This window comes from Strix uralensis, chromosome 8 (genome assembly GCF_047716275.1).
Source record: "Strix uralensis isolate ZFMK-TIS-50842 chromosome 8, bStrUra1, whole genome shotgun sequence".
In the NCBI taxonomy this organism is placed as follows: Eukaryota; Metazoa; Chordata; class Aves; order Strigiformes; family Strigidae; genus Strix; species Strix uralensis.
This window is the reverse complement of record NC_133979.1, coordinates 30018696-30126411: the sequence shown is the minus strand read 5'-3', so window position 1 is coordinate 30126411 and position 107716 is coordinate 30018696. Positions and strand designations below refer to the sequence as shown.

Genomic DNA, 107716 nt, shown 5'->3' with positions numbered 1-107716 from the left:
ACGACATGGAGAAGGGCTGTCTTTTGTTTCAAGAGGAACCAGGTAGACTCGTGCCTACCCACGTGCAGGCTCAAACTGCATGGGCAACTCCCTCCCAGGGGCTTTGGAGCTGCCGTGGGTGGCTCACAGGAGTGACTCAGAGCTCTTCTGCTCCTGCCATGCCAAAGCCTGGCTTCCTGTACACAGGGGTGTTGCAGTACCATCATTTGGGCTGTATTCAACCCCTACTGCTCTCTGTTGTCTGTATAAGCCAAGCAGACACCTTCTGTAGGGTCCTGCATACTGTCCTTTGTCCTGTAATGTTTCTAAGCTAGTCTACCCTGCACAGAGAGGCGTGGGTAGGGTTTGCCATGCATGAGCTCTACAACTCAAGCTTTGAGAGCAATATAGCACTGTTGCCAACTCCCTTTTCCCTCCCCATGAAAACAAAGACCCAAGAACCCAGATGAAACACCTCACTCTGACCAGGACGTTCCCATGGCACAGACTGCCAATGTGCCACACATCTTTAGGATGCTGTTTGGTGCCAAACCACCATCCATGGACTGTCCTTGGCTCCTGGTATCCAGAGCACACACCCAGCTCTGTGCACAGCCCCAAAATGGTGCAGAGGACAGCCCTGCCAGAGAGCACCTCCTTCCCCAGCCAGCTTCATGAGCAGCTTTATTCATACTAGAGAGATTACAGATGTAAAACTTCCATGCCAAAGCAATCTCTTCTCTTAATGAAATGCTTCCTCATAGGTCCACAGCCCACAGTGACAGTGTCACCCGCTAATCACTGGCACAGTTATTTGCCAGAAGGGAAGGCATCCATGTTACAGTGAAAGCATTTTTCAAGAGCGGATGGAGATCTTGCCAGGAGAGCCAGCCACAAGGAGAGGTGGAAAAAATGGAGCCAGTTAGTCAGCCAGCATGTGTTATCTGTCTGTGTGGAAAATAGTCTGAAAATATCTTGTATTTCAGAGCAAGCACATAGTTTTCAGTGATTCAGCCAGCTGAAGCCCTGGCCTCCAAGTTTCAGAGACAGGCTAAGCCCATCTCTAAGCCCAGCTGTTCCCGGGCAGCTTTCTAAATGGAAGCAGCATCCGGACAACATAGTTCTGGGCACAGCTATTCCCACCTCAAACTTGGTGGCTTTCTCAGGATCCCCTAAACACAGAGAGGCATTGAGCAGATATTGCCTTCTGTGGTTGAAGCAAATGTTGATCCTAGCATTTTACCAAATACCTGCTGCCCGGTGTGCTTTCCAGAATCCTACAGGTTCAGCTCAGTAGGGGAGGAGGATCCTATTCACTTGCTTTCCCAGTATTTTAGGCATTTTGGCCAAGCTCTGGCTCAGGACAGAAGCAGCTGGGCAATTCAGCCAGCTGCTTAGCATCTCCATGAGCCATACGGTTGGGCTTGAGCCACACAGATGGGCCTGAGCCACCCAACTTTGTGATGAGAAAAAACAGCCCAAACCTGGATCTGATTAATAATTCTCATTTTAACAACATGTTTGGCACTGGGGAAATCTGCCAGCAAAAACTGTGGAGTCTAGTGCCTCATCCACCCACAGGATGTGAAAACACACAGCAAGGCATTGCTGCTGTCAGCTTAATCTAAAACCTGAGTGGAGGAACAGGACCTTTCCTTCTGAACCCGCATGGCCCGTGCCCAGCCAAATGGGGTCTTGAAGATCACCAGTCCCGAGCTCAGCAGCTTGAGGCAGCAGGCTCAGAATGCTGGGGAGCCAACAAACACTCTGCCAGGCACCCATTGCTGTCCTGCACCCTACACCCAGCCAGGCTGGTGCCACAGAATCCCTGGGTGCAGGATCCCCAGGGCTCCCCCAGATTCTTGGTGGGACAAAAATCATGTCCTACATATGTGGGACCCTGGGAGAGCAGTCAGTAGTGGGACAAATGGAGAAGCTGTCGGCACCTACGTGGTCTTCCCCAGGCTCTGCAGCCTGCCTGCTTTCCATGCCAGCCTGGCAACCCACCTTTGCCGCTGGTTTTTGGGCTAGAATTGTGGAAGTCTCCACCTCCATTTTTCTCCCCATCAGCCTTTCCGAGCAAGCACAATCTAAGACACGGATCACGGAGAGTTCAACAAACAAGGGGAGGAGAGGAAGGTCTCGAGGCGTGGTGTGCATGCCTGGGCCAACCCTCCTAGCAGCCAAGGAAGGGGCTTGCTAAGAGGAGTCATGGGCACAACCTGTTGACAAAAGAAAGCAGGGCTTCCACTGAAACAAGCTGGTTCCACCTGGGGCAATGGATTAGAAACCTCAGCACAGCCCTCCAGTTCCTCCCAGCAAACCAACTGTGGCTGGAGGCAGGGATTAAACCCAGCAGAGGAATGCAGCTCCTTCCCGCTGCAGAGTCCAAGTTGGCACCGCATCCCCACTCAAGACATGGCTTACATAATGCAACTTATGAAAGCAAAATAGCCCAGCCATGCCAGCCTGTGGGCAGGCCAGGGTGGAGAGGAAAAAAAGGAAAAAAACAAATTTTTTGGCTGAAGTAAAGCCTAGCTGCCCCCCTGTACCACTACCCCACTAGTCTTGCACCATCTCACCAGGTAAGGGAGGAAAGGAGCAGTGAGAGATAAGGTTTAGGAGAGGCAAAGGCCCCAGCCCTCCTACAAGACTGTGAAGAGCTGCAGCCCTGGTGCTCATTCTGGAGTCACAGAATATGGATTTCCCCCCTAATTTCCCCCTCTGACACTGTATTTCTCCCCAGGCAGGCAGGTTCCCATTGAGATCAACCCACACATGCTCTGTGTGCGAGGCCACTCCAGATTTTGGGGGCTAACCTGCAAGAAGCGCCCAGCCCCAGATCTCATTCCTTCCAAACACAGGTCAGACATGTCCAGGAGCAGCTGGGAGAGGCTCTGTTCCACAGCATCTTTCACTGGGGGTGGAGACCCTGATGCTTCAGTGTGAAGAACAGCAGGGTTGGGTCTGCCCAGAGCCCTTCTCTGCATGTTCTCATCAAAGGTCACTGCACAGGAGAGGGGGACAGTTCCAAAACACCCAGCACTGGCTCAGAGCAGTTACAAGGAGCAAACCGAGATCACCATTTCTTCATGAACCACACAATTAACATTGTCACCTTTAGGCATCCAGATGGGTCATTACTCAGTGACTGATATCCCCCATAATCTACATAACATCAGGAAAAGCTATTTGTCTCTCCATACTGCAGATCCTACAGATGGACTGCCCCCTTTACGAGCAAGCAAAGAGAGCCAGGACTCAATTTAAAAGCTGTAAGATCCAGCATGGTGAAACTAAGCACTGCACATAGGTGGTCAGTGCCAGCTGAAGAGCCAGGAGAACCACTCATGGGTGGAGGACCCACTCAAGAACCACCCCAGATCTGGCCCTGCATCCAGCTGGCCAGGGAAGCCAGGCAGACCTAAGGAGATCTTCCCTTTTGAGAGCTCCTGCTTATTTCCTAAGCAGCTATTCTCAGTTTAATCAGTAACTGAACAAGTGGGATGAAATCCCAGCTCAGCTGAAGCTGAATTACTGACGTCCGTGATGGCAGGATTCGCCTCCCGGCTCCACCACCTTTCTCATCTAGGTCACACAAGAAACTACCAACTTGACCTGTTCCCAAAGCATGCCCTGGCCTCCTTCAAGAGGCCAAAGGACCTCCAGTCGCTCTTCTGTGGCTCTACACCAGCTCACAATGTAGCCAATGAACAGCAAGCAGAGATCACAGCCAGGACTTCTCTGAACACCACATCAGAGGATGCTGGACCTCCAGGAGACATTTCAAGAGAGCAAAGCAGGGCTACTCTGATAATATGAGGTTTAAGCACAAACAGGCTCTTGCAGAGCTCTGCAAATCACCCCCTCAACAGTCTGTGTCTGGGTCCCTTCTTGGGACCATCTCTTCCCATCCTCCACAGGCAGAAGGAGATGCAGGACAGTCACATGGGCCAAGATCAACATCCCAGAAAAAGGGAAAAATGCAGACTCAGAGAAATAAAACAAATTTTGCCTAGTGACAAGAAGTGCCTCTCTCCCCCGCCAGGTAACAGCATCCAAAAGACAGCTCAACAAAACATTACCTACCTAAGAGTAGCTGATTTCTCCTCCAGAAGCTGTGTTCAGGAAGGGATAGGTGGTCACAGCCAGAAGCTGTGTAAGGATGCAAAGGCTGATCTACCAAAAAGAATAATCTAAGAAGATCAAATAGCACTAAAAAACACACACAAAAAAGTGGAAGTGGTATGTGGATACTAGAGCAGTAGCACTCTGGAAGTGTGAAAGGGTAGAAGAAAGCCAACCAGACACACCTGATTCCTCAGGCTCTTCAGGAAGAGAAGAGCCCTCATGTCCTCACTGTAATTGGGCTGGCACAGCCCAGTGTTGAAAGATGCTGCAAGTGTGATCTTGATTAGCTCATCTGCTGCAGGCTGTATTTGAAGGGAGCTGTGGCTAATCTTATTTTGATTGCCTTAAAATTCAGTTATGGCCTGGTGTGTGAGCAGATATATTAATCGTTTTGGAGCAGCCTTGTCTCCTAAGCCAGTGTTTGATTAAAAGGGAGCATAACCAACAGGCACTTCAAAAAGCTGGTGCTATCTTTGACTGCTTCATTTGGAGCAGTACCCGATGCTCTGATGTGCCTAGCAAACCTTTTGGGACCAATACTTGCATTTTCTTGTATTCAGTGAACATTGCTATACTGTTGTTCACATTTTAAGGATGTGTGAGTAAACAGAGTGTGCTGGGTTTGTGTGTGTGGTGGGGTTTTAGTAGCGGGGGAGGGACTACAGCAGTGGCCCCCTGTGAGAATCTTTTTGAAGCTCCTCCAGCTCCAAGTGGGACCCACCTCTAGCCAAGGCTGAGCCAATTAGTGACGGTGGCCGTGCCTCTGTGATAATGTATTTAAGAAGGGGAACCTGAGACAGGGGTTGGGGCACTTGTGAGGAGGTGTTATAAGGACACTTATGCAAACACTGAGGTCAGTGGGAGGGAGCGAGCGAGCGAGCGCTAGAGCAGAGATCCTCCCTGTACCCCATGGTGAGATGGCAGGGCTGCCACCCATGGAGATCACTGGAGGAACAGAGGTTTGTCTGTGGAAGACCCCACACCGGAGCAGGTGGCTGTGCTAGGCTGGGACTAGGAAAGAAGAAGCCTCTGCTCTTGCAGTTCAGTACTGGGAGGACTGTGGCATGCAGGGGTGATCCACGCCAGAGTATCTTGAAAAGAATGCATCTGTGGGGAGAACTTACGGGTGAGAAAGTTTGTGGAGGACTGTGTCCCGTGAGAGGGATGCCTCGTGGAGCAGGGGGAAGAAGAAAGAAGAGTGCTTCCTCCTCCCGTCCCTTGCAGGAAGAAGCAGTGGACTGACTGCACTCCCCATCCCCTGCCCCTGCATTGCTGCGGGAAGGAGGTAGAGATATCAGGAACAAAACTGAGCCTGGGAAGAAGGGAGGGGTGGGGGGAAGTGTTTTTAAGATATGGTAATTCTTCACTGTCCCATTCTGTCTGTTAAGTTAGTGTTTTTGTTAGTGTTTAAATTAAAGGGATGTTCTTTTTTTTTTTTTCTTCCCCTAACAAGCCTGTCTTTTGCTTGTGACTGTAATGGGTGAGCTGCCCCTCCCTATCCTTATCTCAATTTCTGAGCCTTTTGGTTCATTCTTCTCCTTCCCAGCACTGGGAGGGGGGGGAAGGGGTGAGTGAACAGCTGCATGGCACTCAGTTGCCCTCCAGGCTCAAACCACAACACAGAAAAAAGGCCTTGGCTTCCTCCTGAGAGGCTAAGATTAAAAGTCAAAATGTTTTATATAAATACATAAGCAGTAAAATCAGCTTCTGAAGCTTTCAGGCTCAATTTGCAAGAGCTCCACAGCCTTAAGAGGAGGCCTTTCCGCTCTACATAGTTGGGAAATGGTGTTCAGGTAACTGCAAAGCAGGCTCAGCAAGGAAGCTTTAGGCAAAAAGTCAGTAAATACTGTCTAGAGGAAAGGAGGGATTTTCTTCCTTCTAATTCATTATAATCTTTTTTCACATATATTTTTAATAATCATTTGAAAAGCCATTTTGCAGCACAGTGTTGTTTTGACCTTATTTTCAGTTGGGTAATTGTGAAGTGAATGGATAAATGCTTTCTCAGCTGAGAACAAGAAGAGCCATTAAGCATCAAGCTCCTGTCCTAAATTTATGTTCAAGGCAGCTGGAGAAGCAAAGGACTGACACCTGCTCCCCTTATCACCCTGATGGCCAGCCTGGAGAGGGCATCCTCTGCAGGGACACACAGATGGTAGGTACTCCACATCTCTGCATTGATGAGGCTCTGAGGCCCAGGGAGATACTATTTAGCCCCAAGACAACATCTGGCTGCCCATCAGCTGCTGCCTTGGCTGCTGGTGGTGCTTGGTGGCCAAAACTAAGCCATGCCCCCTTTTCCCAATTCCTTCATTCCCCTGGACGAAAGGGTCTCTGGAGGGACAGGGCTCCAGTCTTGAGGATGCAGAGTGGTTGGAGGTACAGGAATCTCAAAAAAAGCATTACCATGTCTTGTCCTTCCTTCTGTGCAAATGTCCTTATAGAAGCTTCCTTAATTCAGGTGTCATCCATTTTTTCCTCTAACATTTTCTTGGAAGGCGGAGAGAACAGTAGCTGCCCCCCCCCTCCCCTGCACCCAAATCAGCTGAAAACCCCAACACTTCAGGGCTCATGAGTTATTCCAGAGCAGTGTGGTTTCTTCTGACTGCAGAACCCCTGCTCCAGTCGACAGAGGCTGAAGTCCTCATGGTCATGTCACAATCAGAGGAAAGGACATGGTGTCTGCTTTGCTTCTGCTCTGGTGACACTCCACCCCACAGGGGCGCAGAGAGATAGGGTAGCTTTGGGACTGTGGTGAGGAAGGTGCTGCCTTTAATGTTCTGCAGAAGGGAGATGCAAAAGACCACTTGGTCCACAAAAATGCAATGGCAGGATCAGCCTCAACAACCCAGCAGGATGCTCATGCGTGGTAAATCCAGATTTAAAGATGGGAATGATTAAAGCATCCACCCCTGAAGAAAGCACCTCTGGGGGAAGCTGGGAAATAGCACCACAAGACTGTGGGAGCAGTGTTGACACATTTCCACTATGTTGCTTACTTTTCTAAGTACCTGGTTTTATTCCAAAGGTGAGTGAGCAGCACTTTCTCCATAGGGAGAGTGGGAAAAGGTCCTCTTCCACAAAGCCCCTTTTTTCATTAAGTTTACTGGAATTTTATTTTTTTGTGGGATTTCTGCATCCTGTAGAACGTGTGTGGAGGCAGCTGGGGAGATGCACAAACACCTGTACTTACCCCATAACCCTCCCCATGGACACTCACAAGGCTAGTCCCTTTCCCCATACCAAGAGAACCCCCCTCCAAGCCCAGCTGGACCATCACTCATCAGGGAATCAATCGCCACCTACAAAACCCCATTTTCTGGAGAGCACACATGGATTGCAAAACCCCTGCCCCAAAAAAACCCACCCTACAAATGGAAAGCCAAAGCCTACCCCATACCAGTGTCAAATTCCCTTCAAATGGTGAAGGCAACACACATACAAAAGCAGCTGCCAGGATGAAACACAGAAAGGAGGCAGAAGTCGGAATTAAGGTTTTGTTTTTTTTTTCTTTTTTTATTATAAAAAAACCAACTATTCGGAAGAAGTCCAAATGCAATGGAATATAACCGGCACCATCTAAGATACCAAGTGTAAAATCCCAGAACGTTTGAACTAGCCAGCACGAGCAGGAGGTGCCAGGGCTGGCTGGGAGGGACAGGTAGCCTCTCCCTTCTCCTAGCCCCCATCACAGCTGGATGGCAGGCAGCCCAAGAGCCAGGACACCACAGTGGCATCAGTGGTCTCTGTAAAACCATACAGTTTCAGAAGCTAAGAATATTATGCAAAAAAAAAATCTAAAACTTTTTTTTTCCTTTATCAAAAGCCCTGCTTTAGTGACATGCTAGCCCCACTGGAAAGGTAAAACACCCACAGCTCTGTCCGGAACACGGTTAAGTTGACCAGTCAACTCTTAGTTCAGGACACCCTCTCCCTGTTGATCTGTACGCTCGTGAGCACGTCGTGGCTGCTTGAGTTACACGATAAACGCTTCTGTGGGCTTCCCGGGTCTGGGAACCACCTCCTGCAAACTCCACGCTGAAACAAATGTCATCTGAGTCTCTTCCACCAAGCCCTCCAAGCTCACCCTCAGTCCCACCCAGACGCCCTCCAACAGCATCCTCAGGAGCTCTGCCTGCTCTAGCTGGGTGAGTCATTGGAACGTCATCTCTCTTTTAAAAAAAAAAAAAACCACTTTCATATATAATTTTTTTTGTTGTTTTTATATTTAAATAGAAAAATACTACTTCACTCTGTGTTATGAGCCAGAGACCAGTTGGCTTCCAGTGACAGAACCAGGAGTTCTCCTCAATGCTCCTACACTGAGCTCAATGCCAGAAGGTTCCTAGAAACCTCAAGGGGCCAGAGGGTGAAGATCTCCCCATCACACCATACAGGCAGGAGCACACAGGGCTCTATCACAGCTCCCGTCTCCCCTTCTCCCCAGAAGGGCGCCAACCTTAGAGAACCATTAGTCTGCAGAGAGCCAGCGGTAGGGCTAACACCCCAAATTTGACTCTTGGGGAAGACAACTAGAGTTTTAAGCTTTCCACTCGCCTACTGGCCTTCTGTGTGTGCAGTCTGTCCCTGGAAGCCACTGGATCCCATCAGATGTACACATGAATTAGACAAAAAATAAAACAGTGGTTAAAAGTTCTCTAACTCCCTCTCTTCCTCTTGTCTTCTGAAGAGTCAATGACAAACAGACATGGATAAAACTAAATCTGCCCTCCTCCCCACCTCAAGACAACAAGAGTTACTGAGACACAAAACGTGTTATCTTGTACCCTCAGGATTACATCTAGAAGGGAAGTTTAGGGGTGCGGGAAGTGCGGGGGGAAGGCAGTATCTGTGGGCGCAGTCTGCTTAGTTCTTGTACTCAAAAGGCTCGTCTCCAGTTTCATTGAGGAGACACGTGCGGACGAGGGCCTCTGTCACAGCGTAAGGATCACAGTTGGCGGAGGGCCGGCGGTCCTCGAAGTAGCCCTTCTTCTCATGGCCCACGTTCCTGGGGATGCGGATGCTGGCGCCGCGGTTGGCCACGCCAGCAGAGAACTCGTGGATGTTGGACGTCTCATGGAAACCTGTCAGGCGCCTGGCATTGTCCAGCCCCCCTTTGGGGTCGTAGGCACGGATGTGGTACTGGTGACGCTTGCTCAGCTTCTCGATGGCCTCTTCAATGTGCCTGCGAAGGGAGCGAGGAGGAGGGGAAGACACAGTGAGCATCCGATGGATGGTACGAGCTGAGCTGCTCTTGACCGTTGCGTCAAAGCAAAAACAGATTTATTGCTGTCTCCAAGTCGCTTCATGATGAAGCCTTATGCCCTACAACCCACTTCTCTGGTCATCTCAACACAGGGCTTATCTGCACTCCTACTGCTGACCCCGGCTGCTGCTTGGAAAAAGATCCCCATGGCCCAATCCCACAGGGGCATTGCCACCGGGGAACCTGCTCTCACAGGGGATGTTTCTCAACACAGAAGTTTCTATTCAGGAAGCTCACAGAGTCACGGGTTGGCTCATTATCTCAGGGCATCACTAAGATTAAGGCAAGAAAATACAGCTGCCAGGAGGAATGCCAGCATAGAGCTCCACTACAGCCCAATGCTGTCAGGTCCCCCTCTACCTGCACTCAGCACATCAGTCCTGTAAGGCAACTAGTGTTTGACATTTCCAGGATCTTGTCATTTAAGAAAACAAGGCATTCACTTCCACAGCCTGGTCTAGACAGAAGCAAATGGTCTTTCTCTTTCATGGTTATACAAAAAAAGGCCTATGCTGAGTTTGTTTGCAAATCAAGAGCTGGACAGCCTGTTATGAATAGCTGCATCTTGGCCACCCATGCGTCCATCAACACCGATGGAGCTGTACTGCTGGCTGAATTTCCCACCCAACACCAAGATGGGATTATATCATCGTACAAAATACAAAAAAAAAAAAAATCCAGAACAAAGGTTCAAACATAACGCCAAGCACCAGAGTGACATCTCCCATGAGGGCAAAAGGTCTGCAAATGCTCACTGCTACCAAGTCCAGCCTAGCAAATGGACGCTACTCACTCATCTCAAAAAACTTACTTGAGACCTCCGTCTTCCCTCATGTTCTTGGTGCTGAAGTTGGTGTGACAGCCAGCACCATTCCAGTTCCCAGGGATGGGCTTGGGATCGAAGGACACAATGACACCGAAGTCTTCGCACACCCGATGGAGGATGAAGCGTGCAATCCAGAGGTGATCCCCCATCTCAATCCCTTCGCATGGTCCCACCTGGAACTCCCACTGCAGGAGGAGGAGTCACTGGCTCAGTGGTGCAGAGTCACTCGCTGTAAGGCACTTCCCACCCCCTCATGCTCTGAACTAAACTACACGACTCAGAGCAGGCAGCAAAAGCTCCCACTGCCTGGGATTTTTCTGTATCATCTCATTCCACGAGGCACCTAAAACAATTTACCTGGGCTGGCATCACTTCTGCATTGGTTCCTCCGATTTTCACGCCAGCATAAAGGCACGCTCGGTAGTGGGCCTCCACAATGTCTCTGCCATAGGCTTTGTCTGCCCCTACACCGCAGTAGTACGGACCTGCAACAGCACAGGTGAACAGCAAGAGGAACATGAGTTTCCAGAAAGAAAAAGGCTTAAATTCAGTGAAGACCAAGCACACACAGGGAAGAACTCTCCAGAGGCTTGGGATGTGTGGAAAAGCCCCCAAATCCATTTTTCATGGAAGCACTGATGGAGAACGAATCCCTCTGACAGTCTGAGCTCGTAATCTGTCATGCTGGGCAAGAGTTTAAGTCACCTGCAGACTAACAAACCAAGCAGCAAATTAGGATGTGGCCAATCACCATCTTAGCCTTTCTGTAACAATCTTAATCTTATGGATTAGTTTTCGCCAATATCCTGCTTGCTATTGTCCTCCTTCAGTTCTAGAAACACCTCGAATCTTTCGGCTCGCCTGAAGCACTTAAACTGCGTCACACGGATTACGGTTCAAACACGGTGTTAAGGAATCCTGACTTGGTCCAGCGTAGACTCCCGAGAGGTTACCTTGGGGTCCAGGGAAGCCATTGGAAGGCCAGCCAAATGGATGTCCATCTGTCCCCAGGAGAGTGTACTCTTGCTCCATCCCAAACCAGGGGTGCTGGTTGGACACCATATCCATAATCCGCCTGCAGGTGTATCGGAGATTTGTCTCTAGAATGGAAAAGCAACACAAGGCTCATTAGCATCTCCATCTTCCCCTCCACTCCCCATTTCCACTTTATTTACAGTTTGAGTCCCAGCAGCCTTGGTGAAGAATCCCAGGATCAGCTCTTTCTCCACCACCAGCACTTTGTTTGCCTTTTACTTTCAGGGCAGGGATTACTTCCATCATGCATGATGCTAAGGGCATGAACAGCATTTGGATAGGTCTCCCCTTCCCCTCCCCAAAAACACCACTTCCACCAGGAGAGGGGAGAAGGTCCATTCACCTGCAGACTGGCGGTTGTATTTGAAGACCTCACAAAGAACTAGTTTATTGGGATCCTTGCGAAAAGGGTCCCGAAACATAGCAGCAGGTCGCAGGTACATGTCACTGTTGGAGCCTTCAGACTGGAAAGTGCTGGAGCCATCAAAATTCCACTCGGGGAGATCTGGAGGAGAGAGAGAAATGAGTCACTGTGACCCAGGGTCCCTGGTCACCAGGAGGATGGGCTCCCTGCCATCCTCCAGTATTACAGAGGTGAAGATGCTTATAGAGAACAGGCCTACAATAGGTCTAATCCCAGCTCAGCTGATTTTGTTCCAAATGGGCAAAGAAAAAAAAAAAAAACAAAACGAAACAAGCAAAAAACAAGGGAGTGCAACTCCCAAGCCACCCTGGGAAACACAAGGAGCTGGGCTGCTGGCCAAGCCCAAGTGAACTGAGCAGCACTGAGGATGTTTCCCATGTCACAACCATCACGGGGATGAGCAGAGCACCCAGTCTCCCTGCAGAGGTGGCTGGGAAAGCTAGGGGAGGACAGAGCACAGGACATCTTCAAGCTGTAGGAACGAGGGGAGCCATGAAATACCCTTATCCATGTTGCACGGCCTGGAGAACGTGGGAAAGCAAAATCACGCATAGGTGGAGTCTCATATGGAGGAGGAGGAATATGGCCACCTCGGCCCCCTCACCCACCCCTCCTGGCTGCCCACTGCCCTCCAGGTCAAAGCACAGTGGGAGCAGCAGTGAACTCCACCCAGGGAATGTTATCTCCTTCATATCCTGGGGGGAAAGTGGGAGGATGGGAAGCACAAAGATTTCAAAGGAGTTGTGCCAACCACTCCCTTAGAGGGAAAAGAGGAAAGGAGAGGGGGAAAAAGAAAAAAAAAAAAAAGAAAAAAAAAAATTCTGCTCAGTCACACACAGTATTTTCATTTCATAACTGTCTCCAGCCAGCACCATGGCAACCTGGGGAAAATCCTAATGCTATTATTGTGTAAGCTGGGACTGTTTGTTCTGAGGGACACAAGCTCTTAATTACACCGGATAGCTCCATTCTTTCCCCTGCACTTTCTTCTGCCAAACTACTTCCGGCCAAAATGAGTACTCGAGAGTCAATGGGCTGCCCAGCCCCTGCCAACAGCCCCCTCCGCAGCAGGGACAGTGCCAGAGCCGGGCTCCCAATGCCAGGCATCTCACTGAAACTCCACATCTGGAGAGCTGGGAACATTCCCCTGGGGTATCTGGGGAAAGAGGCAAGTGGAAGGGGGTGAGGAGCAATGTCTTCCCCAAATACCATCCTTCTGCCATGAAAGAGAGAGAAACGGCATCCTTTCTCGCGAGGGGCTGTGAATTCTGCACCTGCCCTCTCACCTTCAAGGCTCTTGGGCTCGTGGTCCAGCGTGCGGGTTTTGCAGCGGAGGTGCTCCCCCGTCCCATCGATCCAGATGTACATGGCTTGGACCTTCTCCCCCTGCGGCAGCTTCATGTACATGTGCTTGATGGCTTTGCTCAGGTGGGAGCTCGCTGAAGTGGCCATGGCTGCAGACCGGACAAGGGGGTTCCTGCAGGGACGACACAAAAACCAACCCCAACCATGAGCCGTTCCCTGCGCTCCCGCGTTTTTCGCTCCCCCAGCCAGGGAGGAGCAGGAGACAGCTCGGCCATGGCGCTGGCTGCCATCTCCAGCAGTGCCATGCAGGTTTGCAGACGGAAAGCACAGCAGCTCGGGCCGACGCAGGCAGCTAGGAAAGCCCTGCTCCAGAAGTGATGCCTTCAAAGCGTCCTGTTAATACCCTGACCACGTCCTACCGATGAACTAGGTCTTACCCACCAAGCAACGGCCTTCAGAAGTGCTCCTCAGCCCCTCCATGCTCACCACCGCTCCCGAGCAAGGCTAATAATGTATAAGGAAAACTTAGCTGGGGCTTTCTTAATATATTTGCTTCAGCGAGGAGGGCTTGCCAGCCTCAGCTGCCTTCTGAAGTTATACAAGCCTCGTCTAGGGCAGGGGGGAGCACAAAGGGGAGCAACAGGCAGCGTAAGCAACCCCTGAGCAACCCCGGCAGCGCTGGGGAGGCCGAAGAGGCTCTGGTCCCAGCCCGTGGGACCTGCAGCATCCCCAGCGCAGCCCGGAGCTGGGCTCCCAGGGACAGCCAGCCCACGTGTGGCAGCACCACGGCGGCCGGGCCCCACGCGTGTCTGCAAGGAGCTCAGAAATGCAAAATTATTTCAAGATCTGAAGTGATTCGGAAAGTCACTCCAACATTTTAACCCTCTGCAAGGAGGCTCGACCTGCCCAGCCCAGCTCTCCCCAGCCTACCCTGCTACGGCGGGGCTCCTCTGCTCGCCCCGGTGGGGGGGGGGGGGGCGGGGGGGCGCTCCCCACCAGCCCCACTCCACTAGGAGAAGCCTCTCCCACGCGTACATCTGGCAGGGAGGAAGGCACCCGTATTGAAGCAAGCAGCTAAAGAGCCTCGTGAAGGAAAAACTGTAAAAAGCATCTGCTTTCAAGAGAAAACTCGAGCTGCCTCTCCACCCCCCCCCCGCCCCGAAGAAAAAAAAAAAAAAAAAAAAAAGAGCAAAGCAGGAATTTTCCCCTAGAAGGTCTTTCCGCCGGGTGACGAACAGCCCCCGGGGAGCCCCGATCCTGGCGGAGCTGCCCCCACCACCCCCCCCCGCCGCCTTCCCGAGGGGGTGCGACGGGGCGCGAGCTCCCCCCACCCCCCCGGGGCCGTTACCTGGGGCCGGAGACGACGGCGGCGGGCGCGGGGCTCCCACGCTCGGCTCCCGGGGCCGCGCCCGCCGCCGCTTTATGGCGCCGCAGCGCCGGCCCCGCCGCACTGATTGGGCAGCGGCGGCCGGGCCGGGGGCAGGACGGGGGGCAAGGGGCCTCCCTCCTCCTCCTCCTCTTCCTCCAGCGGAGGCACCAGCGACGGCATCTGACCCTGCCCCCCCCCCCCCCCCCCCCCGGGAATGGGAGGGAAGTCCCCCGCTTCGCCCCTCACCGAGACGGCGCGGGGGGGGCAGAAAGCAGAGGGAAAGGGGGGACGGAGGAGGGTGGGTGAGTCTTTTTTGCAACCATCCCGGCCCGAAAAAATAACTCTTCATCTCGCTTAGTTCTGGGAAAGAGGCAGCGGGAGCAGATCCAGGGCTTTCCGCGGCGTTTACATTAGCGTCTGCCTTTGCATAACTCCGAGGGATGGAAATCAGCCGCCCTGGTAAACAGGGCAGCGGGGAAGAGAGGGAGGAACGAGAGCCCCCCCCCAGCCCTGGGCCCAGGCTCTGGCTCGGTACACATCCCCCCTCTGGGGGTGGGGGAACAAGCTACTGGTGCTCAGTGTCCCGCTTTGCCCCTTGGTGCAGATAACGGGCTCCAGCACCCGGATTTGCAGCCAAGCCCCTCACTCCAGTGACGCCTGGTCACTGCCACATAAGGGAGGAGAAATCCCCCCACCCCCGCTGTGGGTGCGGGAGCACCCACTTCAGAGACACCCAGGTGGCAAGGGGCACCCAGCAAACTGCAGGCACTGCTCAGTATTTTTCCACCCCAGCAGCTCACTGGCTGTCCCAGCCCCGCTCCTGCTCAGCCCTCTTGCACCTCTCAGCCCGGACCCAAGGGGCAGGAGGGCAATGCCAGCACTAGCAGAAGGAGCTGCAGCCCCTGCGCACTTGCCTGCACACACATGTATGTGCCAGGCCAAGCACACACCACCCCCATGCCTGCCTTGGGGTGACGGGATCCTGGGCTGCCCCACGCCAGCCTCGGGGAGGGGGGTGTGACACCAAAACTGCACTCTCTCCAGAAGCTGGACCCTCCTGACCATCACAGCCACCCTACTGAAGACACAGCCTCTGCACAGCCAGAGCCTGGGGCAACAGTGGCCAGGGAGAGCTGGATCCTCAGCCAGGAGGAGGTGGAAGTGCTGGCTAAGGCCTTGCCTTGATTTATTGCCCATCTCCAGAGCCAGGTCCCCACCCTCCCTCCGGGGACAACCCTGCTCATTCTTTACCACCACCTTGCAGCAGCCGTAAGTGTGTGTTAATCCCCTGAGGCTGTTCAGAATGGAGGTGAAATTCAGGTGCTTGAGCCAGGCAGAGCCACCAAGTGTTACAACAGGAACTGCCTTCCCCAATACCCCAGTTCCTGTACCCTATGTATAGAGCAAAGCTTTCAGCACAGAAGCAAATGCTGTGTTTTACCCATGAAATTAGCTCAGGATCTCATATTCAGACCAAGTTCAGCTGTGGTCACCTGAATCTAATGGCTCAGCTGAAGCAAAAGGAGGCAGGAGCTGGTGTTGAGACCCAGTCAGGCCAGGAGAGACCAAAATAGCTCCCATAAAGAGGAGCTGTCAAGCCACAGGCAACGTAAAGCCGTGCCCAGCCCTTTTCCCTAAGTTTGCAGAGGGGGTTTGCTTAATCAGGACACTCTCATCTCTGATAGCTCCAAATTCTTGGAACTGTGCTTGCTACCCGCAAATTTCCCAGAAACTTTGGCCACCAGAGCTTGGCTGCAAACAAGCCCGGGGCATTTATGGGTGGAAGTCCCTGTGGCGTGGGGTGACCCTCCTCACCTCATCTCAGCAGCTCCCCTTGTCACCCGCAGAGCTCCAAACACCCCCGAAGGGAAGCGGGGAGCAAAGGCAGCTTGCAATGTAAACACCTCCTCTCCATCCGATAAATACATGCTGCCAGGAAACCCCTGCCTGGGAGAGACCCCCAGCGTGGGCAAGGCTTCCACGGCTGGGCTGGGACATGTCGCTCCCTGCGCCGGGCAGGTTTGGTGGCAGGCCCATGCCCGTGCCCATGCCCCTACCCTCGCCCTGCACAACATGTTTACGAGCCAGCGGAGAAGAGGCGAGCGCTGCCGCTGCGGGGCCAGCGCCCTCTCCCGGGAAGCCGGCGGGGAAAGAAGCGGCCCCTTCCCGGCTCGCAGGGCTCAGGGCAGCTTGTTTACCGCCTGCCTTCCCCTCCTCCCCTTCCAGGCTGCCGGGTTTTTTTTGGGAAACACGGCTCAGCCTGTGCCTTCGCCCAGCTGCGTGCTCCAGTGACCCTTATTGTCACCAGCGTTCAACGAGACAAAAACCTCATCGGGGAGCTGGGGAGGGCACGATGCCAACAGGTGACACCTCCCAGGAGTGGATTTAAATCAGCCTTCAAAGGGCCCCGCTCTAAATGCGCAGCGAGCCGGCCAGAGACAATGCACCGCTCCAGGGGCGAGTCCCAACTGGCACATGTTTTTCTTTCTTCCTCCTATTAATTCGTGGGAACACCTTTATTCGCCTGCCCCGGCACTTCCCTCCGGCGCGGTTTATATCCTGAGAGAATTGCCAGGGTTGGAAAGTGCCTGGTGAGCTGGGAGGGTTGGTCAGGGCTGGACTTTGCAGCCGTCTGCCTCCAAGGCAGCAACACAAACCCGGCAGGGACAGCACACACCGAGGTCTCTGGTCTGTCCGGGAGAGGTCTGGGGATCAGGACGGTTGAGTCTCTCACACTTGGCATGAGACCTGCCCACTCCGATACCACCCTGGCATCTCTTTTTCAGGAGCCAAGCAGCAAGGGGTCATGGCTTCCCTCTCTTCCCCAGCCTTGCTGGGGCTGCTGTGACCCATCCCTATCCACGTGTCCCTGCCCATCCCTGTCCCCATGTCCCCCCCAGCTGCCCTGCAACTCCACATCCCCGCCTGGCTGCTGAGACCCCCTGAAAGTGCAGCCTCCTGAATTTGGGAATGCCTTAAAATGTGGAAATGTCGCACCACAGGGAAGAAAAAAAGGGGGGGAGGGAGTGGAATTCGAGGGTGTAAAAGGCAGGATATAAAACTTCCCTGTGGCTCAGGCCCTGGGGCAGGTGGCCACTGGCTTTCCTCCTGCAGTGCTATGACTCTTTCCCGGCTCCCTGGGGCCATCTCAAAGGGTGGCCCCTCACTGCAGACCCTGCAGCTGGAGAGCTGGCCACCCCTGGGATCTCAACCCCAACAGATTGCAGACCTGCTCTGCTAAGCCCAGCTACCCATTTGCCTTTCACCAGCACTAAAAATTTTCAACAGAAATTCATTATTTCTTTTTTTTAAACAGAGATACCACACAGGAAGGAGGAACTGTCCATTTTGTTGTGTCCTAGGAGGAAGCCTGATGCACCCAAAATGCCCCAGACTCTAGCAATGGCACAGCTGGGAGGGAGGAGGGATGAGCATAGAGTCGTAGAATAGTTTGGGTTGGAAGGGACCTTTTAAAGGTCATCTAGTCCAACACCCCCTGAAATAAGCAGGGACATCTTGAGCATCTCTCCTCTCCCTGTGCCCAACAGCTAAGACATTCCCAAATTCAGATACACCATTTTCAGACCCATCTAGGAAAGAGTGCTGGGCTGCAAGGTACCACATAAGGAACTGAAACGCACCCAAGTGAGACCAGACATGGGCTGGATGTCCTGATTCTGCATTGCCTCTCTCTCTGCCCCCCATTGTGCATAGCTGCCTCTGCTTGGACCCACCACAGTGTGCCCACTGCCACCGGGACCAGGGCTTCAGAGGGACTCACAGGGCTGGAGGAACTGGAGTTGTAGCCCCTTTTACCCATGATTAGCAAGGCCTGGAAAAATGAACCTTAATCCTCAGAGAGACGAGCAAGCACTTAATTAACAAGTTGCCCCCAATAAGACTCAAACAGCAGTCACCGACAGAGGACAGGCAGCTCACCGTGGGGTGGGGGAAACATCTGCACTGGGGGGGGACTGACCTTGTGCAAGCAGCGGTGGCCAACCGGTCTCCCCTGGAGTGTGGCAGGAGGCTGACGAAACCCCCCAAGGCAGGGAGGCGGTAGCTGCTCGCCCGATAAGTGAGCAAACATTGCACGCTCCGCAGCAGGCCCATGTTCCCTTTGAAGATGCTGCCAGGGTCAAGGGTAACCAAGGGCTGGTGACCAGAGGACTTTCGGAGGCAGAGTAGATTACCTGGGCTGCACAGAAGGGCAATTTAGGAAAGCAAATTGATAAATAAAACCGTGCAGAGGCACACGCAAAGAAAAAAAAAAAAGCTCCCTCCCTGTGCAGCTCAGCTGCAATATGCACCCGTGATGCATTTAGGGGAAGAGGGGCCTCGGGAACACAGCAGCCAGGAAAGCCTTGTGCAAACCCCCCTGGTTGCTTGCACCTCCTTCTCCACCCCTTTCACAACCACTTTGGTGCTGGTTGCTGTGCCCGATGCCCACCTTGCCACCCCTCGCAGGAAACCACGGCATTGTTTCGTCCCCCAGCAGCCCCCTTCCCCGGCTACCCCCAGGGAAGGCTCTTTGTGGCAGGGGCATCACCGCTGCCAGCTCTGGGCCGGTCTGGCAGCAACCCTGGCAGGCAGCACCTACCTCTTGCCGGCTCTGCCCTGCACGCATGCAGACCTTGCGCAGAGGCCGAGCGTCTTCAGCGAGCAGGGGCCGCTGCTGAGGAGCACGTGCTCGCCTTCAAAAGCGACCAGGGGAAGCTGGAAGATGAGAACGTCAGGGGCAGGCGGGATTTGAGACCTAGAAATTGCTTGGCTCGATTCGCTCTGTACAAGGGTGGAGAATATCCCAGGGAGCGCTCAGCACATGCCTTTCCCTGCAGTTGGAAATTGGTCACAGTGTGCATTGGCAGGGTTGTTTTTGTTGGGTTTTTTTTTGTCTTTTTTTACTAGCGCTGTTCATGCTGCTAAATACACTCCCAGCTAGGTCAGGGCCATGTTAGCTGTGGCTGGCAGATTAATTTCAGCCTAATACACTTCACAGCTCCATAAGTGAGAGTGCAGAAATCCTCAATGAGCTGCCCAAGTGGATTCAATGCTACAATCCCGGCCCGACATTGTAAATTATAAAAGGTAACTGCAAAGTGCTGTTGTCCGTGTCCCTCCCTTACAGCTGAATTAGGTCCCTGTCCTGCCACAACACGTGCTTAACCTGGACTGATGAAGTCAACAGACCCAGGCACTCGTATAAGGTTACACAAGCGATTTCGCTTCAGCTGGAGAAGAGACAAGCAAATACAGAGCTTGCCTCAGGGGCTGTCAGGTGTAATGGGTCAGAGCCCAGCCTTCATGGTCATTCCCAAGCAAGGAAACTACAGACAGATGGCAATAGGCTCAAAAATACTTCTAATTAATGTAAGGAAATACCAGAGATGTCCTCATTGAGCAAACAAGTCTTACACACCCAGGAGACCAAGCATGAAAATCACATACAAAAAAATAATCCTGCTATGTTCCAGAAAGGAATTAATATTTAAAGCTGAACTGCCATACCTGAGACCTCAGACAATTCCAGTGTTAAGGTGCTATGGGCCCAAAAGGATCATGCCCATTGCTGACAGTCTTTGAAAGTGTCCTAAACTATTTATATGAGAACAGGCTGGGGCTGTATGGGGGGGGAACCCCAATCTTACCCCAAAAGCTCACTCTGGACATATAATATTTATGCTAGAGGGCAAGCAGATTTGTGCAGCAAGGTGCTTGCACTGCTTCCTCGTGCTGGAGTTTCCCAGCTTGCAGGGGCTGTAGACCATTACCTCAGGTAATGGTGTTTGGGATTGCTGTGGGTCAGTGGGTACCGACTGCAGCAGGGCAGGGGGAAACAACCTCCACCCTCCCCAAGGCACAGAAAGGGGCCAGTTGGGCTGCCTGGGGAGGCTGCGAGCAGCCAGTGACCGCAGGTGGTGAGGCTGACCCCACGGTTGGGCAGCCTTGGACTTTGCCACCATGGTGAGCTGTGCCAGTTTATGTTGGGCAAGGACAAGAAACCTAGCCCCGTCCCCTCTGCCAGCCCAGGAGCGCGAGGCTCTGCTGCTGGCACAGGCGGCCTGGGGTGTGCTGAGGAGGGGCTGCTCCCCATGCCGGGGGGAAGGAGGACGTGAGTAATTCGGGCTCACACACTGGGGGATCGAAGCCCTTCTGACGTATTTGGTGTTGCAACCCTGCCCTTATCGTTGTTCAAAGAGTCCAGACACACTGCGCTCCTCTCTGAACCCCCTTCTAAATCTGGGCTGTACTCACGTGTCCACCTATTTTTTAAGCCTCCTTTTTTTAAGCATTTTTTTTTTTCTTAATAGCCACACAGCTGATGTGAGCTTCTTTTGCGAGGAGCCATTGCGGCAAGACGAACAAGACAGATGTGCCCATGCACGGACCAAGAAAAACCCCGTGAAGCTGCAGCTGGGCTGAACAGAGCTCCATCCTGCCAGATCTCTTGGGGTGAGACTCCATGGAAATGGCCCTGTGCACTCCCACATAACTGTGTCAGCCTGTTCCTGATCACAACCTTGGTCCTTTCCCGGCAGAAACCGGCACAGTCCCACTGAGGTCAGTCCAGAGCTGGACAGGCACTCAGCAGAGCTACACCAGCCTCTGAGGATCTCACTGGACATCTGCTCAGTTGCCAACTGAAAAATCTGGCTTTTTGACAGTTGCAACCTTTCCCCGAGGACTTTTGAGACTTTTACGTGTGAGAGCGCCACCATGCCAGTTCATCCCTAACCCCTCATCTCTTGGGCTTAGCAGCACAAATCTTTATGATTGTGATCAGAGCTACTCCTCCACAGGGTCTCCCATAACTTCTTCCCGCAGCTCTGCCTGGCACCGCAAGGACAAGCAGATGTTTTGCGGCTCATGGCTGTCCCTTCCCCATCTCAGTTTGGGTTTTGGCATAGTAACCAGCTGATATGCCCGGGCTGTGGCCAAAGGGCACAAGCCAGTCCTCGCCCCCACCTCCCAAAAGTAAAGCATCACCCAAAGGACAACATCCCTCCGTTGTCACCACGAGGACGTGCACACCACCCACTGTTGTTAAACCCAGCAGCTTCAACCATCTGAAGTAATGCAGCGTGGCAGGAGGTGACCCCCCCCCCAGGGCACACGGGTGTGCACAGACAGTTCAGGCGTGATCTCTAACACGCTTTCAGGAGTCTCTGTTGTGTCCCTCCTGGCCCAGTGTAGCACCAGTTACCAGGGCAGCACAGCGATGCACAAAGAAAAGAGCTCACCAGCTCAGGGTGACTGTCACCCTGGGATCCCCAGCACCAGCCCCACAATTAATTAGGCATCGTCCCCGTACTAATTGCAGCTGTGGATCCCAAGCCCATTGCTGAGACGCGGAGCCCCGTTGCCGCTGGGGACAGCTTCACATTCCTGATTTGACAGCGCCACCTCGTGAGGTGGCCTCGCTCCTGGGGACCCTGTGGGGTGCAGGCAGCTGCCTGCACCCACGCTCTGCACAGAGGTGGCTTCACACCGTTAGGTGTGTTTTAACCTGCCCGTGCCCACGCAGGTGACAGTAACACAGGCTGCAGCCACAGCGACAGAAGGGGACACGATGCTCAACGTAACGCAACTGCATTTTGTAAATGGCCAGAACGAGAAAGCTCAGGGCTTCTTGGAAACGCAAGGTTGGCAGAGTCTATCCTGCAGCCTCCACTTAGGCAAGCACAGAAGAGATGTTCAGTGCAGCAGAGGCCATAAAACCTCTGCTCCACACTCTCCACAAGCCACGAAACCCTTCCCACTCCCACCGACAGCACAGAGCCACAGACAAGCAGACCCAGTTCTCTGCTACAAGGCACATCAGAGACCCCAGGCACAATGGTGCCCAAAACCTGGAGGGCACTAGCAGCCCTGACACCATGGCATTACGGACAAGGGGATCAAATACCCACCTGGGGAGCAGATTCCTCCTCCTGCCAGGGAAACGGGTCACTGCTGCTGCAAGAAAGATGTGGTTTCTTCCTTCTTTCTCCTCCTCCCCCCGCAGGCTCTCCAGGGTTGGGTCTCAGCCCCAGATCTGATGAAGCAGGACAGCTTCAACCCCAAATCTGCCCAGTCTGTCTGGGCAGACATAGCAGAGTCTCCTGTGAAATTTCCATCACCACCTGAGCAGATGTGCTGACAGCAACCACACCTAGTGCCAAGGTGCTACCAAGAACCTGGTTTGAAGGCAAGAAGTTTGCCCAAGTGGGGAGAAGGGAAAGGTTTAATTTCAGGACTGCCCAAGTGCATTTACGGGGCTGGTGATGAGAAAAGTGACATTTCCCTAAAGGACAGAAAAGAGGAAGGTACCGAGAGCCCTGTGGTCCCTGAGAGCCCCACAGCCTCCTGGAGACAAGCGTGTCACAAGCCACGTAGCACTGCAGAACACATCCCTGGGATACAGCAGCATGTCAACCATTGGTGAGTTACTTTTTTCCTGGAGGCTTCAGCCCCTGTAAGCACACCCCAAAGGGGACAGCAGGGAAAAGACAGCATTAGGCCTCTGAAATGTGGGTCCTCCCTGTGACACAGCTGTGCCTTCCTGCAAGTAGGCTGATGCCAGTCCACCCCCTCGCGTGGGGGTGGCACTGCTGACACACTGCCTTGGTGTCCTGGGTGGATGGGGTGGGTGTCTGCACCGACTGTCACTTAACTCAGAGCCACAACCTGCTCCCAGCCTGAAGGTTCCTGCTAATTTGGGGGAATTTGCTACCAGAACCTGAGCAAGAGGACCCAGAGGGCACTAAGGCAGTGGGGCTGGAGCAGCAGCACCAGAGCACAGCACATGGTTCCTCTCCATGATAGCAGGGTTACGCCTGGTGTCTGGATAAGGTGGAGGAGCACAGCTTGTCCCTTCCAGCCACCTCCTCCCTTCCCCTGCCCTACGGATGCCACCGCATTTGTGCCCACCCTCCATGAACCACATACCTTTACTATTTAAGAAGCTGTCATTTGAACTTTCCAGCTCCTGCGTGCAGCTGAACCTGATGCTTTCCAAACACCCTGTGCCACCTGCCCAAAGCACATGGGTGCACTAGGATCCAAATTTCATGGACTGTCCCAGGTTAAAATCCTCCTGTGTGTGCACAGGACAAGCCTATACCATACATCCCCTAGAGCTGTCCCTCTCAAAATTCATCCTTTGGTTCACATTCACATCACACTTGGCAACACAAAGCCCAGGTAACTTTCTCTTCTCCCCCTTGTAGCAACCATAGCCTCCACAAACATGGGGCTTCTGAGAGATGACATTTTTGTCGACTTTTTCAACACATTTCTGAATCTTCCTGTAAGTCCACTCTGCACTATAAAGCTGGGGACCTTTCTGAGCTCTTCTTAGGTGAACTTTCAGCTTCTGTGGTGTTAGAGGGTCCAGGAAAATTGGGAATACACCACACTCAGGCTGGAAAATGAGGGAAACCTGAGGAACTCAGCTTGGAGATAAAGGTCTGAAAGGGAACACAATGCCCTTCTCCGTATGAGGACTAACTAGAACAGCTGGGCTCTGGGCTCCCCTGCCACCCTCCATCTCTTCCAGCTCTCCCCTTTCCTTTCAATACAGGTTTTTGGCCAGACACCCATTTACATCAGCAGCACAGGCCAGTGGGACCTCTGGCCAGAGCTGGCCGATGAGAAAATGCCCTTTGCAAGCAGGGAGGAGGGTGAGGAGGAGGGAGGAAGGGCACAGAGCAGGGGAGGGAAGAAGATAGTTTCTCATTGCCAAGGCCACTCTCTGGCTCTCCTGTTCATGCAGCCAGGGGATTATTTCAAACCCAGGCATCATTTTGCTTTTAAGCCCTGGGAGGAGCACAAGCCATTTAAAGTCCTAGCCATTTAAATTCCCCCCCTTATGGGGTCCATCCAGACCTCAGTAAACATCAATAGCTGAATTTAAGGAGAGCATGTATGGTGACAGGGAGGGAGGACACAAACGTCAGCCCCTTATGTCCTGTATTCCTCCTGAATTCACCAGGAGTGAAGTCCTGTTGATCCTCAAACTGGCTCAGCCCTCCCCATGGACATCCCTCTTCCCCACAGCCACAAGCACTGTTTACAGCACTCAGATCCCGTAACAAAAGGGAACCTGCTCCTCTCAGTGCTGCCAGAAAGCTGCTGTGCCCTCCTACCTGGGCTCTGGGAAAGCAAGCAGACTGCAAGGAGAAGCAGCCTTGCAGGCAGCCACGCAGCACCGGGTCTCCCAGGTTTGCAGGCAGAGTTTATGGGGATGCAGGCAAGGGCTATAGCTCGAGTAACCCCCTTCTTTCTCAGCATGGGGATGGCTTGCATCACTGTCTAGCAACAGGGCGCCTTCCCCTGCCTCTTTTCCCTGTAGCAGGGGTCCATTACTCACCCTAATCCCCAGGCAAGAGATGGCTCCTTGCTCACAGTCTAATCCTCTCCTTGGGCGCGGGGGTTGCAATGCAGGATCCCAGCCCCCCGGCTTTACTGGCTTGGCTGGAAAAGCACCGCCTGCCTCACTTCTGCAAATCCAGCTTGTGCCTCCACCTCGTCCTCTGCCAGAAGCTCCTGGGTTTCATTCGGTCGGGGGAAGCAGGTGAGTCATCGCGGCACGGAGGAAATCAGAGCAGCTTCGCCACCGCATCAGGGCTTCCTCTCACTGGGGCTGTCACCGCCCGGTGCCTGCCCAGCGGGTCATGCCTCTGCTCTGGGTTAAAAAGGCATTGTACATCCCATTTTAGGGATGCAGCAAACCTCAGGGTTTCTATGGGATGAGCGGGGCTTTACACCACAGCCCTCTTAGTACAGGCTCGCTGCCTCCATGGAGTTGAGCTGAAATAGCTGCCTAGCAGGGTGTACCACACAGTTCATGGGTCGCGCCAGGCTGGAGAGCATCCTTGGGCACGGGAAACTGGGGTCCTGGCATTTCAGATTTGCTGCTCTGCGGAGTGTCCAGAGCTCTCGCACTGTATTGTGATATGCTCCTCGTCTGATGCATCCTATGCTGGGAAAACAGGCCAGGCCTATGCTGTGGTCTGTCCTACCAGCAGCAAGACTGAAATGTGCTCAGTCTACCCCTAAAATGAGCCATCTCAGCCCAGCCAACTGCCTTGTCAACCTGCGTGTCAACACAAGGGAAGGCCACTGAAAAGAAAGCTATGGCAGTGAGGATGCAGGTTTTCAGTTCAGAAAACTAAGCAATTCATTGAGGCTTGCTCCAGTGCTGTTTCTGGATGCATTGCTGCTGCTTCTCTAGTTGGGTTGAACCTCAAGCTGAAAGAGGTTGGGGGCAAGTCCCAAATTCAAGCAAAAAAGATGGATGTTTGCAAGGCTCGATAGCTGGGCAGAATGTCACTGACACGAGTGGATTGTACTGCATCCTTGCAAACACCACACGCGCATCCCACAGCCTGTCCAAAACTCCCATCTGGCTGCGATTTGCTGGTCTCCTGTCTCACAGCACTCCTGCCCTCTGGCAGCCTTTGTCAGGGAGGCTGGGGGATGCTGGTGGGGTCTGGAGGGCTTTCTTGGGGACCGCTCCTGTATGCAACCTCTCATGCCATGCTCTGCATTCTTTCTCTGACAGCAAAACTGCTGAACTGGCAAAGCGCTGACCAGTGGCTGCTGGAGAAGTGCATCAGTGGGAGCTAGGGCGTGTGGCACTTTTGGGCCTTTGTCCAAGGAAAGGCAGGTGGGCATGGGGTGCTCACAGCCCCTGCTCAGCCAGCCGTGGTCCAGCTGCCCAGCAGGACACCAGCACGGAGCTGAGGGCACAGATACGCACCAGTGGGAGAGGAGACGCTGCGATCCAGGACATGGGTTTGGAAGATGAGCCAGCAGTAGAGCCCCAACATAATCCTGGATAAAACCCTGGGGGGATGCATAGCCCTGGCTCTTCTCTACACTGTTCCCTTGATTCATCCATGCAATCTTCTTTTTTTTTTAAAAAACACAGGCTGCTTCACTCATCAGCGGGCCTTCAGGGACTCCCTCCAACTCCCATCCCTTGTCTAATCCATAGGGGAAGAACTGACCAACTTCTGGCTCACCACCGAAAGGCTCCTGGGGCTTGACGAGTCAGATGCAAAGCAGAGGGACCTCCACCTGTCCTTGCTCCACAAGCTGAAAGCCACTCACCTGCGTGAAGGCTCCAGCATTGTCACTCTCTGCAGGACCGTCCTTGGTAAGAAACATGGGAGCCAGGGATGGGCAGAGCCCTGCCAGCAAAGTGGACTTTCCTGGATGCTCCCAGGAAGATGGGATACCATCACCAGCTTTGCTTGGCTGGGGAAATCCCCTGGAACAAAAGGTCTGGATGGAGCCAGCCCCCCCCCCCCCCCCCCCCCGCTGTAATCCCCTGCATCCATTTCAGGGTCGCTGCCGAAAGCCAAGCACTTTAAGCCCATCAGCACCAGGAGGGAGATCCTAAGCAAGATGTAGGAATGAGCCCTTTATATGATTCAGAGCTACTGGCTCCCTAAATTCTTCATCCACTGCAAGATGGGCATGGAGGAGGAGAAATTGTGCCAGCCTCTGCTGCAGGAATATCAGGAGCAATTATTACAGGCCAACTCACAGGAACCCTCAGGCTTTTCGGAGAATCTTTTCAAAATGCATATTAAAAGGAGCCAGGGTTTGTCAGGGCCCTACTGCAGCAAGAAGGCCAAAGTGGAGATCTGGACTCTGGTCAAGGAGGAAAGAGACACCCAAGAAATGAAGATGTCCCATTTTCAGGTACAACCAGAAAGAGAGCCAGGGCCAGCCAGGAGCACAAAGGAGTCACATCTGGATAAGAATGCTTTGGGATCGATTCCTCAGCAGTCAGAGCATCCTGTAAACGCTGCCTTTGGAGGCAAAGGAGGAGCAACCTCTCCCAAAAGACCTAGACCCAACGCAGAGCAGGTCCTTCATCTGGAAGACATCTGTGAAGAGAAAGTCCTCTCTAACTTCCATTCCTCTGCACCCCTTGTCCACCTGCCATCCTTGAAAAAGCCAGTCAAGACCTTGAGTTTCCTTCCCTGGGCCCTTAGCGCCGAGACCTGTGGGGGTCGGCCCTTCAGGGACTTCTTGAAACGCCAGGACCGGTCTGTGGAGACTCATCTCCTGGACCTGTGGCATGACCTAGAAGAATTTCTGCCCGTGGTGCTGGACCACAGCAGAGAAAACAGTTTCTTCCTGCATCACGTGATTGGGGAGCAGATATGCAAGACCTTTCCGGACGAAGGCACCATTCAGCAGCTTCCATTGGAGACCAGGACTCTCAGGAGCTTGTGGAACCATCTGATGTCTGGAGAATTCTCTCCCTGGATATTCAGAGCCCAGAAGGAGATTTGCAAGGTACAGAGTGATGCTGGAAGTGGTCAGGCTGGGAGGTACAGCTGGCACTGGCACCCCTGGGCTGGTGTGAGGGCTGTAGTCATGTTTAAAAAGAGAGGTATTTGGAAAATGAAGATGAAAAGAGATTACGAAGGGAAAAATCTTACAATGGCAAGCCACCTTGCACTGGAAGCAGTGACCAAGATGCACCAGCCCAGTGAAGAGGAGCATCCTCACTGGTTTGCTGGGCAGTGAAATAGAGGTGAGGAGTCATTTAGCAGTTGGTGACCTTGGTTGTTAGATGCACATGCCAAGGGCCAGGGGATGGCAGGACAGCAGCCATCCTTTCACATCTGAGTCGCTGGTTCTAGTACAGCATGAGTAAGACACATTTACAACCCAAGTCCTTCTGGGCAGTCTCTGAGCAGCCCAATGGTCCGACCTGGGTGTACAGCTTCTGGCAGAGCTCTCCTGGGTGCCTCAACGAGGTGTGACTTGCCCATGGCATCACCACTGTGACCTCAGGGTACGGCAGGGCTGGGGGGTGGCGGTTTCTGCTGGAGCACTGACTGAGGACAACCATCTTTGCTCCTCTTCAGGTGCTCTGCTGCCTCTACGAGGAATTTCTGGCTGATGATGACAGGACATTCCTCCAGTTTATGGTAAAGGGGACATGGGCATCCTTGTGGGGCACACAGGCGACAGTGGGGATGTGAATAGCTGGAGAGAGGGAGGGAGGGGAAGCCCAGCATTAGCCACAGTGGTCCAGTATCCCACCATATCCCCTAGCCAATGCTGCCACAGGGAGGTATGACACAGCCTGCCCTGCTCCAGCTGCCTGGAGCAACACTCCTCAGCTCCTCCACCACAGCATCCCATAAGCCAGCAGTGCAGCAGGCATGCCCTGCCAGAACTCCCCCGAGACAGGCCATAGCCTGGCCCAAAAACAGGGAGAGATTTAAAAGCAGTCTGCCAGGGTAGGCAGGGGTGAGACCAGCAGCAAGCAGTGCACTGGGTAACTGCCTCATGGGAAAAACACTTCTGGGAATTAACTCCCCCTTTTTTTCCTTGCCCACAGCGAACACTGCTATTAACATGACTCATGTGCAGACACACAGGCGTATGTCCCTGTCCCAGCACGAGCGCCTGGCCAACACGCTGGGGAAAGAGGACATGCAGCCTTTTAGCCTATGATTCAACCACACTCAAGTTTTCCACATATTTTTTCCACTGTGTAAAGGGATGATTTAAGAAAGCAGAGTCACACAAGCACTCATCTTCCCAAACTGTTATCCTTCCTGGCAGCAGAAATCCCACTAATACCTCGTGTTTATTAACACCCTAAATGCTAGACTCACACCCGGAAACCTCCTTGCAGACAGGAATCCCCAAGCATCCCACCTGCTCAGGTCCCTGCACAACCTGTGCAGGCAATTTTACTCACTGCAGATGGTGTTCTTCAAGCCAACCGTTAGGCCTTTCCCCAAACTGCGATGTAAAATCAGCAGCTGATCCTTGAAATAGGAAGGAGAGGCTGTCAGGGGTAGTGCCCCCAAAGACCTGGCTCACAGACATGCCAACATCTCAGTCAGCAAGAGCTGAGCATATTGGAAGTCAGCTGGCAGCTCCTGACCCTGCTTCATTAAATGCTCTTGGTTGTAAGTTAATTAGCATCTCTTGTCAAGGAAATTACCCCTCAGAGCAGAGACCTGGTCTGGGAGTGCAATTAGCACTTCAGCAGGTGTCAAGGCCATGCTCTCCACGGGCACCATCCCCTAAGCCAAACTCCTCCTGGGTCCTGCTGCACTGATGTCAGGGGACCTGCTCAGCGGCTTAGCAGGGTTATTTTTGGTGCTTGCTCTCAGCAGCGTGTATCTCCGTCAGAAACCAGCCACGCTGACCCTGCTGCTTGGCGAGTAGTGCAAACTGCTTGCCGGTGGGGAGGGCCAAAACCTGCAGAAGGGTCTCAGTGGGGGCAAGGGAGGCACTCCCAGGGCACCGGCCAGAGCCAGTCCCAGGGATAGCAGCCAACCAAAAAGACACACGAGGTTACCTGTCTGCCAGGGACACCTTAAGGGTTGTTTTCAGGCCTCCTGGGTGGATGTTGACATCTTCAGGAAAGCTGCTGCCTTTGCTGGCAGGCCATTGTCTGCACTACCTGGGGGACCTGCTGCACATCCCTGGTAAATCCCAGCTGCAGGCAGATGTGAGCCAGCTTTAAGCAGCTGCATGGGTAGGTTTAAGGTCTATGCTGAGCTTCGTGCTCACGCACATTTATTCAGGATGGTTTAAAGCTAAAGCAGAGATCTGACTTGGGTAGGTTTGTACTCTAAGGCACAGTAAAACATGCAGCTACCCCATCACGCACAGTGCAGGAGCAGCTCCTGAGATGGGGTATGTGTTCTGTGCAATCACCCTCTGCTCTTCTCACCGTAGTCTCTGTAGAGTGATGTCCCGATGCCCAAGATGCAAGGCCATGCTGTTGGGGAAGAGGAATGCTTCCTCCTGTCCCAGCAGATAAACGAGTCCTTGAAGCTGAGCCAGGCCTTGCATGGCACAAGGAACCTGGAAGGTCTCTCCTCTGAGCACTGGTGATTAATCGCCACTTGGGACCTCCAGAAAGGGGGCTCCATCCAGGCAGGGGTAGAACCTCTCCTGTGCAGCACTGATAAGCAGAAGCTTTGAATTTCTGCTGTGGCTTATGTTGGCTCAGGCTGGTAAAGCCTATTTTGTGCACCCATGGTGACCAATGCCCCTAGCACACAGACACATTCCTGTGTTATTGACAGGGCATGAACATCATGGAGTGGGTTGGGACAAAGTGTCTGGAAGCTATCAGCTGTAATCTAAGCTTTGGCAGTGACCTATGGGCCAAATTCCCTCCTGCCAGTGCCAGAGGCACCAAATGCTACATCCCTGTGCTGGCCTGGGTCACCAGTTCAAGTGGAGGCTGCAACAAAGTGACTGAAACCCAAAACCAGCAACAGCCACTGTCACCCCACTTCCACATCTTGACCTTCTCCTGTGGATGCTGGGTCTGACCATGCTGGTGTAACACTTGAGCTTTGTCTTCCCACATCATCTTTTGAGAATGACATCAAGTTTCTGGGCACCTGCCAGTGCACTGAGAGCAGCAGCAGTCACTTGTAGCAACTCTTAGTTATCTCATGGGGCCTTGGTCATACCTGAGAAATGCAGTGTCATGGGTAGATCATGGGAACAGGCCAGAGAAGGGGAAAGGAAAGGTGAATAGCAATCACAATATAGCACCCAGAGCAAGTGCTGAAGGGCTGCCATAGCCAGGAGGAATGAACATTGGATCTGTCCTGACTTCTCTATCTGATGCAGACTCCCAGAATATGTCAAATATGCTGGCTGTTCAGAAACCCTCACTGGCTGTGGATAGCCCAAGCAAGGAAAATGAGCTTCTGTGTCTCAAAAGCCCATCACTTGGTAAGTCCAGTCTGAGCAGGCTAGAAGCAGGGTGGACCCCCACCCTCCATACCCTTGAAGGTACTCCAGCATACCCTTAGAGGACCAGACAAGCAGGAATCTTCCCTGCTTGTATCCCATCAACTGTTAGAACATCTCCAGAAGGAGAGAGAGGCCTAGCCACCTTTGAAAGGCACATGTTTTGGAGTGTTAATCCAGCCCCAGAGGGTGGGAGTGGGAGGGCTTCTCTGAAGCAGATGCTGAGGAGGTCAAACCATGCAGAGTTGAAGAATTCCATCAGCACCCTGAGCCAGGATCACCACACAGACATCAGCATGGTGGCTCTGGGGTCCTTTGCCCTGCAGACAGCTGTGAGCAGGCTCTGGATGTCACCTGAGGAAGGTGTCAACCCTGCTTTGTCCCCACAGCCACTGAACCTGAGAACAGAAAGAAGGCTGTTCCTGTGAAAAAAAAACAGATCAAACATGACAAAGTCCACCACTGGTGCAGTAGCAAAGCCATCTAGAAGACCCAGGTCTGGCATCCTGCAGCACAGGACCTTGCTGTTTATTGTTACTTCCACTCTTTCAGGTAGCAGATTTTTCCCAGTGCTTTCCTGTAGTGCCACTGCTTCCTGCTTCATCACTGGGCCTTCTTAGGTGTAGGCATGAGTGGCCTGTGGGTCTGAACTGTAGAGTTACCAGGGAAAGGAGAAAAATGTTTTAACACACCCCCAACCCCATAGTTCAGGTTTACTCCTCACATCTTGTGCATGTGTCATGGACTTCATCAACTCCCTGGCATGCCACCTGTACTTTACTGGCCTATCTGCTTCACAGATCCCACACACCACTCACCCACATGTTTCTAGATCTTCAGGTGTCTCCCTTGTTGGATAAGCAAGGATAGAGGTCCTGGCTATTTTCCAGGTCACTGATGGCACAGAGATCACATCTCATGGTGTCTTCTCCTCCACAGGCACTTCATAAAAGTACTGCACAACCCCACCCACCTGCAGTTCTTCAATCAGTTCCTCGAGGAGCGCAATGCAGCTGAACCACTGTGTTTCTGGATGGCTGTGGAGAAGCTAGTCACAGAGACCAACCCCAGGACGAAGAAATTCCTCATTAACAGCATTGTCAGAAATTATTTCCATACCCAAATCCCAGCTGGTAGGTGCCCTCCCACCCTGCAGTTTACTCCATTCATGATGAAAGCCTCTTTTCCTGAGCTGGATGCTGGTTGCAGATTTTATATCCTCTTGCAGGGACCTGCCAATTATTCTTTCCTGGCCAGTGGAGCATGTATTTGCTGCCACTTGTATTTATAGGAAGGTGGACTACTTCTTTGGCGGGATCTACTTGACCGAGACTTTGAACATGCAATTCCTGCAGTGGCACAAATAGCTCCTCCCTATCTTGTCTCCTTTAGATGCTCTTAGAGTCACATCTTCAATCCCAAAGTATGCAATCAGCACAGTATAGAAAAGGGATGAGACAACCAAATTCAGCAAACGGGGCAGAGATGGAACAGGGTGCCACTTGCAGATTTGGGGTAGGAAGAGATGTCATGGTGGCTCAAGGGTGGGCTGGCAGGGGCAGGTAATGACCTCATTTCTCTTCCAGAGGAGCAGCTGGACTGCCACACTTCAATCAAAGAAATAAATGAGGCCAAAGTAGTCCGCCCCTTCATGTTGATGACAGCACAAGTCGTCCAGAGTGCAATGGAAAAACAATGGTGAGGACCTGGGTTGAGCTGGTTCCTAAGCCCAGTGGTTACACACACATCCTTCCCATGGGAACCCCAAGGTGACAGACAGCAAACCACTACAAACATATTTCCTTATGAACTATCAGCCAGTGCATCAAAATCCCAGCCAGACCCTCACCCCAGCAAAACTGCTGTTGCAGCTGCTGATGCATTTGTGTGTGCAAGGCTGGCAGGGCTTGCCCCATAGGTACCAAATCACTGCTGGGCTTGCAGGGGACTAGCCTGGAGGAGCACATACACTAGACAAGCAGAACAGACACTCCTGAGCCTGCTACGTGCAAGAACAGAGCCCAAGGGAGGGGATCCAACCTCTCCAGGAACAGAAGTCCAGTGGGACCCTAACCCCAGTGCTATCCCTGTCAGCTGCTCCCCCAACTTTGCCACCTCCCCACCAAACCACTGTCCTCCTCACGCATCTGGCTGCCCTTGATGCTCCCTCTCCAATCTCCCATCCGGCAGGTTTAAAGAGTACCAGGATCTGTTTCCTCCGAGTGACATGCATAAGTCTAACCTTCATTTGTGGCATGGGATGGGAAACTTTACAACAGACAATCTGGTAAGGAAAGACCCTCTCTACCGGCAAGCTGAGGATGTTGTCGAGGCTCGAAAGAGAGGAGATGCTGCAGGTCAAGTGGTGCTTGCATACATGGAGTGAGGGGGGGTCAGACTTGGAGAGTTGCGGAATGGCAGCTGATAGGTAAAGGCTCACTCCTACAGACTCTGGAGTCATGCAGACTTCACTAAATCTGGTCAGGACTGGCCAAGTGATTGACACTATCACCCATGGCCATCAGTGAAACAGAGAAATACCAGAAAGCAAAGATAATGGCTGAGTCACAAATCTCACTGCCAAGGCTGGGCTCTGGTGCTCCAGCTCACAGTGGTGGGTCCGAACAGGAGGGCTCTGTCTGGGAGCAACCCTCTTGCTGCTGCCAGGGGCTGGCTCCCTGGGGCTGTGCTGCTGGCTGACAGGAGCTGTGCCATGTCTCTGCAGTGGTGGGCCTGGTATGCCATTCAAGACATCATCAAGAGCCTCTGCAAGTTCCGGAGGGAGATGAACAATGACAAATGCCGTGTGGAGTTTGAGGACTTCCTCCGTCGGGAACTAGGAAACAAGGAGGAAAGTATGGCTAGACTCCTGCCACGCCCTCTCTTCCCTCCTCAAGGCAGTCCTGGGTTTAGGCAGAGAAGTAAATGGAGGAAACCTGTGGCTCATCTCCCATCCCCATATGCTAACTTAGTTTTCCTCTGCTGGAGGCATATAAAGAGCCAGAAGTGCAGGTATCTCAGGATGCCTGTATTGCTGTACAGAAATCTGCACACTTGGGCACTGGAGTTGGGGGGTGAGGTCCAGAATCTTGCATAGGCAACATGCACATACACACATTCATGCAATAGCTGGTTTTCTGATACAGGTGCCCCATGATGCTGTTGCATCTCTCTCAAGCAACAACATACACGCAAATTTGCATCCCTTCCACAAAAAGCAGGAGGCACTAAATGAAGCTAAGGTGACACAGGCCAAAAAATAAACAAAAGAAAATTGTTTTCTATGCAACAGGGAGCTGACCTACAAAGTGCTTTGCCAAAAGCTGTAGATCCTGAAAGTTTACACACAGGTTCAAGAGGAGGCTGGAAAAGCAGTTAGAAAGAAATCCACTGAAATTGCTAAATACACAGAAACCCCATCTAGATAAGAGGTCCCTGGAAATGAAAATTATGAAAACTGGAGAATATTGTATATGGGGGGAGTAATACAGATTTTTACCTTTCCTTCTCCCTAGTTATCTGCTTGTGGCCTCTGTCAGAGACAGGATAACAGCTGGACAGACCAGCAGACTTTTGATCTAACATACTGCAGCCATCCCCTGTGAAAACAAAGAACATAAGCACTCCACAGGTGCAGAGAGGAAGATGGATGGAAGAGGTTACGAAGCTAGAGGGAAGGCTGCACACTGGATGGGCCTGAATTCCCTGCAGAACCTGGCTGCAGGAAGGCTGTTAGTACACATAGGTAGAAAGACCCTCAGCAAATTACTTGCATGCAGGTAAAGAAAGCACAGGCAACGTGAAGGAGCAGGGTATAGCTCAGCATCCGATGCTCAGCTGGCCTCAAACCCAGTGCTGGGAGAAGCAGAACACAACAGCTCTTACCGTCTCTCAGACTTGCCCATCAGTTCGATGGAGAGCAGCAACACCAGGTGCACTTCCGGCTCCCACACCGCCTCCGCCAGCACCCCACCAGACGAGGAGTTGGGACTAGTGAAACACCGCCTGTTTAACAGCCAGCTCATTACTGCCAACTTCCTCGTTGATGACCTCCGCTTTTATCTGGAGATCAACAAGTATCTTCCCTTTCCATTGCATGCTCAGGTACCACCAGTCTCCCTTGGGTCTGGCCCAAACCCATCCTGCAAGTAGTGCCCATCTCTCAACAGCAGATAAAGCCTGGTCCATGGATTCATTAGCACACACTAAGGTCTGTACTGCCACCCCTAAACTCCTATCAGGGCCTTTATGCAAGGCTGGTATCCGGACATCATACAACACAACCAAAGCCTCACCCCATATCTGTCTACATCTAATCTGCTCATGGTTACCTGCCCATGGGGCCCCAAAAGCCTCCATTTCAACCAGAAGTCATCCCCTAACTCAGGGTTCCAGTTTGGGTATCCTAGAAGTACTTTTGGTTTGACAGTCCCAAGCAATCTAACATTTTGCCTACACCTTTCTTCACATGCCAGTTGTGCCACTTCTCCATTGACTTTGTCCAGTTCCCTGACAAACCTGTAAGAGCAAGCCATGGCAAATGCCCAACAGCCCTGCAGTCAGCACACCCCAGCATGTGCAAGACCAGGTTTCAATTCCCCTCTTTTCCTGAAGAAGGGCAAACATCACATTGCCCAGGTGAATGCCATGACCACAAGGGTGGTAGAAGAGGGAAGTGGGCTTTCATCCCTCCTTTTTCACTGTTCCACACCTTGTGGATTGCTTTTTCTGGCTCAGTAAATACAAAGCTAAGCAGGAACACAACTGTCTAGCCTAACAATCAAGAGCACTTGTCTCGGAGCAAGACCTCGCATGTCTTTGCAGGTTTTCCAGGCTGGCTGACTCTGTTGAAGCTCTGGCAGCCTGCAACATGCAGTCAGAAACGGAAGTTGAGTTTCTCAAAAGGAAAGCTGCCATCATCAGCAAACTCTTCCTGAACTCTGATATTCCCCCCAAATTGTGGGTAAGATCCTGGGACCCACCCAGGAAGGGCTGTCTGCTCATTGCTCAAGACCATTGCATCACAGCTGCAAGCAGTGGGGAAAAGGGAACCAGGCAGAGATCTGGATCTGCTCCAGCAAAGCATTCTGTGAAGCTTCAGAGCATAATCTGGAGCTTGGGACCTCCACTTGGGCTCCATGGGATGGGAAGTGATCCACCACCAGACTCAGGCTAGCACTTGGCCTAGATAGACTGAGAACAAGTGGATGGACAAGGAAATGGCAGAGAACCTGCTGGATAAGTGTCAGGATGGGTGCTGCATGCTACCAATTCTGTCCTTCCACTCTCCAGAGGTCAATGTCACCATCATCCCCTCCCCACTGCACCCGCCTCTTTCCCTTGCAGTAAACATGGCTCTGCCTATCTTCCCTTTGGAAAGCACAGCACAGTGCTTTCCACAGAAATCCGGAGGGGATCCTGCCCTTGTATCTGGGACAGTCAGCCAGGATGTAGCTAGTATCTCTTCTTAGAGATTGCTGAAATGCAAGGTGGGGTCAGGGAGGGAAACATGCCTCTAGGGCCCATCAGGAGTACCACAAACTGCGTTGGTTAAGCAAGGTCTCTTCTGTGGCCAGGTAAACATCTCTGAAGAAGAGAGAGATTTAATGTGGAGTTTATCTTCCAAGGGGCTACTGACCCGTATCCTCTACCACAGAGCCAAGGTCATCATCTTCCCTATCCTGATGCATTTCTGGAGAAGATACCTATCCCTTCTCTCCCAAGGTGGGGGAGGCTCTGTGGATGCCAGCCTTTTTCCCCAGCCACCTGTTCCTCTGACATGATGAAAATGCAGATGAGACAATCCCCAGGAGCTCAGCTGTAGATGTCTGCTTGGAGGTTTGCTGTCTTAAGTTTATTTCTCACACAAGTTCTGCACCTGGAAAGTGATGAGGAGCTTTCAGGTCTCCACAAAGGACATAGTGCCAATCTCTTTGCCCAGTACAAAAACCTCCTCTGAATTACCTGATGTCTACAGTCCAACTAAGCTGAGTGCCTGTCCCCCTGCTCCACATTTGTCCTCACCTCATGCTTGTTCTTCCGATGCAGAGATATCCAGTCCTGGGTTTTTGGTGCCCCACAGGGTTCCCCTTAAAAGAGCCAAACTCCTTCCTTCACACAGCCACTTCACACAGCTTTGAGGATGTATGTGGTACAGGCCTGTTGGAAAATGAAGTAACTCTGAAATCATTCCTTTCTGTCAAATTCAGTCAAAATTGCCCAGTGGGTTTTTAGAAATATCTTTGAGGAATAGGGAAGTGGGTGCAAAGACTTCATGAGCAAAGAGCTGTTGCATAACTCTTGTTTACTTCAATAACCAAGTTAAAAATACTCTCGCACACACCCTAAAACAGGAATAAAGCAAGTAATCTTTTGGGTTGCAAGTCAGATGGAGCAGGAAAAAGAGAAGAACCATGCAGCCAAACATCAGGCTCAGTGGCATTACATGGAAGATGTTTTGAACATCTGAAAAGGAGAATAAGCTTCATCAGTATTTGAGGTGACACTCACTGGGACATCTCTGGGGAAAGAGAAAGATATTTTTCCTTCCTCATCCACTTGTTTAGTTTCAATACACTGAATAACTCTAAACTGAAAAACACAAAGAAAGTGGTGCTAAGTGCTGTCAGTCTGCCTGACAACCCAGCTCCTTGACTGAATATGCATTTGGAAATTGTCTAATTGATTTTTGATTAGAGGGGAAACCAAAATAGGCACATCCTAAACTTGCTTTGACGGTTGAGTGGGTGTCAGTAAGCCAGTGTTCTGCTCCCTGTCATTTATCACTGTCAAGCTCTGGTTAAAAATCAGCAGAGTTATAGGGTTTTGATACCTACAGGCAGTTGCTTGAGCTACTGCTCCGCAGATGATCTGGGGTAACAGCCCCCCGCGCTGGTGTGCTCCACAACTACCAAGCCACTTCTTGTGTGCTCCACAACTGTCAAAGCACCCCACACCTTGGGTATTCCCCTGGATAACATACAATGTTCAGCTTGAGTCTCCACCTTGTCACAGAACCTCGCTGCACACCTAGGGCCTTCTCAAACATAGTGGTTTTAATGCACAAGCCTATTGCCACCAGAAAAAACAGACAAAATCTAACCCAATACACATGTATTCCCAGCTAGCAACAAGCCAGAAGCATCCTGTTACACAGGAGCTACCTGCTGTGTTACCTGGGACAAAGACACATGTTTGCCAAGGTCTTAAGGAAACCAGTGGTAAGGGAGAGACATTTAATCAGTGCAAACTGCTGCAAGGGTTAGGACAGTCCCACCGCTGCCCAAGCATCACAGCCCCTATTTAACTACACAGACTCTCAGAGAGTGAGTACACTGAGATACTGCTCTGGAGATAAGGTTGGGGACATGTAGAAAAGACTGTGATCTTTCTCATATGGACATTAATCCTGCAGCGATCATCCCTGGGACAACTGTCCCCAAGCCACAGCAACGTGTAGCACCTCACAGGGACAAATAACTAGAGCTGGACAGATAAAATCCCTCAGCTCAGGGGTGATATGTCTTGGGAGGAGATGTGTGATCTCTCAGACCTGTCTCATTTCTCCTGCCCTAGCCTGTGTGGCTGGCATACCCAGCCTGATTGAGTAGGAAGGGTAGATGCCATCATGCCTTGGCAGGGCAGAGCTTACCCACGGGGCGCAGCACAGGCTGGCTCCTGCTCGACATCGCCTGCCAGCCCGCAGGCAGCCCTGACCATCAGAGAGGAGCAAACCAAATCAGCGTAAAACCCCAAAATAGCTGCTGTTTCTGACTAATGGCCATGCCATCTTTTGATCAGGACACTTTTCTGTACCTTATCACACTTTCACCAATGGCCTTTATTTAAGGATCTTGCTTTTCTGACCTCTAGATAAAAAACTCGCTTTTCAGCTGGGAAAAATTGGTTATGTTGTCTTTAAAAGGCACTAAAATTGCTAGCGAAAATACCTGTAATTCCAGAGAAAACCTCCTATTGCCCACGTCTTGCTTCTCTGTTCTTTGAGGGTTGCTGCTTTGCGCAGACGCGGTGCGCGCACGGCCGGGAGGGTGGGAGGCATGAATCCATCTCCCATCACCAGGCGTCACTGTGGCACTGTCTGTGCCTTTACACCGAGCAGAGGGGCCGGTCCTGCCGAGGCTGGACACATTGCCTGCACCCCACTTCATGCGCACAAACACCGTGCTCCTCCTGGAGAAGCCACCCATGCCACATCTATGCGTGGGGGCAGCTGTTCACATGCCTGTCCCCATCTCTCCAAATGCCATTTTCTCGCAACACTCCTGTCTACTATCCAGGACAGCACATGTCACCCCTGCCCTGCAGCCCCCAAACAGCTTTGCAGGCAAGGAGATGTGGGTAACTCATGTCCTTGCTCAACCACCCTTGCTTGACCTCCGTACAAGCCCATTGGGATTCAAAGGGGACAACACGTCCTGCTGTCCTCCCTCATTTGCCACACCATACTGCTTCATCTCTTCTCCCTCACCAGGCAATCACACCATCATTGTCTTCACACTCCTGAAAGGCATCCAGATCCTGCTGCCAAAGCCCCAGAAGAAAACAAAGCCACTGGAGGAGCAAAAAGGTGAGCCAGTGCTGAAAAGAGCATTCCTGCTCTCAAGGGGAGCTCCAGCTGCTGGGATGGGAGCTGGGCTTTAGGGGTCCCTGCATCAGTCCATGATAGGAAGCTTGTGCATGTTCTTTTTCTCAGATTCAGACAAAAGTTGTGAGAAAAGGCTCTCAATTGGGAAGTCTGCCTCCTGTCCTGCAGAGCAGGTAGGTGGTCACAGAGGCAGTCTACCTCCCCCCAGCCCACACCAACACAAGCACCTGGAGCAGCAGAGCTATGACTCCCCTTAAAACCCAAAGGCCAGGTGGGTGGGTCTGTGCAGGACGCTGGTAACCCCCACCATCTCCAGTACACAGAAAATCCCCAGTTGCTGCACCTGTCCATGCCCTGAACACCACCCCAGGAGCATGCAGCTACGGTGTTTGTCCCCAATCTCCTGCACTCTGTCTCCATCAGCAGCAGTCACTGAGGCAACATCTCTCCCTTGCCTGCAGGCACCTAGGGAATGACAGACCTCCAAGGAAGACCAGACCTCCCAACACACCATCCACACTGAGCAGGACAGGGGTGTGCTCCAAGGAAGCTGAACAGCCCAGACACACTTGCACTTAATCAGCAGTAAGACCTAAAAATAAAGCACCTCACAGCATCCTCCAGCTTGCCTGGTAACATAGCACAGCAGCTTGCACCTCTGCAGCTACTTCAGGGACATGCCACAACACATGTTTCCACCCAAGGAGACACCCCTGAACACAACAGGCTCCTTCCTCACATGTATCTGTAAAAGACTGCATTGCCCATAGCTGGGACCCAGCCATAGTGTAAATAAATCACACTGGGTGCACAGCACAACATCACCTTTGAGGTCTTTCCCAAGAAATTTGAAAGGTGCTTAAAGCCAGAAAACAGTCACAGTAAATACTTTGCCTGAGGAAGGGGCTCCTCGAAGACCACCCAACCCTAGAAGCTGCTCCAGCCCCACCACACAGGGAACCATGCTTCTCACCAAGAACTGGGATTGCTTTTCTCTGCTCAGCATAGCCTACAGCCTTGTCTCAGCTCCTCCTCCATGCTTTCCACACAAATTAAATACCTTCTGTGGGTGGCCAGGCTAAGAGGGCCCACCTGGTTTACTACTCAGCTGTCCCTAGGTGGTGAGATGGTGCCTGTCTTTCCAGAGCCTCTCTGATTTTCCAATCAAAAGCAGCTCATGCCTGACCTGGGGGCCTTGGCATGTTTTTTTAAAAGCCAATATGTTTACAAAGAACTAACCAAATCATATCATCAAAGACCTTCATTTTCCCCAGGTGAAACTGAGTCAGACTGGCTTTGCCGACTCACCAGGAAGCTGCAGAAATCCAAAATGTTCTTTGGACCTCATGAAGAAAAGACCATGGCCTTTGACACACCTTGCCTCTGACAGCTCCCTCGCAAGCTCTCAGCTTTGTAATTTTGAGCTGTTTTTAGCTACTTTTTAACCCTCAGATCCTGGAAGACTGCATCCTGGGAAAAACACAGGTGCATTTAAGGCAGATGACAATATGTTTCATATTTGTCAGTTATCATTATCAACACTTTGCTTCTGGAGGATCAAAAAACCAAACAAAGCTGAAGTCCAAGAACATTTCTATAAATGAAGAACTTAAGCAGCTGATGCCACTCCTACAACCTGAACTGTGACCGGCTCCTCAAAATTGCCCTTGTGCTGTCACTTGATTTTGCCCCAAAAGCTTTCAGCCCCAAAAGCTAGCTGCGTTTTTGTGTGCTTTGCACTAACACTTCAGGCTCTGCAGCCTAAGCCCAGCTGACCCAGTCCCTGGATGTTCCTGAAGCTCCACACAGCAAAACTGCAGCTAAGAGCGATCTTCACTCCACTGCTTCTGCAGACTTCTTTTTTCTCCAGTGCAGCAGACAAGACATGTTGACCTGGTGCCATCCCTGTGCACACCAGCATGTCCTCAGCACTCAAGTGACAGGATGGGGAGCACCTGATCCCATCACAGTGGGTTGAGCCAGTTGCCGCTGGGGTCACCCAGCAGGATCAGGGGAAAAAGGCAGAGGCACAGCACATACACAATGTACAGGCATGACAGCAGGGGAATGAAGCATGTAGGGCCAAATCAGCATGTCCTTGGGCACCGTGCATGGTCTGCACTGATGCTGGGAGCCATCAGCACATCAAGCTGTACTAACTATGGCAGCTGGCTCTGCCCCTGGCTCCCCAGGACACCTTTATTCCCAGGCTGTGACATCGGGCACTACCATACTACCCAGTTGCAATACTGTCCAGCTGTCTTTGCCACTGGTTTTCCATCCTGCCTGGCCTCTCACTGAGTGCTCACCCATCCTCCCCGACCGTGTGAGGAGGAGGGGAAGCCTGGTGTTTTTACCACTGTTGGTCCCAGTCCTGCATCCCCCCCTCTTCCTGTGGCCTGACGCTCTGTGAATAATAACTTTTGCAGATGCCGTGCATGGATCAAGTTCCTCCTCTAACACCAGCCTGCTGGCACCTCTGGCTTCTCAGAAAGCAGGACATGGCCCTGCAGACCACACAAGCCTTCCCTAGAAATTCTTCCCAGCAGCCTGATTGCCCCAGAGAGACAAATCACAGCCTTCACAGGTTTAATCATTGCTCTGGTTTGGACATCCTTGAGTGCGCTCTGCTTCCAGAAAGGCCTTTCCACAGCCTTTTAAGTCTGCCAAGTCACAGCCCTTTAGCAAAACACCAGAGCAATGCAAGGGAACACAAAGGTCAAAGCAAGCTGGAAACATGGTGTTTTACAAGGAGCCCAGCCCATGGCCTCACCTCTCCTTGTGCAAGAGCAGAAATGTGCTGCTGTGGCATGGAGCCACCATGCTCCCCATAGCACCCCTGCTCCCCACACTGCTGAGACCTGGACACACATCTCTGAGTGTCCTCCTGCTTTCTGGGCACGAGGAAGACACGATGAGCAAGAAAAAAATGAGCAGGGAGGAAAAGAAAAATTAAAAATATTGACACAAGAGTTGTCAACATTCTCCTGGTTGCATTTTCTCTAATGGCACCTCACCAACAGTTGCATAGTCAAGCTTTCTTGTTGTTACATTTATGCATTTCTGAAGGTTCCCAAGGCCATCAGAAGGACCTTTGCTCTGAGCCAGGACCACTGATGCAGGCTGGCAGATGGACATCACGAGCCATGAGCACATGCATGGCAGTCTGCAATCAAACTCATGTACAGCAATGCCTGTTGGTTTGCAGGTACATACCTCTATAAGCACACACAGCTAACCAGATGTGCAATGATGCATTCTGGCAGCCACCTATTTCATAAAATCATAGGATACCAGGTTGGAAGGGACCTCAAGGATCATCTGGTCCAACCCTTCATTTATAGAGGAGATGGGTCAAACACATCCATTCCCAGAGTTTTACATGTACGCAAAAGCACACATGCAAGTATTGATGCTCATCTTTGCACTGCAACTCATCCACAAAATCTTCACTCTCACTCCACAAAAACAATGCAAAAAACCCCACCACCCAGCCCATTATTTCACAAGAGACAGCTTGCTTCCAAGGACAGGAAGCCTTCAGTACTTCCCAACATCTTTTCCCATCAGATTACCCATATGGGCCAGAAGCAATTCATCTGGACAGTGACAAAACCATCCACCACCTTACCTAAACAACCAAGAGGCACCTCCACAAGGAGACCAAAAATCCCAGCCTTTTGAATATTTTATAGTGCTGCACACTATCTCTTTCTGTTCAGAGGGGATGGGGGGAACCTCATGCATAAATGAGTGTAGAGTCAGTTTTCCGGGCAAGTTTATTGCAAGTTTGGTTCTCCATAGGCTAATTGAAAGAATAACAATCTCAGTTTGAAAAAAAATAAAAATCCTTTCAACAGCTGCAAAATATTTCCATAAGCAACATATAATCGTGGTGCAAATCAGAGCGTTAGCTGAGAAACAAGCAAGCCCTTGGACAATCAGACACACATTACATGCTGCAGGATTTCAGAAATGGGTTTGTGACACCCAGCCTTCAGTATCGAAGCTCTGAGCTGGCTGCGTGCTACAACTGTATGGGCACTGTCTCTGTGCAAGGGAGCCAAGTCAGGCAGGAGGATGGTGATGCACCAACAGTGGCACCGTTTTGGAAACAGGAGTGCTTGTGCATAGTCCTGCCTTGCAGATGCAGCCTGCCACAGCAGAGCTTGTCCTTCCTGGGAGAAACTGGTCCCTGCAGTCCCTTTGACGTCAGTGACCTTTTTCAGGTGAGTCAGGACTATTCACGGTAGCAGAGTTTTGTGGGATCGTGCTCCTTATGTCCATTCCTTGTGGAAACATCTCCTGTGTCCCCCAAAAGAAGTCCTTCAGGTCCCAACAGGCTGGCCTCAGTGTGCCTCTACCAGATCAGAGGGATAACGCGCCAAGGGCAATTCTGCAGACAGACCATTGCCTAGGCATCTCATTTTCTGGCTGATGTGTTTCAAAAAGATTGAAGAGAGAATCCATGTCTTTCAAGGGGTAGATGAGCAGCTCATCAGTGCGAGCTGTAGGAAATATTGGCCCTAGCAAGGAGCTCAAACTCCTTTATCAGAGAATCCCGTGTTATCTGTCAATGCCTGAGCTTTTCTCCTGCCTCCCAGTTGTGTTTGGTATATGGGGGCTGTCCCACATCTCCCTGCTTTCCATAAGGATCAGGACCTTGATCTCCACCTCACAGAGGCAGGTAAAGCCAGAGGGACAGAGGTAGTCAAAGGGGGACCTGCGCTGGCACTCAACTTGGTTCCTCTCCAAAGCCCATGGTTGTTACACCAAACACTTCCGAAGCGTCTTTCATTTTAGTCTAAGTCCTCTGTGCTCTGTCCCTGCATGTGCTCTCTCCCATCTCCTTACCCGCTTTCTTCAACTCTTTTGCAGATGAAGAAATAGCGAGTAAAAGGAGGTGGTGATGGTGGGATTGGACATGGGACAGGAGGCAATGACATCCTACAGAGAAGGGTCCTGAATGTCTGCAAGGTGACTGTATTTGGGATTCTGGCGTAAACTGTTGTAGACATAAATGGTAAGTGCTGGAAAAAGCTTCAAGAAATACTCAGCATGGTCTCCTATTCTGTTGCTGATCCTGAAAGAAAACAAAACCAAAATCTATTTTTAAAGCTTGCCCAAGAAGTCAAGTGTTCAAGATGCCCTGGTTCCTCCCTTGCAGAGAAAAGCCATTCCAGAGGGTTTCTGATAACACAGGAAGGTTTCCTAGAAATCCTTGAGCTGCAACTTTTCTATACTTTCCCTAAGATCCTCAATCCATTTTTTTGCTATTCCTCCAGCACCTTCATCTGCCTAATCCCACCTGCATCTTCACCAAAGAGCAGTGCTGGGCACCAGTGTCAGCAAAACCATCCCTAGGAGTTAACACCACCTCTAACCTCACATGTAGCCCATGACTGTAGAGGGTTGGAGACTCTGGCAGCTCCTTAGGAGTCAAGACCTCCTAACAGGATCTTCTAACAGGACTGGTGCTCCCTGATCCCCATCTCAAACACCAGCCCGCAGCAAAAATAACAGCCCAGAAACACATGTTCATTCAAGGTGTCCTCTGCTGTAGAGCCATGACCTGCTGTAGCTGTTGCAGACATCTCTCCACCTCACAGGCTGGCTCTGCAAAGGCACAGGTGCAGAAGGAGCTGATTTGAGAGTCAGACTTTACTTCAAAATCTGAGGTCTAATCCTGTGAACGAAGTTCCTTTTTCTACCCTCAGGAAGGTGATTTTGAGGTCTGACTCCAAACTGCTTGCTGCCATGACACACAATCTTTCACACAGTATTGTGCTGCCAGAGGAGATAGCCCCTCTAATGAGATGAGCTTTAACAGACTTTCTCCCACATCCTGGTTGTGTTTGCCCTTCTGGAAAACCATCTGAAGAAGATTTTGCTCTCAAACTCACTAACACTTGCAGATACCCAGATGCTTCCTGCAATGCAACTGTGGCAGGGCAAGGATGTGAACGTGTACCTGATATTTGGGTGTTCATCCAGGTTTCTGATGAGCCTCAGTAGGTCAGTGACATCATTGGTATATGGCTTTGCTTTCCTATGTTTTTGCATAATATGCAGAACCATTTTGTCAATCTGAAAAAAAACACGTAGATTATTCTCTGCTTTTCACACACTATGAATGTAGCACATCTACCTCCACTCACCACAGCCACTGCCTTTCTGTGGGGACAATCATCTTGCATGTATAAAGTCTTGTGACCCTTAAAAGTGTGTTTCCCAACATGAGCAGAAAGTTCGCTTTGCAGGGCATGCACCATACAGACCCTCTGATTGTGCTAAGTGTTTCCTCTCCTGCCTTGCCAAGGCATGCCATTCCTATCAGGACTGTGAGCATGGCGCAGGAGATTTTCACACATGCCTGGAGGTCAGGAGGAACTGGGGGAATCTTGATCCAACTGTGCCATTGCTGAGAGGACCACATGGGCTGCCGTACTGAACCAAGACTGTCAGATCTCAAACAATGCAGCACATCTTTGCAGGATGCCACCTGCAAAGGCAGGCCTGGTCTCACTGTTTTTGAGTCAACCTAACAAAACGTGCCAGAAATTTGCTGGCAGCAAGGGCCAGAGATCCTTGTCTTAAGGGGTCACCAACTAACCCCTGAAGGTTTGCCAGCTAATTCTATAATGACCATCCCCTACTACCACCCCAGTCAACAGAGCTCCCTTTAGCATCAATGTCTTTAGTCTGGTATATTTTGGCTGCGTGGCTTAGATTTGTTTCCCCCAGTCACCTGTATTTGTGTGGGGCTACTTTTTCCAGCTACGATTTTAAACAGGACCTGTGAAACACTCAGGAAAAGCTTCCGCCTAAACATCTAGCTCAAACCTCCTATCAATCCAAAGAGAAGAGGATTACCTCCTTGGTCCACCATGGATAAGGAAAACTTTCAGCAACATTAGGAGCTTGAAAGACATCTTTTTCATTGCGGAGAACTTTGATTTTATTCCATATGCCCTTCAGGAACCTGAACCTGCTGTGGAACGAGGACTTTGTTAGTTGCAACAGGACATCACTGTTCCCAGCACTACAGGCAAACCCTGTACTGAAAGCTTTTCCTCTGTACTCCCAGGACTTACATCTGTTTGCTCCAGAAATAGGGGTGTTTGCTCAAACCTTCCAAGCCTCGTTCATCATGAGAGACCAGGCTATTTACAAGGTCCAGAGCCTCACTGTAATCTGGGGAATCAGCTGCCAAATCCTCGACACTGACTTGCTGAAGGGGTTTCTTACCCCGTGTTAAAACATACAGCATGAGCCTGCCGAGGGCCTGCAAAGAAACACATCACTGCTCACATGCCAGATGCATGAAACTGTTCACCAAATGGAAGAGGACTAGTATTCCTAAATGAGCAGACTGTGTATGTGGACACACACATGGACCTATAGATGTGCAGAAGTATACAAAAACACACAAACACAAACTTTGAAGCTGTGTGCACAAGGACAGAGGAGACCGGCACCATAATCATGCTTGCAAGGTATCTGTGGATATCCCAGTACCAGCCACAGCCTTGCATCCTAATCACTATTATTCTTATGCAGCTTCTATTGTTATATGGGCTTTCTCAAAAATCAGGGTGTTTTCTAGCTGAGGATGCAGAAAGGCTTCCCCTAGGATTCACAGCAACAGAAAATATCAGAAAGGGCCTGAAATTTTAAACCATACATTGATTTGCAGGGAAGTTACCTCTAAATCTGAGTTTACAAGTTCTTTTTTGCCTTCAATCAACGTCCTTTTATTATCAAAGTCCGCCAAGTAAATTTTGCCACCTAAATCTGAGGAAATAAGAGAAATTGTTAACAAATAATGGTGGAAAACCATTATTCAGTCTGTCACTGACTTCTGGATGGCCCCTTCTTTAGACAACAAATCTCTGAAGAGATCTGCTGTGGGTTGATCTGTCTGCAAAGCCCTGGAAAGGAGGGCAGATCTAATGACACACGTAAAGTTGTTCTGTTCATTTCTCTGTGGCTGTCTGTGAACGTATCTATACTTATTCAGAGGAGAGCTAATGCCACAGACACCTCATTCTGCATAAAGACATCTGCACTGCTGTTTCATGTCTGTTTTTTTTACAGACATATATGAAGCATCTTCTCTAAGCTACAGGCAACAGGAAAGCAAAATGAAAACACTGAAAAAGCAAAAGATGACCTATGAAAAAGTTGCTGGGATGCAGATCCTGGTGAGCAAATCCGAGGGAGTGCAGCTCTCTCAGTGCCTGGAAGATCATCCTCAGAGCATCTTTGTAATCCATTTGGTCTTCTGGTTCCTGCAGATGTTCTTCAAGGCTTTTCTCCCAGAGGGGGAAGCACAAGTACATGTAGCCTCTTGCCTTCTCAAACGAAAAGAGCTTCATTAAATGTTCACAGCTACCACATTGTTCAAAGAACCTTTTCTCTTTGTCACCCTCTGTACTGAGGCTTATTCTTACTGCTACCTCCGTCCCACTGTGGAGACCCAGGTAGATGCCACCCTGGGAAGTGTTCTGAATTCTCTGCTCGATGCACTGAAATATCTTCAGATTGCCAATCATAAGGCGATATATTTTATAAAGGTTTTTCAGCTGGTCCCTCCAGCGTTTGCTCTTTGGCTCCCAGCCTTCGGGGTTTTCTGGAACAAACTTGGCATTATAATGGCGAAGAAGACATGCCATGTTATGAGCACGTTTCCTATTCGCAACAGCAATAAGGTTCCCATCATCAGTCCTCGCTCCTTTTTCACACAACAACTTTGCTATGTTGCAGTCATTTTTCTCTACAGCCACCATCAGTGCTGTGTTGCCCTCCTCATCTGCATCATCAATATCTATTTCACCCTTCTCCAATAAAGCTTCCACCAAATCTGGGCTCTGCATTTCAACAGCTAGGATGAGGGCAGTTTTCCCACACTCATCTTTACAGTTCACATCAACACCACAGTCCAGCAGGAAATGGCCTATGGAGACAGCTGAGTCATAGCTTTCCTTGGCACAGCCCTTCTTGAGGGCATGGATCAAGGCATTTCTACCTCGGTTGTCACAAATGTTCACGTCAGCCCCCATCTCTTGGACAAGAGTTTTTACAGCCGAGAAGTGGCCCTCCCTACAAGCATCCATCAGTGCTGTTGCACCTCCTTTATGCAGTTTTGCTCTCTCCTCACTAACTTCCCTCCTCAAATTCACATCTGCTCCTTTGCCATACAGGAATTTCAAGGCTTCCTCCCTCCCGTACCATGCAGCCTCCATGAAAGCGGTGAAGCCGTTGTTGTCGTGGTCATTAATATTTAACCCACGATCAAGGAGGAGCTCCAGCATATTCACATTTCCCACTATCGCTGCCTCAGTAAACGCAGTGCCACCATTGTCCTTCCTGGCATATGGACAAGCACCCTTGTCCAGCAGAAGCCAGACCAGGTCCTCATTATTAGCTTGCACAGCGCTCTGCAATGGTGTCCAGCCACCTCCTGCTTTGGAGTTCACATCTGCCCCTCTCTCCAGCAGCTCCAGCACACCTGTTATACTATTGTCCCTCACAGCAGCATTTAACTTGAAGGCAAGGTCTTCTGCTGTCTCCATGCTGGAAGGGGTAGATGCCTTCTGCTGGCTGTGAGCTGTGGGCTCCATGATGGCCAGAGGGAGGGCTCCGTACCTCCGACGTTCCTCACCTGAGCCCAGGGATCCCACCAGAGGATGGGAGAGGTGCAATACTCAGTGCCTTTGTTGTGGGGGATGCTCTGGGTTTGGCTGAGGAAACACGCTAGGTATGATAAGCTGCTATTTTAAGGCCTTCATGGTCTTCACCTAGTTAATAAACAAAAAATCTTGTTTTATTTGACTGTGAAACCTCGCCGTTTACATTTGATGTCCTGCAGGCCTATGTGAGGGGCGACTAAGGACAGCAGTGCCAGTGCCAGCTGAGAGAGCTAAGGCCTGGCCAGAAGCACAGCTTTAGCATGTACCCAGACATATGTACATCTCATGTTTGCTTGCCTGGGCATAGCACTAATCGCAGCCCAGGCAGGTATCCCCCTGGGGTGCCTGGGTGAGGGGACGAGGGAGAACCCAGGGTGTTCCTGCTGTAAATGTTATCTCAGACTTATTACATGTTACCTAATAAGCCAGGCCTCAGTGATGTTTTCCGGTGGAGAACTCAGCAGGCAGGCAGAGGTGGGCATTCCCCTTCAGTTTTGGATGTCAGCCACACACAGAGTCCTGGAAAGTCCCTGATCGGATACCTGGAATGAGACAGAAAGCCAGTGGTTCTCAGCCTGTGGTCTGCCGACCCCTGGGGGGACGTGATGTAGTCACAGGGGGTCCACGAAGGCTTAAAGCCGGGGTGGGGAATGTCCAGCCCAGAAACATTTGGTCTGGCCCATGGCAAGCACTGCACCTCCTTTTCCCACATCCCCCTCCCCTCAATGCTCCCCTCATACTCAAGCCCCCCGCCACTGCCTGCCCTGACACACTGGTATATTCGGTGCTGGTATAGTTGGTGGGACCCACTTTAGGTGGTTTTTTTCTTAAAGACATTTTCTCCACCCAACAGCCCTCGATAGGGCCACAATGGACCTGAAGTCTGTTCCTCCAAGTGGTGGCCCTGGACCCGTAAACAGCAATATATGGTGACTGGACACAGAGAAACAACGGGGGAGGTGAGAATTATAAACACTTTTCATCAAATTTTAATGTAAAAATTGGCATCAAATTCAGAATTAGCACATTAAAATAGCATGAAATGGGCCATTTGAGCAAGAAGAGTGTTGATGCTATTATTTTAAATTCATCTGGAATCATTGCAATAAAGATATTACAATAAGAGTGTGTGCATCAACAGATTAACTTATTTGCTCTTCTGTCCAAATTTGAAGACCCTTCATGAGAAAATTGAAATGAATATTTGATGCAGTCTAGTGCTTTAAATCTTGAATTAAGTCTTGGTGGTCCGTGGACACAAAAGGTATTTAAAGGGGGTCCGTGGTGAAGGAAAGGTTGAGAACCCCTGCCATAGGCAATTAGGAGACCCTACCTGACCAGAAGCCTTTCCTAAGCTTTTCACAACATTAAGAGGTTAATCAGGTAGGACCTGATCCATCTATATCTATCTAGTATCTAGAAAAGCTGGAACTCCAATACCCATTTTCCTGAGTGCAAAGGCTGATTCAAGTGACCAGTGCTTTCAGGACTCACCATGTGACAAGCTGAACTGGAAATAAATTATCTAATTAAGTCAGAAAAGGGACAGAGAAGTCTTAAGGTATAAAGCCAAATTATAAATACACATGAATTTACCTTAAGGAAAGCCAAGGACCATTTTCTCCCCCTGCCCAACAAGAAATGAATACCCTATTTCATTGATTTAGATGCATTTAATTTCCTTGCAGTAACTTACATGCCTTTTGCCACATATGAAAAAAAAGAAAATGTTACTTTCCTGGCTGGAAAAGCAGCACAGCATCCCCTGGGCATGGTGGGGCTCAAATTCCTCACTCTCATCAAGGCGGAAGGCGGAAGCCTGGGGAGGGGAAGGCGGGGGCTGCGTAGCTTCCTCCTCCTTCTCCGCTGAGCAGCAGAGCCGCAAGCTCGCTGCCCTAGGAAATGTTTAGACGTTTCTGTCCCATCCCACTGACTTTTGGCCAGGAACTGCTTCGCGTCTGCGCACTACGGGCACCAGCCAATGTGCAAAGTCACGCAGGCCTGCCCGCCGTCACCCACTGCCACCTGCCACGGGAAGGCGAGGAAGGGGTCCCCCCACCCCGCCAGACACCCAGCCACTGCTGGAAATGCCTTCAAAGCCAGGGAGCAGCTTTTCTCAGCAGCTGCTCTTCACTGCTGCTTCCCAGCAAGTATCCCCAGGGAGTAAGTATTTGCTTCCCAGAAAGTCTGCAAGTATATGCTGTCCCCTCCCAGGAAGGAGCAGCCCCGGCAGCATTTTATCCACTTGCAGGAAGTTGCTGGGGCTTTTGGTGACTTTTTTTTCAGCACACAGCAGAGCGGTCATGAGCAAAGTGCTCTTTCCATAGATTCCCACATACAGAGACCGTGTTTACACACACAGACCGTGTTACACACACAGACTGTTTACATGGGCTCAGAAGTGGTTCAGGAGCTGAAGGCAGAGAGACATTAAATGTACCAGTGCTGGGTTTGGGGTGAGGGGGAGACAGGACAGGGGTTTGTTGTGGGGTTTCTTTTTAAGATTTTCCTCACCTTTTGGTAAATCCAGGCACATGAAGAAACTAGCCACGCTGCTAAATTTCAGCCAGGGAACCACGGAGCTCCAGGTGGGTTTATGCCACAGCTGTCGTGTTTCTAACCACACTCATGCTGGCAAGCAGGCAGCTCTGCGTAACCACGCTGCTGCCCAGGGGAGCCCTGTCCTCCAGCCTTTCCCGTCTGCCAGCAAAGCATGTGCAGGAAATATGTGAAGAAACTCAGGCTGTGACATGCCACCCGGTTTCCCCCACTTCCCTGTAATGAAAGATGAGCTCACCAGCGTGCAGAGTCCATGCAACCTCCCCAGCCACATCCAAGATCCAGATCCCACTTGAAACAGGGATGAAATCGCATCAGTGAGTTCACGCCTGGCTTTCCACGGGATGCTGCTACATGCACAAACTGGGCATCTGCATATGTACATGGAGACAGGGCTGGATACAAACACAAGGGCACGAATGCAGAAAAGCACACCCTAAAGGGGTGCATGGATGCAGGCCAGCACATTTTATGTGCATCTCCAAATCCTTGTGCACGCCTGCATTGCTTGCTCACATCTGCATGCCAGCTTTCACAAGAGCTCTGCCTATGCAGGAGTCACATCTTTGTACCTAACAGGTATTATTGACCTAACAGGTCATGCTGAGCATCCTGCTTTCCACAGCATGCAGCAAATCCGCAAAGGTCTGGGAACATCCCGTGATCTCTGGATGCAGTTTCACAGAGTTTGTGTTGCCACAGGAGACCTTGACACAGCCCCACAGGGACAAAGACTGTGAAAACTCAGGGAACAATCTCAAATCACTCTCAAGGCTCTCAAGATCCCATTTTAATTCACAGAAATCTGCTGAGCTTGGCAGCAAGCACCTCTCCCGGTTTGACCAGAGCTGGGGCACTAGCTGCCAGCATTTAACTACCCATTTGCAGGCTGGAAAAGAGACAAAAAAAGCATATCAGGGGCACATCACAGGATCAGAGCCAACAATAAAGATGTCAAAAAAAAGTCAGCGTTACAATACATAACAATACCCCGCCACCCAAATACAAACGCTTTCTTCAGCTTGCTGATTTAATTAAAGTAGTTCATTATCTTGTGATGGGAAGATGAAAAACCAGAGGATGCTAGGAATGAGGTGTTTGCAACCAGCAGGGCTGTGGCAGAGGTATGGGCCTGTACCCCAGCAAAGAACGGTTTGCTGCTGACGATTTCACTCTCTCTCCTCCCTGATCCAAATTGTTTTCCATAGAGTCAAAAGCTTAAACTCTTAGTCTCTGTGACAGGCAGTTTATGGGGAGTAGAAGGGCCTCAAAGGTCTTCTAAAGCATGGGAGTCCCAGAGCTCCTCTCCACAGCCATTCCTGTAGCCTACATTCTATGTAGTTCCTGCTGTATTTGCACTTCTGCAGAGTCCTTATTTGCCCCCCTACCTCCAGGGACTCAGGAGATGAGCTGCAGAGACACAGTCATCAGGGAAATCAAGGGCACAATTAAGCAAATCTTCCTTTTCCTCCACGCTGATGGACCTACACTGGTTTTGCAACCCATCCCCTGAGATAACATCTCCGGGCATCCACACTCTGGCCACCAGCCACAAATAAACATGAGGTAAAATGCAGCAACAAAAACTGCCTGCCAAAGTCAAAATAATTTTTAAAGTAGCTATGAATAGTAGGATGTCTTTTTTCTTCATGTTCCCTGCATTTGCTTCCTTATTATATTTCCAAATGGGAATGTCCCAGGGTTTATATGCTTGGCCATGCTGATGTGATTTTCAGTGCTGCAACACAGCCAGGAAAAATAGTCCACAGAAGGATGCGATTTAAACACTGACAGGTGATGCTATTCGTGCAGGAGCATCAATCACATTTCACTTTGCCATGGAGTATTTTTACATTTTTAATCTGCATTTGCTAGCTTTTTAGACTGCTAATCAATCCTCACCACCACAGAAAAAAAGACCAGCATATCTTCCAGCAGGAGCGGGCTGGGAAGAAGAAGTGAGGGCAACAGCAAGGCAGGCAGGGACCTCACCAAGCAGGGCACCGTGTCCCAGTCCCCAGGCAAGGAGAGTAGAGCAGGTCCATAAAAAGCATCCCAGATCAACCAAAATAGGTCAAATGAAGAGCCAGGACGAGGACCTGAGCTTAAATGCATTTCCCGAGCAGCAGAGGTGGTTCCCCAGCAGCATTTCTCCCAGTTGTTTCTCATCCCTGGCTTCTCCCAGCAGGCTGAGCCCAGGTTGCAGGGGTACTGGGTCAGAGCTGCCCTCCAGCACAGGCAGCCCAGCCCCGGGGAGGCAGGAGGGCTGCAGAGCCTGGCACTGCCCTCAGCACTCCACCAGTGTCAGAAAGCATCAATATTACCATTAATTTTTTACTTTTTCCCAAGGCACCCTGGAGGTAAGAATCCCTGCACACAGCTGGACTGGGTTGGCAACCTTGGCATTTAGCTGGACACGTAGTGAGGGGGACATGAGCCATATCCAAACATGTTATGTGTGATTTATGGCGCTTTATTCGGGCCAAGGCCATGAAGGTGAAAGCCGCAGAGTGGGAAGCAATGCGATATAGCTGCTCCCTCTCTGCCAGCTGGCACGGGGGCTGGCAGGACGCTGCAAAACCCTGGGTAAGGTGTATTTGAAATGGCTCGGTGCATCCCCTTTGCTGGTGAGCTTCCTTCAAAAACATATTTAAACAACATTTTATAGCATTCATTTGCAGACTGTCTTAAAGAAAAAATAAATCATGGATGTGCACACGCAAATATATATGAATTTGCCTGCATATGTCTGTTGTTATGCATGTGTATCCATTGCAGTGCATGCACACAGAAAGCTCAGCATCCATACACCTATACATGCACATCCACCTGCCCAAATACCTGCCTTCGTGGGGCCACTCGTGCACCTATGTAGGTGCCCTAAGACCACCCCGAAGGCTGCTTGGTCCTGTTGGAGTGGGGACCCCCGGCTGCAGGAGGAGGCAACATGGCTGAGGGACAATGCCACCCCACCGAGCCACTGATGGGAACACGCCGGGTCCCAGAGCAGAGGGAAATGGGTGGTTTTTTCCACCAAATAAATCCATCCCCCCATCCCGGCTCATGGAAACCTGGCCCTGGAGCAAGTATGTGTTGCGCCTGGGGGGGGGCCAGAGCCAGCCCCCACATTTGCTCCCCGGAGCTCAAATCTTCTCAGCTGCTTCCAAATTCGCAGCCTCCTCCCTGGGAAACTTCGGTCGTGGTTTATTGGAAGCAACCGCAGCTGGCTGTGCCCAAAGGCGATCGCGGGAAGCTTCGGCTCCTCTTTCTCAGTGCAGTTTTGTGGGTTGGGGTTTTTTATCCCCCCAAGGCTTTAAAGGTTTTGTTATATTACCACTGGGTTTTGCCAGCAATCGTGGACATGCTGGATGCAAGCATGGTTTTATTGACCAAGTTTTCTCTTCAGGAAGCATCTCAGACTTGTAGAGATGAAACTATGCTGCAAATGGGATACTCTGGTATCAGCTGTGAGGACTGAGTACTACCAGTGAGGCTGAGACTCAACCTGGACCATCCATTTCTGTGCATGGTGCATCAAGAATGGATGTAACCCCAAATTTCCTTCTAAAGAAAGCTCAGAAAGATTTTAATTCTGAATCTTTCTTACTTTTTCTCTTGGTCAATTTAAGTATTTTCTTAATGGAGAATCAGTTTTAAATTAATTTCAAGGTGTGCAAGACAAAATATTCATTTTTTTCAGTTAGAAGCTGCAGTTTAAAAAAAAAAATGTTTCTAGCTGTTTTTATACCAATTTGCTGCTGTAAGTCTCTCTTATCAGATAATTTAAATGTTTCCTGGACACCTTTTAGCTAATTTCTTCCTTCTCCCTGCACTAAGATCAGGTATACAAGCAAACTGCTGCCATTCCGAACTGCCTGTCTTACTTAAGACAAGGCCACGTTTAATGAAATAGTGAATAAAAGATAAGAGGAAGTTTAAACTGCCTTCCTCCAGTTAGGTGGATGACAACTGTAGGGAACAGGAATGGAGAAGAGTCGGTGTATTTTGCTATGAATGATGATCCTTGGTGTGGTGGGTTTGGGTGTGTGGTGGGGTTTTTGGTAGCAGGGGAGGGGGCTACAGTGGAGGCCCCTGTGAGAATCTTCTCAAAGCTCCCCCAGCTCCAAGTGGGACCCGCCTCTGGCCAAGGCCGAGCCAATTAGTGACGGTGGCTGCGCCTCTGCGGTAACGTACTTAAGAAGGGGAACCTGTGAGGAGAAGTTGGAGTTGCGAGGAGGAGTTTCAAGGAGGACACCTCTGCAAACTCCGAGGTCAGAGGAAGAAAGGAGGGGTGGGGGGGAAGGCGCCCGGTGCACCCCCCCTGCAGCCGGTGGTGGGGGGGCCGGCTGTGCCCCTGCGCCCATGGAGGTCACTGGGGGAGCAGATGCACCTGCAGCCCATGGAGGACCCCACGCTGGAGCAGGGGCATGAACCCCAAGAGGGCCGGGACTCTGAGGGAAGAAGCCCCCGCTGTTGTAGTTCGGCACGGGGAGGATTGCAACACGTGGCAGGGACCCACCCTGGAGCAGCTCGGGAAATGCTGCAGCCCATGGGAAGGACTCACATCAGAGAAAGTTCGTGGAGGACTGTCTCCTGTGAGAGGGACCCCACGCTGGAGCAGGGGAAGAACGCGAGGAATCCTCCCCCTGAGGAGGAAGGAGCAGCGGGACTGACCGCACCCCCCATTCCCTGCCCCCTGCACTGCCGGAGGGGAGGAGGTGGAGAGCAGGGGAAGAAGGCGGGGGTGGGAGGGGGAAAGGTGTTATTAAGATGTGGTTTTAAGATGTGGTAATGCTTCTCACTGTCCTACACCGCCTGTTAAGTGGTGGTGTTAGTGTTTAAATTAAATTGATGTTCTTTTATTTACCTTCCCCTAATGCGTCTGTCTTTTGCCTGTGAGGATAATGGGTGAGTCACCTCTCCCTGTCCTTATCTCAATTCCGGAGCCTTTTACTTTATTTTCTCCTTCCCATTCCTGAGGGGGGAGGGGTGAGTGAGTGGCTGCGTGGTGCTCAGTTGCCCTCTCAGCTCAAACCACGACACTGGATGGCTGTATGAGAAGAGACATAAGGCTTGCAGTTGCTTGTAAAAGGCTTTTTAATGGCAGAGGCTGGCTCGTGCTAATAGTAATACCTCAAAACCTAAGTGCTCCTAAGTTACAATCACCTGTGATGCTAACTTCTTGGCAGTTCACTCAGTCTTCTCTGCTGACAGAGGCCAGTTAATTTTGGCTTCCAAAACATACAATAACTAGAAAGACAACTTAAAAACATGTTTTGTTTGATTTTTATTTGGAGCATTAGCATCTCTGAGCTACACTTGGATGCTCCCCTCCCTGCATGACTCGTGCTGCAGGGAGCCCTCCAATGCTCCTGTGGTCCCTGGAGGTGCACACACCACACACCCCACTTCTGCCCTCCCAAAACATCCTGTAGGGACACAGGGGACGGCTCAGACCTCGGAGACAGCACATTCTGTGACAGAGGTAGGACATTTTCTATTAACCCCTTTAACACCAGATACATTCCCCCTTGTAAGTGAATTCAGTCATCAGCTGAGTTATTGATAACAATCAAATATTATTTATGGCAGCAACCCAAAAGCAGTTTTTGCAAACAGCAGCTCTCACCCGAGTCCTCCCATGCTTTTAAGACAAGGGTGTCTTACTGATACTAAATAGGTATTGGGAACAGCAGTCCTATGATCAGAAAATGGCAAGCCATACAAACAGTACTGAACAACCCATCAATTAATACATTCAGAACTTAACTTCTGCTTTCATTCTTGCTGTGAACTGTTTAGTTCTCTTCAATAAGCTAAATACCATGAAGCTTTACTCTTCACAAGTCTTCCCCTTCCTTTTCTGTTCCTGACATTGCAACTTTTAAAGTGACTGTAAATGCCCCTTGAGCCATCCAACACAAGCAGCTTGCTTTAGTATGCTTTGCAAGTCATCCAAAATTAGAGTGTAAAAATTAATTGAAAGCCCACAACCAAAAAATCCATGCAGTCACGGTATTTTCCTCTTTACATTTTATTTTGTAATGACAATACTATGTTAGCAATGAAAACTGAGCATTATGCATCATTCACTTCAGTAACACAACAAAGGTGGTTCCAGTTGTAAAAATAAATAATAAATAAGAAAGCAGCTAAAATCTCCCTGTAAACGCAGCCAGGATCCACCGAGGCTCAGAGGTAGAACCAGAATGGGGAAGGTGGAAGAGGACTCAGAATAACATTCCCACATTCATCCTCGGTCCCTTCCTCTGCTCAAACAGCCACAAAAAGCCCAAGCGATCCTGTGCTTCAGCTAATGCTTGGGAGGGAAGAAGATGGTTCTCTTGGCAAGGAGTGAGTACCAGTGGGATAAAGACCTCAAGGTTTGCTTTTTAGGGATAAACAGGCACATGTGGCAGCCTCAGGCTGTCTCAGTAGGAAACGATGCTGGTGGCACGTTCCCCCTTCCCTGTGACCCAGCACAGGATGCCCATGGGTTGCCCATCACCCACTCACGTGGCTGCTGGCACCATTGCTGCCAAACGGGACCCAGAAATCCCTGCTCGGAGGGGCTTTCTGAAGAGCTCGCCCCAGAGGTCTGAGAGGATGAAGCATCCTGTCGCTCCCCCAAGACACTGAATTCACGGCACACATCGCTGTTTCACTCGGCTCCCCAGGTTTCTGGTAAAGTGCTATAGCTGCTGACTGGTTTCATCAGCCAAGGGAACAGCAAGCCCAATTTTAAACCAGGGGAAAGCCCCAGGTTTTCTCCCATATGTAAAAAATAAGTTTTCAACAGGATCACTCACCCAAGTGCCTGTTTTACATCACTATTCTCTGTCTAGGACAAGCTGCTAGTCTACGTGCTGAGATGCCGTCCACATCTTTAAGGGGAGAAAGGAAACACCACAAACTGCAAAGCACCCTTTTACTGCCATCAGTGGTCCTCCGAGCTCACGGGAAACCTGACGCCTTGGACCCCTCTCGCAGTCCTTGCCAGACTGCAGCTCTTGCTGCTGCTATTCCATACCTTGCTCCATGGTCATGTTACAGATCTGTCTGGTCATCACTCAAATTATTATACAGAAGAGGTGGGAGGCATGCTAAGTGCTACAATATCTGAAATAATTTAATTTACAAGCTCCTCAGCGCAAGGGACGTGTGTATGCTTTCAGCAGTGCTCTTGTAATAAATATATAATAATAATGATAAAATAAATAAAAATAATAGTAATAAAAAGTTATGCATGTGACCTAAGATTATGTGCAATCTAAAGGTCATGTAGCTTAAGGAAAGGATAAAAACGTCACTGCTAGGGATGCGCTGTACTGGAAGAAGGTGTAAAGCTTTGCTGCAGAGCATGCATAGGAAACTACAGAAGGGATCTCAGGATCAGAAGGCGGCAGGCACAGGGTCCCTCCAGCTGAAATTGCCAGGTAGTCTTTATTCTGGCCATTCCCTCACAGGAAAAGCCCCGCGGGAAGGCCTGGGGTAGTTGCCCAGGGCACGGCGGGAACTGCAGGCTCCTGTGCTGGCTCTGCAGCCGGTGGCTGATGCTGCAGGTCAGGGGCAGGGTCCTGAAAGCAGGTGGGAGCCCTCCAGTTACAGATGCTCAGGGGAATCCAGTCTCTTTCTCCTGGGCTTGCAACTCAAATCCAATTTCTTTCTGTCCCTGCGGTGGTACAGGTCTGCAGCCCTGCTGCAAGGGGAGGCATCGGGTTCCCACCCGCTCCGCTCCTCCAGGGAGGGAGGACTTCTCTTCCCAGGAGCTCAGTGGGAAGTGGGAAGCACTTGGGGTCCTGGGGATCCTGCTAAAATGCCAGGACTTCAGCCAAAACCCCGATGCATGAACCTCAGCCCTTGCAAACTGTCTCTCAACCTCTGCCTGGTCCCCCAGCTCGTCCCCCCACGGCAAATTCGGGCTCAGGTCAGGTATGCGACCTCTTGCTGATGCCGCGGCTGGTGACCTGTTTGGTCATGTCTTGGTAGGAGGCAGACTTCAGGAACCGGGGGTAGGAGTCCTTCTCCATCAAAGTGCGGGTCTTGGCCTGGGCTTCGTTGAAGCAAGCGGAGGTGGCACCCGAGAGGTTCTTGCGGGTGATCTCCCTGGTTTCGTGGTCGATATTCACCTACAAGAAAGCAGTATCCACAAACATTAACTCAGCATTAACTCCCCTCCCATGGCATCACGAAAACTGTTTTCTCCTTCTTCAGATGAGGGTGAAGATGCTCACAAGCATTTATATCCCTTCATGTTGGTAGACCACGTGATGTCAGAAATGAAAGCTGTCATAAACAAGAGCACAACTTCCCACTGAGCTGAGACCACTTTTATAAAACCCACCAGGATATCTTATCCCTTTCCCACCCTATTTGATGCCACAGGACAGAGGCAGAAAATGCTCTCACCTCCCTGGGTGCCTCACTTTGGACAAACTCCTCAAAGATCCTGTTGGCCTTGGAGGCCAGCTTGGTTTTCGACCGGGTCTTTTTGAAGTCCTCGCACGCCAGCCAGAAGTCAAGGTTCTCCTCACTGAACTCTGTCTTCAGGAAGGTGTGGAAGGCCGTCACCCCACCTGGGGAGGGAAGAGAAGAGCCGTTAATGGGGCAGAAGCAGGAGGAAGAGGACCACTGCCAGACGCGATGCTGCCCAGCAAGCATCACCCTGGGAGCTCAGACCATGACATCTGCAGATTTCTTTTCCCTCAGGGCAAATTCCACCCTCTGAGACGCTGCTAATTGGCCTCTAGACTCCAATAAAATCCTTTCCCACAGACAAGTAATCCTCTGGTTTTATTTATCTGACCTTTCTGTAATGAGGCTTCAGAGTATTTTCTTTACAGCTTCGGAAAAGAGCTAATTCTACCTAAGGAGAAATTCACTGACGTATCAGTATGCCTGCAAGAACTGAGCAGTGATGGCTTTATTTTTATTTCTCAGCTGAGATCTAGGGGAAATGAGATGCGGAGGAGTATGGGAGAGCAATTGCAGCAAAGATTTCAGAGTGAGGCTGGGGAGATGTATTAACTTACAAAGCCAGAGATGCTTGTTAGCCATCACAGCACGTGAGGAAGGCTGGAAAAAAAACCCACCACCTTGCTGCAAACTAGCACTGTGGAAGGACTTTCTCTTGCTGTGGAATAGCTTTTAAGGTAGACAAGTACTATTAAAATTTGACACTTTTACCATTGTGCACCTTCTGTAAAGCCCAGTGTAAGGAAGGGATTATGTGTGGGACTCAAAAAGAGGTCCCCTCTTTCGGTCCGGAGGTACCGTCTGCATGGGGGAGAGGGAGACAGCACCTTACAGGAACCCTCTGCGTCACCATACATATAGCAAATATTGGAGGGGAAAATGGCTATGGGTAACTCAGTAAAGCAGCCGGATTTCTTCTCCCTGTGGAAGAGCCATCCCCAGAGGCACAGGACAGACAAGCAGAGGGCAGCAACACAGTTTTCTGAGCAACAAAAGCCTGTGGGGAGGTGGCTGTAAGGAGGACACTGAGAGCAAACACTCTGTCTTCTCCCGAAAGGGACTGTCAGGGCATGGCGTGACGTTGTCCCTGACAGACTGCTGCACACGGGATGCCCGTGCCGATGCTCCTGTCCCGAGGCAGCAGCAAGGCGCTGCGAGAGAGCGCTTGTGCCCCATAAAAAACACCCAGCCAGAAAAAAAGGGTACAGCTTCACAAGCCAGGCAATGAGCCCCATGCATCAACTCTGTCAGGGCAGAAAAGGGGCCTCTTTCAAAATCCTAGACCATTTTGTTTGAGGAGAAGACAAGATTTTCTCATACACTGGCTGCAGGCATACAGTCACCCCCTTGCTCACTGGAAGCATGCTTGTCCAATGCACTTTCACCAAGAGAAGAAAACAAGATCCTACTCACTTTTACTCTTCAGGAGCTGGTCGAAGGACTCCCTCCATTCGAGTACTTCACGTGAGGAGTCTCTGGAAAACACAAAAGGATGTAAGGCTCGCTGTTCCACCGACAACATTTCTGCCCTGCGGCGAAGGATGGGAGCACTTCAGTCAAGCGGCCCCATTAACGGGACATGCTGCCAGAAGGGAGGCAGTGGCACTCGGTAGGAAACCAAAGCAAGACCCCGGTATCCATTACCTGTGGATTCTCTTTCCTTTCTCCCTTTCTTTTATCTTCCCCGATGGCTCACCAGACCTCAGCTCCATAGTGCAGCTTTGGCCAGGTAGAGGAGACTCAGAAAAGCCTTTTTCTGCTGGTACAAGCCCAGCAGAGCCTCCTCTGCAAGAGGACACCCTTTCCTCAGCAGCAATGTTTAGTATTTTAGGTTTTAATGCTGCCTGCATTCCCCAGGGGTCCCGGGTGTTGGTCTGAGACACCAGGAACTATAGAAGCTCTTTGGGTTTCTTGCCTGTTACTAAGGCCCTGCTCTCTTGTGCCTAATGCCAGAGCATCAGTTCCCCCGTCTGATTTTATAACTGGTGGAGCTGGGAAGTGATCCGCCTTCCCTCCCTGCTGGGGTGGGACTGTGGGGAGGGTGAGCTGCGCTTTGGTCTCTCTGCTGCGCAGACAGGCAGGAGCATCCCCCAGGAGAGCCTGGTCCACAGGGGACTTGTCCTAGGCTGAACCTGGGACATGGCACTGCTTGGCTTACCTCCGTCTGGAGCCCAGCTGCAGCTTGCTGGAGGTCCTGATCCTGTGTCCCAGCTCTGGTTTATGAAGCAGGATCCCTAAACGGGTCTTCAGATCCTTGGCTCTGGAAGAGAGGAAGGGGAGAGGTGGGATTGCTGGGCCACTGGATTGCTGCCACCAGCCCTCTGCCTCACAGGGGCTGCACCCCACAGACCCAATACAGCTCGGAGGTGCAACCCTCACTCCTCAGCTTCAGCTGCTTCTTTGCCTTCTGATGTACAAAATAAATGCTCTCCCCATCGCTTTTTCTGCTCCCTGGCAACCACACTTAGCAGTGCATTAAGCCCAGGGGACTGTTTCCTCCTGCTCGCTTTCCAGGTAACGCCACGTGCGTTTATAAAGCACGGTCAGCTTTTTCCTCTGGGGCAGGTAGCAGAGCAGCTGCTGAGTGCTTAGCTGGAGCCCCCCCCATCCCCCCCAGCTCCCCAGAGCTAACCTGGCTCTTTTTTCCATCCCCCTCTCCCAGCAGTGCTACGCTGCTCTCAAAGCACTGGAAAAACACAGTGACTGCTGGAGCATCTCCCTGCTGCGAGGCTGCTGCAGCAAGGCTGATGCTCCCCTGCTTTTTTCTTTTCTAGGGTGCCCCTGAGTCACCAGGAGCCTGCCACCATGCCACGGAGATGGCTGTGCTCCCCGGTGGCACCTACCCCATGCCTTCGAGAGCCAGCGAGCCCGGTGGCAGCACGATGCTCCTGTGCCAGAGCCCGCTGTGCGAGTGCCTGAGACGCGGCTGCCTGTCACCGTGGCTCTGCGGCGCTGGCACAGAGGCACCTCCCTGCCGGGAGGTCTCTGCGGCACTACAGCAAAAGCCGCTGCTAAATTGGCTCCTCTCCCCGGAGTCCCCCCAAGGCAGCCCGCAGTCCCACTGTTATTTGTGTGCTGCAGCTCATTCAGGCATCCCAAGGCGCTCATACAAAAATAAGTGTTTAAATGTCAAGCTGGCAGCGTGGGGCTTTGTAGCCATGTTTGGCAGGAGGAGCAACATGTCACTTAACATTTCAAGTGTGTTGACAAAAATAGTCCTGCTGCTGTCAACTCGAAGCAAGTGCTGCAGAAATAGAGCCAGAGAAACAACCCTTGTGTTTGTATGCCCGGACACACGCAGGGCAGCCCTATCCAGCCTCCTCTCCCTCTGCATGTTTTACCTCTGTGTTCCCCTCCTGGGGAGCAGGACGGATACAGCCAAAACAAATCACTCGGCCCATCCTTTGCTGTGTGTTTCCTTGTGGTCTGCACCCCAATTTCTACCAAAACATCATGGCCACAGCAGCAGAGGCTGGCCCAGTCGCTCCAAAGTTAGGTGCATCCTTTCCAGCTACCCCTCTGCCATCCCAGAACTGCAGCATGGATCCCTTACCTTTCCAGGCAAGCGATGGGGAGCGCAGCTAACCCCCGGCACATGCTGAGAGCTGGGCACCCAGGCACCCAGCAACTCATCAGGTCCTTACGGCAGCGGCGTGCAACAGGCAGCTGCGGCACCACCTGCGCCCGCAGTCGTGTGTTGTCAGCTGGAAAAGCAGCGAGGAGCCGTGCTTTATATTGGGTGGGAGGCGGGAGAGCTGGGAGGGGGGCCCAGCATCGCTCCAGCCTCCAGCCAACCAAAAACTGCTCTGGCAGCACCCAGTGAAGATAACGGCTTAGGTAGGTTTCTTTTGTGCTGTTAAGGGAGGGGGGAGTGGGAGGCCGAGTCTTGTCCTTGAGCATCACAGTCATAACTGCTTACTCGATAACAGGAAAAAACAGGCTCATTTCCACCGACGCGCGGAGCTTGCTGAGTAACTGCCGGCGGGCGGGTACGCAGATGGGGAGAGCGAGAGGGACAGGACAGACGCCGTAACGCACAGCAATTCGTCAGCTCTGTCCTGCCGCCCGAGGACTTCCAATCCTCCCGGCGCTGCAAGGGCTGGTGTGGCAGCATCGCAGCAGCACGCTTTTCCCCAGGTGGTTTAAGCAGGAGATGCCAGTCCCTAGCAGAGTCGGGCTCTTTTGCAGCATCCCAGGGGCAGATGCAAAGCCCAGGGGAAGGGTTTGCACTCCCCAGGGCAACGCAGTACTCCCCGCCTTGCACTGCAGATAGAGCAGAAGGCTGTAATGTTTCCACATCCCCCACAAATTACACTGCCAGTCCACAGCTAGAATAAATAAGGAGACCGATGTCTGACCCTACACGCTGGCAGCAGTTTCACTTCTTCATCCCAAATTCTCTGCTGGGTCTATGGTGGGACAAGAAAAGGGGAAGAGATGCACATCAAAGAAAGTCTGAGCAAAGCATCCGGTAAAGGTGGATCCTAATGAGAACTGAAGATGGAAAGAAGAGACTAAACCCAGGGGAGAGGTTGGAAACTGGAGGGGAAGGACTGAACCAGCAAAAGAGAAGGATGAAGAGAAGGAGTTAAACCAGCGTCAGACACTGTGCACCAGCAAACCCCAAGAGCTGGTGCAACAAACAGAGGTCCATGACAGCCAGCAGGTCCCCCACACCAAGATCAGGCTCACACAGGGCCCGCGGAGCTGCCCTCCCTGCAATTCCTGTCAGTGAAGCTGGGAGGGAGCTCACCACAGTGGGGGAGCGACTCTAAACTCCCCTGCCCACAGCCATCCCAGGGCAAAGAACTGCCACCTCCACTCCTCATCTTCTTCCTTCCTCCCCTCTTAATCCATGCTATTACCAGCTCTGCAACCAGCACAGACATTTTTCCAGAGCTCAGGTTGTCTCCTACCCTTGCTGCCTGCATTAATCACACATGGGACATTGCTGGAGCGTCTTGCCAGTGGGAGATGAGCCATGCCAGGGGAGGTGGCAGCACACAGCCATCTCAGCCCCAGGCTGAAGAGAAAGGCTCCTCTTGAGCTGCCTTTGGGGAGCAGAAGCATGAGGATATCAGGACAGGAGACTTTCAGAGGAGACTAAGCACCTCAGCTCCCTCAAACTGTAATGGGGACTCCTGTCTTTTTCCCACCACTTAGAAAAAGCCACTGAATTGCCTTGCCCATGGCTAGCCAGAAAAAATGCATCAGGACTAATGACCATACACACATTTTTAGCTCCTGTCTCAGCTTTAATGACAAGAGCAGCCTCTTTCCCAACAGCTCTGGATTTTTTTCACTTGAATAAACACATTTAAGGCTTCTTGGTTAGCAGATATTCAGCTACAGATAAACATTTGGAGCTACAGAAAGCTCTTGTTCATGTCTTCCATGTGCCTTAAAGCCATGATTAGAGCTGTGATCCTTGCTGTGGGTTTAAGGAAAGAAGGGTAAGAGTAAGGGTGAGAGGCTGTAGCCTGTACAGATGCTAGGAAGGTCTGTGCATGCCCACAGCGTGGACATCACTTGATTTAACACAGGTTTTGGAAGTGCTTGGCCACATCAGCCTGGTGCTCCACCCCAGCTGACTGTCACGCTGGGAGCACTGGTGTCACAGTGGCAGTGCCATGCTGACATGGGTACGGGCTCCTGGTACCTGCAGGAGAGGGTCACATCAGGGTACTTTGGCACTGGCCATGCACCCATACCCTTTGCACTCACCTCCCAGCTTTAGGGGTTGGCTAACAACAGCCACAGGCCTGGGACAGCAATGGCCCTTCTCCTGCATCTCCACCTCCTCCCCAGTTTTCTGCACAGATGCAGTGCTCAGTGGTGCCCAGACACTGTTTTGTCTCATCATTTTGGGGCATGCCTGGAGTTAAGGAGGACTTCATCTGTATCTTTTTTTCCCCTTTAAAACCGTGCTCACGTGCTGCAGCCCATTCTCCCACCTGCAGATTTGCAAAGTCACAGGATGCTCTGGTGGCTCTCCCCCCGTGTTCGAGGCACCCCCAAGTGGATTATGCTGAGAGGAAAACCTCCAGGAGGACGGGCACGTGTTACAGACACACAGGACAGATGACTTCTGGCAGCAAGTCCATGGTCCCCGAGACAGCTGTAATGCTGGGTGCCACGTGCTGTTTGGAGCAGCTGAGGAAATGTAACTGTATGGCAAAAAGACGGCCAGGACAGCAGCAACAGCCATGGCCCATGGGAGAGGAGCATTGATGATGCGAGCCAGGGTGGAGAAACTCTGCACATCTCTGCCCTGGTGTGACAGCCTGCACTTTGCTTCAGCCTCTGTCTCCCCACTGCATTTTCCCATAGAAATAAGGTGCATTGGGCAGCTGCGTGTATGGTTTTATCTTGTTTTATCTTGAACCAGTATGCGGCTCTGGGACACGGTGCAGTGCCAGTACCACGTGTGTGGGTCTGAGCCCAGGCACAGGAATGGGATCAGGCTGTTCAGGTGACGTCCTCCCTCCCAAGGCCAGGACAGACCCTCCGCCCGCTCTGCTGCGGCCACCAGCCCCCTGCACAAACCACTGGCTGGCAGCTCTGCTCCCTTGGGGCATCCCTTTTAACTCTCCCCTTCGATGGGGTAGGAGATGCTGTTCAAGGATAGGCAGTTCGCCAGTGTGGGATGCAGTGGGTGCAATATTTTATAACGCAGAGCTCTTCAGTAGGGTTATGCAATAGCCTCCAAGCCCAACGACGTATGTGTACTCAGATGTCTTTATGCCGCTCTATATCTAATTTAATTACGTGCTTCCTGTCTTATTTAGCTTAGCAGCCTCCCGCAGCTCCAGCTCAGTTGCCTGTATTATCAGTCCTTGTTTTGGAACACAAAAAAACCTCATTTATGTTGCAATGCCAGGGGCCGGGCTCCCTTCCTGTAATGGTGCCGCAGCCTTGCTAGCATGAAACCCACCTCCCATCCATGGGGAACAGGCCTCTCGGGGTTTAATTTCTACCAGGGAGGTCCTGGAAACCCAGACAGGGTGCACTGGGGGGACCGTGCATGCTTGGGCTGGGAGATGGCTGAACCACGGAGGCACCTGTGGTGGGAGAGCTGCATCCACAGCCGCCCTTTGCCAGCGCAGCACCAGTGTTTGCAGAGGTACAGCTACCAGCTTCCCCATCAGAAGCAAGACACAAAACCTCTCAGCCCCAGGTATTGCTGCTGTTGTTTTTGGATTAGCATTTATGGAAGTGCCAGCAACCTTGAAAAATAGGAAAATACAGTTTTCAGCCCCAAAACTACCAAATGAGGTGGGTAACTGGGAAACAAGGAGGGAATGGTGACAGGGTGAAAAGCATCCTTGAACATGTGCCCCAAAGCACAGACAAGCTCTGAGAAGGGTTTCTGGTAGCAGGTATTTTTATATGTTTGGGTGGAATAAGAAGGGGACAATACAGAAATGGATGGAAGGGAAGGCAGGGAGGAAGAGGAGGAAAGGAAGATCCAGGGTGAGGCATGCTGCTGGGGTCTCATTGCATTGCAGAAGATGTGGGTCAGACAGACTCACTGACACCTGATTTCTCCCAAACTGATGGGGAACCTCAGCAGTGGCAATCAGGAATGGTAAAACTTGAAAACAGCACCACATGCTCCCTGCATTGCTTCAGCAGAGACTGCCAGAAGCCCAATGAGTCCCCTGGAGCAGTCTGCATGAAATCAGGGAGATGCTGAAGGCAAAGGAGTAGAAGGGAAAGACTTAAAGGCACTGCTCGTGTTGCACAGCCCCTTCCTCCACCAGCAAGCTGTTGTTAAGCTCTGGTTGTGTTTAAGGAGAGATGTCAGCAAAGAAGATGATGAAAGGGGTGCTGGTAGGGGATCGCCCATGACGGGAGGTTGCTGCTGTGCAGGCAGGAGCATGGCATCGCTCGGAAGCTGGTGATGGTGGCCGGGAGGAGCAGGGAAGCCACCGAGGCTGTGAAAGCAGAAGGGTGTTTGCAAGGAGTCCCCAAGGAGCCACGTCACAGGTGGGTATTGGCCACAGGCAGAGCTTATGAGGCAGGGATGGTGAGGGGCTGCTGTGGGATGCCATGTCCACGTGAGCCTTGCTCCATTCGTGCCTCCCCACCCAGGGTAACCCCCACCCCACTCCAGGACGGGCAGCTGCCCACGCAGGCAGCGGTGCTTGTCCCTTGGCGGCCTCTGTGTGACAACAGGCCCTCAGCCTAACCCACAGGGCGCTTAATTGATTCCCAACAAAAGCTCACTCTGCGTTCACATGAAGCATGAGAGGAAATAGCTGCTCTGGAAATTTGTAGCAGTGCGGAAAGAGATTATTGAAATAAAAAAAAATTAGAATTACAAATGAGCTTTTCAAGGGGCAGCTGTTATCCACTCTGCTCACGTGCTTGCTTTGCACAGCGCCGGAGCACATCTGCGTAGGGAGAGGTATCTGACAGCAGGTATTTTTAATCTTCTCTTTCTGTTCCTGGCACCTGCTCTTTAAAGCCACTGAACAGCAAAAAAGCCCCAACAAAGATGATGGCTAAATATATCCTAACTAAGAGGAGAGACAGAGCAGCACTAATGGCAGATCCTTCCTTGGATGCATGCAAATTGTTTTGGCTCAGAGACAGGCTTAGAAGGAAGAAGCAGCAGATGAAAAGGAAAAACAATAAAAGAAGGGAATTAGGGCAAAAAAAGGGGGATAGAAAGGAGACAGAGGAATTGTTAAATTCCACTGCACCAATTTCCAAAGAAAAACAAGCTCAATTAATTTTTGTTTTTTAATGTAACCCTGTGCAGACCACGCAGCAAACACTCACCTTTTGGCAGGGAGGGTGGGCTGTGCACCAGGCGAGGAGTGCCCTCGGTGTCCCCAGGGCCAGGCAGGATCCAGGTCACTGCTCTCCTTTGCTTGCCAGACCTGCTCAGGAGATGCTCTGCTTGGCCTCAGCCCTTTGTCCAAGCGGGCAGCAGCCTCCATTGCATTGCTGCAGCCCCACTCTGCAGCAGATGTCCCACCATGCAATTTTCTACTAACACTAAAATAACCTCCCTCAGCTGCCCTCACTCTGGTCTTTGCCCCTGCTAACACCTCCCCTTCTCTCTTTAGTACCTGGGATTGCCCTCAGATGCTGCCTGACCCTTCCCTAGCAAGCCCAGGCTCCTCCAGACTCCCTAAACTGGCCCTTAGGACCCCCTGAGTCGCTCTGACTTCTCCAGCTCTTGCTGCCCATCTCTAGCTCATGCATCCCCTGGTCCCCATATGTGTTCTCCCTGCCTGCTGAACTGGCCCTTGCCTTTCCTGTTCCTTACTTGTTTGCCCCCATCGCCACTGCCAGCCCTCACCCTGGGGTTTGCCAGAGACTCACCAGCTTATTCCTGCTCATCTCTGCCCAGTATATCCCCCAAGGATGGATCAAGCTGAGACGTTGATGCAAGCTGCCTGCTGGAGTCTGAGGCTGCTTCTTATAGCCTGGAGAAAGGATTTGTTTGTTCCTCATGGCCTGATCACACTCGATCCATCCACACTGCTCCCTTTTCTGGGAGACCTTGCTTGTGAGTCCCCACTGCTGGTCCTGGTATGGGCAGCAGACTCGACACTTTCCATGCTTGGCAGTAAGGCAGTGTGATGGAAACGCTGCTAGAGGGGCAGGTGAGAGCCATGCCACCGCAGCACCAGGTGCATGGCAAAGGCTGATGCCCCAGCTGTGCCACCTTCACCACGGCCACTTCTGGCTGCATGTCAGTGGGTTTAATTGGCTGATAAAAAGCGTTTGCTCCAGAGCCATCACCACTTCTTCCCGCAGGACAGCAGGATGCATATGGAGGTGGTTGGGCTGGAGGGAGCCAACCGCTGCCTTGGCAGCCCTGTGTCCCCCTGCCATGCTCCTGGCAGGGACAGTGCTTGGTTTTCCATTTTCCCAAACAAGCAGTTACCTGGTGCTGCTGCTCTGGCTGCAGCAGAATGAGCCCATCCCCTTCAGGAAGGTCCTACAGATTTATGTGTGTTTCCACGAGGTACCCAGTTCAGGGGAGTGGGTAATTTGTCTGCAGTGGAGGGCTGCTCACACCACCCATCTGCGCTGGCCATCACTGCTCTCTGTGCTGCCTGCCTCCCCGAGCCAAAGTCAGTGCTCCTGCTCCCACTCATCTCTGACTGCAGCTACTCCCCGAGCAGACACCAGCAGCCCCTCACTGCAGGGAAGCTTTGCTGCAGCCTTCTCCAAGAACAGCTGCTCCTGATGCTGCTTGCACTCAGGTTCTAGGTTTTGGGGTCTGGGGTGGGCAATCCATCACAGGCAGCAGTGGGGTGTACCCAGAAAAGGACAGCAATGCACTGGTGGAAGGCTCTTCAGATTTACCTTCATTGCAGTCTCCTAGATCCCACTGGCAATGTTTCTGACTCATCTCCCCAAACTGTACCTCCAGGGAGACTGGTTCTATGTTGCTTTGACGGAAGAGACTGCTTAGAGTTAACACGTCCCTTCTTTGCTGCCCCATCCAGCATGTCTGCACCAGTGAAACCAGCACACAGAGGATGAGGGCAGGGTCTGAGAAGGCACAGGCTTCTCCCATCCTTCTCCCTGCTCAATAACATTTCTAGGAGTCACCCTTTCAACTCTGGGCTCGCAGTTCCTGAGTTCCTCTCCATGCAGGAAAATGTGCTCGACTCGCACCTTTTCAGACACTCAGGCAGAGAGCAAGTAGTCTCAGGCTGTTTATTATGTCCTCACGGTCTCTATACAGTACAGGTGAGTAACACTTTACAATGTGGTGACATGACTCAGGGCGGGTATCATCACTGGTCGGACATCTGGTACGGCTGAGGAACTTCTCCAGCCTCTTAGGGAAAGGTGAGCCTAGCAAACGGACAGCTAATGCTGAGGGAAGGTCAAACCAGCCCGAGCCCATGCCTTCCTCTGAATGGGAAGGAATCAGACTGAACAGCCCACGTGTCCTGCCCAAACAGCTCCTGCAGTTATCTACCAACACCAGCAGCACCCAGACACTGCGGAGGAAGTTACAGCATCAGGACTTAATTAAAATAAAAATGTGGCATAGAGAAGGTCCTAAAAGAGCTGGTCTTTCTACCCAGGTAGCTGGTGTCTCGCTTCTGAATTCACTCTGTACAGTAATGCCCTCTTAAATCTCTTCTGAGCCATCCCCAAGTAGGTTTCCCAAGGAACAAGACATCTTTATTACTTAAGACAGCCTTACTCAGTGCTTGGGTTTGGAGTTGGGTCCTCAAGGCCCCTTCCTGCTGGTGAGACACTGCCATCTCACCGACAATGGAGATGCCAGAGAGCTTAAAGAAAAATCTGAACTCTGCATGTCTGACTTGGGTTGCTTGTAGAGGAGGGGGGAGAGAGGTTATAGGAAGATGAGATACTTTGATCATGGTTTTTAAGGAAAAGGGATCTACTCCAGGAAGTACTTGTACCCTGCTGTCTTCATTACCAGTAGTCCCGCAGAGGACTGCATAAGTCAACACAACGCAAGGTGCCTCCTTCCCCTGATTGCTTTTTAGCTGGTGACAGCGGGCAATGATAAGAGTGACATGAAGACATTTTTCTTCGGATAACGCCGTTATCTATGCTGTAAATGCAAAGTCAAGCATCTCTTCATCCATCGTGTTTTAGATCCAGCCTGGGGCACACAGCACGTGATGCAAACTGAGAGGTGTGGGGCTACTGGAGACAAGTTATTCACACCACGGCTGGTCCCCAAACCTCCCTGGTACTCCAGGTCCCTCCAGAAGCAGGCACTGCCTTTTCTTTTGTGCCTCTTTGCCAGAAATGTTGGTTTTTTTCAGTAAGAAGCTCATCCCCTTTTTCTACCTCCCTCCCATGCCCTCAGTTCCCCGAACTCCAGTTGAGTTTACTGCAGTCTCAAGTTAGAGATACATCCCTCCAGTAAAACCAAGAGGAGGCACAGAGTAGGACAACTGACTTCACTAAGCAAATACAACACACACACCTTTATTTACACTCTTTTTTTTCATATCAGAAAGCCAAGAGGAAGCACAGCTGTGACCCTGCCAAAGCAGCCGCTGCCTCTGCGCAGCACGGCTGCCCTCTCCACTAGCCAGCCCCTGCCACAAGCACAGCACGTGGAGTGTGGATGGAAGAAGACAACACAATACTAGGGACAAGACGAGCCTCTGCAAAGCCCAAGGGGTGTGTGGTAGAGAAAAGCATTCTGGTCTAGCAGCAAAATGTACTTTAATTCCAGTTCCGTGATATAATGCTTCAATGCCACAGAAAACACAGTACCAAGAAAGAAGACAACTGCAGCAGAAGCCCCAGGAATGAAAGATAATGCAGAAATTATGTGAAGTGTTTTCTTCTTATATAATGAGCAAGGAATAGCTACTAGGAGCTTTATAGTGACAGTAGGAGGAGGTATGTAGGAGAGAGATGGCAAGACCAGAGACAAGTGTCTGGGGAAGTAAAAGGCAAAGAGAGGAGGGATAGATGGGGGTGGAGGGTATGCAAACAGGAGGGCACGTGAGGAGGTTATGTGAGACCCAGGCTCAGATATATGGGGACAAACAGTGCTGGTGGAGAGGAAGGTTGGCATGGACAGGAGTGCTTCAGGGAGAAAACTGTAAGGAGGAGGAGGAGGGAAGACCACAAGGACTGGACTGAGGAGAGAGGGGTTTGGAGGGAAAAGCAAGAGGCCCCCAGGGAGGGGAGAGCTTGCACTGATGGGTGAGAGGCACTCCAGGACTGGCATGAGGTATGCTTTGCTATTGCTCTGAATGCTGTAAACATTTTGGTTTTGTGTCTATCAGTGAACATTCAGTTCAGTTTGATACATGTGCTCCTATGGGTAACTGGAAGCCTAGCAGAGTTTTACATCTCTTATTACTAGTCAAACTTACACATGAGGCAAACACAACACTGGCTAAAATCTCATTTTATGTCATTTATGCCTAATTCTCCTATTTTAACATGCACATCTAGGTCTCAGAAAAGCTCCTCTAGTAGGAGACACTAAATAGCATATACATGAACTCACATGCACTCTCATCCAGCCACACCAGCAGACACACACACTGATTTCCCTCCCCTGCTTAGACTAGCAGGACTTTGCCCTTCACACCTTCCCCACGTGGAGGGCAGGGACCCATCGGTACATTAACAAGTCCAGTAAAAGTGCTTGAAATCATCCCAAACCTGGCTGACGGGCCAAAGCAGGAGAAAGAAACTCAAAGCAGAGTAGGATTCTGCATCTGCTTCTGGAGTTAACAACACCTGAAGCTTACAGAAGAAGGAAAGGCGATTTGTAAACTCTTCTTCCCTTTTGCTGTCAAAGGACTTGGGAGCTGGCTGGATACGTGCCAGCAAACACACAGAATAAAAAGAGCTGAGTGAAATGATTTTTTTTTCCTCTCTTCATGTGATGGTACACTCTGACATTGCTTGAAACAGGAGGAAAATTTTGGAGGTGTGTGCTTGTGGAGAGGGGAAATGGGGTTTATGTTATGAAGTTATCAATACCCCTATCACATCAGTAAGGGATGAATCAAAGATAGGGTAGTTGTCCTTGATGGGGATTAGTCATCACTCAGTGCTTTCCAAAGCTTTGGCTCAGTCATTATTTCCTTAATCAGACCCTGGTTTAAGGGGAAGAGCTATAAGCTGCCTGTTTTAATTCACTTCAGACTGACATTTGGCATAAAAGAAGCAGCTGGTGCCAATTTCTTGGTTTTTTTTAAAAAAATAATTTACTTTAAATAACTAGTCTGCTTTCCTTCAAGAGAGACATACTGTAAGAGCAGCAACAAAAATAACCGTGATACTCATATGCCTCAGACAATACTTTTGCTCCACTCTATGCTCAAGGATGTTTCCCATGGAGGATATTACCTGGCACCAATTTAAATGGGCAAAACACTTCTCCTGAATCAGCCAGAATGAATACAATTCCTGTCACCATTGCAGCAATGGCATCTCTGAATGCACCCGCTCAAAGGAATTCCCCAGGTGGATGGAGGAGAGAGGGGAGCTTGGCTTTTACAGGGTGTTGGCTACTTTGAAGTTTTTCCATGAGTTCTGACACGAACTGAAAGGATGACAGCACCGACGCTGGAGGAGCGTGCTGAGAGATGTTACCTCCTGAGCTTTCTGGAGTCACACTCTCAACAGGACCAGCCTTTGTAGCCATCAGGGAAGCCTCGGAATTGTCCTCACTTCTGAGTTTCTGTTCCTCATTCCTCGACACAAACACGTTGTTTCTGCTGTTTCCTCATCGCCTGGCTGGCTGGGCGCTTTGCTGAAAAGCCTCGGCTGGCACTAGAGGTCAGCATCAGCCAAGCCCACTCAGAAGATGTAGCCGTGGCTTTTAAGAGAAATACAAGGCAGTTAACATGGCGTTCTGCCTTCTCTTTAAAAGCAAGGACTGCATAAGCCTGCTGCTCCTATCTCTCAGATCCAGGGCAGCAGTGGGATGCTTTTTGCATGTGCAGCCAAGAGGAAGGCAGGGCCAGACAAAGTGGCCCCCCTCCATCCCTTGCAACACACCTTTGTTTGACGCCGCAGCAGTGGGAAGCTGAGCTGCCGCGTTGCAGCGGTTGGATCACCGGTCACTGGGCCATTTTGTGGTCACTGTGGTGCTGGATACAACTGGCACCACAGGCCATCTCAAGGGGAACTATTTCAGCCAAAGCAACCCGTGTTCCCAGGAGATCCCAGTCCATCCTGTGTTAGATGCAGGTGTGGTAGACACAGTGGTTCTTGGAAAGGAGAGTTCTTCCAGCTCCTCCTTGCAGTCAGTGGCTTTGCATCCACCCTTACAGGTCAAGCATTGAGAGTGTTTCACTACAATGTGGGGCGATTTGCCCTCCTCCTTCCCTTTCACCTATAGCAGGAGGGGACTGTATAGGTGATGTGACTCTGTTCTACTTCCTATAGCCCAGATACCACGAGGGACAGCCACTGTGTGCAGGACTCCTTGTCCTTTGCTTCTATCTTTGACTCCTTCCAGAGCATTGCACAAGTTTCCCCAGACACCTGTCCCATTAGACCTTCTTTGCCAGGTACCTCGTTTGCCATAAAGCGATGGGCCTATGAACAGCTAAACTCACAGCTGGTTGAGCCACTGCATGATGTAGACCACTTGGATGAATCTGGGGCACTTTCCAGTGCTCACCTTTCACTGATCTTTTTCTACAAAACATCTGGAGAATTCTAGAGCTGACCAAGCAGGTACTGAAAAGCAGGTTTTCCTAATGAACATAAATTTTGCACGTGCACCATATTTAGACTTTAGTGTCTTAGAGACCACAGGAATACACCTCCAAAATAAAACAAAGATGCTTACCATCCCTATCTTGATCCTAAATCTATTTGTCCTAATGTCCTACACAGCATCCTTACAAAGAGCCTCAAAACCTGCTTCCTACTTAATGCATGGACAGTAATGTTTAATATCCATGCAGGCTTTTTGTATCTTGTTCCAAACATGTTATACTTAGCTTTAGAGTTCGGCCTACCTAGTTTACACCACACTCCACCAAACCTTTATCACCAGCTTTCTGATGTATCAAACCTACCCACCGCTCTCAACTAGAGCAGAGGTTTACAGCCTCTATCCTGTGGGTGACTGAAAGAAGGAAAAGATCCATGGGGTCACTTTCCAGGCCTTCATAAAACTAAGAAAATAAACCTCTGGTCTGTAGGCTCAAATCCACAGACAGGCTGTCTGCTTCTCCGCTAGAAAATATTGCAAGAATCTGACAGCCGATAAGCTGGGACAGCAATGCTGTAGAAATGGAGCCTTCAGATGGTAAGTATTATTGCACAGCACAGAGGAGGTGCTACACAACTGACATCCACACAGAGCCTTCTCCTGCAGCTGGCTATCCAGGCTATGGGAATAGGGCCAAAGTATACTTCACTCAGCACTTCACACCCGGACGCTCATCCTGCTCACTGCATGCTTCCCTGTGTCCTGTTTTTAAGCAAGCACCATGCAGCTGGGTCTGTGTCTTTAGTAGTTCTTTACATGGCATTGAACCCACAGTGGACAATCGGTAGGTAACAACAACAGTCAATAATCAGTAAATAACAAAAATATAATTGTGTTTTTTCATGTTACTTCTGCCTGCCACGTGCTGGTCAGGTACTACATGAAAAATGCTATCTGGCATAGCAGACAGGTCTTGTGCTCTTCTTACATCTCAGCATGGGGCAGACGGGACATTCCTTCTTTGACTCTTTCCCAACAGCTGGCAGGTCATTCCCAAGAAGCCACCAAGCCTGTTAACATCTCTGGTGGCCAGGAGCCTCTTTGTGTTAGGTTTTGGTACGGTGCCTAGCACAATGAAGCCTGAATGACGACTGGAGTCCTGAGACTGAACTACAGTACAAATAAGTAACATTAATGAAAAACAATCAGTCGCACTAGAAGACTTGGCTGACAGTCTCCCAAAGTGAGAGCTTTTGGGATTACCTTCCTCATGAGAAAAACTCACCTCCTTGACAGTCATATGGAAAAGAACACTTAGTCTCCATCCCTGGAAGATAAAGGGCTGTGACAGGGTAGCAGCTGGTGTCATAAGGTGTGCAACCAAAATGGAAAGGTGAGCTGAGTTCGCTGATGGTTTCCACTCCGGGAAGCGGCATGAATCATGTGCCTTTGCCTTCTCTCTCCCTCCCCTCTCTCCCTCCTGACAGTCTCTGTATCCAGATCCCAGCAGCCAGTGTGGGAGACAATGCTTTGGACTGGATTTAGCTTCACAAGTTTCAGAACTGCCCTTAGGGCCCTTCCAAACACAGGGGAGAGGTGAGAGCCAGGGAGATGTCTGGAAGGATGGAAAGATGCAGTGGTGTTATTTACACACAAACCAGTGTAGTAATTTTAAAGGAAACCTGCCTTCCCAACAGATGACCCCATGACTAGAGACAATTATGGGTTTGTGCTAGAGAGAGGCAACAACTGCAAGATGCTACTGCTAACCAAAAAAAGCACAGAAACTCAGAGAGTCCTAATACCACGTCTGGATCACGCTCTGGAAGCCTCCTCTTCCCTTTCTCCCTCTTTTCTCATTCCCACTGCTTTTAACACCAAGAAAGCTTCACATTTAGACATGGGTTTTGGCTGCTGTGGGAAGCACATGGTTTCTGAGGGCCCCATCGCTGCTCTAGCTGAGCCTCCTCTGGGTTTGAGACAGCAGGTCTGTGTAAATTTTGGATCTCAGGAACCTGGGGTAAGAGTCTTTCTCCATCAGGCTGTGCACCTTCCCCTGAGCTTGGTCAAAGCAAGAGAGGGAGGGCTCTTGCATATTTCTTCTTGTCAGCTCCCGTGTCTGGAAGTCTATGTTCACCTGGGAAAAGTAGCAGAAGAGAGTTTGGTACTGAGTGACCAGTTTGCCTGCTTCAGATGGCACATTTCACCTCAGCCATGGCTGTAAAAGCTGCCGCAGAACCAAGGTCCTACAATCGTCCATGCCTAAAGAGCCCCCCAAACTCTGCGGGGTTTAACCATCCAACATTACAAATCCTGCCCCAAATTTGGAAAAGTTGAACTAGATTTGTAGTGATCTGAGCACTTTTAAAATCAAATTACTTTTATTCTGGCTCTTAAGCACAAGTTTATGTAGCACATGTAAAAATGCTGACTCAGCCTAACCTCTCTTCTGTCAACCAAGATTATTCACTACATGTCTAATATAAGGGTGAATGAACTTTTAGCTGGGTTTAAACTATTAGTACATTCTTATTAAATGTTTTTAAATTCTGTTGTTATAAAATAAATTGTTTGATTTTTTCCCATAACAGCTTCATGTTACAATATCTCGAGCAGGGACTTGAAAAAACAAATCATCCTCATGTTATGACTGCCTTTTTTTGCAAAACCAACCATGTGAGTTCTCCTGTTTTCTTTCCCTAGCAAAGCAGACAGCGTTTGTTAGGGTTATTGTTTAAAACCTGGCTGAAAAAATGTTATTTGTTGTTATTAACCCAGTGTCCAAACTTAAATGAGCCTAGAAAGCAAAGCTGTCTGCCTTAACTCAGATGACCGCAATATAGTTTAGCTCTCTAAGTCACTTAAGGGTCATTTCTAGCATGGCAAAATTATGGTAACAGGACTAAATTTTAGGAAAGACCCCATCCAACCTGTGCTCACATTTCGAATCCAGATTCAGCCCTGTAGCCCTGAAGATCTTACCCAGCTTCATGACTAACAGCAGGAAGATGCTCACTGAGGCTGATGAGGGTTGAAGCATGCCCCGAGACACCCACACTCCTTGGTTTAAATCTGGGTGCTTCTCAGCAGCCTTCCTAGTTCAAAGATGGAGTAAGGAGAGCCTCTTTAGGGGGATCCCCTCACAGGCACCTGTATTGTGACAAGCACACGTGCAATCTAGCAGGAGGACTGCTGTCAAAGAGAGGGTGCAGTAAGCACCCTCCTGGTTGCATTATAAATACAATAACACAACCCAACATCACGACACAGGATCTGACAGTCACATCAGCCTGTCAGTACTTGAAAGAGAACTTAACAATTCCAGGCTTCAGGTTGTGACTGCACTTTTTGTTCAGCTCTGAGTTATTGCTCGCATATATTATGAGGTCTAATTGAGTTGGGAGTTAGTCAGCAAATAAACACTCCTCCCTAGAGAGTCAACAAGTTAGTCACTTGTAGGATGGTTCTATGCAAAATGTCCTGTGAGAAATGAGCCAAATAGCCTGCTCAGGGATTGATAGTAAATGAGAGGAACAAGGTGAAATATTCCTAGGAAGCTCGTAGAGGTTAGGAAATGTAGGTTGCAGTTATCAGTGAACTCACTGGCTGTGACTAACTTAGTACCATCAAAGTAGTTGCCCTCAGCAGGGGATGAGTCACCATGAGCAGAGGCAGCCATCCCCCACTCCTCACCATCACCTCTGGGAGGGGAGGGAGGGCTCCCCAATGCCCCGGCACCCCGCAGGTCCCCGCTGGGGGAGACAGACCTTCCCTCTGTGCCACAGGGATGCTCTGCCTGCCTGGGGTGCTGGCATACCCACCTCTCGAGGAGCCTGCACATCGATGAACTCCTCAAAGATCCGCTGAGCTTTGGAGGCCAGCTTGGCTGCTGAGCGGGTCTTCTTGAAGTCCTCGCAGGCGAGCCAGAACTCCAGGTTTTCCTCGCTGAACTCCGTCTTCAGGAAAGCACGGAAAGCAGCCAGCCCATCTGCAAGAGAGATGCGGGGAGTTACAACGGGAGGAGAAAGAGGGCAGGGAGCAGTCTCTTTTAATAGACATCCCTCCATCCACCCCTGTCTACCAAAGACCATTTGATTTTCCTCACAAGGTCCACGTCCCCAGGATATGTCCATAACTTACACCATTGCATCAGCTGGACTCTTGTGAGCTGCCACGAAGCCAAACATCATTTGCTGTTGCTCTGAAAAAGTGTTTTGCCAGCTAACGTGGCAAAAGGCCTTCTTCAAGATTGGGGCACCTAACCTTTGAAAAGTTCCACTTGAAAACATCAACCTTCAAGATGACACAGTCTCTTTGTCACAGCATCTTGTGTGTGTTAATGCAACACTTTGTAATGTCCCATCTGTCATTAAGAAAAACCTTTAATAAAACATAGCGTCTGTGGACTTGTCTCCTATGTTTTCTGTCACTTTGCTTTATTGCCTTGTGACATATTTTTAGTTCTTATTTAAACAGAGAAAGGATCTTGGAGACTCTAACTGTTACAGCTACAATAAAGGGGAGAGGGAAAGGACACAGCATAATTACTACTTGTCTAGTCAGTGGTAAAAGTGTTCTTATCACTTGCTAATGCTTAGCAATTGTGACATTTCAGTAATGTAATCTGAGTCAGCTGGGGCAGATTAGAAATACGGAAAGATTTATTAGGCAATCTGTGTCCTCTTAAAGCCCTGCCTGGGTGTATTTATGGACACAGCTATTGTTTTTTATTTCCTTTCCCTGAATGGCGCCAGCAGAGTTGAAGTAGCTGAAGGTTTCACACATGCCCTTTCTCCTTCCTTTAGCCTTGGGATAAATTTGGCTTCTATTTTTTTTTTTCCAGTAACATGTTTCTAACTTTTTCTGGTCTTTTGCTATAGGGTCTGAGTATTTCTAGTTCATGACTGGAAACCTCCTGAGTCAGCACTGGCTACTTCCAAGCAAGTGTCTAAAAATATTGATGGAATCGGGAATGCACTCGGCAAGGTCAGACTCCCCGAAAGGATGAGAGGAACAAGTGCATGTGTGCCTGGCAGGGACAAAGACCAGTGAGGGTTTGTAGGACCTGAATTCCTGCAGTGCTGTGGGTTGGGGGCTCCACCTGCCCCACTTCTGCTGTGGGAGATCTTGGCAGTGCTGCCTTCCCTCCTTCCTCCCATGGCAGGGGGCGTGGGAGCTGGGATGGAGCCTGAGGGGTGATGCCTCATGCTTGGTGCGGGTCATTTTCACATGTCCACAGCAAGCCCAGGCTCACCAGGGACAGGGTTTGGCCATGTCACAGGATCCATCACAAACTCCCCTACAGCTTTGTCCTTGTTTTCTTGCCTGCACCGAGTATGCAAGGAGAAGCAGCAATGTAACACTGCCCTTTTTCTCCCTTGTGTGTCCTAATCTTATTCCTGCTTCTCTTGTTTCTGGTAATAACTTAGGACATGAAGATATTTTTCAGTTCTAGGTCCTGACCCTCAAGCCCTAAGAAATGGCCCTAGGTGTTGAACAGCAACTAACAATCCTATTTCTGGCTGCACGTAAGTCAGCGGAGATGTCTGACTGACCAGATCCTCAAAGGGAAAGGCAGAAAACATATTAGTCCAGACAGGAGCAAACTACAGGCTAAACTTCTCCACTCTGTTTCTCAAAGCTCCTTCATTAATGGGCTCTGCACTGCTAACTGCTCCATCCGCGGTCTGTGTTGCAAAGAGCACAGCAATCGGCCACTGAAACCGGTACGCCCCGTCTCAGCTATGCTTACTTCTTCTGTCAGCCCCAGGAGGGTGAGAAATAGCTGTATCATACCAGCTCATTGTGCCCCTTCTTAATTAATGCACTTTTAGAAGACTGGCGTTTTGGACTGCTACTGTGGACAAAACCAAGGCTCTTGTCCATGAGCACTGCAGAGCAATTAACAGCGCAGATTGTGGGTTCAAGCCTGGGGCAGTAATGTGACCTTAGCCCCAGAGAAGCCTGCAGAGCATAGAGTGCCACAGGCATCCCCCGGAGCAGGGTACCTGTCAGGATCACACTGCCCATGGCTGCTTTGGGGCTCTCCATAGGTAGGTAAATAAGGTGAATAAGAGAGATGTTTTAGGGCTGCTCCCCTTCCTGAAATCTAGGAGACAGAACAAAATTTTCAAAACCTGTGTCCCCCTTAATGCCTATAAAATTCACAGGGCCTGTGTGGGACCAAGTGGAGGACTTGAGAATAGAGCAGGGAGTCTTTGCAGGAGGAAAAGGAGAGGACATAACAGCAGGCTGACAGGTTTCACAAAAAGAAAGTACAAAAGGGAGAGACCAGCTGTTCTTCGAGATGTATGTCATTTTATATATAATCACCTCCTAGGACATTTGACATTAAATATTCCAGCACCCAAGCACACTGCTATGACTATACAGTCTCTGCAGTGTGTCCCTGCAGAGGTCTTTCCCCCTCACGCCTCTGCCACCTTTCCTCTACAACAGCCCCAGAGCCTCAGCACTGACAGATGATCACTTGCAGAAATAGCAGATTTGAGTGGCAAATATCTGCAAAATATAATATCCGCTAAAAGAAGGAGACTTGATAATTGATGAGGTGAGAAAGGCTTTTGCTTCAGTCCTGCCCCAGAGAGCAGCCACAGCGGGTCCCTCCTGGGACCAGGAGGTTTCCACATGCCCTGCCTCCTGCCCTCATGTCAATCAGCTCCTTTTTATCTTGAAGTAAGTTTAGACAGCGAATAGAAAAATAATAGTGTCTGGCTGTTCTCCACTTCTTTATATATTCCTGTCATGCCCTCCTCACAGCCTTTGAGGAGCTGGAAATGATGAGTCTGGACCTGGGAGAACCTTGCAGAGAAGGTCTTGGACACAGGAGAGGTCATCCTTGACTTGAGGCTGCCTGGCTTTCCACAGATTTCATCTTTAGCCTTTGACTACCTGCCAGCTTTTACAGCTGTGCCTGGCAGTCGGAGTTTAGAGATGGGAGCCCAGATGACTGCGCAGTAGTAAATCACGGCCCACAAGTTTATCATGGAACAATGACAAACCTGATTGAAAGGGCAGGAGGGCAATTAAGTATGGGGACTGCCACCACCTGAGCTGGAATTTGACCTGGATGTTGACTTTAATCTCCTCCTGCACATGACAGCTATCAGGGAAGCATCGCCTATGAAGGTCAGCATTTCAAAGCTCATCCCACCCAACTGGACAGCTTTTTTGCTCGGGCAATCAGCACTGGGTTGCAGTGTGATATGAGCAGGAGAAGCATCACCTACTGAGTCAGCCTCCTGGAAGACGGTGGGAGCACTGAGAAGTGCGATTCCAAAGGGATGCTTTACAAAAAAGCACAGAAATTAAAAGCGGGATTATAAGTCTTCAGATGCAGCAGTACAAGATACTTATGTGTAGCCTAAAGGCACGGCCATTCAAGAAGACAGAGACGTACTGGTATAATAGATGCACAGCCCTTTAAGACAACTATTGGACACTTATTCAGGAATTTGACTCAAGAGCAGTGAGCCCTGCTTGAAGTCAAAGGAGTAAATCAGTACTGACAGAGCAGGTAGGATGAAGGCAAAGAAATGGAGCTCTTCTACTGAGTGTCAAGAGTCTGAAACAGGAGTAGAAGATGTTTGTTTTTTACTTTTGCAGTGTAAATTTAAGATTCAAAATGCCCTGCTCTCCATTCAAATAGACCAAGGGAACTCACAAGAGGATTGTCAGGAAGGATTGTGCAAGTATTTGTACATTACCCCGTCCCAAAAGCTTGCAGTGCGCTGTACAGCTACAGCCCTGCGGGTCACCTGTGAATTAAACAATGACAAGATTTGTGTTTTATAGATGAGGACTGCCAGGCAGATCAGTGACTATGTGAGGGTTAGGACCCAGAGGCTCCTGACATCCCATTCAAATGTTGTTCATCAGGCCATGGAGATTAGATCCTCTCCAGCAAGGAGGGCTGTCGAGGAAGGGGCTGAACTGGCTGGCACAAAACACAACACAGGTCTTAACTAAGGCAAGCTTCAGCAACACGAGGAAGAGCTGAGATTAGTGGCTTAAATCATTCAGGCAGACAGCTTAATAACCAAGCATTAGCCACTGTCAGAGTAAGAAAGCAATCAACAACCATTTATTTAATGCATGCATTTCACGCCATCGGGACAATCAGCACTTCAGGTAGGGAATAAAGGTAGAGTCCTTATGGCTGGTAGATGAATGGATTAGCTCTGTGGAGCATGTTGGGTCCAGGGCTGAAGAGACAAGGCCACAGTGCTCTGTATAGCATACGTACATGTTCTCACTGCTGCTTAGCATTGCTTCGTTGAATGTTAGCTGCCTGTCAACAGCACAATGCTAATGCTAATGCTGTTCTGGCTTAGAAAGAACTAGGAGTAGGTTGGGATATTCCTGTGCTGTGTAGGAAGAAGAGCAATGTGTAGAAAACAGAAAGAGGAGGACAACAATAAAGTTTGGGCAGAAGAACACAGAGATCACAAAAAATGGGGGGGGGGGGAACCACCCTTGAGATAAAAACGGAAATTCAGTGCAAAGGTTTTCTGCATTGGATGCTTCGTTGAAAAGTGACTAAGGGCTGAGGACAGACTGTCCTGCTGGATTCTGGACAAATGACAAGCCATGTGTCCAGCCCCGTGAGGGATGCAGAATGAGACATGCCATTGCTTGTATTTCCCTCCAGCAGCCTGTCAAAAGAAATCTCCATCTGGCTGACCAGCCTGTACCTCCTGGGCATGGGTACAGAGTGGGGATTACTCCTCAGTTACTCACATGCATGCACACACACTCTGCAGACCACACAGAGCTCCACTTCCACGAGAGCCATTGTTAATCCACACTGGCACAAAATGGGAAAAGACGCCAAAATCTAGCATGTTAAAACCACTGCTTTTGCTCCCTGAGCACCCAAGGAAGAATGCTACAATATGATCTATCGCTTACTCTCTCAATTCCCTGCTGAAAGTAGGATCAAACTCCTCTCTCCTGTTGCTTGCCGCGCTCAGAAGCCCTGACCCAAGGGAACACTGCTACACTGTGCTTGCGCCTCTTGCAGCAAGCTCGGACAAGGCTCCTGCTGTAAAACAGGGATCGACTGGCTGACCCTATGGTTTCAAGTTGATTTGCTTCACCCATTAGCAGAAACAAGAAGGATATCATTGCATTGACATATTCACCTGGGGCTGCCAATGAAACAGAGCTGAGCTGCATCCTACCATTCAGCACTGGTTACTCTAGAAGGGCTAGGCTGAGGGCTGCTGAAATCCCAATGCCAGTGAAAAAGGAAGGTGGGGGTGTGACTGAGAGCGCTTTTCTGCCTTTCCTATTCACAATCTCTGGTTAATGTCAACACAAATTATTCTTTCAACAACCGGGGAATTAATCCAAATCAGACCACTCCATACAGAGGGGCATTGCCCAGCCTGAGAATGTCTGGAGACAGGCAACTGCTTCAAAACCCAGGGGTTTTCAATCCTCCGCTCAAGATGCTGCCAGACAGCAGCACGTCAGGATCAAACATTACCTACAGAGGCCATTCATTAAAACAATCAGGAGAGAGGGAAGGGGGAGCGAGGGGGCTCCACAGGGCCAGCACACTTCAAGGGATATTTGACAAAAATTAGCATAATGACACTCTCCATAGAGCCTGTATAATGCATGATACCTCTTCAGGTCACTTCCATTTAGAAACCTTTTGCAGACTCATGAAAATAGGAAGTGGAAGAGTGCAAGTTGTTTGCCTTTCCCATAAAGAGTACTGCAGCCCTGTGAGCCTCCTCCGTGCACAGGGGCAGCCTGCTCATCTTGGCACTTCAGAGACCCTTTTAGGGAGCTCTGATCCACTTTTTTGCTCCTTGGAGCCCTTTTTTGCATCTGTCCAATGCTGTGCAATATTACCCACAAAGACTGTCCCATTTTCAGCTGCTACATCCAGCTCCTGAGTCCTACCGGAGCACTTTTTTTTTTTTTTTTTTACCCCCAAAGAACAAGTTGTCTGGAAAGGACCCAAAACCACCATAACATCTGACTGCCCCAGAAAGTGCCACTCAACCCCCTGAAATCGGCATCACAATCTCCCTTCCAAAATAGATGAACTGTCCATGTAGCGAAGAAAGAGTTTATGACAGATGTGTCAAGCAGAAGTGGTCTACCTGCTGATGCCATGAGCCCCAGGGGACATTCTCCCTGAGCCCAGCTAGTGCTTAGCCCATGCCCCCAGGCATGAATTCAAATTTTCCCTGGCTAATATTGTTCACCTGGGCAGTCACAGAGAAACTGGACTGAAACAGTTCTGCCCTTCTCTTGTCACTAGAAGTAGAATATTAGCTGGCAGCTTCACTACAGACGGATGCAGGCAGGCCAGGCACTGCTTTTTTTACTCAAATTTTGGCCAGATACGGCTCAAGACTCTCTCACCTGTCTAACATCAGCATATCTCTAACAGCAAAAATGCAACTCTTTTGTTCTGCTTTCATAGCAGATCTTTGGCAATTCTTCCGTGTTTTGGATACAAGTATATATAACTAAAACCACAATGATTTTACAATATAATTCCTTTCATGGATATACACCCTTCTCTCCTTTAAACCAATGTAACTAAAATAACACTTCTGTTTCAACAGAGCTTTTTTGTATTTGCATCATTATAACCCTTGACTACCTAGCAATTCCAGAAACTTCAGTTGAAGAGCAGTTGTAATATATTCCTTTAGAAAGTAGTTTATTAAACAACATGGTTTTTTGTCACTGATCACCAGGCAATGTCACCATGACTGCTGATAAAAAAAGATTAATTTAAATTTTAAAGATCACCTTCTGTTGCTATTAGGAACTGAATATTTTTCATTAGGTGCCAGAGAGTTATCAGAATTACTTCCCATTCTAGAGACAGGAAAAATCCTGATAATTCATTTATCACTCTATGGGGCTAATTTATTAATAAAACCAGACACTCTTCTGGAGGCTGTTGGACGAAATAATTGAACTAAGGTTTGTTTTAGCATTCGCAGCAGTCAACTGAAGAGGGAACAGTCTGTATAATGTCAGCATGTAGATGCGTAAATTCACTTTGTAACCAAAGCACTTTTGCTGCAGTCTGCATCCAATAGGGAAAATTTTAACTTTTACACTGGTGAAAAAGAAACAGGGGCTGGAGTATGGAATTGTAACACTGATGTGAATATCCTGTCCTTCCCTCTCCTCATCCCCCAGGCACGCTATAGTCTCTTTGGTGCATTTTTCCCTTTTTGTGTTGAATTTCCACAAAAGAAATGTTCCCTCTTAGCTATACCCAGCTACACCAATATATTTTTTTTCTATTGGCTGCAAGAGCAATGATCTCAACAAGATACTGCTGCTAAAATTATATATTGCTTTTTCTGCCTTGGACAGCCAGCCTGTTTAAAGTTGTCACTTAATTCCCTGCCAAAACTGTTGTCATCTCAATAGAAATCCAGCAAAATTACACTTTATTTAAAATAATAATATAATTCTACAGTTACATTTTAAAATGTAAGTGTGGAAAAACCCAAATCTCTAAGAAAGCCAGACAGTTCCTTATTGCAATAAAATAGTTCACCACCCACATTGACTTTTCCCCAGCCTTGACTCGCTCTTGTTTTATTCTCCAATAGAAACACATTAATGAGCCTACACTGTGCACTTCACTGTCTTGTTTTTAATTTCTCAGCATGAAAATGTTGGTGAGGCACAATAATGTTTTCTGAGAACTGATACGATTGATCTATTTAATGGAGCAAAGTGCACTGATTATACGTTATAAGGTTTCCAGATGTGAAATTTTCAGGTTTGCATTAGTAACTGTAAATGAGATCCTGCTAAGGGCTACCACGCATGATTTCTCTGCTACAGAGCAAGTTGTTCAAGGTTACTGAACCACGTAGGCTGTTGTGTCAAGGCACTCCCAGCAAAGGCTGTGCTTTGACACAGCATAGCTGCACAGCAGCTCAGAAGAGCAGCTGGAGGGAGAGGGAAACAAGCCGGTGTAGCAGATCTCAGGGGGCTTTAGCAAGCTGAGAACCTGCCATTTGCTTGTGTGGAAAGACTGGACCCGGGGGTGTGTGCCAGAGGACGATATGCATGGCTACAGCCTCAGGGTCCTGCCTCCAGTGCACCCCCAGGAGCTGGAGAAGGCTAGACCTTGGGCTGAGGCTGACTTGTGGTGGTTTGAACCCGGTCGACAGCCAAAATAACTCTATCCCAGCTGAAACCAGGACATGACTGTATCAGCTGTGATCACCCAGTCAGGAGCAAAGCCAGGAAGGGAACCCACAGAAACTCCCTCCCTCACCTTTTAACAGATGACAAGCCCTGTCTATAAATGCTGGTGACCATTGCTAGTGGGTAGAAGTGGCCACCCGAGGGACCGTTCCTGTGCTATGCAATGCACACTTTGTTTGCCCTAGCTACAACCAGTATTAAGGGTACAGGGGAAAAAGAAAAAAAACGTAGAATTTGATGTCTACTCACATTTATGGGACAAAAGGACATCAAAAGAGTCTGCCCATCTTGTTGCTTCTTCTGTTGACAATCTTCTGTAAAGAAAGGAAGAGGCAAGTTACAGACAACCTATGGCCACTGATCCCCTCTGGGGCTGTTTGACAAAGACACCGAGAAAGGCTGGAATTCTTCTCACCTAACTTTGGAGGTCTACAGTGTAGAGATCTCCAGGTGACCAAGTGACCCTGGGTTCCCTTTAGAATCAGTGAGGAGATAGCAAGGGACTTGCAGGGACTTGACTCTCTTCATCTCATATCCCCAGGTAGGCAGGTAAAATAGGCCAGATGAATCGCACCCAAAAAGGGACCAATTTTTCCTCATTGACTCTAAGCAGAGGCCCAGGGAACAAGTTCAGATGTAGACATTTACATTGTAAAAGCCAAAAGTCAAGTGAAATGAAACCCACCCCTGCAGAAGTGTTTATTTCTCTTTCCTGACTTTCAGGGGAAGGTTAGAGTCTTAGTTCAGACATAAGCAGTGACTTGTGACCAGAAGAATCCCGTCTCACTCAGCTCAAATCAGGACTTTGGATTGTCTGAATCATCTACCTTAAGCATTGTGCAAACTAACACAGGATATTTGATAGTGTTTAATAGCAAGGCTTAGCTAAAGAGGGCTGTGACCTGAAATTGCTGGTCACCTCTTATACCGAGTCAGCTGCTCAGACTTTGATTTGTTATGACAGAGGGGTAAATTACATCCTCAGATATGTGCAGATGTATCTGGATGTGTACAGCAGTGGGGACCATGCGCATGTCCTGTCTCACAGGAGAACTCGTATCAATGATCCAGGTATTTTCTGAGGCTGTTCCTGCTGTATCAGAGCTGTCTTGTTTTCCTCCTTCCTTGTAGCTAGAAGAACTAGTCAAAGCTTATACAAAGCACAATAAAAGGAAGACAGTACTAGAGGGGGTGGTGGGCAGGGAGGGGAAGGACAGAAATGGGGTTGGGGTGGGATGCTGCAGCTATACTCACTTCAAAGCCCGGTTGGGCTTGTCCGGAAGAATAGCTGTGAAATCATTATATGAGTCTGATTTGTGAGACAGGCAGCCCAGGCGAGTCCTCATCCCTCTGTTCCTGTGGTCGATGTGGGGGAGCAGGGGTGTGAGCAGGGGAAAACCAAAGAAGATGACGATTATAAGTCTAGCCAGAGTGGCAAAAAAAACCCCAAAACAAACAAAAAACCAAAACCACCTCAGTGTCTCTGTGCCTCATCAGACCTGTGTCCTTGGTTCCTTCATCTGTGGGAGGGACCCTGAAACATCTCCAGTAAGATGCCAAGCAGACACTAAGGACGGACACAGCACCAGAGCAGCCAAAGGCTCACCCACACCGGTCATTCAGCTGCTCTGACTGGCAGAAGGCTTTTAAAGGCTGTGCTTTGGGATGGTTTCTTGGAAAGACCTGCTCTGGTCAGGTGCGGGAGAAGAGCAAAGGGCAGCAATGCCAGAAATAAGACACCATGGTCCAGCAGCACCAGAAACAGCACAAATACCGGGGCTTAAGGGCAGGAGGAGGGTGGAGAAAGAAGAGAGGGAGTAAGGCACCTGCAAGTTGAGCCTGTGCAGCAGAGCCATGAGACCCCAGCCAGGATCCCAAGCAGCTTCTTTAGACTCAGGGTTACATAAGCAGGCTAAAACTGCCTCTTTCCTGACAGGCTTACCCAGGCAGAAAATGGCTTTATTGCTTTTTTCCTCTAAATTTCAAACCAGCCCCAGAGCCTTCGCTCCTCCGCCAGTTCCTTGCATCCTTGCCAGCCCCTTCCCGGGACAGCCGGCACATCCGCAGCATCCTTCATTACATAACCCCAGGACCAGGAGGGACACAGAGGGAGAGGGAAACGCAACACACACATGCATTATATGGGACTGGCATTGTCTCCTCTCAAAAATATATAGGGGCTGGTTAGTGGTTTTACACGGTCTCTAGCAGGGCAGAGCCTGTGATTTGCCTCTCCAGCCCAAGGGTGTCTCTTCTACTAGTTTCCCCAGACATTGAACAAGGCCGTTCTCTCATCCGGACCATGGGAGGAGGATTTAGTGACCTAGTCTCCACTTCTCAGCTGGAGAAAGCCCTTCTGAGCCCTGCTGCCAAACAGATGTCAAATACTTTCTGTGACTGGAGAGGGAAGTACAGTGTTTTTCCCTTCCATATGTAATTCTTGCAGAACACTTCAGCACCAGCAACGGAGCCAATCTGTAGCACGCCTGTTTCCCCCTTCTCCTCCCGCCCTTCAGAGAGTTTCTATTATTGCACATTTTAATGTAATCTTAAAGCAAATTAAATGTTAATTAAATGCAATGAGTGTCTCCCTGGTGCAGTACAGGCAGCTCGCAACGTTTAACAAGCACAAAAACCTGGAGATCTTCAGTCACGGGAATTGTTGCACAGCCTCCAACTATGGACCCATGGCCGGTGGTCTCAGGATGCTGTGCCACATAAACCTCAAACATCAGCGCAGAAATACCGCATGCAAAGTGTCATGTTCCTGGCTGAGCATGCTGGACCTGCTGTGCTTGAACGGGCACCGAGTCCGCTGTAGGATCTTTCTGGTACCTTTCCTGATACCTCCTACCCCCAACCTTTATCTTCCCTGCACTGTTTGTTCTAGCAAGCTCACGAATTTCTCAGCAAGAGGTGTGACATGCATTACCGCAATGCTGCTCAGATTTCTCTCTGATGCCTGAGATCAAGGGACTGCAGCAGGGAATCAGAGCGTATGGGGGACAGAGATGTTGTGCCACGAGCAAGGAGCTTGTCTCTCATGGAACACCAGTCTCTAGGTGAGGACTTCCATGACAGGACACAGGAGAAAGAGAGGGAAAGCCACCGGGTCTGCAGGAGGTGGAGAGGCAAGGGAAGGGCAGGAGGGAAGAGGGGACACTGCAGCGAGCTGAAAGGCTCACTGGACGAGGTAGACAGTGACAGGATGGGCAGGGGTGTGGGATGCATCATGTCTTTTCAGTTACCTCCATGGGATCAGTAAGGCAGCCATTCAGGCATCCAGTTATAGTTAACCCTTTAACTGGCTGGCTTGGACAGCAGTCGGGGCTGTTTGCAGGAGGCAGGAGTGCGGGAAGGAGGGATTTACTGTTTCATGTCCTGGCACTTAAAAATATATCAAAGAATCCTCTGCAAAAAAAAAGGAGGGCCAGTTGTTCTCAACCCATTTGATCCTTGCCTCCTAGCGCAGAAGGTCAGTTTTTCAGCGGAAGACGTTCAGAGTTGAGGGATGATCACAGAGGAGAGACAGCATTTCCTTCTAAGACCAGGACCGCAGGTTAAGTCCAGCTTCAGGTCTATAGTGATTTGAGTTTGGCGTCACAGCTCACCACAGAGCGGCAGGAGTTGACATTAGCGCACTCATCATTCAACACCTCTGAAGGTCTCTCCTCAACAGGCAGAGCTCCGGGCTGACCTCGCTAAGAAGACCAAACTACCTCTTGTCCCTGTCCCTCCAGGTCATGGCTGATGTTACTGGCCAGGCATCATGGAAAAGCTGGCACTGCAAATAAAATAACAGGAGGACTTCATGCGTCTGCAGATGCTGGTCCTTTCACCATCACAGGCTCAAGCACTCACACAAAAAATAACTCAAAGAAAGCATCTCCTCTTTGGGGCAGTGGGAACCTGTAGGAGCCAACAAGGAGATGCACAGTCTGCAAAGGGGAGGGAAAGAGGGAGGGGATGGCAGGGTCCCTGTGAGCCTTGGCACACAGGCAGCTGGTTGAACAAATCTCACATCAGAGAGTGAAGGCGAGATCCACCAGCCCCGAGACTGATGGGACAGAGAGCAGGACTGTATAGTGAGCAAAGGGCAAAGGTTTCTTATTTGCCAGGACAGGGCCATGCTCCAGGTAACCTCCATGTCCTCCTGCCAAGAGGGAACAACTGAGGAGGAGACAAAGGAACTGATGAGAGCAGAGACTGTGTGCAAAGGAGCCAGGACCCTGCTCTGCTGGGGCCTGGGGAGATCCCAGAGCTTGGGCTGCCCAGTGCAACATCCCTTTTAAAACCTGATTACATTAAAACGCACAAAGCCTCTTCCCAACTAAATTAATGGAACCGGGATTGCGCTACATGCCAGTGAGTGCATTTCCTTAATCCCTACCCTGACCGGCTGCTTCGATACGCTTTAACTGAAATCAATCCTTGTAATTCCTTAAGCCCCTTTAAATTTCCTCATTAACAGCCTCACCCACATGTGGGGCCACAGCACATGATTTTCTAGAGTCCAGCAGCCCCTACTCCTCTTTCCCACTGCTGCTCCGAGGTGACAGCTTGAAGTGGAGCTGGGTGCCCTCTCCCTTGTAGCCTCCTCTAGCAGCCTGTTTTTGGGGTACTGTTATGAAACAGCCTTCTGCTCACCCCCGCTCCCACCTGCTCGTCAGCCCCCGCAACAACAACCTGCACAGCTGAGCAGCACCGAACTTCCCTGTCATCCCAAAGTCTGTCTGACTTCATGGACGCCAAGACCTGTATTTCCTGTGAAGGCAGTCCCACTGCTAGGCTGACATACCCATGGATATTTCCCTCTGATTGCAAATAAAGCCAGTCAATTATGACTTTAGAAATATGATCTGTGGCGCCTGGTAAAGGCATCCCAATAGGGGTCCATGGTGAGGTTTTTTGCCTCCCGCTCCATCATTCATCCTACCTCCCCCTCCTATGAAAGGACCCCGGTCAAGGAGAATTACCAGTCTCATCGTGGATGTGTTTTGGGGGGTTCTCCTTGGGAGACAGAAAGGGAGGGGTGTGATTATAACACTGTGGTTATCAAACCACCCCGGGAGATCACCTGAGCAAAGATAAAGGAGCCATCCCAATAGAAAAAAAATTAGCAGCACAAAGGTTAAAAAAAAAAAACCAAAACAAAACAAACATGAAATCTCAGGGGCTTCAAAAGATTAAGACCATCCATTCACATGCAGAGAAAGCCAGAAAAAAACTGAACACAGAGGCACTGCAGACAGACAGACACAGAGAAAAAAAATACTCACTGCCTTTGACCTGTCCTCTCTGCCGGTGGGTCTGTGCCGACAGCGTGGTCAGAGAGGCTCTGGGGAGAGAGCAGAGCGGTCTTCTTCAGAGACAACCCGCTGCACGGGGTGAAAGTCACACTTTGACAGCCCTCCCCTCCCCACCTCTCTCCGGGCGCAGCTCAGAGCAGCTCTCTCGCATCCAGCAAAACCCCTCCAAGCAGCCCCAACCCGGCAGGCTGGGGCTTGGCTGCGTAGCCGGCTCCCACCGCTCACCGGCGGCACCGCCGAGGAGCCCACCAGACCAGCACGTTTCGCCGCATCCCCTCCTCACCCACCTGGCAACAAAACCCCAGCTTCTCCCCCGTTGGAGATGGGGGACCGCTCCGCATGGGCGGCGGATGCCAAAGGCTGGCAGGGAGCATCTGGGGGCGGGGAGGGGGGGATGCCTGCGAAAGCGCTCGCTGTTGTCACCCTCGGTATGTTGGAATAAAGGATCCGCCTGCATCGTTTTAATCGGCTCCTCTGAGGTTTAGGGAAGGTTGCTGCCCTCAGATCATCAGGAGTTGACACAGACAAGGGCATGGGAGAGTTTAATTAAAGAGCCCAGGTGCCAGCAGGGCCAAATAAATTCCTTAACAGGCAAGGGACTACCTTATTGCAGGGCATGGGATGAAAGAAGAAAAAATCCACCTGGCAAGTCAGTGATGTGACCGACTCCTTGCATCCATCTCCCCTTCTCTCACCTGATGTGTGCAGTCCTGCTTGCTCCCTGCCCCGCAGCAGGGTCCCTGCAACCTCCCTCACGGTGCTCGCCTTGCAGTACAGGCTCCGATTGCCTTTTCTCTCCCTCACCCACACCTCCATCCTCCAGAGGATGTATATGGGGGTCCAGTGCACCCCAGTGACTCTAACAACAACCTAACCCCCAGCCCCCCAGTTCTGGGCTTAGCTCAGCCACAGCAACACCACCTGAGTGTCATGCAGGCTGCACAGGCACCGATGTGGGTCACTGACGCACTGAGAGCTCAAACTGTGGGATCTCCATTGCTTTTTTGACCCTGACAAAGTTGATTGACTTTAAAAAAAAAAAAAAAAAGTCCTCTGCAGTTGTACAAGTCATTGCCTTTTTCCTGGAAACTTGTAGTCATCTGCCTCTCCTCTGCTAAAACACTGCTGGGCCTGACATCCTGGTGCTACTGGCAGGAAACATGTCTCGAGATAGTACATTATCACCAGGCAACATCCATGGGGAAAGACAGAATCCTGCAAAACTTATTACAAAAACACAGGGCTTAGTAGCACTGCAGCAGTGATCCCAGCTCTCCATCATCTTGGATCTCCCTTCTTCATAGCTCAATGCGGCAAGGAAATATTTGCCTTGTTCTCATCCTCCCATCACAAAGTCCAAGTCATCCTAACTCAGATTAATCATGTCTCCAGTTACCAGAAGGCAAGCACTGAAAAAATGCCACGGCTGATACAATTTCATCTCAGCCAAGGTCAAAGGTTGAGTTTCATCTTACGCCTCTGGTAAGACAGGCTGGTTTGTTCAAGCTAAATAACAGCCAACTCCAGCCCTTGCCCCCAGGTCAAACCGAATACAACCTCACCAGGGGCTTAACTTCTAACATGTCATTTTTGTTTTAAAGCATTTCCACACTTCCAGGTTCTCTCTGGACAACCGCAGGATGACACGAGTAGCAACATTTTCATAATACTTCTAGGACATCCCTCAGATCTCTTTTACACACACAGACATTGTGGGGTGGAGGAGGTCAACAAAACGTACAGTCAACAAAGCTCTAGATAATTCTGGTCCATTATTCAGATACTTGGACTTTGCTGCAGTCTCAAACAGAACAAAAACTCTGATCCACTAACTCTGGATGGGATAGATCAGAGGACCACGTGAGTGCTCCCACTCCTCCTTCTGCTTTTACACCAATTTATACATTGCCATCTCATAACCATCATCAGTTTGGACAGAGACCCCAGTTCCTATTTCTCCAGTACATCAGTACACCCCTTTTGTGACCTCAGCGAGATCCTGGAACAACCCACAAATTACTCTGAACATCAATGGTTTTTTTCTTCTAGTTTCCTGGGCCAGGTGTGAGTTAATAGAGAACAAAAATAAGTGAACTGTGTTGACACAGGCACTATGGGAAATGTAATTAAATTGCAGATAAAGGGAATTATATTTTTACAGGGTAATATTTTAGAAAGCTTCTGTGCAGTAGAAGAGGTTTATAGCAAATTCCTTCTAAAATAGCCCTCCTCTTTCTGACTACTCTGTAGCTTCTATCTAAAAGCTTTTAATAAAATAACTCATTTTGATATTAGGCTTGAATCCCATCCAAAATTTTAAATCTCTCCAAGAAATACTCTAAAGCAATTTCCTCATGACCTGCTAACAGCAAATACACAAGCAGTGAACACATGCAGCATTGGGAGTGTTGGCTGTCACTGGACAGGGTGGAAGGGATTTTGACAGCCTGTTCCTGGGACATTAATCTCTCCACCATCTCCAGGGTCCTTTTCACTTTCCCTATTATTTTAACTGCCTCCCTGCCTATTCCGTATTTTGTTCATTGGTAATCATTCAAGGGGTTTTACCCAAAAACTTATTCTGGACCAAACACCTCTACCAATTTCTGTCACCCAACTGGTAGATAAAATTGCGTGGCCTGAAGACATCCATTCCTTCCACTATGGCTGCCCTCACATATCCATCCAGACCAGGAAGGCAGCTCTGGCTGGTAGTTGTGTGGCTTTTGCTTCTCCAGATACAGGGATGCTCCTCCCGGGGCTGGCAGCTGACCACCCTTCTCAGTCTGGAGCTGGAAGACCAGAGGATGCTTAAACTGACTAGCTCATTTGCTTGGCTGACATCTCCAGTGGGTTTGCTTTAAATAAACTCCCTCACCTTGATATTTAAGCAGGCTTCTCCCTATCTTCTGACTCTTGCTCTGTTTCCTTGGGGGTCTGCTGCCACTCTGGGATTCCATTATTTTGTGCTTAACGAGCCATCATGCCAAGCCTGCCGCTGTCGCTTCCACTTCTTATTTCTGACTTCATGGTTTTGTCATACTTACAGTGATTCATGCCACAAGGGCTTTGAACTTTTTTGGGGTTGCACTCACTCTTACTCTGTGACTTCTCCTGGGTCTGTGCCAGCATCTCTCTTTTCTAGTACCACGCTGCAAGGAGCTTGTTCAAGGGTGTGCTTCATGACTTGCTAGTCCAAGAGGTTTTTCTTTAGTGCCAAGAAAGTGCTTCTTCAGTCTGCTGTGATGTTTGGCAGCTACATCCCCATAGGCAAAGTCATTCTTTGGTATGTTTTCATGAGATCCTGTTGCCTCTGTGATCTCTCCAGAAGATGCTCAGTGATGGAGGTTCTGTGACTGCAAAATGCCAATTACATGAGGCCGGCTGCCTCCCACAGTAGTCACTGCTTTGGGAATTCAGCTGACCTGCATGCTGCAAAGCCTGCCTTTGGCTCAACCGCAAGCCTGCAGCCACAGTCCACTGCTGCTGTGACAGAAGAGGGCTTTGTTTTTTTGCTGGAGGACCGGAAGGAACAGCCACCCTTGACCTGGAGTGACAATCCTAGTAAATCTCTCATGACATGAAAGCGTCATTTGATCTCCTCTGACACATAGTCATTCAAAATTTATCCAGAATCCAGACTGGTACCTATATGGTCCCAACCCCAAGGTAATTCAAATTAGTAATTAATTTATCTCCAGAGCTTGCTGTTCTCCACCACTGTTTGCAATTAAAGCTGGAAGAAAATTGTTAATAACTGGCATTTGACATGCAATGCTCTGCTCACGGTGCCAGGCTGCCTGCCTGCTTGTTTTAGGGTCCAGGGGAAAACACACATGGTCCAGTACAAGGTGACTGTCTTGGCAGGAAGGAATTACGACTGACACAGCCAGCTTCCTAAACTGCAAGACAAATCATAGACTTGTCTTACTTGTGAAGAGAGCCATGAGAACTGCTCCCTCTTCTAAAAAGGAGCTCCAGTAACATCAGGAAACATCCACAGGTGTAGCTCAGAATGCTCTTAAGGGGTTAATTTTTCTATTCACATTAAACCTCAGATGATTTTCCACATCAGGCCAGGCAAGCAGGAAATTCTGTAAGGTGAAACAAGGAGAGCTTGAGTTTCAGTTTTTCAGTAGGTGAGGGAACCAAGCAGCTGATGTACTGGATGAGGGGTTGATAAAAGCTGCCACCTCACATGTGCTAACAAGGCAGGACAGGAGATAGGAGACACCCGCTGAGTTGAGCTCCCTTTGAAAATAAAAGACTGTGTTTAAAAATAAAAATGAGTTACATAAAGTGTGATCCACAGTTCTGTCTCTGGCTTAGCTCGAGAGCACGGCAGCTATTTAAATTCTCCCCTGTGTCAATGACAAAAGTGTCTCCCGGACACGTTTGTGGCTCTGGGGCGTTGCAGTCGCTGCAGCAGAACAGATGCCTCTGCTTCGAGATGGCTCCTGGCCCCAGCCTGTGCACTCCCAACTCCCTCCCCAATTCCTCTAGGCAGGTAGGATGCAAAACCAACAGCTAAGCACAGCGTGGGAGGCTCCGGGCTGAGAGGGGCAGCACAGGAGACAGGAATCAAAGGGAAGAATTTCCCCTTTAAAGCACTTTACTACAATTTCATAATTGTTCTCTGAGGAAACGTGCTCCCATGCCCAGGAGCAGTTACACGTAAAGCAGCGCATCGGTGCCTCTGCATGTGCGTTGGAGAGGATGCTGTTAGCGTGGAGCAGGGAGGCAGAAAGGATTGGAGTTGACACAGAGCTGCTCTGTGCAGCCTTGGAGTCCTCCCAGCTTTCAGCATCGCTGCTGCTCTCAATATGGCAGTGTCTATAACGCAGTTGGTGTGTATGGCTAGGAAGTCGAGACAGATCCACCCCGACAGACAGAGCTCCGCAAAGATCCGCTACCACAGATGCTCCGTCCCTTGTACGTTTTGATTGAGAACTGATGGTCGACACGGGCCAGGGAGTGAGGCCTGCCGACAGATGGGGTTAATTTTCTGCTGAGAGATCATTCGAGGTGCTAGCAAGCAGCCTGCATTTTGTGTGCTGAACACTGCAAACATTTACTGAGTGTTAGAAATCAGCCCCAAGATCTCGGGGTTGCAGTCACAAATCCATTTATGACGAACAAGGTCTATGCTTCTTTGCTCTTATCACTGCTATTTCAAAGACTTGGGCATACAGGGCATCCAGGACCTACAGCAAGGATTTACTGGGGTTATTAACCACTATACAGATACACAACGTGGCACTGAGAGGTCATTCCCACTGCAGCAAAACACCTGAGCATGTGCTTAACTTCAGACACGTGAGCAGCTGAATGGATATTTGTACGATGGAATACAAACAGAGTTAACCGCATGGGTGAGCTGGGATTTCTCTTTCATCTCTGGAGGCTGCTGCTCTAGCCTTAATTAAAACATAAATGAAGTGAGTTAGATGGGCTCATCCTCTTTCTCCAGCAGACGGTGGTTCTTTTATAACAATGTCTGCTGCATCCAGCACCAATCTCTCCTCGGGAGACTGGCCTGAAATCATCGCCTGTGTCCTGCCAGTCTGGATAGAGATGCACACCGAGATCTGCCAATGCCTGCACCAGTCAAGCGCTAAGAACTGGGCAACGTCTCCAGAGCTGCATGGAAGGACTGCAGGGCAAGAGGCCAGGCTTGTCCTGCCAGCGCAGACAGCGCTGCTTCGGAGGAGCCCAGAGCTGCAGGAACAAGCGAGTCTCAGAGAAGGGCAGCACAACAGGACAGCGAAAGCACAGCCCTTTGTGCAACGTGTATGCTCCCCAGATGCAACTGCATTCCTCTGGAACCGGGTGCAGTGATAATCAGCCACAGAGAGAAGATGCCAGAACAATGGGTCTCTTGTATTTCTGAGCTGTGCCAAACTACCAGCTTATTCCCCCCACCCATCAAATGGCAAAAAGACGGCCCTTGCCACTGCAGGGACCCCCATGAGTTACAGCAGCCCCGCAGTTGGGGCTGCAGGAAAACGAGCCCCTCGGGTTAGCCCTCAGTTCTTCCCTCAAAGAGTGTGCACACTCCTGCCATCTGCAAGTTTTCGCTACAGTCTCTGCTGCATGCAGTTCTCTCGTCTCCAACACATTCTCCTTTTGCACCAATTAGTCTTATTTTTAACTAGCTCAGCCCCAGCATTCAGCCCGGGTGTTAGTCACAGTGTCACAGATAGCCAAATATTCAAAGGAAATACAATCCACCATTTTAAAATAACAACAATAGCAAAGGGAGGGAAAAAATGAAAAGATAGTGAAGATCCCTGAGCTGCAGGCACCAGCACAGACAGATGTTTTCTCCCAGCATCAAAGGCCCACCGCTAATCCTATTGAAACGGAGATCACCCCAGAACCAGTCCTTCTCCTGTATCAGCCCAGCCAGGGCTGGGCCAGGCTTAACGTAAGAAATACGCAGCTCTCTTGCCCCGCCTGCTAATTAGAAGCGATGTCTGTGTCCCTTTGACCATTCATAAGAAACCACAGGAAGATTAATGCACCAGGAGAAGCTCTGCCATGCCATTAACAGGGGTGACATCTGAGCAGCATCCTTCCCCTCCTGCTTTGCCTGTGGTGCCATCCTTTTCCCCAGAAAACTGGGGCAGGAGCAAGCAAAAATCCCTCCCCCAGGGACTCGTAACAAAGTGAAGGACCACAGGGCCTTTCATCACCCACCAAGGCCCTCCTAGCTCTTACCTGTCTTGCAGCTGGCAGCAGGGTGGTGGCTACGTGGCTTTTGGTGCTTGATGGACATGGCTGGTTGGGACCCTGAGGAACAGTGTCTGCAGACTCCCGGTGCATCGGGGAGGGTGAATGACCCAGCCCGGGCACAGTTATCTCTGGAGGAGAAGCAGCACTGTGCCAATTTTCCTGGCTCCCTAGCCCTGCATCTCGCGGAATGAACAAGAGCTGGAGGAAGGAGGGGGGTTATGAAAGAGAGGGAAGGGGGAGAAGGGAGAGCGAGAGCGCGCGCTCTCGCAGATGCACACACACAGAGCAGACAGAGGCTTGTATAGGATGGCACTGCCTGACTTGCTCTCATTATTGCTGCAGGCTGGCTGCTGCCTGTGGAGAACTCGCCAGCATCCGCTGCTGGTTGGGGGCATGGTGAGGAAAAGGGACAGGGAAGAGATTAGGACCTCATGGACCATCGGAGCAAGGAAAACTACTGCCTGGGCACTGGGGTCTCTGTCGTCTTTGTTTGCTTTTACCAGGGAGGGAAAGGGCCGTTCTAGAGGGCAGGAAAGGATTGTGGTGATAAGAGTTCGGCTTTTCCTTGATGACTCCTTTCTTCCTCCAAACATAACCCCAAGCCCAGTCCTCCTCAGCTGTGCCGAGGGATGGCGTAGGGCTAGCCTGACCCAGAGCTTTTAAAGATGACATTGCGTCAAGATGGACAGAAAGTGGGTTGCACACACCCAAAGCACCAGCATCGTGTAAAGCTCAGCCCCCGCCTCTCATTCCCATTAGCTGGGACGTGCTGATGCAGGTCCAAAGGTCTGGCAGGGGTGTTGAAGGGTGTGGAAAGATGCTCCAGCCATAACACCTCCCCTTTGTGTGTTGCACAGAAAGCTGTGTGCAGAGCTGCCTGCAGTCCCTGACACTCTGCTGATCTGCTGCAATGACAGACCCAAAACGCCAGGGATTCAGAGATCTAGCCATAATCCTCCCCAAAGGGGCACCAATTCCTCACTCCACAGATTTTTACAATGTGTTTTTCTAAAGCATCACATGCTTAAAAGCGTGTGCCCCTTTGAAAGGGAGTGAGAGCTTTGTGCCTTATGCCTTTTTCAGCTTTTCGAAAGATCCCAAACCTCTTCCCCTCTTCTGCCCCAGTGGTTTACGGCTCAGAGGGGCTGGGTCTTGCCTGTGGTGCTCAGTTTGGTCAGAAGGATTAAAATGAAAGCAAAGTCAGACGCTTAAGGGTATGACCGAAACCCCTCCTGAAACCCCCCCAATCACCCATTTACCACAGCTCCCTACTCTGAGGTTTCCCACTGGTGATTTCAGAGACACACGGATATCTAGCCGCAGGGCTGCTGTTAACAAAAATCAATGGGTGTGATGCACAGAATTGCAAGTGCAGGAAGTCTCCAAGTCAATACCCTCCACAGCAGTTAACCTGAGAATACAGCCAGGTCCGCCTGTATCTCTAAGTGACTATATTCAGTAACACACCTTCAAGACTCACCTGAGATCACACGCACGTGTCTACAGCAGAGCAGGATAGGACCCAGTCCTGCTGAGCCAGAATCCAGCACCCCAACCGCCTGCCTGGCTCAGCTGGCCTCAGGACATTGGTGCCCAGCTCCAGGAAACATCTCCCTCACGGGTCACTGCCAGGAGCTGTCAGAACGTATTTCAAGTCACAGCATGCCGTCAGCCCTGGAATAGAAAAGGTCTCACTGTGGATCCATGGCTATGGATGGCTTCTCTGACTGTAGCAGCAGATACACTGGCCCAGGGGATGATAGTTTCAGGACCTACAACTTTATTCCCACCACAGGAGGAGTAAGAAGCTGAGATTTGGTGCTGTGTCAAGATCCTGACCATTTCCCCACCGCAGAGAGACCCCAGCGGCACTGGGGAGCTGGATCCCTTTAGGCTGCTGAAGTAGGAAGTAATATCACTGCAAGGTGGGGAGCGGGCATCTGTTTTCCAGCCCTGTGCATCTGTATTACATCACGAACAAAGCCACCCAGAGTCTCAGTGGATGCGAGATAGCTTTCTTACACCCCAGGGCTGGGAGATTTCCAAGCGACATCTATTCTCTACAGGGCTGTTTCTAATGCAGATACACTGCAGTGCAATCTCCCAATACATTCAGGGGGGAGGGCATGAACTATCTTTGGGGAAAATAATACCCACATCTGTGTCTTCTGGGGAGTGAGAAGCCGTCTGCTCTGTGCCCCAAAGCAAGCAGCCAACCTTCCAGTCTCCAGGACGCCGTGCAGCCTGCCAGGGCGGCAGACCCTCCAGCATCCTCACACCCACACAGCTGGGGTCTGACTTTCCCAGGGGGAGAAAGGACAAGGCACCTCAGATGATTTGCAGTGTGATGTCCAGGACTTTGCGGGGTCGTGCCATTTGCAAGGGGACACCATCAGCACCACTGTCCGTCACCACTGTGAAGGCTTTATACAGGCAGGGACGGCTTCTCCAGGAGCCAGGACTTCCAGCTGTGTGTGAAAAATCAGAGGGCTTGTTTTGTACATGTGCGAACGCCTAAACTTAGCAAGCAAAATGTTAATTCGTGAGGGGAAAATAGGCCATATTTATGTAACTGTGAAAAGCAGCAGTGAAGGCTACGGATCCAATGGGAGAGGAGTGTGTGTTCAGGGCTAACAACAAACGCTGCTATTCACCCAGCTTTGTCAAGAGCTCCAGTAGCTGCATATTCATCGCCCGACACCCCAGAGAACCACCACTGAGGTTTTCCAGGCTAAGAATAAAGGTCTTGTGTTTCCTGCTCCATGGCCTGGGTTTTGTCTGGGATTAGAGGCACCAGGGTCTTGAAGCCTGGCTGAATGAGTGCTGCAAGTGGCAGCATCTACGTATGCCTGTGAGCAGAGCAGGGCTCTAGGCTCAGCACGGGTGGAGAGCGATGAATAAAGGGCAAATTCATTCACAGCCACGCAGGATGGTGTAAGCCCTGGCCCTCTGCTCACAGAGACATCTCCTCTGGTGGATGGTATGCTCACAAAACATGACTCCCTTGTGCATAAACAAAACCTAAGCAACTTTCAAAGCAGGCAGCCGGGACAGTGCCATTACTGAAATTAGCAGCTCCTCCTGGTCGTAAAGTCTGATGGCTTGGATCCACCTCGGGAACCCCAGTCCCTGCAGAGGCAGACAGCTTCACTGGCAGTCTGCCTGCCCATGACATTTTCCTCCCCTTCCCCTCAAACACACATATTCTGCCCTACTTAAATGAGGTCGTGAATCCAGAAATACCCAGCCTTGGAAATATAAGCCTCGGAACTAGTCACTCAGGTGTTTTTCAGACACCCCCCACCCTTAAGAGGTCTTTTAACTCCAGAAACCATCACATGGCAACAGTGGTGGGAAACAGTACAATGCTGCTACTTGTCTGGCTTTGAATTTGTGACCCTGGGACTCTGGGAAAGCCCTTTATTGGCTAAACTGGGCTTGCAAATGGTACAAAAGGCAAATTCACTCCCATGGGGGAAACAAAGAGAAAAAGGACTGCATTGTGGATGCTTCTGTGACCCCTGGCTCCACTAGTCCCCGATTCTGGGTCCATGTTCCTGGACACCTATCTGAAAGCAGCAGGGGATGAGACTTCCAGAAAGGATGGTGACCTAGGGCTGGAAATGTCTGTAAGCAGAGTCCAAGCCAGGGGCAGAACTGAACAAAGGCATCAACCACAGACAGTCGTATCATAACTTCTGTGCGAGTGAAGTCCAGCCTGGGAGGTAAGGGAGACCACCCCATCACAGAGGAACAACAGGCTACAACTGATCTTAAGGGTTATTTTCAAACAAATGGAGATAGAAATGAGTTTTTGAAACATACAAGGAAAAGTCCTGCAAAACAGATTAATCTCCTGAGGGAAAGCATTTTCTCCAGAGAAGGTCTTTCTTGCTAAAATGTCACATAACAGAAAACTCTTTTGGGAAAGGACTCTTGAGATAACCTCTCTCTCTCTCCTAAAGTAAATGCCCCTGGGAGCAACACTCTTGACAAAGCATTTCTGGAGGAAAAAAGTCTTAAAAACCCCTGCTATTAACTCTGCATTTACCCTTGCTGCAGCAGCAACACACAGAGCTCAGAGGTGAGCCATCATCTTCCAGTGCTCCTTCTTAATCACAGCTGAGAAGGATATAACAACGTTCCTGCTGCTCTCTCATTTCCTTCAGCTGTAGCTCACCGCTCACTCAAACCAACCCGCTGTGACCAGCAACTCTGCAAAATGTGTTTTGGAGTTGTATTCTGGCTTTGCGGTGTGCAACAACAGGGGACTTCCCATCTGTTGCTGTTTGTTTAGCCCTTGCATTGTTAAACTAACATCTGGGAAAACTGCTGAGCTTCTATTTAGAGAGTGGTGCACTTGGAGAGGAGATGTGTGTGTCTTTACCCTCTGTGGAAGATGGTGTGACCCGAGTGCCATTTGGCAAAGAACAAGAGGCCCAAGAACCAAGTCATCCCTCTCCAGTGCCCAGGCTCTCATGACACTGGCCAAGATATTTAAATGCGGTCCAGCCATTTTGTCCCTGAGAACTGCCTTCCATGCCTGGAAAACCACATGCCAGCTCTGACTAAGTACCTGCAGGTTAATTCCTCTTGGATTTCTATCCCTGCACCCCAACAAAACCTAGAGCTGTGCTGTGAGACAGCAGAAAGTCTCTTCTAAGTAGCCACAAGTTGGGAAGGTCTGTCCCCTAGGAAGGCAGGCAGTGCAGCCCCCAGAATCAATGCTGGTGGTGAGATGGGGCTGGCTGTGGTGCTTGAGGTTGCTCTTACCCTCCTGCCTCCCTACCAGCCTAGCCCATTACTTGCCTGACATTGACACTGCTACCTGCTTAGCCTTCATCGACACTACCTGCAAGACTGGAGATAGTGTAATCCTCTCTCTGTAACCTTTCACCACCTCTCCAAGGGGTTCAGCAGTGTCCAAGGGCCCAATGTTTAATTTCAATGCAGCCCAGCTCCCTAAAATAGGCAGAAGAAATTGCCAGTGCCAGAGCTATGCCAGGTAAGAAAAAGTTACAGGATTGTTGCAACAGGAAAAATCAGTAGCTCAAAGATTCAAGGGGAAAAACATCAATATTGAAAATTCTATAGGAAATACTCATGGAGGCAGAAGACAGGAACTGAACACCATTAAGGATCTGCTGCAGGGAGCATTGGAGAGCAACCCTTCTGCTCCTGGCAATGCCTATGAGGCCAGCAAAGTCTCTTTGGATGTCTTAGGGAGTGGAGGGCTAAAGCATACTAATGCCTAGTCTAGTGGCTTGTACTAACACTTGGTCTAGCACCTTGTTAAAACCTACCTGTCCTCACTGTGTGCTAAAGCCATAAAGCTGTATTTATTAGCAGAGGTGTGCATATCCTGCTTGCAGTCTCATGCATGACTCAAGATGTCCAAACAAGGTGACCCAGAGAGAGAGAGCACGCTATATTTCAGGATCTTCCATCATCTGCCTTTTCAAGACATTATTTGCCTGACAGCAGGCAGACAAAATGTTCCTCAGTCCCCACAGATGCATGGGCAAGTCAAGTTCATCCAGACCCAGATGATCCTGAGCTCAGACTGCCTACAAAGGCAGTGTGGATGCAAGTTCCAGGAGTCCTGTGGGCTTCAGGCAGCACTCAGAATCTGCAACAAAGGTACAATGTAAACAGCTCCTCCGCTCTTAAAAAAATCCAGTATTGGGAACACAATCATCTGTTGGGTCTGTAAAATTAAATCTGAGAGAAATATGCAATGAGATTAAGTAAAAAAAAAAAAAAAAAAAAAAAAGACTTTAACAACTACCTGAATATCAGTATCTCTCCTTCTTGGAAAACATCAACACCTACTAAAGAAGATGGAGTGGTCAAATGTAAAATGAACTGGCATAACAGGTCAACTCCGCACGGGCCAGGAATTGAGCCTTAGGACAGCACTACAAGTGACACCAAAAAGAGAACCCAATTTGTTCACCCAGTCAACTCTCTCACATCAGCCTCTGCCTTCCCTGCTCACAGACAGGAGGAAATGGCTTTTCAGTATCAAAGAGAATCATTTCACACCCAAGTCACGAGGCAGCAAGCAAACAGTGCTGCTCACTGCCGGTCCAGAAGCACAGACTGGAAATTAATGCAGCACGCAGGTTCTCTTCAAGGGCACAGCTCCAAACCCCCAAATCACGTATTGTAGCCGAGACCACACCATGCTGAGCAGAACGGAGAGACAGCAACGTGTGTTTTGCTGTCTGCATGACTCTTTACACCCCAGCATGGTATGTGCTTTTTCACAATAGGACAAGTTTGTTGACTCATGTTTAGCTTGTGACCCAGTATAAACACCAGCAGTTTCTGCTGTCAGAACAGCCGGTCGTCTGCTGCTGTCTATAGAGCTGAGTTTTTTTCCTCCTAAATAGAGCAGCTCGCATTTATCTTTATTGCATGGCATCCTAGTCTTTCCATGACCATTCCTCCATTCATCAAGGTTTGAATCCCAGCCCTATCCCTCTCCCAATAGCCTACAGTTTCTCCAAATTTGTACTAGTTTGTTAATAAATATATGAAACTACATTACTACATTTCCTATTCACCATCCAAGATTGAAAGAAATGTTCCTGGAACAAGCACCTGAAAATACACATTTCTTACCGCCCCCCCCCAGGTAGCATCATCCAACCATTCTGTGACAGTTTCATCCAGAGTCACATTAGGTATGACTATGCCAAAAAGACTTGGTATTTGTCACATACTGCCTCTCCCCTAGCAATAAGACCTTTTAATCTTGTCATCGGATTATATTACTTTGGTTTGAGATGACTTTCCTCAAAAAACCCACATGGTTTACTTGTCAGATATCTTCCAGACTGCCTTTGTTTCCGATTTTCTTCTGTAAATGAAAGTTAAACATATCTGTAATTACCCAGGTCCTCTTTTTCTTCCTTCTAGAGACAGGTACTGCACAATTTTTATGGCAGTCAGGTTCCTCACCTATCCACCATAATTTGTCACAAATCATCACAAATTATTCTGAAATCACTTAGGTAACTTTTTATTAAATTCCTGACATCCAGACAGCTTGAGACCACCTGGTTTCCCTGCTTGGATGTATTTTTTTCCTCTATTCTAAGCAGAGATATCACTGTCATTATCAGCAACAGTGCTAGTCAGCACTTCTTTCTCTTGAACTTCTAACAATGACTAGTATGAAAAAATAAAGCATTAAACATTTTGGCCTTCTTAACATTTTTTCAATAGGTCTTTCTGTTCCAGAACTATTCCACATGTACATTAATAGTATGAGGAGGACCAAGGAAAGTGCTGACCTACTCATTTGTCTTGCTTACCAGGACTACTGAAAGGAAGGGTTGTCACAGTCGTCACAAGTATTTCTTAGGTTAAGGGATCGTGACGAAGCAAAAAGTATTTGTCCTGCAGGCTTAGAGATATAAACTAATCCCACAGTTACAAAGGGAGAATTGTAGTTATTCATTTAGTAGAGGCACTTTAGGTCACCGTCACCAAAAGCTCGCTCGCTTTGCTCAAGCAGCAAGCCCCGAGTTAGGCAACCTGAAAGAAACCAAACCGTAGTACTGAGATAGAAACCTGGGCAGGGGGTGGAATTCTCATTTGGCCATGCAAGCTATGCAGCATGGTCCAACACACCATCTGTCAGACATTACATGAAACTTTATAAATGGCAAATGGCAACAGCTAAGTGGTAACCTTTTGTATAGTCTCAGAGTGCCCTGAAAAAAAGATGTGGATAAGCACGTGGAGCTGCCAGGAGGCATTGCCTCCTGGAGTCCCTGCTTGTGCCTGCAACAGGGACTGCAGTGACTAAGGGAATCAGGTGGAGTCATCCACAGACAGAGAAGAAATTTGAGGTATTAGCAT

The 107716-nt window shown here is 50.1% G+C and overlaps 5 protein-coding genes across 10 annotated transcripts; 1 reads left to right on the top strand and 4 right to left on the bottom strand.

The window, feature by feature from the left end:
- Positions 1-7599: 7599 nt before the first annotated feature.
- On the bottom strand, positions 7600-14499 carry GLUL (glutamate-ammonia ligase). The gene is made up of 7 exons (XM_074876937.1): positions 14315-14499; positions 12948-13138; positions 11581-11742; positions 11156-11302; positions 10560-10687; positions 10188-10387; positions 7600-9295 (listed from the first exon to the last, which is right to left on the bottom strand). The coding sequence occupies exons 2-7, from the start codon at positions 13111-13113 to the stop codon at positions 8977-8979; spliced, it is 1122 nt and encodes a 373-aa protein (XP_074733038.1). The 5' UTR covers positions 13114-13138; positions 14315-14499; the 3' UTR covers positions 7600-8976.
- Positions 14500-19385: 4886 nt separating this feature from the next.
- RGSL1 (regulator of G protein signaling like 1) lies at positions 19386-36948 on the top strand. The gene is given in 24 exon segments (XM_074877244.1): positions 19386-19423; positions 20875-20896; positions 21161-21310; positions 21861-21978; positions 22467-22540; positions 23301-23415; positions 23545-23624; positions 23898-23981; positions 24761-24890; positions 25881-25985; positions 26316-26477; positions 26667-27631; positions 28210-28272; positions 30047-30275; positions 30950-31063; positions 31471-31516; positions 31518-31577; positions 32021-32214; positions 32668-32779; positions 33272-33368; positions 33807-33936; positions 34977-35157; positions 35906-36044; positions 36658-36948. Coding segments are annotated over 24 exon segments (3615 nt in total). The 3' UTR covers positions 36865-36948.
- Positions 36949-43447: 6499 nt separating this feature from the next.
- RNASEL (ribonuclease L) lies at positions 43448-51294 on the bottom strand. 3 transcript variants are annotated; one of them, XM_074876934.1, is made up of 8 exons: positions 50975-51294; positions 49796-49920; positions 47860-49486; positions 47392-47480; positions 46781-46971; positions 46560-46677; positions 45658-45773; positions 43448-44769 (listed from the first exon to the last, which is right to left on the bottom strand). In XM_074876934.1, the coding sequence occupies exons 3-8, from the start codon at positions 49307-49309 to the stop codon at positions 44634-44636; spliced, it is 2100 nt and encodes a 699-aa protein (XP_074733035.1). In that variant the 5' UTR covers positions 49310-49486; positions 49796-49920; positions 50975-51294; the 3' UTR covers positions 43448-44633. The 3 variants fall into 3 exon arrangements, with proteins under 3 accessions (XP_074733035.1, XP_074733036.1, XP_074733037.1); XM_074876935.1 differs by having other exon boundaries at positions 51075-51294; XM_074876936.1 differs by having other exon boundaries at positions 46560-46674; positions 49796-51294.
- Positions 51295-57955: 6661 nt separating this feature from the next.
- Positions 57956-64690, bottom strand: LOC141946703 (regulator of G-protein signaling 16-like). 2 transcript variants are annotated; one of them, XM_074876929.1, is made up of 5 exons: positions 63966-64690; positions 62571-62672; positions 61826-61887; positions 60347-60513; positions 57956-60066 (listed from the first exon to the last, which is right to left on the bottom strand). In XM_074876929.1, exons 1-5 carry the CDS (start codon positions 64319-64321, stop codon positions 59866-59868), a joined length of 888 nt encoding a protein of 295 aa, XP_074733030.1. In that variant the 5' UTR covers positions 64322-64690; the 3' UTR covers positions 57956-59865. The 2 variants fall into 2 exon arrangements, with proteins under 2 accessions (XP_074733030.1, XP_074733031.1); XM_074876930.1 differs by lacking the exon at positions 63966-64690 and adding an exon at positions 63256-63949.
- A 12247-nt stretch (positions 64691-76937) lies between these two features.
- RGS8 (regulator of G protein signaling 8) lies at positions 76938-99954 on the bottom strand. Of its 3 annotated transcripts, none has more exons than XM_074876932.1 (6): positions 99830-99954; positions 93080-93138; positions 89055-89156; positions 88050-88114; positions 79394-79560; positions 76938-77709 (listed from the first exon to the last, which is right to left on the bottom strand). In XM_074876932.1, exons 1-6 carry the CDS (start codon positions 99932-99934, stop codon positions 77527-77529), a joined length of 681 nt encoding a protein of 226 aa, XP_074733033.1. In that variant the 5' UTR covers positions 99935-99954; the 3' UTR covers positions 76938-77526. The 3 variants fall into 3 exon arrangements, with proteins under 3 accessions (XP_074733033.1, XP_074733032.1, XP_074733034.1); XM_074876931.1 differs by lacking the exon at positions 99830-99954 and adding an exon at positions 93752-94024; XM_074876933.1 differs by lacking the exons at positions 93080-93138; positions 99830-99954 and adding an exon at positions 91049-91225.
- Positions 99955-107716: the final 7762 nt, after the last annotated feature.

What these genes read in the sequence shown, in the direction of transcription:
- GLUL (XM_074876937.1), bottom strand. Translation starts at nt 13,113, where the DNA reads ATGGCCACTTCAGCGAGCTCCCACCTGAGCAAAGCCATCAAGCACATG. An exon ending in TGGCTTCCCTGGACCCCAAG is followed by an intron (nt 10,688 to 11,155) that starts GTAACCTCTCGG and finishes GTGCTGTTGCAG; the next exon opens with GTCCGTACTACTGCGGTGTA. An exon ending in AGGGAAGACGGAGGTCTCAA is followed by an intron (nt 9,296 to 10,187) that starts GTAAGTTTTTTG and finishes CTCCCTTCGCAG; the next exon opens with GCACATTGAAGAGGCCATCG.
- RNASEL (XM_074876934.1), bottom strand. Translation starts at nt 49,309, where the DNA reads ATGGAGCCCACAGCTCACAGCCAGCAGAAGGCATCTACCCCTTCCAGC. An exon ending in TCCCAGCAACTTTTTCATAG is followed by an intron (nt 47,481 to 47,859) that starts GTCATCTTTTGC and finishes TTATTTCCTCAG; the next exon opens with ATTTAGGTGGCAAAATTTAC. An exon ending in GATGAACACCCAAATATCAG is followed by an intron (nt 44,770 to 45,657) that starts GTACACGTTCAC and finishes GTTTTCTTTCAG; the next exon opens with GATCAGCAACAGAATAGGAG.
- LOC141946703 (XM_074876929.1), bottom strand. Translation starts at nt 64,321, where the DNA reads ATGACTGTGATGCTCAAGGACAAGACTCGGCCTCCCACTCCCCCCTCC. An exon ending in CCCATCGCTTGCCTGGAAAG is followed by an intron (nt 62,673 to 63,965) that starts GTAAGGGATCCA and finishes CCTCTCTTCCAG; the next exon opens with AGCCAAGGATCTGAAGACCC. An exon ending in CCAGCTCCTGAAGAGTAAAA is followed by an intron (nt 60,514 to 61,825) that starts GTGAGTAGGATC and finishes TTCCCTCCCCAG; the next exon opens with GTGGGGTGACGGCCTTCCAC.
- RGS8 (XM_074876931.1), bottom strand. Translation starts at nt 93,925, where the DNA reads ATGGAGGTGTGGGTGAGGGAGAGAAAAGGCAATCGGAGCCTGTACTGC. An exon ending in TCACATCACTGACTTGCCAG is followed by an intron (nt 93,139 to 93,751) that starts GTGGATTTTTTC and finishes CTCTCTCCCCAG; the next exon opens with AGCCTCTCTGACCACGCTGT. An exon ending in ATGTGCAGGCTCCTCGAGAG is followed by an intron (nt 77,710 to 79,393) that starts GTGGGTATGCCA and finishes TACTTTTCCCAG; the next exon opens with GTGAACATAGACTTCCAGAC.